This window comes from Salmo salar, chromosome 07 (assembly GCF_965601325.2).
Source record: "Salmo salar chromosome 07, fSalSal1, whole genome shotgun sequence".
In the NCBI taxonomy this organism is placed as follows: Eukaryota; Metazoa; Chordata; class Actinopteri; order Salmoniformes; family Salmonidae; genus Salmo; species Salmo salar.
Window position 1 is genome coordinate 29350585 of NC_138297.1, and position 118755 is coordinate 29469339.

A 118755-nucleotide genomic window follows, 5' to 3' on the forward strand; every position below is an offset into this window, starting at 1 on the left:
AATCCTCTTCTCTTTTCCCCCTTATCTGGGCAACAGACAGAGTGCAATAAAACAGCAGCCTTTTGAAAAGGTAGAGTATATAAAATTTAAATAATACAGTTTAAGTTCGATTTCTGTGCATTATCCTCTTTTCTTTAGTTTTCTGCAAATGTGCAAGGGTAAAATGCAGCAGCACCCTCTTCTCTTTTGACACGCACAATACAATGCATCCATCCTCAGACCTGAGCAACAAAACACAATAATATCCCTATGTGTCATTCCAAATATATACTGACAAAAATCTGAAATCACTTTATAAAAACAGCCACTTTGTTACTAAATATGTGCCTATGACAGGATTGTGTTCTTACCCGTTTAATGTGACTTCTGTTTTCGGACATCACTGGACAGCTTCTCAACATCGGGCATGTAAGATGTAACTTTAATCTTCACGCAGGACTGCAAGCTCTCACCTGTGAGGCGGGTGCGGTATTTGGATTTTATGTAGTTCATGTTTGAGAATATCTGCTCGCACAGGTATGTTGATCCAAAGATGGATAATACTCCAAATGCATATTTCTTCATGTTCCTATAACTGTCAGGAAGAATGGAAATGTCTTTCCACGTTACTCTTTTTGTTATTTGACAACTTCTCATTACAAAGCAAACATGCAGGCAATCCTTCCGCATTGGCAATGAAAGCAAATGATTCTGTCCAAGAACTGTGGAATCCCTCTGTTCTCCTCAGCTATCTTTCTCTTTTTCGCTTTGGGATCCATGGCCCATGACACACCCGCCGGTTTGTTTGCAACAGCCACCTGTCTGGCACTACGCCGAGCTGAAAGAAACGTGTGTCGCAGGCTATGACGTAAATCTTCGTTGACAGAAATGTTGATATTAAATATTTAGTATACACATTTTTACAGCATTGGATAATAAATTATATTAAAACAAATAATATACTGCTCCAAAAAATAAAGGGAACACTTAAACAACACATCCTAGATCTGAATGAAAGAAATAATCTTATTAAATACTTTTTTCTTTACATAGTTGAATGTGCTGACAACAAAATCACACAAAAATAATCAATGGAAATCCAATTTATCAACCCATGGAGGTCTGGATTTGGAGTCACACTCAAAATTAAAGTGGAAAACCACACTACAGGCTGATCCAACTTTGATGTAATGTCCTTAAAAGAAGTCAAAATGAGGCTCAGTAGTGTGTGTGGCCTCCACGTGCCTGTATGACCTCCCTACAACGCCTGGGCATGCTCCTGATGAGGTGGCGGATGATCTCCTGAGGGATCTCCTCCCAGACCTGGACTAAAGCATCCGCCAACTCCTGGACAGTCTGTGGTGCAACGTGGCATTGGTGGATGGAGCGAGACATGATGTCCCAGATGTGCTCAATTGGATTCAGGTCTGGGGAACGGGCGGGCCAGTCCATAGCATCAATGCCTTCCTCTTGCAGGAACTGCTGACACACTCCAGCCACATGAGGTCTAGCATTGTCCTGCATTAGGAGGAACCGAGGGCCAACCGCACCAGCATATGGTCTCACAAGGGGTCTGAGGATCTCATCTCGGTACCTAATGGCAGTCAGGCTACCTCTGGCGAGCACATGGAGGGCTGTGCGGCCCCCCCAAAGAAATGCCACCCCACACCATGACTGACCCACCGCCAAACCGGTCATGCTGGAGGATGTTGCATGCAGCAGAACGTTCTCCACGGCGTCTCCAGACTCTGTCACGTCTGTCACATGTGCTCAGTGTGAGCCTGCTTTCATCTGTGAAGAGCACAGGGCGCCAGTGGCGAATTTGCCAATCTTGGTGTTCTCTGGCAAATGCCAAACGTCCTGCACGGTGTTGAGCTGTAAGCACAACCCCCACCTGTGGACGTCGGGCCCTCATACCACCCTCATGAAGTCTGTTTCTGACCGTTTGAGCAGACACATGCACATTTGTGGCCTGCTGGAGGTCATTTTGCAGGGCTCTGGCAGTGCTTCTCCTGCTCCTCCTTGCACAAAGGCGGAGGTAGCGGTCCTGCTGCTGGGTTGTTGCCCTCCTACGGCCTCCTCCACATCTCCTGATGTACTGGCCTGTCTCCTGGTAGCGCCTCCATGCTCTGGACACTACGCTGACAGACACAGCAAACCTTTTTGCCACAACTCGCATTGATGTGCCATCCTGGATGAGCTGCACTACCTGAGCCACTTGTGTGGGTTGTAGACTCCGTCTCATGCTACCACTAGAGTGAAAGCACCGCCAGCATTCAAAAGTGACCAAAACATCAGCCAGGAAACATAGGAACTGAGAAGTGGTCTGTGGTCCCCACCTGCAGAACCACTCCTTTATTGGGGGTGTCTTGCTAATTGCCTATAATTTCCACCTGTTGTCTATGCCATTTGCAGAACAGCATGTGAAATGTATTGTCAATCAGTGTTGCTTCCTAAGTGGACAGTTTGATTTCACATAAGTGTGATTGACTTGGAGTTACATTGTGTTGTTTAAGTGTTCCCTTTATTTTTTTGAGCAGTGTATATTCACACCATCTTTTTCCATTTTCATATTTTTGAAAAAGCTCCAGGGAGCCACTAGGGCGGCGCTAAAGAGCCGCATGCGGCTCTAGAGCCGCGGGTTACCGACCCCCGCCCTAGAGGTTTGAAAACCACTGAACTGGAGGATAGCTGAGAGGGTGCTGTACTGCTATATTTACATCAGCAGGTGGCACTGTGCAATGACAGTTTTACACTGAGGCTACGATGAAATGTGGCACACAAGAATTTTACAAAGTTAACAGTGATACAGACTTGTATGGGAGGATGTTATGTCAGGATTTTCCTCTGTATGCTGTTTTTATTGGCTAGAACAATTTTCATTGTTTGTGTTTATCAGGAAATACATAAGGACTTTAACCATATTTGACCTTGAGTGTTAAAATGGGCATTATTCATGTTGGTTTGTTTGTTTGTCTCGGTTGCCATGTGATTTCAGTTAATCATTACATGGACTGTGCTTGTGAATAAAAAATTCAAAGTGGGAATGTTCCAGTCCAGAATGTCTTTGAGCTGTTTGTAATCAAGATGAGGTGACATGTGTGGGGGTAATAGAGGAGTTTCTCTCTCTGTGTGTGTGTCTCTGCCTGTGTCTACATGTAAGTAATTTTGCAAAGGTAGGTTCAATGCATAAATAGCTGTTTTGCTACTTTTGGATAAATAGCTGTTTTGCTACTTTTGGATATGCAATCAGAATGATTGCATGTATGCCTGTGTACATGTCAGTAAGTTATTTTGCAGATTTGATATAAAAATCCACTGGACAAAAACTGGTTGAATCAATGTTGTCCACATCATTTCAACCCAAAAAATGGCACGTGATGATGTTGAATCAATGTGGAAAACTGATTGGATTTGCAAAAAGGCATCAATGTAAGGGAATTTAGTCATGTTTTTACCCAACTTTGAACCCAAATCCAATGACGGTTGACATTTTTGGGCTGATTTCACGTTAGTTGACATCTCAACCAAATCTAAATCAAAACTAGACATTGAACTAACGTATGTGCTCAATTGGAAGATTGTAAGTATTCAATGCATAGCTATTTGCTTTTCAATATGGTATGCAAGTGGAGTGTGTGTTTACAGAGTATGAGCAGGTCTGGGCATATCTGACTAATGAGACATTCTTATCTAGGACTCATCATACCTCTACTCTCCATTCCTCTCCTCCCTCCTCTACTCTCTCCATTCCTCTCCTCCCTCCTCTACTCTCTCCATTCCTCTCCTCCTAGTCCTCCCTAGTCCTGTCTTCTCTGCGCTGCTTTCTCTTATAGGCTCATGTTCACTCCACAGTTCCTGTGATAGCTAAGGGATCAGCATGTCCCTCACATGATCTGTCTCCGAGAAACAGAATGGACAGACTGACAGATGGAACAGAAAAAAAAGAAAAAAAAGTTATGATAAAAGATAATTATTCATCCCTCTTTTATTACGGACAGGATTTCGGGAGGACAGATGGTGATCAGTAGAAGAGCGTTAGATGAAAATAGTGAATAAAAGGAGGACAGGGTGTAAAAAAGACTGATAGAGTGGAGACAAATAAAGGAGTGGATGACAGATGGAGGGATGAGGATGGAGAGATAGAGGACATGTGGAAAAGGTTTTGTAAGATTCCCGGAACAGGAGATATGAAGGAAATGTTCAACAGATGATTCTCTCTCCCTGAGTCAATTTGTATTCAACCAACCCTCACATTCTGAGCAAAGGCCACGATAGGGGAAGTAACTCACTTTGGTTTTAGTATATGATATGATCTTAGTATATTATGTAAGGGATAATCAACAAGGGGCTATGCATTCTATGGAAAATAATGAACGACTTGGAAGGTGTATTACATGATGATTTACTAGCGGAGCTAACCTTTCATCGTTCATTATTTTCCAGAGAACACAAAGAGCACTGAGTTCATTATCCCTTTCATACCATGGATAAAATTTAACAGGTAGAAATGTGTTCAACATCCACTGAAGTAGCCAGCAAGTTTACTAGACAGCTACTACAGCAGTTGCCTTGGTCAGCAAACAAACTGACTTGCTAGTTTAGCTAACCAAACCATCAGGCCTATATTTGCTATTATGAAAATCAAATTCAACAATGCCAATAATGTTTTCAATTAAACTTTTTTCTTCAAAAGCAGCTCAAACATAGAACATGTAAGAAGGAACTATAGCCATTGAATGCATGCTCTAGAATGCGAAACGAGTATTCAACAATGTCATAGTATATAATCTGATATATATATATATATATAGAACAAAAATATAAACACAACACTTTCAACGATTTTATTGAGTTACAGTTCATATAAGGAAATCAGTTAATTTAAATAAATTCATTAGGCCCTAATCTACAGATATTACATGACAGGGACGCAGCCATGGGTGGGCCTGGGAGGGCATAGGCCCACCCACTTGGGAGCCAGGCCCACCCAATCAGAATTAGTTTTTTCCCAGAAAAGGGCTTTATTAAAGACAGAAATACTCCTCAGTTCCATCAGCAGTCCGGGTGGCTGGTCTCAGACGATCCTGCTGGTAAAGAAGGCAGATGTGGAGGTCCTGCGCTGGCATGGTTACACATGGTCTGCAGTTGTGGGGCCGGTTGGACGTACTGCCAAATTCTCTAAAACAATGTTGGAGGCGGCTTATGGTAGAGAAATGAACATTCAATTCTCTGGCAACAGCTCTGGTGGACATTCCTACAGCCAGCATGCCAATTGCACACTCCCTCAAAACTTGACACATCTATGGCATTGTGTTGTGTGACAAAACTGCACATTTTAGAGTGGCCTTTTATTGTCCCCAGCACAAGGTGCACCTGTGTATTGATCGTGCTGTTTAATCAGCTTCTTGATATGCCACACCTGTCATGTGGATGGATTATCTTGGCAAAGGAGAAACGCTCACTAACAGGGATGTAAAGAAATTTGTGCACAAAATTTGAGAAAAATAAGATTTTGGTGCATATGGAACATTTCTGGGATCTTTTATTTCAGCTCATGAAACATGGAACTAACACTTGTTGCGTTTATATTTTTGTTCAGTGTCTAATGTGATTTTATTAAATTACATTATTATACGATTTTGTTATGTTAATATGTTAGTAAATAATATGTTAGTTATATGTAGTTTATGATACAATGCTTTGTTATTATATACTGAGAGTACAAAACATTTGGAACATCTTCCTAATATTGAATATTCCTCCCTCCACCCCCTTTTACCCTCAGAACAGCCTCAATTCGTACACAATCCATCTCTCAATTGTCAAGGTTTAAAAATCCTTCTTTAACCCGTCGTCTCTTCATCTACACTGAAGTGGATTGAACCAGTCACATCAATAAGGGATCATAGCTTTCACCTGGATTCAACTGGTCAGTATATAGCTAGGTTTCCATGCAAAATGCAAAAGATTTTCATGTGAATATTATAAAATCTTCTTCAAATCTGCTTAAAACAACAATTCCCACCAGAGATATCTTCCCATCAAACTGACTTTTTGCAGATAAAAAGCTGTGCGTGATGACGTTTTGCACAGAAAGATTACTTTTACCGTTAAATTCCAATGTACTGAATGAAAAATTCAAGTTAAATGGGTTTCTGTTGATGGTTTGTCAGTTTGATGGTTTGTCACAAAAACTGTATTGTTAAATAGCAAACTCTGAGGACACACACAGCACTGATAACACTCTTGGTTAACTCCTTGGAGAGAACCTCGTTCCCAGTCTCAATTGCTACTGCATATAGGTTTGAAGAGAGAGTAGGCTGCTGGTAGGCCAGATTACCTTGGAGATGCTGGAGCTGGCTACAACTAGTATTATTTAGTACCAGGTAGTTGGTTGGGAGATGGGAGGACAGAATACTAATATGATGAAGAGAATGTAACCTAAACAGAGGTCATTGTGGCTAAGAGAGAGTGGGAGATGGGATGAGAATTGGGTGAGATGAAAGAGGAGCGCTTTGTAGCGCCAGGGAGGTTATGGGACAGGGGAGAGGGAGCGAGAGAAAGAGGGGGAGAGAGAAGGAGAGAGGGAGCTGTAAGCCCAGAGGGCGATTTATCAGCGTCTCCCACTGGGCAGTGTGTGTGTGCATGCATGCGTATGTGTGTGTGTGTGTGTGTGCGTGCGTATTTGCGTTTACGAATGGTATTGTGCTGTGGTTGCCCTGCAACTAGCCTCAGAGCTGGACTGAATGTCAATGAGAAGAGAACTCCAGAAGAGAACAAAACCAATGTTTAGGAGAAAGGAGAGGACAGAAACAGGTCAAGGGGGACAGGAGGGAAGTAGGAAGTGAGGGAGTATTTTAGAAGAAATGAGTGAGAGGGAAAGAGAGGGAGTCTGTGTGTGACAGTGTGGTCGTGGAGTAGAGGAGGAGGAGGGGAGGAGGAGAAGAGAGGAGGGGGAGCTAGTGCTTAGGGCTGTTTGTTTCCTGCCTTTTTTCTCCCTTTGGCGATGCACAGTCACAGAGGGATGGAGGGAGGGAGAGGATTAGTTATATCTCCCTCTGATGCTGTCCCTCGCTTTTATATTCCTCCCTCCATACATCCTCTGTCATTATCAGTTTCTCTACCGCTCTTTCCATCCCTCTCCCACCCTCTCTCCCTCCTGAGCCATTATCGAGGTCAGACAATACAGTGTTAGTCCAGAATAGATCCACAGAGTGGTAGTCAACCAGGAATATCTCTGTATAACACAATACACCACATAGGACCACAAAGCTGACTATACATCTGCTTTTGAAAAACACAAAGTGCATTTTAAGTGATAAATCTAACATCCGCAATGTCTGTTTTTTTTTTATCTTGGAAAATTCCCATGCTTTACAAATTTGACAGGGGGAGGGTGCGAGAGAGTGAAGAAAAGAGAGAGGAGAGAAAGTGGGAGAAAGAAAGGAACAGAGCGAGAGAGGGAAAGAGAGAGAGGGGGACAGAGAGAGCGAGAGGGTGGGAGCAATAGAGAGCCAAAAGGTGAGGTGCAGAGAGAGGAGTGGGGAAAAAATTGGAAAAGAGTGAGGGAGTAACAGAAAGAAAGTGGGAAAGAGGGAGAGAGAGGCAGTGTGAAAGAAACAGTCCTGATGTCATGGTGAATGCCCCTGCTTTCAATACACTTTAATCAGTGTAGATAAAGGGGAGGAGACAAGTTAAAGAAGGATTTTTAAGCCTTGAAACAATTGAGACATGGATTGTGTATGTGTGCCATTCAGAGGGTGAAAGGGCAAGACAAAATATTTAAGTGCCTTTGAATGGGGTATGGTGGTAGGTGTCAGCCACACCGGTTTGTGTCAAGAACTGCAATGCTGCTGGGTTTTTCATGCTCAACAGTTCCCTGTGTGTATCAAGAATGGTCCACCACCCAAAGGACATGCAGCCAACTTGACACAACTGTGCGAAGCTTTGGAGTCAACATGGGCCAACATCCCTCTGGAACGCTTTCGAGAACTTGAAGGGTCCATGCCCTGACAAATTTGGTTCTGAGGGAAAAGGGGTGGGGTGGGGGGTGCAACTCAATATTAGTAAGGTGTTCCTAATGTTTGATTACTTAACAAATACCAAAACATAGTTTTGGGGTGAAATTTTCCATCAAGTAGGTCAGGCAGGATGTTGTGATTTCACTCCCAATGCAATCGTCCGCAGGGCCAATCACGTTGGAGCAGGGACACACCCCCTAGCTGCCAATGCCTCAGGAAAACAAAACAAACCGCCCTCCACTTCTTCCAAAGTTCTGCAGCTGTCTCAACAATACACTCACGCTCTCTCTCACACACACACACACACACACACATACACACACACACACACACACACACACACACACACACACACACACACACACACACACACACACACTACAATAACAGACTTCTTTCATCTCTAGAGATATAAGTCAGGGGTTCCCAAACTTTTTCACCCAGGGCCCCCCTTCTACTCCTTTTCCACCCTATTTCTCTTCTCTCGTGTTCTTTTTCCCATGAAACTAACTTTACTCATAGCCTTATGCCATCCACTCTCAAACAACATACACTACATGACCAAACCTATGTGGACACCTCCTTGTTGAACATCTTATTCCAAAATCATGGGCATTAATATGGAATTGGTCCCCCCTTTGCTGCTATAACAGCCTCAACTCTTCTGGGAAGGCTTTCCACTAGATGCTGGAACATTGCTGCGGGGACTTGCTCCCATTCAGCCACAACAGCCTTAGTAAGGTCGGGCACTGATGTTGGGCGATTAGGCCTGGCTCGCAGTCGGCATTCCAGTTCACCCCAAAGGTGTTCAATGGGGTTGAGGTCAGGGCTCTGTGCAGACCAGTCAAGTTCTTCCACACCGATCTCGACAAACCTTTTCTGTATGGACCTCGCTTTGTGCACTTGGGCAATGTCATGCTGAAACAGGAAAGGGCCTTCTCCAAACTATTGCCACAAAGTTGGAAGCAGAGAATCGTCTACAATGTCATTGTATGCTGTAGCGTTAAGATTTCCCTTCACTGGAACTAAGGGGCCTGGCCCGAACAATGAAAAACAGCCCCAGACCATTATTCTTCCTCCACCAAACTTTACAGTTGGCACTATGCATTGGGGCTAGAAGCGTTCTCCTGGCATCCGCCAAACCCAGATTATTCCGTTGGACTGCCAAATGGTGAAGCGGTATTCATCACTCCAGAGAACACGTTTCCACTGCTCCAGAGTCCAATGGTTTGTGAGCTTTACAATACTCCAACCGACGGTTAGCATTGCGCATGGTGATCTTAGGCTTGTGTGCGACTGCTCAGCCGTGGAAACACATTTCATGAAGCTCCCGAGGAAACAGTTATTGTGCTGACGTTGCTTCCAGAAGCAGTTTGGAACTTGGTAGTGAGTGTTGCAATCGAGGACAGACGATGTTTACGCACCTTGCGCTTCAGCACTCGGCAGTCCTGTACTTACAGTGGACCGGGGCAGCTCTAGGAGGGCAGAGATTTTAGGAACTGACTTGTTTGAAAGGTGGCATCCTATGACGGTGCCACATTGAAAGTCACTGAGCTTTTCAGTAAGGCCATTCTACTGACAATGTTTGTCTATGGAGATCGCATGGCTGTGTGCTCGAGTTTATACAATTGTCAGCAACAGGTGTGGCTGAAATAGCCGAATCAACTAATTTGAAGAGGTGTCCACATGCTTTGTATATGTAGTGTATGTGTTAGTAGGCTACATAGGAGGATGGTCCACAGGAGGCTGCTGAGTTGAGGACAGCTCATAATCATGGCTGGAATGGAATCAAACACATGGAAAACATGTCTTTGATGTATTCGATACAATTGCATTGTTAAAAGTACATTTTTGCAATTTTTTTCCAATTGAATGCATTTGAGCCAATCAGTTGTGTTGTGGTATACAGAAGATAGCCCTATTTGGTAAAATACCAAGTCCATATTATGGCAAGAACAGCTCAAATAAGGAAAGAGATACAGTCCATCATTATTTTAAGACATGAATGTCAGTCAATCTGGAAAATGTGAACATTTCTTCAAGTGCGCTACGATGAAACTGGCTCTCATGAGGACCGCCACAGGAAAGGAAGACCCAGAGATACCTCTGCTGCAGAGGATAAATTAATTAGAATTACCAGCCTCAGAAATCGCAGCCCAAATAAATGCTTCACTGAGTTCAAATAACAGACACATCTCAACGTCAACTGTTCAGAGGAGACTACGTGAATCAGGCCTTCATGGTCGAATTGCTGCAAAGAAACAACTAAAGGACACCAATAATAAGAAGAGACTTGCTAGAGCCAAGAAACACAAGCAATGGACATTAGACCGGTGGAAATCTGTCCTTTGGTCTATTGAGTCTAAATTTGAGATTTTTGTTTCCATCCGTCGTGTCTTTGTGAGATGCAGAGTAGGTGAACGGATGATCTCCGCATGTGTGGTTCCCATCGTGAAGCATGGAGGAGGAGGTGTGATGGTATGGGGTGCTTTGCTGGTGACACTGTTGGGGATTTTCGTAGAATTCAAGGCACACTTAACCAGCATGGCTACCACAGCATTCTGCAGCGATACGCCATCCCATCTGGTTTGCGCTTAGTGGGACTATCATTTGTTTTTCAACTGAGATGGTTTGGGATGAGTTGGACCGCAGAGTGAAGGCATATGTGGGAACTCCTTCAAGACTGTTGGAAAAGCATTCCAGGTTTGTTGAGAGAATGCAAAGAGTGTGCAAAGCTGTCATCAAGGCAAAGGGTGGCTCCTTCGAAGAATCTAAAATATGCAAAGTTGACATTTCTAACATTGGCTGTACAGACACATATGTAAGGTTCTCTACACTGTATTGCTTCTACACACCAGGGCCTTGATTCATTATGATCTAAAAAAGGGAAAACAGATCCTAGATCAGCACTCCTACTCTGAGACGCTTTATGAATGCGGGCCCTGCTCTCTCCTCACATGGGGAAGAGCAGAAAGCCATTGAAGGTGGTGATCAGTTCCTCACCCCCAATGGGAGCGCGATCGATGAGGGTCACCCAGACCCAATTCCCGACCTCCAAGGACACGGTGCTCACCATGTCATCACCATCGCTGGAGTTGTGATCATATCCATTGGCAATAGCTGTTCCATTTCTCTTGTAGTAGTTGAAAGTTAATTAGTAGACTCATTTAACTGGGGCTGTAAAGATCCATGTGACAGAGAGAGAGAGAGAGACCATTGAGAGGAAAGACATTGTGGAGGAGGGAAAGCTTATTGTGATCAAAATGACAATCAGAGAAGATGACATAAAAAAAGTGCATGTGTTTGTGTTGTAGCCGTTGCCAATGTTTATATTGACTTTCTTGTGACTAAGGTGATAGTGGTGCCATAGGGTCCAAGAGTCCCAACATCAAGTCTAACTGAAAAACATACCTTTGGTTAAAACAGGAACTAGGTAGAGTGCATTCAGAAAGAATACAGACATATTTACTTTTTTCACATGTTACGTTACAGTCTTAATCTAAAAATCGATTAAACATTTTTTTCCACATCAATCTACACACAATACCCCATAATGGCAAAGTGAAAAAAGGTGTTTAGAAATTTTTGCAAATGTATTCAAAAACAAAAAACAGAAATACCTTATTTACATAAGTATTCAGACCCTTTGCTATGAGACTCGAAATTAAACTAATGTGCATCCTGTTTCCTTTGATCATCCTTGAGATGTTTCTACTACTTGATTGACTCCACCTGTGGTAAATTCAATTGATTGGACATGATTTGGAAAGGCACACACTTGTTTGTTTAAGGTCTCACAGTTGACAGTGCATGTAAGAGCAAAAACCAAGCCATGAGGTAAAAGGAATTGTCTGTAGAGCTCCGAGACAGGATTGCGTCAACACACAGATCTGGGGAAGGGTAACAAAACATTTCTGCAAGACTGAATGTTCTTGAGTGGCCCAGCCAGAGCCTGCACTTGAACCTGATCGAACATCTCTGTAGAGACCTGAAAATAGCTGTGCAGCGACGCTCCCCATCCAACCTGACAGAGCTTGAAAGGATCTGCAGAGAAGAATGTTAGAAACTCCCCAAACACAGGTGTGCCAAGCTAGTAGTGTTATACCCACGAAGACGCGAGGCTGTAATCGCTGCCAAAAGGTGCTTCAGCAAAGTACTAAGTAAAGGTCTGCATACTTATGTAAACGTAATATTTCCATCAAACATGTCTAAAAACCTGTTTTTATTTTGTCATTATGGGGTATTGTATGTAGATAAGGGATTTTTTATTTTATTTTTTACGTTTTAAAATAAGGCTGTAACTTAACAATATGTGGAAAAAGTCAACGGTCTGAATGCACTGTATAATAAAAAGGTACAAACTTCATCAAGTCCAACTGAAAAAGCTACCGTCGGGTTGATCTGTGGGGATAACAGACATAAAAAGGAACTGAAACAAGATATTTTCACAGCCACAAAGGAAAGTTACACTCCCTAAGAGGAGTGCATTGTCTCTGTAACAAGTAAAATGTCACATTTCAGCTATAACATACATTTGTGAAATTGCAATAAGAGAAACATTTTGACTTAAAATCATTGTGAATTTTGTTTTCATTGTCGGTCTTTCTTCAGCAGGTCCACATATACCTTTGCATCTGTAATGAAATGAACAGCAGAGGTAAGAACTATTCAACCTTTCTTTGACTACATTACTGCAAACACAAAATGACTACATTACCATCACTCCTTTCCTGCACGGTTTTCATATTTTCCTTCAGGTTGTAGATGTCATCCCGCTGTTGATCCTTGAATCTACACAAATCTAAAAAAGGTAGGCCTTCACATAAGGACATCCAACATCAATCTCTTTCTCTATACAATAGCCAGTGACCACATTTGATAAATAAAAAAATGTAAATGTTTTTATTTCACCTTTATTTAACTAGGTAGGCAAGTTGAGAACAAGTTCTCATTTACAATTGCGACCTGGCCAAGATTAAGCAAGCAGTTTGACACATACAACAACAGAGTTACACATGGAGTAAAACAAACATACAGTCAATAATATAGTAGAAAATTAAGTCTATATACAAAGTGAGCAAATGAGGTGAGATAAGGGAGGTAAAGGCAAAAAAGGCCATGGTGGCGAAGTAAATACAATATAGCAAGTAAAACACTGGAATGGTAGATTTGCAGTGGAAAGTGCAAAGTAGAAATAATGGGGTGCAAAGGAGCAAAATAAATAAATAAATACAGTAGGGGAAGAGGTAGTTGTTTGGGCTAAATTATAAATGGGCCATGTACAGGTGCAGTAATCTGTGAGCTGCTCTGACAGCTGGTGCTTAAAGCTAGTGAGGGAGATAAGCGTTTCCAGTTGTAGAGATTTTTGTAGTTCGTTCCAGTCATTGGCAGCAGAGAACTGGAAGGAGAGGCGGCCGAAGGAGGAAATTGGCTTTGGGGGTGACCAGAGAGATATACCTGCTGGAGCGCGTGCTACAGGTTGGTGCTGCTATGGTGACCAGCGAGCTGAGATAAGGGGGAACTTTACCTAGCAGGGTCTTGTAGATGACCTAGAGCCAGTGGGTTTGGCGACGAGTATGAAGAGAGGGCCAGCCAATGAGAGCGTACAGGTCGCAGTGGTGGGTAGTATATGGGGCTTTGGTGACAAAACGGATGGCACTGTGATAGACTGCATCCAATTTATTGAGTAGGGTATTGGAGGCTATTTTCTAAATGACATCGCCGAAGTCGAGGATCGGCAAGATGGTCAGTTTTACGAGGGTATGTTTGGCAGCATGATTGAAAGATGCTTTGTTGCGAAATAGGAAGCCAATTCTAGATTTAACTTAGGATTGGAGATGTTTGATGTGAGTCTGGAAGGAGAGTTTACAGTCTAACCAGACACTTAGAGTATGTGGACAACTACAAATACCTAAGTCAGAACCATCCAGAGTAGTGATGCTGGACGGGCGGGCAGGTGCAGGCAGCGATCGGTTGAAGAGCATGCATTTAGTTGTACTTGTATTTAAGAGCAGTCGGAGGCCACGGAAGGAGAGTTGTATGGCATTGAAGCTCATCTGGAGGGTTGTTAACAGTGTCCAAAGAAGGGCCAGAAGTATACAGAATGGTGTCGTCTGCGTAGAGGTGGATAAGAGACTCACCAGCAGCAAGAGCGACATCATTGATGTATACAGAGAAAATAGTTGGCCCAAGAATTGAACCCTGTGGCACCCCCATAGACTGCCAGAGGCCCGGACAACAGACCCTCCGATTTGACACAGTGAACTCTATCAGTTGGTGAACCAGGCGAGGCAATCATTTGAGAAACCAAGGCTATTGAGTCTGCCGATGAGGATGTGGGGATTGACAGAGTCGAAAGCCTTGGACAGGTCAATGAACACGGCAGCACAGTATTGTTTCTTATCGATGGCGGTTAAGATATCGTTTAGGACCTTGAGGGTGGCTGAGGTGCACCCATGACCAGCTCTGAAACCAGATTATATAGCGGAGAAGGTGCGGTGGGATTCGAAATGGTCTGTTTGTTGACTTGGCTTTCGAAGACTTTAGAAAGGCAGTGTCGGATAGATATAGGTCTGTAGCAGATTTGGCCAAGAGTGCCCCCCCCCCCTTTTGAAGAGGGGGATGACCGCAGCTGCTTTCCAATCTTTGGGAATTTCAGACGACACAAAAGAGGTTGAACAGGCTAGTAATAGGGGTTGCAACAATTTGGGCAGATAGTTTTAGAAAGAAAGGGTCCAGATTGTCTAGCCCGGCTGATTTGTAGGGGTCCAGATTTTGCAGCTCTTTCAGAACATCAGCTGACTGGATTTGGGAGAAGGAGAAATGGGGAAGGCTTGGGCGAGTTGCTGTGGTGGGTGCAGTGCTGTTGACCGGAGTAGGGGTAGCCAGGTGGAAAGCATGGCCAGCCGTAGAAAAATGCTTATTGAAATTCTCAATTATAGTGGATTTATCGGTGGTGACAGAGTTTCCTATCCTCAGTGCAGTGAGCAGCTGGGAGGAGGTGCTCTTATTTGCCAAGGACTTTACAGTGTCCCAGACCTTTTATGACTTTGTGTTGCAGGAAGAAGATTTCTGCTTGAAAAAGCTAGCCTTGGCTTTTCTAACTGCCTGTGTATATTGGTTTCTAACTTCCCCGAAAAGTTGCATATCACGGGGGCTGTTCGATGCTAATGCAGAACACCATAGGATGTTTTTGTGTTGGTTAAGGGCAGTCAGGTCTGGAGAGAACCAAGGGCTATATCTGTTCCTGGTTCTACATTTCTTGAATGGGGCATGCGTATTTAAAATGGTGAGGAAGGCATTTAAAAAAAATAACCAGGCATCCTCTACTGAAGGGATGAGGTCAATATCCTTCCAGGATACCCGGGCCAGGTCGATTAGAAAGACCTGCTCGCTGAAGTGTTTCAGGGAGCATTTGACAGTGATGAGTAGAGGTTGTTTGACCGCTGACCCATTACGGATGCAGGCAATGAGGCAGTGATCACTGAGATCTTGGTTGAAAACAGCAGAGGTGTATTTACAGGGCAAGTTGGTTAGGATGATATCTATGAGGGTGCCCGTGTTTACGGCTTTGGGGTGGTACCTGGTAGGTTCATTGATCATTTGTGAGATTGAAGGCATCAAGCTTAGATTATAGGATGGCTGGGGTGTTAAGCATGTCCCAATTTAGGTCACCTAGCAGCAGGAGCTCTGAAGATAGATGGGGGGCAATCAGTTCACATATGGTGTCCAGAGCACAGCTGGGAGCAGAGGGTGGTCTATAGCAGGCGGCAATGGTGAGAGACTTGTTTTTAGAGAGGTTGATTTTTAAAAGTAGAAGTTCAAATTGTTTGGGTACAGACCTGGATAGTAGGACAGAACTCTGCACGCTATCTCTGCAGTAGATTGCAGCACCACCCCCTTTAGCTGTTCTGTCTTGTCTGAAAATGTTGTAGTTAGGGATGGAGATTTCAGAGTTTTTGGTGGTCTTCCTAAGCCAGGATTCAGACACGGCTAGGACATCCGACATTATAATTTATAGTTAATCAAAGATTTAAAACATGTTCCCTGAGGGATCCTTGGAATACATTGAGGGTGTTATACAATAGAATACCATGTAATATTACTAATCAACAATTGATGTTCTTAACCCTGAGAAACATGGGCCTGGGAGGCTCACAGGGATATTGGTATTCAGTGTTCCACCAATGATCCATGTTTTAACTTAATACTTCTTGCATTATCTTCTTGTGGTCCGCAATTTTTCTTCATATTTATTTAACATACAGTGCTGCTTGAAAGTATGTGAACCCCTTGTACAATTACAGAATTTTTTTGGTTTTAACCATAATATTCCATCTTTTTGATCTGATATAACAGGTTTATATTTACCAATATCATACGTTGGTGTAAGGAAAGCATACGTGTAGAAGAACACAATTAAAAAGGAATTTGTGCAGGTGCAAAAATAAGTGAACCCAGAGTTGCTTTGGTTAAATCAAGAAAGTAAGTAGAATCAGGTGGGTAAATAATTGGGTACCAAATGAACCAATCAAAGTAGAGATTGTTAGGTAAGAGTTTGGGCGGGACTCTGATAAAGAGATAAGAAACCTGGTGAGTTTGGCGTTACCCATCCAGGTGAATGCAAAGCACACCAGGAAAGGAGAGCTCAGAGGACATCAGGACTAGCGTAGTGAGAGCTCATCAGTCTGGGGAAGGCTATAAAATAATCTCAAAAAGATTTGAGCTCCATCAGTCCACCGTGAGGCAAATCATTTACAAAAATGGAGAGTATTTAACATGATAGCAACTCAGCTTAGAAGTGGACGCCCTTCCAAAATATCGCCAAGAGCCACAAGAACAATAATAAATCAGGTAAAAGCCAACCTAAACATAACATCTAGAGATTTGCAGACCACCCTTGCTGCATCTCAGGTAACTGTGCATGCTTTAACAATAACACTGAATTGAAATGACATTCATGGGAGGGTTGCTAGGAGGAAGCCCCTGCTGTCAAAAAATATCTAATATGCCCGTCTTAACTTTGCTAGAGACCATCGGGACAAACCTGAAGGTTTCTGGAAGTCCATTCTCTGGACCGATGAGTCCAAAATTGGTCACAATCCTTATTGTCACAATCAACACCGCTATGTTTGGCAAAAACCCAACTCTGCCTACCACCAAAATAACCTTATCCCAACAGTCAAGCATGGTGGTGGGAATGTAAAGATATGGTGCTGCTTTTCCTCCTCAGGACCTGGACGACTCCACATAGTCAAGGGAATTCTGAGGTATACCAGGAGATTCTTGAACAGAACATCATGCCATCAGTCAAGGAGCTAAAGCTGGGCCGAAAATGGTCTTGCAACAAGACAACGACACAAAGCATTCAAGCAAATCAACCAAAGAATGGCTCAGGAGAAAGAAGACTTGTTTTGGATTGGACAAGTCAAAGTCCTGACCTAAAACCAATTTAGAGGCTGTTGCAGGACCTGAAGCAGGCAGTTCATGCCAGACAACCCTCGAACCTCACTCAATTGGCTAAGTTCTGGAGGAGCGGGAAAAAAATCCCTCAAAACAGATGTCAGAGACTGATTACTGGCTATAGGAGACGTTTACTCCAAGTTATCGCTGCTATTGACCTAGGGGGTTCACATTTTTTCACATTTCAAATCTGAGTTTGTCCAATAAACCACTTGTTAAATAAACAATGAAAATATATTTTGTTTCTGTCATTTACTTGGAATGTAGTTATTACGAATTGGGGTTTAGATAAGGATTGTTTTTTTTTTTTGTTTTTTTTTTTAAATCAAAATAATGACATGCCCTGTAGGGTTCACGTACTTTCAATCAACACTAAATGCACTGCAATTTAAACTAGAATCTTTAGTTGCTACATCTGTTTTGGGGTATGGTATACCATGATATACCCATGGATTCTTGAAGAATATGACTTAAATGCCTCATGAGCTTAGTTCGACTGTTGTGCCCCATCAGAACTCAAAATAGCTTGTTTTACTCCAATGTTTGTAAACAAACACTATAGCCTCAAATCATGGTTCAAACTATAAAGTTGATATCATGGATGGTCAGTCCTTGCATCCATAGCTCTGTCTAGGAATTTGATTGGTTAAATTTCTCCAGGCCCATCCCTCAGCTTTATCAAAACAGAGGCGGAGTGGATTCTTTATTGTTTCAATTGAGCACTCTTGCTTTAAGCTTAAACTGCAAAGTTCTCTGCCTCTTGGCATAACGTGTAGAATGTCAGGATATTAGCTTAAAAGCTGCAACAACAAAATCTCTTGGCCCCATGACAATGTGTAGAATTGAAGGAAATTAGCTTAAACTGCAAAATGTTCTCTCCGATGCCAAGAGGCAGGCCTTTTAAAAATGTTATTTCCAGGGCCCAAGACTTGGTTTGTCCGGCACTGCCGAAGTCATAGTAAAACTCCTTGTATGCTATTTTTATCTCGAGTTATGAGGTCCTTGATGAATTTGATATCCCTGATGAATTTGCTATCACAAAAGGGGTCGCCGGCCACAAAGTTATCAGGTCAGACACCCCATCCAGAACAACATCCAAAACCATCTGAAAGAAAGGCCATGTTCTGAAGAGCTAAATAATACAACAGAAGAGAGCGGACCAAATCGGAAAAATTGGGGGTCAGCTGAACTGACTAAAAAGGACCCTGCAACAAGATCAGGGATCGAGTGGAGCAAAGATCTAAGGGAAAGAGAAGCGCCAATATTCTGAAGATCTAACCCATCGCCAGCTAAAAAAACAGCAAAGAAAGGACCAGGACAGTCAGGGTCAAACATACAAAGATGATGAAGGTGATTGTGACCATCAGACTTTGAGTTTGCTTTGATCATGTGAAGGAAAAAATATATATACAAAAAGAATACAAAATTATAGGAAAAAAATATAGAAATTGGAGAAAAAAATATTACATTTAATTAAAAAAAATAATGGTGAAGGATGAGAGTGAAAGAGAGAGACAAAGACACAAAAAGAGAGAGGTTGGGTCAAAACAAGGATATTTTGCTGGAATTTAGGACCCAGGGAGACTGGGATAGAGGGAAACCTTTGAACAGCTGGACTAAGATCACTGCGTATTCGCTTGGCAGAAGAACAACATCTTGTTGTGATGTAGGACCTAGTAAGAGTTTGGGTTAGAAGATCAAACACTCGAACTGAAACAGGACTTTTCTTTGTTAGACAGACGTCCCTAGAGATGGGACAGTGTACTGTGCCATATAATAATATATACACACTACTTGACCAACATTATGTGGACACCTGCTCGTCGAACATCTCAAAAAAATAATGTCCGTTAATATGTAATGGGTCCCCCCCTTTGCTGCTATAACAGCCTTCACTCTTCTGGGAAGGCTTTCCACTAGATGTTGGAACATTGCTGCAGGGACTTCCTTCCATTCAGCCACAATAGCATTAGTGAGGCCTGGGTTACAGACGGCGTTCCAATCCTTCCCAAAGGTGTTCCAATGGGGTTGAGGTCAGGGCTCAGCGCAGGCCGAATCGGTTCTTCCACACCGATCTCGACAAACCATTTCTGTATGGGCCTCAATTTGTGCACGGGAGCATTGTCATGCTGAAACAGGAAAGGGCTTTCCCCAAACTGTTGCCACAAAGTTGGAAGCACAGAACCGAACCATGAAAAACAGCCCCAGACCGTTATTACCCCTCCACCAAACTTTACAGTTGGCACTGTGCATTTGGACAGGTAGCGTTCTCCTGGCATCCGCTAAACACAGATTCGGCCATTAGACTGCCAGATGGTGAAGCATGATTCATCACTCCAGAGAACGTGTTTCCTCTGCTCCAGAGTCAAATGGCGGTGAGCTATACACCACTCCAGCTGATGCTTAGCATTGCGCATGGTGATCTTAGGCTTGTGTATGGCTGGTCAGCCATGGAAACCCATTTCATGAAGCTCCCAACGAACAGTTATTGTGCTTACGTTGCTTCCATAGGCAGCAAGTGAGTGTTTCAACCATGGACAGATGATTTTTACGCACTACGTGTTTCAACACTCGGTGGTACAATTCTGTGAGCTTGTGTGGCCTACCACTTGGCAGATGAGACGTTATTGCTCCTAAACATTTACACTTCACAATAACAGCACTTACAGTTAACTGGGGCAGCCCTAGCAGGGCAGAAATTTGACTTACTGACTTGTTGGAAAGGTGGCATCCTATGACGGTGCCACATTGAAAGTTACTGAGCTCTTCAGTAAGGCCATTCTACTGCCAATGTTTGTCTATGGAGATTGCATGGCTGTATGGTCAATTTTATACACCTGCCATCAACAGGTGTGACTGAAATAGTCAAATTCCATATTTTGAAGGGGTGTCCCCATACTTTTGTATATATAGTGTAATACTTGAGTTTATTGGATATAGGACCAGTCCCCAAGGAATAGCAGACTCAAACTGAAAAGAGTGTCCTTGGCGGAACAATCTGAATATGTAGAGTTGAGATGATATAACAGGCCATGAGAATGCATTAATATGAACCAAAGTTTGTTTGATAAACCTGACCTGGATATGTGGAAGTGCCTGTTGGAGAATGATAGACTGCCTTCTCACCCCCATGGTTGATTACAATAGGGATGTGGTGGTGGACCATACAGCTCAAGGCGTAGTTCTATCACAGTATCGAGTGACGCAGCAGCTCCAATCGTCACTATATGGATTACAGCCCTGTCTAGCATACTGACCTGGGATTCAAAAGTATTCAATATTTTTCAAATACTTGTGAGCGTTAGATTAAGCCCTGTCTGGAGTGCCAGAGGTGTGGTGTTGATGCACTTTTGAGACTATTCTATTTGTATCATTGTGCCAGGTAAAGCTCGATCAAGCACAGATAAAGTATTTCAAAGATTTTTAATACAGTTTGAACCTATGTCTGGTGGATCAGTACTGCAGGAGGACATTGTCTCAAGTCAGATGGCATCACTCAAGATTTTTTTATATCACTGCGCCCTCGTATGACTCCATGAAATGGGCAGAATAACTAGCTAGCTAAATTATTATAAACGTTGTGGCAGTGATTTAATAGTTTGCAATTGTGAGAAGAAAAAATCTCCTGCACAAATTCTGTGCAAGGAGTTTGGTCGCAGTGGCAGTGCAGTGACTTGATCAGCTGTGTAGCTAACTGTTGTAACTAGCTAGCTTACTGACACAGTTAGCTAGCTAGTCAGCTAACACGTCCTTCACTGAGATAAAAAGCTTGCTTAGCCTGTTTAAATTACCCTGAAGTTGTAGACATTGCAGCCCCACAATTAAGAGGAACTGACTTTCATCAGAAATCAGTCGTTAGATCAGCATGTTTCTCTGCGATCATATCGTTGGGTCAGCTGAGTTCAACAGCTGACTCGGGAGGCTACTGACTCGGGATGCTACAACTGTCTTCAGAGGGCATTTCCGGTACTGCAGTTCAGCTGAAGTATGGCATAGAAAGACAATTCTCAAAGACAGTCCTATAGAGAAATAATTTGTTTGTATTCCAAATAAGACACTTTAGTCATAAAATTAATAAACAAAACATCCATTGCTCTATTCAAGTAATTGTCACTGAGGCCGATTTCTCTCTCCATCACTCAGTCAGTTATTTATGCAATTATGCCCTTAGGGGGTGTGGTATATGGCCAATATAAGAGGCTAAGAGCTGTTCTGATGCACGATGCAACGCAGAGTGCATGTATACAGCCCTTAGCCGTGGTATATTGGCACTAAACCACAAACCCCCAAGGTGCCTTATTGCTATTATAAACTGGTTACCAACATAGAGCAGTAAAAATACATGTTTCGGCCAATCAGCATTCAGGGCTCAAACCACCAAGTTTATAATAACATTTTAGATTCATGCTGTGACATCAGCGAGCTTATGTCACATGAACACACTGAAAGGAAATCACTCACGCACTCATGAGGACGTGCTCATTCGTGCTGGGGGAATTCTTTACACCTGTTAAACACTGCCAGAAAAACAGAAGCAACAATAAGATTAGCAACAACAACTACTGGGATTCCCAGGGTTGGGGAGCAACGGATTAAATGTATAAAAAAAATAAAAAATGATCAGTTACATTACCAGTAAAAATATTGTCATCAGATTACAGATACGTTTAAATTCAGAAAGGATGTTTGCGGAAAAAAAATCTTTCACACTGCTTTGTTTTCTCAATGACATTCAAATCAACATTGAAAAAAGGCTTAAGTTTGTTCCATCTGAGCGAGTCTGACCACAAATCAGAGACCACTATGATGACACACCAAATGTGTTTGATAATCCTTGGGAAAAGAGCAGGAATAGGCTTTTGTAGGCTACAGTCCAAGCTATGTCTGTCACGCCCTGATCTGTTTCACCTGTCTTTGTGATTGTCTCCACCCACCTCCAGGTGTCTCCTGTTTTCCCCTTTAGTCCCTGGTGTATTTATCCTTGTGTTTCCTGTCTCTCTTTGCCAGTTTGTCTTGTTTTCCCAAGTCAACCAGCGTTTCTCCTAGCTCCTATTTTTTTCCCAGTCTGTTTTTTCCAACCCTCCTGGTTTTGACCCTTGCCTGTCCTTACGCCGAATCCGCCTGCCTGACCTCTCTGCCTGTTCTGACCTCGAGCCTGCCTATCCCCTTGTACTGTTTGGACTCAGACATGTTCACTGCACCCCTGCCTGTCCTGACCTCGAACCTGCCTATCCCCTGGTACTGTTTAGACTCTGACCTAGTTTATGAACTCTTGCCTGTCCCTGATCTGCCTTTTGCCTACCCCTTTTGGTATAATAAATATTGGAGCTTAACCATCTGCCTCCTGTGTCTGCATTTGGGTCTCGCCTTGTGCCCTTTATTGTCTTCCAATGGTGTGACTACTGACAGTATCCAAAGATTATCCAACTTGAATAAACGCTTGGCGGTAAGGATGACAGCAGTGGTGATGTCTACGGCGATACGGATCTCACTAATTATTGATATCTACATAGCGCATTGATGTGAATCACACTGCTGCTCTCTCATTTAGCTATCTGCGCCTTACGGATTGTGGTTATAGTGGATGGCTGTTCACAAATCAAAATTTGTATTTGAACCCAATAATGGTAGAATTCAAGGAGTTTAAGAGGGTGTAAACGATGCTGAATGGTTGTACACAAAGAAGAGCTCTCCAGTAGGTTTACCAAAACATTCAAGGGCCATTTTCTCAAAAGTGAGGTTACAAGTTTATCAACTTTCAAAGCAGAATTACTTTCCCATTGTTCCTCAACTGTAGTGTATATACCATTTTCTAGCTCTGAGTCTTTACTTTTATCCAATGTAAAAAACACGATTGCAAATTTAGCTACATAAGACCGAATCGAGCCGGTCGGTCATATTTGTTGATCTGTGGTGTGTAATGAGGAGGAACCAGACTCTGCACTTGACACATTTATGAAATTACTTGTCCCAGTTACTAATAAGTATTCACCCATTAGGAAGTTGACTGTAAAAACTGTTAAATCCCTGTGGATTGATGAGGCAAAAGGAATGGCAAATAAGTTTGGCTCCACAACCGATTGGCAAACATGCTGCAAATTGAAAAATCATGTTACTATACTGATTAAAAACGAGAATAAACTACACTAGGAAACAAAGATAAATTAAATAAAGAATGATATTAAGAAGCTTAAATGAAATTTTGGGTAAAAAGGCAAACTCAGCTCCATTATTCATTGAATCAGATGGCTCATTTATCACAAAACTCACTGATATTGCCAACTACTTTAATTATTTTTTCATTGGCAAGATTAGCAAACTTAGGCATGACATGCCAGCAACAAATGCTGACACTACACGTCCAAGTATCGAAGTATAACATAGCATTGTAATTTTGAATTCTGTAAATTGAGTGTGGAAGAAGTGAAAAAATGATTGTTGTCTATGAACAATGACAAGCTACCAGGGTTTGACAACTTGGATGGAAAATTACTGAGGATAATAGCGGACGATATTGCCACATCTTCAATCTAAGCCTACTAGAAAGTATGTGACCTCAGGCCTGGAAGGAAGCAAAAGTAATTTTGGTACCCAAGAATAGTAAAGCCCCCTTTACTGGATCAAATAGCCAACCAATCAGCCAGTAAACCAACCTTTAGTAAAGTTTTAGAAAAAAATGTGTTTGACCATGCTATTTTACTATAAACAAATTGACAACAGATTTTCAGCACGCTTGTAGGGAAGGACATTCAAAAACCACAGCACTTACACACGACTGATGATTGGCTGCGAGAAATTGATGATAAAAAGATTGTGGGACCTATTTTGTTAAATTTTAGTGAGGCTTTTGACATTATTGATCATAGACTGCTGATGGAAAAACGTATGTGTTATGGCTTTACACCCCCTGCTATATTGTGGATAAAGAGTTACCTGTATAACAGAACACAGAGGGTGTTCTTTAATGGAAGCGCCTCCAACATAATCCAGTTAGAATCAGGAATTCCCCAGGGCAGCTGTCTAGGCCCCTTACTTTTTTCAATCTTTACTAATGACATGTCACTGGCCTTGAGTAAAGCCAGTGTGACTATGTATGCAGATGACTCAACACTATACATGTCAGCTACTACAGTGAGTGAAGTCACTGCAACACTTAACAAAGACCTGCAGTTAGTTTCAGATTGGGTGGCAAGGAATAAGTTAGTCCTAAATATTCCAAAACTAAAAGCATTGTATTTGAGACAAACCATTTACTAAAGTATGAGCCACAGCTAAATCTTGTAATAAAAAATTTGGAAATTGAGCAAGTTGAGTTGACTTAGAGTAACCCTGGATGGAGTAACCCTGGATTGTACACTGTTATGGTCCAAAACATGTTGATACAACAGTAGCTAAGATAGGGGGGAAGTCTGTCCATAATAAAGCGCTTCTCTGACTTTTTAACAACACTATCAACAAGGCAGGTCCTACAGACCCTAGTTTTGTCGCACCTGGACTACTGTTCAGTCATGTGGTCAGGTGCCACAAAGAGGGACCTCAGAAAATCACAATAGGCTCAGAACAGGGCAGCACGGCTGGCCCTTAAATGTACACAGAGAGCTAACATTGATAATATGCATGCAAATCTCTCATGCCTCAAAGTGGAGGAGAGATTGACATCATCATTACTTGTTTTTGTAAGAAGTGTTGACATGCTGAATGCGCCGAGATGTCTGTTTAAACTACTAGCACCAGCTTGAACAGCCATGCATACCCCACAAGACATGCCACCAAAGGTCTCTTCACAATCCCCAAGTCAAGAACAGACTATGGGAGGTGCACAGTACAACATAAAGCCATGGCTACATGGAACTATATTCCACATCAGGTAACTGATACAAGCAGTAGAATTAGATTTTTTTTTAAGATACAAAAACCCTTTATGGAAAAGCGCCAACTGTGAAGAGACACACACAGGCACAGACACACATACTGTAAACATGACAACACACGCACTCTAAACACAAGTGCACATGGATGTTGTATGGTAAATATGTGGTGGCCTGAGGGAACACACTGAATGTGTTGGGTAAGGTGTTATGAAATGTAATGTCATGTAGTATTTTAAACTGTATGTAACTGTCTTATGTTGCTGTACCCCAGGAAGAGTAGCTGCTGCCTGGCAGGCACTAATGGGGATCCATAATAAATACAAATACAAATGGGATGTTGAATGGTTTGAAAGATGTAGGCTGCATATACTGTAGCTTCCCTTTTCCATGTGGTCTACAATTCACGGTTGATCATGTTAACTGCCTGCAAATTCTAATGCATGGACATGACTTATGGATATCAAATTGATCCCTTTCAACCAAATCATTGCTGCTTGAGGCTGATAAGACCAGTTACAGGTTTTTTTTTACAATTGCTAGGACCCATTTCTCAGTACTTATGTAACTTTTTCAAAACTCTTCACACAGTGAGCACAACAGCAGTCTATGTGGGCTAAACTGTGGATCATTTTTCATTGCTTTGGCACAAAATGCATTCAATGACTACATCTTTCAAATTTCATGAATTCTTTTCTCACTCAGACACAACCACCACCAAAACTCTATATACCTACATGCCGATTTACACATGTTTACATACTCTTTTCAAAACTGTTAAACTTAAGTTCAAAACCTAACATAACACAAAATGTAATAAGACAGCAATTTGCTACATTTCTACAGGCATACCGTATTGAAATATATTCCAAATCTAAAAAAGGAAATACTATCAAAACAATTAGACCAACCACAGCTGCTTCCCATTGTAGCTAAACACCTATCCAAGTGTTAGTCTTTCAATTTCATTACCATCTATACAAAAGGGGATATCTTAGGAATAATGCTGTACTGTAATGTAAACATGGACCCAGCCAGAGATAGAGAAGTGGCTGACAGAGGAAGAAGATTGCCAGGGATGAACCAGGCATGCCAAAAGATTATTTCCTAGATGTATTGCCCAAGATGACATAAGATGTGATATGGATAAGAACCTGTGGCCAAATGCAGAAGACAGGGTTGACTAGCAATGCTACGGTATCTGCTGCTCCAGTTTCAACTGTTCTGCCTGCGGCTATGGAAAACCTGACCTGTTCACCGGACGTGCTACCTGTCCCAGACCTGCTGTTTCAACTCTCTAGAGACAGCAGGAGCGGTAGAGATACTCTCAATGATCGGCTATGAAAAGCCAACTGACATTTACTCTTGAGGTGCTGACTTGTTGCACCCTCGACAACTGTGATTGTGTCTCTTCGGCCCAGGATATCCTGCGCCAGCTCTACGCACGGTATCCCCAGTTCACCAGCACATCCCAGTGCGGCCTGTGCCAGCTCCCTGCACTTGCCGAGCTAAAGTAGGTATCCAACCAGGACGTGTTGTGCCTGCTCCACGCACCCAGCCTCCAGTGATGATCCATGGTCCGAAGCCTCCAGTGATGATCCATGGCCCAGAGCCTGTAGTGATGATCCATGGCACGAAGCCTCCAGTGATAATCCATGGCCCAGAGCCTCCAGTAATAATCCATGGCAAGAAGCCTCCAGTGATGATCCATGGCCCAGAGCCTGTAGGGATGATCCATGGCACAAAGCCTCCAGTGATAATCCATGGCCCGAAGCCTACAGCGTTGATCCATGGCCCGGAGCCTCCAGCGACGATCCATGGCACGAATCCTCCAGTGACGATCCATAGCGCGGAGCCTGTAGCGATGATCCATGGCACGGAGCCTGCAGCGACGGCCCCCGGTCCGGAGCCTCCAGCGACGATCTACGGTCCGGGTTCTCCGGCGACGATCCAGGGTCTGGAGCCTCCGGCGACGATCCACGGTCCAGTTCCACGAAAGTGGGGGGAGCCCCAAGCGGAGGGGGATCTGCGTCCCGCCCCGGAGCCTCCACCAAGAGGAGATGCCCACCCGGACCCTCCCCTATAGGTTCAGGTTTGTGGCCGGAGTCCGCACCTTTGGGGGTACTGTCACGCCCTGACCGTAGAAATCCTTATTATTCTCTGTTTGGTTAGGTCAGGGTGTGACTCGGGTGGGGAAGTCTATGTTTTCTATTTCTTTGTTTCTGGGCTGAGTGTGGTTCCCAGTCTCTGATTGGGAATCATACTTAGGCAGCCTGTTTTCCACCTGTGTTGTTGGGAGGTTCTTTTCTGTTAAGTGTCTGTGCCTGACGGAACTGTTCGCTTTCGTTTGTTGCTTTTGGTTATTCTTGTTTGAGTGTTTCTTGAATAAAGTATCGTGAACACTTACCATGCTGCGCCTTGGTCCACTTCTTATAACGACAAGCATTACAGTTTTGATAGTTTTAGTGCATTTTGGATGTGAAATTAACTGCTGTGCCAAGCTGAAAGTTGGTTAGGAGAACTGTGTGAAGAGTTTTGAAAAAGTGGCCTAAGTATTGAGAAATGGGTCCTAGCGATTATAAAAACACTAAACGATCCACATGAATTTACAACAGTAAGTGAACAATTTGTGGTTTTTATTGCATTCACTTTTTTGAGAACTGAAAGGATGTCTCGTCAGATGCTGCTGTTGGCTGGAGTTTGTGGTGCGTCCTGGAAACAGAACTGAGAGTATGTGGTATGTCACTAACTTAATTGTGTGTGAGAGAGATGTCTTGGGTTTTGGATACCCAATGGTAATCACACAAATCAATGTTTTCTCTCTCCAAGAAGAAAAATGTTGTGTAGCCTAACCGTTAATACATTATCTCAAACCGTTCCGATTCCACCACCACCTCTGTAGGCCTACTATCAGGCTGCGAATTATGGGGGATCCAGGGGGGCCTCAGCTCCCCTGAATGAGACATTAGCTCCCCTAAATGCAACACAAATCAACTTTGGGGGATGGTCTCTAAATAATGCTAATTTAACCATTCTCCTATTTGTTTAAATGCAGTGGTAAATAGGTTTTACAGTGGTAAATATGAAAATAAAAGCTTCCAAATGAAACAAACATGGCCGCACAATGTCTTCCCTGTCCAACATCCTATCCATTCAGTAGTGCTGAATTTCGGCCTCAGCGGACCTCCTTTAAACGCATAGATTTCCCTTCTTACTTGCTTATTTTTGCCATTTGTTTGCCATGCGCCCTTGATAAAAATAGCCCTTTTCCAATGGATTAGATTTATCCGTTGATTTATCATTGTTTGCTTGTCAGTCAACTGTTTAGCGCGCTCATTGCTTTGTTTTTCACGTGTGCATGGGTATTGGTGTTCTCTGTTCCGTGGCCAGCAGTAGTAGACCATTTTATTTATCTTTATTATTTTCTATCAACATTTGTTTTCTTTCCTGGATCAGCTGATGATGGTTGACAATAGCACTAGACAATTAGCCTACAGCCAGACACCAATTCTCATCCAATCCATTCAACATTAATGACAGTAGGCCTATAGTTGACTCTCTCGGTTAGAAGGATTCGATTTGTTTGCCCATAAACTGTTTTCACGACAGAACATAATTACATTTTATGTAGGCATAGTTACACTTACAGTGCATTTTCAGAGTTTTCCAAGATCCAGGAATCGTACAGGGTTTAAGTTCAGTGTTCTAATTCAATTGTTAAATGCTTAATAATTACAAATAACTCTGGCATAAATGTCATTTATGTAAGGAAAGAAAGGTAGTGTTTTATGTCACATGATCTGTGAAGACTCCAAGCATTGAACTCATGAATTAGGGTGTAAACATGTTTTGATTCAACTCGTGCCTTGATTGTATCACTGTTGATGATATCTGGAAATGTGCATGTACACCCTGTTCCATCTACAGTTGCTAGCCCCAATTCTGACTTGTGGTCTGATATCTGCTTCACTGATTTCTGCTCTTGTAAAAGCCTGGGTTTTCTGTACATTAACACTAGAAGCTTATTACCTAAAATGGATCAATTGAAAGTGTGGGTTCACAGCTCCAATCCAGATGTGTTGGTCATTACTGAGACGTGGTTAAGAAAGAGTGTTTTGAATACTGATGTTAACCTTTCTGGTTATAACCTTTTCGGCAAGACAGATCTTCCAAAGGTGGGGGAGTGGCAATCTTTACCAAGGATCACCTTCAGTGCTCGGTTTTCTCCACCAAGTCTGTCCCCAAACAATTTGATTTGCTGGTTTTAAGCATTAAACTTTAAATAGCTCTTTTCTGACTGTTGCTGGGTGCTATCGTCCTCCATCAGCACCAGCCTGTACCCTACCTGCCCTAAGCCCTCTCCTGGCCCCTTACACTAAGTCTGAATTTGTCCTACTAGGTGACCTAAACTGGGGCATGCTTAAACCACCTGACCAAGTCCTAAAGCAATGGGACTCCCTAAATCTTTCTCAGATTATCACCAATCCCATAAGGTATGACTCCAAACACCCAGGAAAGGCTATTCTCCTTGATGTTATCCTCACAAATAATCCTGATTGGTATCAGTTGGGTGTTTTCTGTAATGACCTTAATGATCACTGTTTTACAGCCTGTGTTCGTAATGGCTGCTCAGTGAAAAGACCTATCGTGATTTGTCATAGACGCTTGCTAAAAAACTGAGCAAGCCTTCCTTCATCAACTGGCCTCTGTAAAATGGTATAGAATCAGCTTGATCCCCTCTGTCGAAGACGCTTGGACCTTCTTTTTTGATATTTTCAGTGGTATTGTTAACAAACATAAAGAAAATGAGAATTAAAAACAGCTTCAGCCCCTGGTTTGACCGTGATCTTGCAGAGTTACTCCACCTCAAGAATTGCATTTGGCGAAAGGCTCGGCACACACATACTCAAGCTGACTAGCTATCGTTCAGGCAAATGAGAAATAAGTGCACTCATGCTATCCGGAAGGTCAAAGTTAATTACTTTAAGGAGCAGTTCTCTCTCTGTGGCTCTAACCCCAAGAAGTTCTGGAAAACGGTTAAAGACCTCGAGACTAAACCCTTCTCCGCACAGCTGCCCATGTCCCTTAATGTTGATGATGTGGTTGTTACTGACAAGAAGCACATGGCTGAGCTCTTTAATCGCCATTTCATTAAGTCAGGATTCCTATTAGACATAGCCATGCCTCCTTGCCCGTCCAAAATTTCCTCATCTCCCACCCCTTCTAATGCGAGTGTAACCAATGTGAAATGGCTAGTTAGTTAGCGGTGGTGTGCGCTAATAGCGTTTCAATCAGTGACGTCACTCGCTCTGAGACCTGAAGTGGTTGTTCCCCTTGCGTTGCAAGGGCCGTGGCTTTTGTGGTGCGATGGGTAACGATGCTTCGGTGGGTGTCAGTTGTTGATGTGTGCAAGGGTCCCTGGTTCGAGCCCGGGTTGGGGCGAAGAGAGGGACGGAACCTACACTGTTACATTGATGCTGTTGACCCGGATCATTGGTTGCTGCGGAAAAGGAGGAGGTCAAAGGGGGGGTGAGTGTAACTGATGTGAAATGGCTAGTTAGTTAGTTAGCGGCGGTGGTGCGCGCTAATAGCGTTTCAATCAGTGACGTCACTCGCTCTGAGACTTGAAGTAGGGTTTCCCTTGCGTTGCAAGGGCAGTGGCTTTTGTGGCGCGATGGGTAACGATGCTTCGGTGGGTGTCAGTTTTTGATGTGTGCGAGGGTCCCTGGTTCGAGCCCGGGTTGGGGCGAAGAGAGGGACGGAACCTACACTGTTACATTGATGCTGTTGACCCGGATCATTGGTTGCTGCGGAAAAGGAGGAGGTCAAAGGGGGGGGTGAGTGTAATCGATGTGAAATGACTAGTTAGTTAGCGGTGGTGCGCGCTAATAGCGTTTCAATCAGTGACGTCACTCGCTCTGAGACTTGAACTAAGGCTTCCCCTTGCGTTGCAAGGGCCACGGCTTTTGTGGCGCGATGGGTAACAATGCTTTGGTGGGTGTCAGTTGTTGATGTGTGCAAGGGTCCCTGGTTCGAGCCCAGGTTGGGGCGAAGAGGGGGACGGAACCTACACTGTTACACGACTATCCCCGATGCTTTTCCCTCTTTTTCCCCTGCCCCGCTACAAAGTTTCTCCCTGCAGGCAGTCCCTGAGTCCGAGGTGCTAAACGAGCTCCTTAAACTTGACCCCCCCAAAAACATCTGGGTCAGATAGTTTAGTCCCTTTCCTCTTTAAGTTTGCTGCCCCTATCGTCACCAAGCATATCTCCAAACTTTTGAACCTCTCCTTTCTGGGGAGGTTCCCATTGCTTGGAAGGCAGCCACAGTTCTTATTTTATTTAAAGGGGGAGATCAAGCTGATCCTAACTGTTATAGGCCTATTTCTATTTTACCCTGTTTATCAAAAGTGTTGGAAAAACATGTCAATAATCATCTGACTGGCTTTCTTGATGTCTGTAGTATTCTCTCGGGTATGCAATCTGGTTTCTGCTCAGGTTATGGATGTGTCACTGCAACCTTAAAGGTCCTCAATGATGTCACCATTGCCCTTGCTTCTAAGCAATATTGTGCTGCTCTTTTTATTGACTTGGCCAAAGCTTTTGATACGCTAGACCATTCCATTCTTGTGGGCCGGCTAAGGAGTATTGGTGTCTCTGAGGGGTCTTTGGCCTGGTTTGCTAACTACCGCTCTCAAAGATTGCAGTGTATAACGTCAGCAAATCTACTGTCCCACCCATTGCCTGTCACCAAGGGAGTACCCCAAGGTTCAATCCTAGGCCCCACGAGCTTCTCAATTTACATCAACAACATAGCTCAGGCAGTAGGAAGCTCTCTCTTCCATTTATATGCAGATGATACAGTCGTATACTCAGCTGGCCCCTCCCCGGATGTTGTGCTAAATGCTCTACAACAAAGCTTTCTTAGTGTCCAACAAGCTTTCTCTACCCTTAACCTTGTTCTGAACACCTCCAAAACAAAGGTAATGTGGTTTGGTAAGAAGAATGCCCCTCTTCCCACAGGTGTTTTTACTACCTCTGAGGGTTTAGAGCTTGAGGTTGTCACCTCATACAAGTACTTGGGAGTATGGCTAGACGGTGCATTGTCCATCTCTCAGCACATATCAAAGCTGCAGGCTAAAGTTAAATCTAGACTTGGTTTCCTCTATCGTACTCGCTCCTCTTTCACCCAAGCTACCAAACTAACCCTGATTCAGATGACCATCCTACCCATGCTAGATTACGGAAACATAATTTATAGATCGGCAGGTAAGGGTGCTCTAGAGCGGCTTGACGTTCTTTACCATTCGGCCATCAGATTTGCCACCTATGCTCCTTATAGGACACATCATTGCACTCTATACTCCTCTGTAAACTGTTCATCTCTGTATACCCGTCGCAAGACCCACTGGTTGATGCTTATTTATAAACCCTTTTAGGCCTCACTCCCCCCTATCTGAGATATCTACTGCAGCCCTCATCCTCCACATACAATACTTGTTCTGCCAGTCACATTCTGTTCAAAGTCCCCAAAGCACACACATCCCTGGGTCGCTCCTCTTTTCAGTTCGCTGCAGCTAGCGACTGGAATGAGCTGCAACAAACACTCAAACTGGACAGTTTTATCTCAATCTATTCATTCAAAGACTCAATCATGGACACTCTTACTGACAGTTGGGGCTGCTTCGTGAGATGTATTGTTGTCTCTACCTTCTTGACCTTTCAGCTGTTGTCTGTGCCCAATAATGTTTGTACCATGTTTTGTGCTGCTACCATGTTGTGCTGCTACCAATTTGTTGTTATGTTGTGTTTCTAGCATGCTGTGTTGTCATGTAATGCTGACTTGTTATGTTGTTGTCTTAGGGCTCTCTATATTTAGTTTTGTGTTGTCTCTCTTGTTGTGATGTGTTTTGTCCTATATTTATATTGTATTTATTTCATTTTTTTAATCCCAGGCCCCCGTCCCTGCAGGAGGCCTTTTGCCTTTTCGTAGGCCGTCATTCTAAATAAGAATTTGTTCTTAACTGACTTTCCTAGTTAAAGAAAGGTTAAATAATTATATTGAATATAGGCTACCTGTTATGCATGTGTTCATTTGTGTCAAATTGCTTCATCTGAGAGGGTAGGCTACTGGCAGTGGTGTAGGCCTATTAGAGGGTAAAGCAACTAAATGCATTTTTACCATTAAATAATGTATTTATTATTAGGCCCCTAAACCTTTTTCGTGCAATGTACACAATAGAGACCCCTCAAATGTCACTGTAATTCGCACTCTTGACTACTATAAATTCTTTCAAACCCCATTCCCTGTCTGTCACGCCTGCTCCCGCTCTTCCTTCCTCTGGCACTCGAGGGCGCCAGACTCTCCAACATTACGCACTCAAGCCACCTTCAGTACGCACACCTGCCTTTCCCCGTCACGCACATCAGCGCTCATTGGACTCACGTGGATTCAATTACTTGTGTAATTTCCCTATATCTGTCTGTTTCCTAGCTCTGTCTGTTTCCTAGCTCTGTTCCCTGCTTTGGGATTGTTTGTCATATGTTCTTGTTTTCCCGTGTGCTGATGCTGTTCCTGTCGTGTTCTATGTCCGTACCTGAATAAATGTTTGACTCCCCGTACCTGCTTCTCCTGTCCGGTGTCGATCTTTACAGTCTCGCTTTCCAACCGGGTATCCCTTGACATCCTTCCCGAAATCCTTTGCCTTTCTTTCTCTGTTTTAGTTAAGGTGTGTATCCTTTGGCACATCCCCAAATAGCACGCTGCTTTTCCCCTCAACATATCTGCATCTGTAATAGTGATGGGCCATTCGCGAATGAGTCGGCTCTAAGACCCGGCTCTTGTAAGTGAACATTAGGAGCCGGCCCGCATATCAGAAGAGCCCGAATCTGTCACGGTTGTCATAGGAAGAAGTGGACCAAAGTGCACCGTGTGTGTCGTTCCACATTTTATTTACTCTGTGAAACTATGCAATACCTAAATAAACTGAATAGACAAAACAACAAACCGTGACGCAGAGGAGAAACAAACACTACTCAAAAATAATCACCCACAAAACCCAGGAAGAAACTCCCCTACCTAAGTATGATCTCCAATTAGAGACAACGAGGACCAGCTGCCTCTAATTGGAGATCATCCCAAACAAACCAACATAGAAATAGAATAAACCCCCCTGTCACGTCCTGACCTACTCTACCATAGAAAATAACAGCTTACCATGGTCAGGACATGACCGAATCTATTTATAAAACTCTTAAAAAAATTAAGATATGAATATACAAAAGATTTAAATGAATAGAATTAACTAATTCAAAGAACAAAAAATAAATACAATAATTTAGGCCTAAACGCTCAAGCGCACACACATTCGTTCTGACTGTCTGCTCAGACTAACAGCCTCACCTGTTGTTCCTGTCAATCAGACACACAGTGTCAACCAATGAACCAAAGATGCATGAGGGAGTGTCACGTCCTGACCAGTAAAGGGGGTTATTTGTTATTGTAGTTTGGTCAGGACGTGACAGGGGGGTGTTTGTTTTATGTGGTTCGGGGTTTGTTGGGATGTGTGTTTATGTAGAGGGGTGTTTGTTTAGAGTATTCCGGGGTTGTTGGTTATGTTCTATGTATTTTAGTTCTATGCTCTGTCTATGTTGTGTATTTCTTTGTGTTGGCCTGGTATGGCTCTCAATCAGGAACAGCTGTACATCGTTGTTGCTGATTGGGAGTCATACTTAGGTAGCCCTGTTTTCACATGTCCCTTGTGGGAAGTTGTTTTTGCACGGCTAGGGTTAGCCTTAAAATGAGCACTCAACCCGCTGCGCCTTGGTCTACTCCCTTTGACGGCCGTTACAGGGAGGGCTGAGCCAACTCACTCACAGTCACACACTTAGCAGCCGAGGAGAGAGAGGAAGGACAGCTGTGAAAACAACAACTGGAAAATGAGTCGGAAGCACAGTAGTATTTGGATGCATTTTAATAATGTAGACAATGTTAGAGCACAGTGTAGAATTTGCCAAAACAAAATCACATATAAAACCAGTTCTACGCACAACCTACACCGGCATATGCGAACTGTGCACCCAACTGTGAAGCTAGCTGTAGCGGAGCTTTGAGACACTAGCGGGCCTGCTAGTGATAGTGGTGGAGCCAGCACCTCCACACGTGGAGATGTATCCACTCAGTCAAGTAGGCCTACTCCGCGACCCACAGCAATGCAGTCTTCTATGGACCAGTTTATGCCAATGTCTGTAGAAAAACAAGGCCAAATTGATATTGCATTGGCTAAAATGATTGCCACCGATTTGCAGACATTTTTGATCGTGGAGGACATAGGTTTTAGAAATTATAGCAATAGTTTAAATCCAACGTACACAATTCCAAGAAGGAAAACCCTTTCAAAATCACTTATTCCATAACTGTACGAGAGCACACAGTTTTCAGTGTGGAGTCCAAAAAGCTACTGCAGTTTGCCTTACCACTGACTGCTGGACATCAAGGTTAACCACTTCTTACATGTCAGTTACAGGTACTTCATTGAAGATTTTTCGATGTCTAGCTGTCTCCTGGACTGCTTTGAGTTCAGCGACAGACACACCTCAGAGAACTTGGCAGAGGAACTGTTGAGAGTGGCCAGAGAATGGCAAGTAGATGGAAAAGTGGTCTGTTGTGTTAGCGACAATGCAGCTAACATAACCAAAGCTATGAAAATGTTAAAATGGACCCATCATCCATGTCTTGCCCACACAATCAACCTGATTGTAAGAGATGCTCTGAAGGTGATGAAGCCCGCTGTGGACAAAGTGAAAGCAGCTGTGGAATACTTCCACAGGAGCACAGTAGGTGCTGAAAAGCTAAAGTCTACACAACGCCAGATGAGGATGACTGAGCTGAGGCCTAAACAAGACTGCACTGTGGAATTCAACATTTTATATGTTGAAGCGGTTTCTTGAGTCAAAGGATGCCATCATCTCTACCCTGACCATTGTCAATGCACCTGTTGATGCTCTGACCCAAGAGGAATGGGAGGTGGTGGAGGAGGTGTGCAGAGTCCTGGAACCCTTTGAGCAGGTCACTGTGGAGATCAGTGGAGAGAGGTACAGTAAGCAGTTATTACTACATCATTATTTAATCCAGTATTATATATGTATATGAGCAGTAGATGAGAATGTAGTATCAGTAGACAAAACATGAACCTGAACTAATAAGTTACTGTTCTCTCTTTTCAGCTATGTGAGCAGCCTCAAAAATGATACTCCTGTTTAAGGGTCTGCTGCGAATCACAGCCAGCCGCCAGAGAGAAGCAAATGTAACCACAGGACATGTGACAGAGTTGATGGACACACTATGTTCATCAATGGACAGAAAGTTCCACAGAATGGAATATAATCACGTGCTATCAGAAACCGCTGCACTTGACCCCAGGTTTAAGAAGTTAGCCTTCAGTGATGCCAGAGCGATTGATGAGGCTCTTCAAAGAATAACCTCAGCAGCAGGGAGGGACAGCCCCAGCAGTCAGCTGGCTCAGGCACCAGGGCAACAGGAAGATGAGGGATCAGATGGAGCAGAAGCACCAGCAGTAGTGCCACAAACATCTGCTGTTTGGATGCTGTTTGACGGCTCGTTCGAGAGGAGAGCAACTGGGGATGCAGAACAAAGGAATCCCTCAGCAGATGCCATAGTGGAGGTCCGATCCTATTTGGAGGAGCCCCTCCTCTGAGCTGGTGGAAGAACAAGGCCTCTGTCTACCCACGGCTTACTTAAGTCATAACAGGGAGACTCTGCATTGTGGCCACATCCGTTCCCTCTGAGAGGGTCTTCTTGAAAACGGGACAAATAATTACTGAGAGAAGAAACTGCATCAGCCCCTCGAAAGTGAGACAGCTTGCATTTCTGAATGCAAATCTCTCATAAAAGCAAAATATGGTCAGCATTGCTGTGTGCTGCTGGTTATAACATGGCAATAAAGAAGAGAGAGAAAAGAGGGGCCAGTTTAATGTTTTAAGTGGGATGCTGCAGTTTTGCACATTGTTATTTATTTTTCTTTGATATGGTGCAATATTCTATTATGTTGTTCAGATTGTATTCGTTTTGAATTGTTACATTTATATGCACTTTGTTTATATACATTAAAAAACTTATACTTTAAATACACATGTGTAATAGCATCCTTCTTTTTTACATTTATTTCAATTTGTGGGATGGTGCAGTTTTGGAAATTGTTATTTATTTTTCTTTGATATGGTGCAATATTCTATTATGATGTTCAGATTGCATTAAAGAGCCGTTTGGGAGCCAAAAGAGCCGGCTCTGTTTGTTGAGCTAAGACGAACGAGCCGGCTCACTGAAAAGATCCGAAATGCCCATCACTAACCAGAACCTTGGAATGCGTTCGCGTTCCGTTCCACAAGTAATTTCAACGACGGGTGCCTACCATAACCGAGAGAGGGGGAGCCGAGGGTGAGACGAAGAGTTTTCGCCAATATCACATCGCCATTTAGTCGTTAGATAACCGTTGTAGTTATCAGTTTAGGATACAGTCTTGCAGTTTGAAGCTTTTATTTAAATATATTCTAAATATTACGGCAGCCTAACTGATATGTCTGATAACAACATAGCTGTCCTCCCCTAAAATCATAGTAAAGTAACTTGTCGCTTGATTGACGGGTCCATATTTTTTGTAGGATTTTAAGTCCTACTGGAGAAAGGACTGTAAAAGAAACACGATCAGCGAAAAATAAACGTGGATGAAAGTGTAATATCAAGAAAGACTGTCGGGAGCTTCCGACGGGGTGCAAGTGTGAAAAATAAGAAATAACTAAAGAAGAGACAGGAGTTGTGTCATTTGCATATATTTTTAAATAAGTCATTATTTTGTCTGAGCATTTTTGTTGACTTAGGGTAAGTAGCCTATTTTATTACATGTAATAGATGTTAATAACATTGTCTGTTGGTGTATTTTTTTCTCACGTTATTTTAGGCAAGTATTTTGTCTTAATGTTCAAATAACATATCAGCAATCGTGCAGCAATGCAAGTAAAAAACAACCCATTTAGGACAAGATTGGACAAAGCGAGAACGTCATGCAACTTATTCACCAAATTCAGATGTAGATGCATTTTTTCAATTCTGCAAAAGCGTACATGGTGAGAATGTTACAGTTTGTTATGATAATTTGAGTTGTGACCCCAATCTTTACCCAGCTGAGTCGAACCATGCACTTGTCTAGTCTACTAAACATTGCAGTGTCTGGTCAAATCAAAGTTATTTTGTCGTTTACACAGATTAGCAGATGTTAAAGTAAGTGCAGCGAAATGCTTATGTTTCAAGCTCCATCTGTGCAGTAAGTGTCTAACAGTGCAATACTAATACACAAATAATCCCCCCCAAAGCATAAGTAGTTTAAAAAACAAGAAAGAAATGGTTTAGCAGACGCTCTGTATCATCACTAACAATGGGAGAGGCGTAAAAAAAACATATTTTCACGACGGTTAATAGGTTAAAGCCATTTTGTGGTGTGTGTAAGAGAGTGTGTTCCTGTGGTGCTGCAATTCATGGTCTTTGTTCATCGTTTTCACTCCCCAGACAGAACAGAAAACCCGATAAAACCAGACAGAAACCACGGGAAGCTTGTTTCCGAATACTGACATTGATTGAATTACACGAAATAAACATGAACTTGAACTCTGAAGGGACATTAGACTACTATATGCCCCCGCCCGACTCAAACCCTTCCTCATATTCCAACCAGACGCTCTTGTTTTTTTTTATTTCAAAATGTTGGCCAAAATGTAAATCTATAGGCTTGTAACGGTGTTCAAGTCATATAGATATAGCTTATGCGTTTGAATTGGTGTGTGTCTCGGGCTGGGGGATGGGGATCGACCCCAGGCTGCGAGGCTGTTGGTGCGTGCGCGCCACGGGGGAAATGTGTGTCAATGTCAAACGGAGGTGTGTCGCACAGCTCGCGCTGCATGTCGACTCATCGACGTTCATGTTGTTTTCGGTACATTTCAAACATCTCAGATATGTAGGCTACAGCAAATAGCTTACCGCACACACAACACACACACCTGGTTGTAAACATGTTTATCATATAAATATTGAGTTATTGTCATTCCAAGCAGTTGGTGGGTGGGGTGCTGAAGGTCCATATTTTAAGTAGGTCGTGTAGGTCTACCCTGCTATTATTGGACGTTAAGGCATTGGGAATCTCTACCAAGCCCACAACTGATGTCTCCAGTTACCACTAATGGGGAATGTGTCTATTCTTATGCTGACCATGGTATTTGGAATAGTGTTGTGTTGACTGTGTTATTGTATGTGTCTCCTTGAGTATCTTCACTATGTAAGGGTGCAGTGTGTCTCCTTTTGCTTTGCTGAATGTGGCAGTGAGTTGACTGTGTTGTCACTGAACAGTGTAGTATTCCGTAATGGTACCCTATTCGCTACATGGTCGAAAATAATGCACTGTCGCTTCTTTAGCTCTATTGTTGACTGTGTCAGTGAGTTGACTGTGTGTGTCAGTATACAGCCTGTCCCTCTTTTAGTTGTGTTGGCTGTGCTATTGAGTTGATTATGTTATTTTAGCAGTGTGGACTGTGTCATCGAGTTGACTGTGTTGGCATTGTACAATATGCCCCTCCTTTAGCTGTTTCTTTTAGCTGTGTTGACTGTGATAGTGAGTTGATTGTGTTCTTATAGCTGTGTTGACTGTGTCAGTGAGTTGACAATAGCTGTGTTGACTGTGTTTGTGTGGTTGCTGTGTCAGTTAGCTGTCAGTATCCATGTACAATATGTCCCTCCTTTAGCTGTGTTGACTCTATCAATGCAGTTTTACAGTATGTTTCTCCAGCTGTTGTTGACTGTATGAATGCAGTTTTACAGTGTCTCTCCAGCTGTGTTGTTGACTATATGAATGCAGTTCTACAATATGTCTTTCTTGCTGTGTTGTTGACTGTATGAATGCAGTTCGACAGTTCTGTCTCTCTAGCTGTGTTGTTGACTGTATCGGTGAGTTGTCAGTCTCTATCCATGTACAGTACAGCATGTCTCTTTTAGCTGTGGCTCAGGGCCAGACACAGATAGGCCAGGCAGGACAATACTCTGTCTGTTCCCACACCGCCCTCACACACACACACATCACTCACAGCCGCTCAGCACAACCATATTTATAACCATCAAACCCTCTGTGCTTCCCTCCCTCATTCATGTTTCTATCGCTGGGTCCATTTAGCTATGGGTGGTAGGGTGGTAGCTTATGGTGTTTCGGTGGGGAGCCCTCAGATATGTGTGTGTGTGTGAGGGGCAGAGAGTGTGTGTGTGTAGGTGGGGGTGTGTGGAAGTGATGTGTGTGTGTGTGTGTGTGTGTGTGTGTGTGTGACGGGGTGTTTGTGTGTGGCGGAGCCTGATTTAGTGCTGTAAGATATGCATTGTTTTTTAGTGTGTGGGTGGATCCATTTTAGATCCCCAAATGTATAAAATCATCTCTTTCACAACTCGTACTGACTCATGTTTTGCAACCCAGTCTCAACGAGCGATTTATTCCATTTTCAAATCAAAGGTTATTTGTCACATGCACAGGATACAGCAGGTGTAAAAAGTACAGTGAAATGCTTACTTGCAAGCTCTTTCCCAACAATGCAATATTCAATATCAAAGTTAAGAAAATAAGATAAAATACAAACACACAACAAATAAAACACACGAGAATGTATGCTATATACAGGGTCACTACCAGTACCATATTAATTTGCAGGGATACTTAGAAAATACCATCAAAATTTAACTATGATGATTTAATTTTTTAATATAATTTAATTATTATAAAAAAAATGTATCCAATTGGTAGTTACAGTCTTGTCCCATTGCTGCAATATTCGGACTCAGGACATGCAAAGGTCAAGAGCCATGTATCCTCCGAAACACAATCAGCCAAGCCGCACTGCTTTTTGACACAACGCCCGCTTAACCCAGAAGCCAGTCACACCAATGTGTCAGAGGAAACACCCTACACCTGGCAACCGTGTCAGCATGCATTGTACCCAGCCCACCACAGGAGTCACTAGTGCGCGATGGGACAAGAACATCCCTGCCGGCCAAACACTCCCCTAATCCAGACAACGACACTGGGCCAATTGTGTGCCGCCCCATGGGTCTCCTGGTCGCGGCCGGCTGCGCCTGGACTCGAACCAGGATCTAGTGGCACAGCTAACACTGCAATGCAGTGCCTTAGACCACTGCACCACTCAGGAGGCCCAAATATGGTGATTTACAATATAGCATAGGCTACTGTAATAACATCCATCAGTTACTGTATCTGTTATGGCTATTCAGTCAGGCCACACAATCTGTTGTTGTGTACATGCATATCTCCTTTTCATTTACATGTGAATCTCTTCATTAGTTGTTAATTTAGAGGCTTTACTGGCAATTGGTGTCCATGACTACACACATACACACAGACACACGTACACACGCTGGCATGTGCACACACTGGCGCACACGTCTGCTTGAATTAACAACATGAATGTAGATTTTTTCCATCCAGAACAACACAACAACAACTCAGTACTCCAACGCTTTGAACTAACGCATTTTCAAATATATCTGGAAGTAAAATGGGTTTTGTTGGTACATCTGCTAGTCAACAGACAGTAATGCAAAGTGACTTTGGGAAAGGGAGACTCCATCTTAATCAGAAAACAGTAATATGTTCCACATTTGGTCTTAGAAACAAGGTTAATGTCTTAGTACTCACTATTTGCTACTCTTTAATGCTATCTGGTTTAGATGTCCAGATTTACTCTCTTTTTATTGTCTCTGCATGTCACCTGTATGGTGGATGCCCTATACTCCTGTAACAAACAGGGAATTGAACCCAGGTCTTCTGCCCACCACAAGACTGTGTTAGCCCACTAAGCTAAAGCCCCATCCTCCCAAAGGGGATCAAAAGGATAAACTCAAGTCTAATTTCTTTCCCATCAGCCCTGTCATAGGCTACTGTACTAGCAGTCCATAATCACAGCTCTCTGTAATTGAATGCTTTTCCTGTACAGTCAACAGTAGTGGTGCAACTTCAACATTTCAACATCATCAAATCACCTACGCTTAGTCTAATACAGTGACAACTGAAAGATACCAAAAGCGATTTAATCCAATCAACGTAAGCTACATATGATTTGACCATGGTTCTGATTTCTCTCTCTGTGTGTGTGTGTGTGTGTGTGTGTGTGTGTGTGTGTGTGTGTGCACTACCGGTCACATGGTTTTCTACTTACACGCGCACACACACTAGAGGTCGATCGATTAGGATTTTTCAATGCCAATACCGATTATTGGAGGACCCAAAAAACTGATGCCGATTAATCAGCCGATTTTTTTAAAATGTATTTATTTGTTTGTAATAATGACAATTACAACAATACTGAATGAACACTTTTATTTTAATATAATATAATACATCAATAAAATCAATTTAGCCTCAAATAAATAAGGAAACATGTTTAATTTGGTTTAAATAGTGCAAAAACAAAGTGTTGTAGTAGAAAGTAAAAGTGCAATATGTGCCATGTAAAAAAGCTAACGTTTAAGTTCCTTGCTCAGAACATGAGAACATATGAAAGCTAGTGGTTCCTTTTAACATGAGTCTTCAATATTCCCAGGTAAGAAGTTTTAGGTTGTAGTTATTATAGGAATTATAGGACTATTTCTCTCTATACCATTTGTATTTCATATACCTTTGACTATTAGATGTTCTTATAGGCCTATACTATTGCCAATGTAAAACTATAGCTTCCGTCCCTCTCCTCGCCCCTACCTGGGCTCGAACCAGGAACACATTGACAATAGCCACCCTCGAAGCATCGTTACCCATCGCTCCACAAAAGCCGTGGCCCTTGCAGAGCAAGGGGAACAACTACTTCAAGGTCTCAGAGCGAGTGACGTCACCGATTGAAACGCTATTAGCGCGCACCTCGCTAACTAGCTAGCCATTTCACATCGGTTACACCAGCCTAATCTCGGGAGTTGATAGGCTTGAAGTCATAAACAGCTCAATGCTTGAGGCACAGCGAAGAGATGGTGGCAAACACACAAAAGTGCTGTTTGAATGAATGCTTACGAGCCTGCTGCTGCCTACCACCGCTCAGTCAGACTGCTCTATCAAATATCAAATCATAGACTTAATACGAGCCTTAGGTCATTAATATGGTCAAATCCGGAAACTATCATTTCGAAAACAAAACATTTATTCTTTCAGTGAAATACGGAACCGTTCCATATTTTATCTAACGGGTGGCATCCCTAAGTCTAAATATTGCTGTTACATTGCACAACCTTCAATGTTATGTCATAATTATGTACAATTCTGGCAAATTAATTATGGTCTTTGTTAGGAATAAATGGTCTTCACACAGTTCGCAACGAGACAGGCGGCCCAAACTGCTGCATATTCCCTGACTGCTTGCACGGAACGCAAGAAAAGTGACACAATTTCCGTAGTTCAATGAAATTCATGTTAGCAGGCAATATTAACTAAAATGCAGGTTTAAAAATATACACTTGTGTATTGATTTTAAGAAAGGCGTTGATGTTTATGGTTAGGTACACATTGGTGCAACGACAGTGCTTTTTTCGTGAATGTGCTTTTGTTAAGTCATCACCCGTTTGGCGAAGTAGAAGGTGATTCAATGAGAAATGAAAAGGCACCGCATTGATTATATGCAACGCAGGACAAGCTAGATAAACTAGTAATATCATCAACCATGTGTAGTTAACTAGTGATTATGTTAAGATTGATTGTTTTTTATAAGATAAGTTTAATGCTAGCTAGCAACTTACCTTGGCTTCTTGCTGCACTCGCGTATCAGGTAGTCAGCCTACCACGCAGTCTCCTCGTGGAATGCAATGTAATCGGCCACAATCGGTGTCCAAAAATGCCGTAATTAAGGCCCTAATTAAAAAGGCCCTAATTAATCAACCATTCCGATTAATCGGTCAACCTCTAACACACACACACGCATACACTACCGGTCAAACGTTTTTCTTTATTTTTACTATTTTCTACATTGTAGAATAATAGTGAAGACATCAACACTATGAAATAACACATATGGAATCATATTGGAATCATGTAGTAACCAAAAAAGTGTTGAACAAATCAAAATATATTTTATATTTGAGATTCTTCAAAAAGCCACCCTTTGCCTTGATGACAGTTTTGCAGACTCTTGTCATTCTCTCAACCAGCTTCACCTGGAATGCTTTTCCAACAGTCTTGAAGGAGTTCTCGCATATGCTGAGCACTTGTTGGATGCTTTTCCTTCACTCTGCGGTCTGACTCATCCCAAACCATCTCAATTTGGTTGAGGTCGGGGGATTGTGGAGGCCAGGTCATCTGATTCAACACTCCATCACTCTCCTTCTTGGTTAAATAGCCCTTACACAGCATGGAGGTGCGTTGGGTCATTGTCCTGTTGAAAAACAAATGATAGTCCCACTAAGCCCAAACCAGATGGGATGGCGTATCGCTGCAGAATGCTGTGGTTAAGTGTGCCTTGAATTCTAAATAAATCACAGACAGTGTCAACAGCAAAGCACCCCCACACCATAACACCTCCGCCTCCATGCTTCACGGTGGGACATACACATGCGGAGATCATCCTTTCACCCACACCACGTCTCACAAAGACACAGCAGTTGGAATCAGACCAAAGGACAAATTCCCACCGGTCTAATGTCCATTGCTCGTGTTTCTTGGCCCAAGCAAGTCTCTTCTTCTTATTGGTGTCCTTTAGTAGTTTCTTTGCAGCAATTCAACCATGAAGGCCTGATTCACACAGACTCCTCTGAACATTTGATGTTGAGATGTGTCTGTTACTTGAACTCTCTGAAGCATTTATTTGGGCTGCAATTTCTGAGGCTGGTAACTCTAATGAACTTATCCTCTGCAGCAGAAGTAACTCTGGGTCTTCTATTCCTGTGAGAGCCAGTTTCATGAGAGCCAGTTTCATCACAGTGCCTGGTGGTTTTTTGCAACTGCACCTTGAAGAAACTTTCGAAGTTCTTGAAATGTTCCGTATTGACTGACCTTCATTTCTTAAAGTAATGATTGACTGTCATTTCTCTTTGCTTATTTGAGCTGTTCTTGCCATAATATGGACTTGGACTTTTATCAAACAAGGCTATCTTCTTTATACACCCCCCCCCCCCCCCCCCAAGGCACACCTGTTAATTGAACTGCATTCCAAGTGACTTCCTCATGAAGCTGGTTGAGAGAATGCCAAGAGTGTGCAAAGCTGTCATCAAGGCAAAGGGTGTCTATTTGAAGAATCTCAAATATGAAATATATTTTGTTTTGTGTAACACTTTTTTGGTAACTACATGATTCCATATGTGTTATTTCATAGTTGTGATGTCGTCACTATTATTCTACAATGTAGAATGCCTTCTACATCTAGCTACATATTGAACTTCCATCCTCTCAGGCCAGGGCCACAATGTATGAATTTATGGTTGAATTAGAATCGCTGTTCTAATCATTGGCCAGTACAGAGAATTAAGTAAAACAACAAGTCCAAATCCCTATCTCTATCCATGGCTAATTTAGGCATGGGCCAATTTTAGCTAGCTAGCCACCGGAGGACAACAACAGAACGAGATGCAACAATTCAAGTTGTTTCTGTCAATGACGTATTGTTCTCAATGTGATGTGATTGAAGCCAAATTCAAACTGGCTTCCCTTGACACTTTTTTTTTGTGTGCAAGGACCATTCACAGTTGAGCGCACTGACTCACTAGCTCAACGCTGACTGGCTATTATTTTATACATTTTTTTTCAAGGTAGGCCAAATGCTTTCTGGCTTCCCTTTCATTCAGTGCTACGTGCAGCAGCAATGTCAAACTCTTTTTGATCAGACAGCATCAAATAGGTGGCCTACACATACGGAGACAGAAGGGTGCTGTTTCGCTTGCTCGGATGCTTTCTCCGGTGAGATGCATTCAGCCTCTTGCAAATTGAAGACAAATTATGAAATACAGAGAGACGAAAGATACATTATTTAATCGTTTTTTTTCTTTATTTCTTGGTACATTTTTGGGGGAAGCCTGGCTTCCCTTAGCATCCATGAATACACACCACTGCCAGTCAATAACTAACAAGACCTGGCAGTACTGTAGATAACAGATAACCCATTGCAGTTGAGCATTTCTGAAATGTTGTTGTGATGCCACTGTCTGATGTAAGATACAGTTGATTGGTAGATAACTGATTGAAGTTGTGGTTTACACTACAGGTGCATGGTTGATATTGGACTTGGTGTCTTTGACTTCGTCACTAATAACCGAATAACATTATACAACTCTGATGTGCATTTGATTTGTAGAGATGTTTAAGGTATGATTCATATTGTTTTATTGTTTTAGATTCAAGTTTGCCATTCACACAGCAGGTAGGCGTTGGATTAATGTTGGCTTTGCTGACCTCCTCGTTGAAAACTGAGTGCAGCCAAGACATCTTGTAGCTCCACGGTGGCCTCCTACAGTTACTGGTCATATCTTGATCAGCTCTTGCCTAGCGATATCCCCTAGCTTGAAGGTCAAATTTGTGTGTGTGCGTTGGGCGTAGGGGTGTGTGTGTGTGTGCAAGTGTTTGAGTGTGTAGTATTGTAGCACAGTGGTTAGCCCTGATTTTAATCACTGTAAACTACTGAGTCATATTCATTAACAGGTGCACCATTATGGTCTCAGAAAAAAACAGGAAAAAAACAGTGTAAAGAGTTGAGAGAAAAAGTTGGGAGTGAGAGGGGAGAGGAAAGAAAAACAACTAGGAGAGCTTTGGCACCTCTTGTTATCTCCATGGTGGCTAGAGTTGCTCATTATTTTCCTTTAGAAATGTTATCCTTTCTTTCTCTCGGTCTCTCTGCTTTTTCGCTCTCTGTTTGCCTTTTCTCAAAGGTATACTAGGGCCCTATAAAATCTGCGTTGAGGAAAACGTGGACGGACTCACGGAATCCAGACATTAAAACGGAGTTTAACAATATTAAAAAATGTGTTGAATTTAGTAGGGAATCAATTAAATGTATTGAAAATTAATGATCTGTTCATGTCTTATGATAAACTTGGGTAAATGTATTAGTATGCATCAGTGATTCGTATTTCCTGCAACTTTCTGAAGTGCCAACAAGAATTCCCGCTCTGTGTATGTGCGGTGCGCTAACGGCTACCACTTTGTGTAGCTATTAGCGAAGATGCTAATGAAAAGAATTCTGTTAGATGGAAAGGCTTTTTTTTACCATCACATGTGTGCAAAAAACACCACCAAACAACAGCCTTGCTAGGTGTACACAGGAATTAAAGGTTAACTAAACCCCAAAAATGTAAATGTAAAAAAAAAAATCCCAGACCTCAAAAGTGGTCTCCTGATGTGGTTTAAGCATTGTTTTGGACTTAGAACATCCAATTGAGTTGTCTTTCTATTAAGAAAGTGCGATTCTGAGAGTGAGAAACCTGGAAAAAACCCAGGGGAGACCAAAACCTAGAAAACAAAACGGAGAAAAAGGAATTTGGGAAAAACTTAATCAGGCTAAAAAATATAAAAAATGTTATAGGGCCCTAGGCATACTTGTTCAAAACCAAACCGATTTTTTACTGACACACATTCACACACAGAGATAAGCTTATTCATACACACACAGTATTGGGAACAACAACAACAACACATCAGTTGCTCATTTGACTAACTACTCAAAACATGAATAAGACACCAGATCTTCTACTTCTACTATACATCATAGTTACAAAAACAACCACAAAACAACAACATATAGATGCAGTGCAGAGCCTCGTCTTGCAGTGCTTCCATGTATCATGTTCAGTTTCCTTGTGCATTGTTGTTTTAAGCACAGCACATAGCTATTGTTATGAACCCAATAACTAGCCTACGGATGTTGTTGCACTCGCTTTGTCACATTCTGAATGAATGTGTGCATTTATGTGAGAAATCAGCGTATGCACCCACCAATTGTCATACTTGAGTAAAAGATACCTTAATAGAAAATGACTCAATTTAAAGTGAAAGTCACCCAGAAAAATACTACTTCAGCAAAAGTCTGAAAGTATTTGGTTTAAAATATACTTACTGTAAGAATCAAAATATAATATAAATAAATATAATTGCTAAAATATACTCAAGTACACTATATATACAAAAGTATGTTGACACCCCTTCAAATTTGAGGATTCGGCTATTTCAGCCACACCCGTTGCTGACAGGTGTATAAAATCGAGCACACCGCCATGCAATCTCCATAGACAAACATTGGCAGTCGAATGGCCTTACTGAGAGCTCAGTAACTTTCAACGTGGCACCGTTATAGGATGCCACCTTTGTAAGTCGCTCTGGATAAGAGCGTCTGCTAAATGACTTAAATGTAAATGTAAATGTAAACAAGTAAATTTGTCAAATTTCTGCCCCGCTAGAGCTGCCTTGGTCAACTGTAAGTGCTGTTATTGTGAAGTGGAAACTTCTAGGATTACCATGTGCAATGCCAAACACCAGCTGGAGTGGTGTTAAGCTCGCCGCCATTGGACTCTGGAGCAGTGCAAACACGTTTTCTGAAGTGATGAATCACGCTTCACCATCTGGCATTCCGACGGAGTCATCTGGGTTTGGTGGATGCCAGGATAACGCTACCTGCCCCAATGCATAGTGCCAACTGTAAAGTTTGGTGGAGGAGGGATAATTGTCTGGGGGTGTTTTTCATTGTTCAGGCTAGGCCCCTTAGTTCCATTGAAGGAAAATCTTAATGCTGCAGCATACGACATTCTAGACAATTCTGTGCTTACAACTTTGTGGCAACAGTTTGGGGAAGGCCCTTTCCTGTTTCAGCATGACATGCCCCAGTGCACAAAGCGAGGTCCATGCAGAAATGGTTTGTTGCGATCGGTGTGAAAGAACCTGACTGGCCTGCACGGAGCCTTAACCTCAACCCCATCGAACACCTTTTGGGATGATTTGGAACGCTGACTGCGAGCCAGGCCTAATCGCCCAACATCAGTGCCCGGCCTCACTAATGCTCTTGTGGCTGAATGGAAGCAAGTCCCCGCCGCAATGTTCCAACGTAGTGGAAAGCCTTACCAGAAGAGTGGAGGCTGTTATTGCAGCAAAGTGGGGACCAATTCCATATTAATGCCAATGATTTTGGAATGAGATGTTCGACGAGCACATACTTTTGGTATGGCTTAAGAGTGTGAACGATGCTAAATGGGCATACACAAAGTGCACTAAACTACCTAACCTATTCCATAACACCTCCCCCAACAAGAAAATAAAATAATAAACATCACAGTCACATATCTATTTTTCTGAATTTCCATAAAACGTCCTTACCTGAAGAGACAATATGTCCAACATAAACACTAAAGCTGCAGTTACACAACCTGACTACAGAAACCCTCTACTCTGAGATAAGGTCATTCTCAAAACCGTAAACCAGTCAAAACCCCAAACCATCAAATTCACTGCTCTGCGCTCAGGTAATTTCTTCCTGCCAAAAGTATCTGACTTGATCAAACCAAGGGATAGCCTGTAATCCCTCTGGTTTTAAACTGAGAGAACAAGTCCATTCACTCGTCCTATGGTCACAAGCACTTAGCACCATCTGATGTAGCCAGCGATGTGAGACTTGGAACAATCATCACCTGCGACAAGTGAACATCGACCACGACTGCAGCAAACTCACTAGGAACACAATACACATTGCCCAACGCCTTTTTCCTCCAGCCCTGAGCACTCAACAAAATCGCTGGATCTGGCTCAGGGATGGGCAACTCCAGTCCTCGGGGGCCTGATTGGTGGCACAGTTTTGCCTCAACTCCAGCTAACACACCTGACTCCAATAATCAAGTGATAATGATCTTCAGTTTAGAATGGAATACGTTAAATCAACTCTGTTTGCTAGGGATTGAGGAAAAGTGTGACACCACACCGGCTCCCGAGGACTGGAGTTTCCCAACCCTGGCAACCCTGATCTGGATTTTCCACCAAATTCACTTCTTCAAGCTCCCGATTCTCATCACAAGACACAGCTGTGTCACCCGCAAAACCCAGACCGGGCATCTCCCAGGGAATCCTCACTAACCTCAACTCATGACTGGGAAGAATCTCCTCCCTTCTATAGCTCAATTAGAAATGTGTCAGCTAAATCAAAACTTGACACCCAAACAACAATGGCGCTGGAGTGGGTGGCTAACTTCTGGACATCAGAACAGCGATTACTCACCTTGAACTGGGAGAAACTTTTTCCTTTAACGAGTCCAAGTACGACGCAAAGGATATACTGCTTTACCGGTAACAGGCCCAAATCCCTGTCATTTGCATGAAGAAAAGATGGAGAAAAAGGGGGCAGAGGGCGGGCTGCCTTCTGAGTATTCGTAGGCGAGTGAGTAAACTCCCACTGTCATCTATTCTATTGGCCAACGTGCAATCATTGGAAAATAAAATCGATGACCTACGATCAAGATTATCCTACCAACGGGACATTAAAAACTGTAATATCTTATCTTTCACCGAGTCGTGGCTGAACGACAACATGGATAATATAGAGCTGGTGGGATTTTCCATGCACCGGCAGAACAGAGAAGCCACGTCTGGTAAGACAAGAGGTGGGGGCGAGTGTCTATTTGTCAATACCAGCTGGTGCGCGATGTCTAATATTAAAGAAGTCTCGAGGTATTGCTCACCTGAGGTAGAGTACCTTATGATAAGCTGTAGACCACACTATCTACAGTTGAAGTCGGAAGTTTACATATACTGAGGTTGGAGCCATTAAAACTCGTTTTTCAACCACTCCACAAATTTCTTGTAAACAAACTATAGTTTTGGCAAGTTGGTTAGGACATCTACTTTGTGCATGACACAAGCCATTTTTCCAACAATTGTTTATAGACAGATTATTTCACTATAATTCACTGTAACTCAATTCCAGTGGGTCAGAAGTTTACATACACTAAGTTGACTGTGCCTTTAAACAGCTTGGAAAATTCCAGAAAATGATGTCATGGTTTTAGGAGCTTCTGATAGGTTAATTGACATAATTTGAGTCAATTGGAGGTGTACCTGTGGATGTATTTCAAGGCCTATCTTCAAACTCAGTGCCTCTTTGCTTAACATCATGGGAAAATAAAAATAAATCAGCCAAGACCTCAGAAAAACAATTGTAGACCTCCACAAGTCTGGTTCATCCTTGGAGGCAATTTCGAAAAGCCTGAAGGTACCACGTTCATCTGTACAAACAATAGTACGCTAGTATAAACACCATGGGACCACGCAGCCGTCATTCCGCTCAGGAAGGAGACGCGTTCTGTCTCCTAGAGATGAATGTACTTTGGTGTGAAAAGTGCAAATCAATCCCAGAACAACAGCTAAGGACCATGTGAAGATGCTGGAGGAAACCTGTACAAAGCCACTGTAGCCACTGTAAAAGGAGTACTATATCGACATAACCTGAAAGGCTGCTCAGCAAGGAAGAAGCCACTGCTCAAAAACCGCCATAAAAAGACAGACTACGGTTTGCAACTGCACATGGGGACAAAGATCATACTTTTTGGAGAAATGTCCTCTGGTCTGATAAAACAAAAATATAACTATTTGGCCATAATGACCATTGTTATGTTAAGAAGAAAAAGGGGGACGCTTACAAGCCGAAGAACAGCATCCCAACCATGAAGCACAGGGGTGGCAGAATCATGTTGTGGGGGTGCTTTGCTGCAGGAGGGACTGGTGCACTTCACAAACTAGATGGCGTCATGAGGAACGAAAATTATGTGGATATATTGAAGCAACATCTCAAGACATCAGTCAGGAAGTTAAAGCTTGGTCGCAAATGGGTCTTGCAAGTGGACAATGACCCCAAGCATACTTCCAAAGTTGTGGCAAAATGGCTTAAGGACAACAAAGTCAAGGTATTGGAGTGGCCATCACAAAGCCCTGACCTCCAATCCTATAGAAAATGTGTGGTGGCAGAACTGAAAAAGCGTGTGCGAGCAAGGAGGCCTACAAACCTGACTCAGTTACACCAGCTCTGTCAGGAGGAATTGGCCAAAATTCACCCAACTTATTGTGGGAAGCTTGTGGAAGACTAACCGAAACATTTTACAAGGATTAAATGTCAGGAATTGTGAAAAACTGAGTTTAAATGTATTTGGCTAAGGTGTATGTAAACTTCTGACTTCAACTGTACCAAGAGAGTTCTCATCTATATTATTCGTAGCTGTCTATTTACCACCACAAACCGATGCTGGCACTAAGACCGCATTCAACCAACTCTATAAGGCCATAAGCAAACAAGACAATGCTCATCCAGAAGCGGCGCTACTAGTGGCCGGGGACTTTAATGCAGGCAAACATAAATCCGTTTTACCTAATTTCTACCAACATGTCACAAAAACTCTAGACCACCTTAACTCCACACACAGAGATGCATGCAAAGCTCTCCCCTGCCCTCCATTTGGCAAATCTGATCATAATTCTATTCTCCTGAGTCCTGTTTACAAGCAAAAACTAAAGCAGGAAGTTCTTGCTCAATACGGAAGTAGTCAGATGACGCGGATGCTACGCTACAGGACTGTTTTGCTAGCACAGACTGGAATATGTTCCGGGATTCATCCAATGGCATTGAGTAGTATACCACCTCAGTCATCGGCTTCATCAATAAGTGCATCGACGACATCGTCCCCAAAGTGACCGTATGTTCATATCCCGAGCAGAAGCCATGGATTAGAGGCAACATCCGCATCGAGCTAAAAGCTAGAGCTGCCTCTTTCAAGGAGCGGGACAGTAATCCGGACACTTATAAGAAATCCCGCTATGCCCTCAGACGAACAATCAAACAAGCAAAGCGTCAATACAGGATTAAGATTGAATCCTACTACACCGGCTCTGACGCTCGTCGGATGTGGCAGGGCTTGAAAACTTTTACAGGATACAAAGGGAAACCCAGAAGCGAGAAGCCCAGCTACGCGAGCCTACCAGACAAGCAAAATTACTTTTATGCTCGCTTCGAGGCAAGCAACACTGAAGCATGAACAAGAGCACCAGCTGTTCTGGACGACTGTGTGATAATGCTCTTGGTAGCCGATGTGAGCAAGATCTTTAAATAGGTCAACATTCACAAAGCCGCGGGACCAGACGGATTACCAGGACGTGTACTCAAAGCATGCTCGGACCAACTGGTAAGTGTTTTCATTGACATTTTCAACCTCTCCCTGACCGAGTCTGTAATACCTACATGTTTCAAGCAGACCACCATAGTTCCTGTGCCCAAGGAAGTGAAGGTAACCTGCCTAAATGATTACCGCCCCGTAGCACTCACGTCGGTAGACATGAAGTGCTTTGAAATGCTGGTCATGGCTCACATCAACGGCATCCTCCCGGATACCCTAGGCCCACTCCAATTTGCATACCGCCCCAACAGATCCACAGATGATGCAATTTCAATCGCACTCCACACTGCCCTTTCCCACCTGGACAAAAGGAACACCAATGTGAGAATGCTGTTCATTGACTACAGGTCAGCTGTCAACACCATAGTGCCCACGTAGCTCATCACTAAGCTAAGGACCCTGGAACTAAACACTTCCCTCTTCAACTGGATCCTGGATTTCCTGACGGGCTGCCCGCAGTTGGTAAGGGTAGGCAACAACATGTCTGCCACAGTGATCCTCAACACTGGGGCCCCTCAGGGGTGTGTACTTAGTCCCCTCCTGTATATGTATTTGATGCACGCCTGTGGGGCCAAACACAACTCCAACACCATCATTCAGTTTGCTGACGACACAACAGTGGTAGGCCTGATTACCAACAACGATGAGACAGACTATAGGGAGGAGGTCAGAGACCTGGAAGTGTGGTGCCAGGACAACAACCTCTCCCTCAATGTGAGCTAGACAAAGGAGCTGATGGTGGACTACAGGAAAAGGTGGGCCGAACAGGCCCCCATTAACATCGACGGGACTGTAGTGGAGCGGGTTGATAGTTTCAAGGTCCTTAGTGTCCACATCACCAACAAACTATCATGGTCCAAACACACCAAGACAGTCGTGAAGAGGGCACAACAACACCTTTTCCCCCTAGGAGACTGCAAAGATTTGGCATGGGTCCCCAGATCCTCCAGTCACCCAGGTCATAGACTGTTTTCTCTGCTACCGCACGGCAAGCGGTGCCGGAGCGCCAAGTCTAGGACCAAAAGGCTCCTTAACAGCTTCTACCCCCAAGCCATAAGACTGCTGAACATTTAATCAAATGGCCACCGGACTATTTACATTGACAGACACGCTGACAGACACAGCAAACCTTCTTGCCACAGCTCGCATTGATGTGCCATCCTGGATGAGCTGCACTACCTGAGCCACTTGTGTGGGTTGTAGACTCCGTCTCATGCTACCACTAGAGTGAAAGCACCGCCAGCATTCAAAAGTGACCAAAACATCAGCCAGGAAGCATAGGAACTGAGAAGTGGTCTGTGGTCCCCACCTGCAGAACCACTCCTTTATTGGGGGTGTCTTGCTAATTGCCTATAATTTCCACCTGTTGTCTATTCCATTTGCACAACAGCATGTGAAATTTATTGTCAATCAGTGTTGCTTCCTAAGTGGACAGTTTGATTTCACAGAAGTGTGATTGACTTGGAGTTACATTGTGTTGTTTAAGTGTTCCCTTTATTTTTTGGAGTAGTGTATAATCATGCACACAGCACTAACAAAAGCTACCAAAACCATAGCCAAAACCGTCAACAAAAATTGTTACAGCCCACGAGCAAAACACCTCATCAGCCCTACAATAGCTAACTACCAGCTGCAAACAATTGGCTACCTTCACGAGCGTGGCCAAACCAAACATTTCTGTTGGCCAAAGCCATCAGCTATCTTGCTAACTTGCACCTTGAAACTCACACTAGCGCTGCTGCAAATCTCACCTAGCATACTAGCTCGACACAAACTCGTGCTACAAACTTTCTCAGCAAATGCACAACCACACTACCGAACCACACCACTTCACAACCATCTACAACCACAAATGCTAACATCTGTTAACATTTATGACGGACAAGCTCCTATACAGTATGTTACGAACCCAATAACTAGCCTATGTATTTTGTTGCCCTTGCATTGTCTAGAGGTCCTAGGCCTAGTTACAGAGTCTGTAACCTGAATGAATTTGTGCATGTATGTGAGAAATCAGATTATGCGCCAAAGGTGTTGAATGTACTGTGCCCAGAGAGACAGCAACCTTACCTTGGTTTATGGCCAGCTCAGTCTCTCTTGACCTCTTGGTTGGCCAGTCTAAGTAAGTTATTATTTGTTCAGATGGTGACGAAACATAAATATGTACAAAAAGGAAACTACAAACAGGCAAGCCCAAACTAAAGATTTGAAACAAAACCAACCCATGAGGTCCACCAAACCAACTCTGCACCTGATGTGCTTATCAACCAGGCTCAGCACTTGGACAAGGTTGCTGATGCCACCTAGGGGAATGGAGTGTGGAACTAGTAGTGAGCTGTAGTGAGCTGCCTAAACTACCTAACCTATTCCATAAGACTATGTATAAATAAATATGGTGCAGATCAGGTGTGGTACCACAAGAGTATTAGAGCATGATGCTGCTAGGCTCCAGGGTACTCTTGCAATTTAACCCCTCAGCACCTCATGTAATGACTTACAATGTCTCTACATAGAACGTTCATAATGCATCTATAAGCATCTGAACGGACTTCATACACATGACATAACAGCTACTTAAGCTACTTAACCCCTGAATACTTAGCCATTCGCCATGTCTCATGTTGCATACCTGTGAACACACACACGCACACACACATGCACACACACACACACCCACCACAACACATAGTTTAATATTTATAATCTCAACCTTTCAGCCTACATTCCAGATTTAGACTCCACTTAGTGTGTGTGTGTGTGTGTGTGTGTGTGTGTGTGTGTGTGTGTGTGTGTGTGTGTGTGTGTGTGTGTGTGTGTGTGTGTGTGTGTGTGTGTGTGTGTGTGTGTGTGTGTGTGTGTGTGTGTTTGTCTGGCGCTTGGGAAATAGAGAGAGAGGGGCCAAATTGTTGTTTACCCTGTTTCCCTTTTCACTGGAAGCTTGCTGTTGGATGGAGAGAGATAGTCTGAGAGAGATGAAAAGAGAGGGAGTGAATGAGAGAGAAACGGAATAAAGATTGAACGAGATGTGAATAGTAGGGGCAGAGTAATAGAAAGAGATTGACAAGAGACAGAGAAAAGTGAAGAGAGAGGGTGAGAGAGAGAGAGAGACAGAGAGGAAAACCAACAAAGAAAAACAGACAAAGGTTGTGAAGAGAGGAGAGAGAAAGACAGAAGTAGAGGGCAAAAGAGAGAGAGAGCTATACAGACAGAGATAAAACAGAGACAGAAGTAAAGAGACGAAACTGAGAGAGCTATAAAAGAAAGAGATATATTATTGAGAGAAAGAGGGAAAACGAGAAATATATCAATGTGAACTGATAGTTATTCAGCTCATGTCTGACTGCAGGTGTGGTAGAGACGGATTGGCCTCTCAGAGGGGAACCGCAGGGTGAGTAGGCCACACACACACACACACAGTAGTGTCAGCACAGGAACACAGTAACACTGGACACACCTCAGTGAGCAGCAGGATGTGAGCTATAGATCCTGAATATCCTGAAGCCACCCAGAAATAAGACATATGGAGAAAGTAATGTCCGACTCCGCAACTCTGATATTCTACCACAGGGATTCACTTACTGTAACAGTGATTTTTCATAGAAATAAGATTTATTTTCTATTTTATCGCTTTAGGCAGACAACCCTGTAAAGATAGTGCAAACTTTTAGAGCAGGTGTCCCTAACTCAGGTCCTTGAGGGGCCTGTAGAGTCCAGAGGTTTTCATCATGCTCTGTTGACTATGGCCTATCGTTGGCGGTGTGTATGTTGCTGACTATAGACTAGGTGTCTAGAGTGGAGTGGAGTAGACTCTATTCAGTCAGTGAATGATTGATCAATGAAGGGTGAACAGAGAACCAACAGAGACCAGAGAGGCACTAAGCATATACAAAAGGCACTGACCTGTATTAGCCTTGCATCAGAGAAGGATTTTTTCATCTGTGTCCTGAGAAAGATGCGTATCTGTGAAGAGAATAGCGGCCAGAAGGATGTTTCCTCAGATAACTTGCTAATCCTTTAGCTATGCTTCTGTGTTTGTTATCAAATGCACTCATGATCCTCTTCTATTCACAGAGCCAATAGAGAGAGCAGGGCTTGTGTTAAAAAAAGCTAATATATATATGCATGTGCGCACTCCCTATGTATATATATATATATATTAAAAATATCAAGTGTCTCAGAGAAAGAGTAGCTGATCCTAGATCAGCACTCCTACTCATGAGGCGCTTGATGAATACAGTCCCATATCTGTGTCAAAACTGTAACACTTGGTAGTCTCTGTAGTGCAATAAGTCTATCCATCAGTCACAGCAGTGAGGAAGAAACATTGTTGACATTTTGTAAAGTGATCCAAGACTGATTGATAGCAGTTCAAAGCTAGCAATCAAAGCTCACTTGAAGTAGAGCGCTGAACTATGTTAATATCGAGTAATATCAGTGTATTTGATGGTGAATCCACGAGTTACTCCGAGACTGTACCTCATACCTGGGTTGCATTTTCAGAACGATGAGATATAAATAAATTATATAGAACAGATATGATTCTGTGTCAAGGGTAGGGCTGTGGCGGTATCGAAATTTCATCAGCCGGTGATTGTCAAGCAAATAACTGTCGATCTCACGGTAATTGACCGTTAATTAACAGGAACACATTTAGCATCTCCTGTCTTCCACACATAGCCTACAAGCCACTGCCACAGTAGTCTAATAAATCCATGTAATAAAGCCTACACCTTCACAATAAATCCATTATTTATTTTAGACAGGTCGAAAGAAACATGATATGAAGAAAATGTAGTCTATTTCAGAAGAACAGAATAGCATACTCTGATTTGTCCTTATGTATAAGTCCTGATCTGGCTATGCCATATGGATGTAGCTACACTAGTTCATTTAGCAGACAAGATTTGGTTAGAATTCCGTGGCATTATTTTATAATATGAAGAATAGAATTTAACAAAGCTGAATAAAATAAAAGTATATTTTCTCCAAACGATTTGAGGGAGTGCGCACATGCAGCTATTCTGTGTTGAGTGGTTAACAAATAAATAGGTACTCCTAGATGCTTAATTTAGAGTTATTAATGTAACTTTAGTTGTGATACAAACGTAGGGCTATATGTTTTTGAAAGGCATAAGCTCTGTTTTTTTCCCGCAGGCTGTACACACTTCATCAGTCTCTCATTTACAATTTGACAAGCACTTGATAATGCCTCGAATTTCCAGGCAGCATCCCCTTTGTGTGGACGTAATGCACCCTAAAACAAACCATGCCTTTTGCGGCCAGTAGCTGTTGTTCACTTCTCCCTGAGTACTGTGTGCTGCGAAGCACCTCTCACGCACATGGCTCTCCATCACGTGATCGGGTCTTTCTCACAGGCCACAAGTGAATACAGACACTTCGGGGATGCACTGCATGTGTCTTTATCCAATTCCGAGGTGCATATTGAAGATATTGTAAGAACTGTCCACATTTACTTTTCGTCAGCCAACAAGATGAGTAAGCCTAACAAACAGCAAAAGCACTAGTCTATGTCAATCTACTATCCCCCATAGTACAAAAAGTGACCTATTCTATTCTGTGCGAGAAATAAATATTCCAAACATAGTCTGGGACAGTTGTGCTATGCGATAGGTGCCAAATTAATACAACCACTTGCATCCCAAAACCTTTTTTAAGCAATGAGGCTCACGCAACAGATCAGAACATTTAGCTTAAAATGTGATAAACGATATGGCTATTTTTTCACATTATAAGCGCAGCAATGCGCACACGGCAGTAGGCTATAAACATGAATGTTCCATTAGAGGGAAAACACCATTTTTAAAAGTGACTGCAAATGCGATTATGCATGTAATGCTTTTATTATGAAGGTGCATTTTTATGGTGAAAATGATCTTCCCCAAAATTGTAACTCACGCGATGCTTATGCCAGTTAGGCTTTGGGCTAGGCTACATGAGGTGTGCTACTATGATTCTAAAAAGTTGCAAAAAAGGCATTGTTTCTTGCCTTATGCTGGGCATCATTCACAAGTGATAATATATAATTCACAAGTGATAGGCTAATATTGTTACCCATCAGACTATTCTTGATTTCATCTTGTCTTTTCATATACTAAATAGTATATGTGTGAAATTTGTTTTGATTTAGAATGAACCATTTTGATGCACCTGTCTCGAAACGGGCAGGGGAAAAAATACATGTTATCTATGCACTTAAATAGCGAATGGAGGACACTTTTCCTGTAGTTTATTTTCATGCAAGCCAGGTAGGCTATACTCCTGTTGTAAAGATAAGCAATGTGCTTATTATTAGGAAAGTTGAGAAATAAATATAGTAGGCCTAGCCTATAGAAAGCTGATGGGATCCTCCTCTTTTTAGTAGAGGCCATCACTCTGTTTTCTCGCGCAATTGCATAGCCTATAGAAATATTGCGCAACATGAGCTCATGGGCTCTCATGAAGTGTTTGATTAGATTTTCGATTACATTTGCATTGACGTCAGAGTGATTAGAGGGACAATAGAGTGCTGAGTTCCAGGCAGTTAGCAAGTTTACTAATGACCAGCAGCAGCATCAGAGCTTGGAGAACCCTAATTACCGTGACTAAACGGTCATGTGGAATTTGACTGCCTTCATGACTGATGACCGCCGGTGTGGCGGTCATACGGTCACTGCAACAGCCATAGTCAAGGGTGATATGGAAACATGACACCGTACACCAAAATTGTATCTACAGTGTTCAGAATGTTGCACCCTCCTAAAAACAACCATGCCTCCTACCTAAGCCTCATGATTTTCAACCAAACATATTGAATGACACATGGCAGCTATTCTGACTACTCCACCGAACAGTAAATGAAAAGCTTGTGTATACACAATTATCCAGTGAGAGTTAATTTCTGGTGCTTAAAAGCTGATTAGCGTGTCAGCCTGCCCATCGCTTCAGGAAATGATAACAGAAGCTAAGCAGCGGTTGAAAAACATCCATAATACCAATAACAAACTGTAGAGAGAGGGAGAAAGAAAGGGAGATGAAGGAGGGAGAGAGACTGTGTGTGTGTTGTTTTTCAGCTGGCAACAGTCTCTTAGCCCTCCCCTCTCTCTCCCTCTCTCTCGATCTCCCCTCTCCCGCTCTCCCTCTCTGTAGTGACATATTCCCTGAGCAGTTTAACAGTTACTACATGCTCTAAAACACACTGACTCACTGAAAGAGAGAGAGAGAGAGAGAGACGGAAAAAGGGGGAGAGAGGTAGAGAGAGTGTGTGTGTTTGAGAGAGGGAGAGAGAAAGGAAGAGAGTTTGTTTGAGAGAGAAGGATAGGGCAAAAGAGAGAGAGGGAATAGGAGATGGATGTATAGAGGGAGGGAGATAGGCAGGGAGGTAGGGAGGGACTTAGGGAGGATTCAAGTTCTATAGCAGGGACTGAGTCGACATGGAGATGATGTGTAATGGAGGGAAGTACAGTATGTGTGAAATATTGGTGTTAAGTGAATTATTTTCTCTGTCCAGTCGATACCTAACTAACAATCCTTAGCAGTAGATAAAACATTGTTGCTGAACATTTTATGAAATACTGTTGTGATGCAATGTCATTGTCTGAGTTGATTTGCAGAGAGCTGATATATAGTGCCTTCGGTAAGAATTTTGTTACGTTACAGCCTTATTCTAAAATTGATTAAATAAATAAAAAATCCTCAGCAATCTACACACAATACCCCGTAATGACAAAGTGCAAATGCATTTCAATAAAATACTGAAATACCTTATTTACCTAAATATTCAGACATTTTGCTATGAGACAAGAAATTGAGCTCAGGTGCATCCTGTTTTCATTGATCATCCTTGAGATGTTTCTACAACTTGATTGGAGTCTACTTGTGGTAAATTCAATTGATTGGACATGATTTAGAAAGGCACACACCTGTCTACCGTAATTTCCGGACTATTAACATTTAAGTCTATTAAATGCACCTGAATTAAAAAATATATATTATTTTGAACATAAATAAGCCGCACATGTCTATAGCCGCAGGGCCCCGGTACATTGAAACAAATGAACTTTACACAGGCTTTAACGAAACACGGCTTGTAACAAAAATAAATAGGCTTTAACGAAACACGGCTTGTAACAAAAAATAAAAAATTTGCAGTAAGCTTTACCGGTAGTTGTCTTCCTCACGCTGCTGTTTCCAACGTCTTATCATCGACTCATTAAGACCAAGCTCCCGTGCAGCAGCTCTATTTCCTTTTCCAACAGCCAGATCAATCGCCTTCAACTTGAAAGCTGCATCATATGCATTTCTCCGTGTCTTTGCCATGATGAGGGTGACAAAATGACTACCGTAATCAGAATGATGGGAAGTTTGAGAGCGCTCGATTTAATCTAAACAGTAAACAAAAAAGTTGTTTGACCTTAACCCGTTCGGCAATTTCATTGGTCTAATGAAAGCTTCATGCCGCCAAAAAACTGAGCACGTCACAGAATGTGTTTTTTTTTTGAAAAAAAATTGAAAGCGGGAAAAATCCATATATTAGCCGCATCATTGTTTAAGCCGCGAGGTTCAAAGCCTGGGAAAAAAGTGGCTGCTTATGGTCCGGAATTTACGGTATATAAGGTCCCACAGTTGACAGTGCATGTCAGAGCAAAAACCATGTTTTTCAGGAGCAGGGACTAAGAGACTAGTCAGAATCAAGGCAAAGATGAACAGAGCAGAGAGATCCTTGATAAAAACCTGCTCCAGAGCGCTCAGGACCTCAGACTGGGGGCGAAGGTTCACCTTCCAACAGGACAACAACCCTAAGCACACAACCAAGACAACATAGGAGTGGCTTCGGGACAAGTCTTTGAATGTCCTTGAGTGGCCCAGCCAGAGCCCGGACTTGAACCCGATCGAACATCTCTGGAGAGACCTGAAAATAGCTGTGCAGCAACGCTCCCCATCCAACCTGACAGAGCTTGAGAGGATCTGTAGAGATGAATGGGAGAAACTTCCCAAATACAGGTGTGCCAAGCTTGTAGAGTCATATCCAAGAAGAATCGATGCTGTAATCGCTGCCAAAGGTGCTACAACAAAGTTCTGAGTAAAGGATCTGAATACTTATGTAAATATGATATTTTTTTTAAAACCTGTTTTTGCTTTGTCATCATGGGGTATTGTGTGTAGATTGATGAGGGAAAAAAGGATGTAACGTAACAAAATGTGGAAAAAGTCAAGGGGTCTGAATACTTTCCAAAGGCACTGTACATTCACATTGTTATTTATCATTATGGTTTGTATTTTCTTGTGTATAACCAATTGGATTTGATTTTCTCTCTGATAGCCAAGTCCTTCCATGTAATGAGTTTGCTGTAATGTGGCCTTTGACATCCAGTCGCTTGCTAGCATGCTAATTTCAGGTTTTCATAATAATGTACATCTACATTACATTAGCTATGCTAATACTATTATGAAGGGAAAACTGATTATAGTTTAGTTACAACCACTATCTCACAATAATAGAGTACAACAGTGACAGTATGTTTCAGTAAATATTGCAAGACGAAATGTAATTTTTTTATGTAGCTGGCTGGTTCATTCTGATATGATGGATGAGTTTTTTATTCTTCTTTTTCTCTGCTTCTGAGGAATATCCTGTTTCTAAATGTCCACAGTCTGACAGAATAGGCAAGATAATTCTAGGGGAGGGATTCTCCACTAGTTAGCCACAAGTTACAATTTCGGGCACGGACGATTTGATACGACCAAATTAAAAGTATATGGCACAAGTTGATTATGTGGTATTTGTCAACCTGAAATATAGATTTTTTTTAATATCTAGGATGCTTACATCTGAGATTTAGGAGTATTCAAATATTGTGGAAGGTGTATTTCTACTGTTTGTGTGTGTATACGTGTGACTGTGTGTCTTTGTCTGTGTGTTCCTGATAAGTAATGAAGTCATTTTTTCCAAATTGTGGCACCAAACTCCTTGCCAAGACCACAGCACTCCAATGAGCCTGATAAGACCAAGTCGCTGTGAAGAGAGAAATATACAGGGGGGAGAGAGAAGGAGACAAACAGAGAGAAGGGGGGGAAGAAAGAGTGAAGGAAAAAGAGCAAAGGACAGAGGGGATGAGAGAACGAAAGATGTGTGTCAGGGTGACGCTCTCTGATGACTAATCACAGGCCCCCTAGGGGCCACACACACACACACACAAACATACACACACACACACACACACACACACACACACACACACACACACACACACACAGCTCTAGCTATGAACAGTCAAAGCCGAACACACACCCACACACAGGGAGGAGTCAGGCTATTGGTTTCTAGACGAGGTCCCCCAGCCAATGTTCAGGTCAAATGTAAACGTCTATAGGTGAAGCGAAAGAAGGTAAGGGTTTGGTTAAAACTTGGTTATGGTAAGGGTTACATTTTGGGATAAGGTTAAGACTTAAAAAATGTACTGGATGGTAATAGGTGGTCACGTTGCCCCTAGTCTGTCTGCCTGCCTGTCTGCCTGCCTGTCTGTCTGTCTGTCTGTCTGTCTGTCTGTCTGTCTGTCTGTCTGTCTGTCTGTCTGTCTGTCTGTCTGTCTGTCTGTCTGTCTGTCTGTCTGTCTGTCTGTCTGTCTGTCTGTCTGCTTGCCAGTCTGTCTGTCTCTACCACTTTATCTCTATCCCTTCATTATTTTTCTTCCTCTTGTCTTCCAAGTGAATTATTTTAATGTGAACTCTAATTATTAATTCACTTCTAGAGTCCCATAGAACTGTGAAGGTCTCAGATTAGTAAAACAATATATTTAGGCTGTGTGTGTGTGTGTGTGGGGGGGGGGGGGGTCTTCTATGCTTGTGTTGACCTAAAATCTCAAAGTCCCCACAAGGATAAAGCAAGAATAATTCTCCCTCCTGGGGACATTTGCCACATCCCCATGATGACAAAGGCTATTTTAAGATTAGGGTTAGGGTTGCAATTAGGGTTAGAATTAGAGTAAGGGGTTAGGGTTAGGAGTTAGGTTTAAGGTTTGGGTTAGGGATGAGGGAAAATAGGATTTTGAATAGAAATCCATTTTAGGTCCCCACGAGGATAGAAGATCAAAATAGGCGTGTGGATGTGCACTGTGTGAATGAGCGTGCGTGTCTATGTTCATGTTTGTCTATGTTCATGTGTGTCTGTGTTCATGTGTGCCTATGTTCATGTGTACCTATGTTCATGCGTGTGTTCATGTGTGTTCATTTGTGTCTGATTTCATGTTAGTTCATGTGTGTCTATGTTCATGTGTGTCTATGCTCATGTGTGTGTTGGTGTGTTCATGTGTGCCTATGTTCATGTGTGCCTATGTTCATGTGTGCCTATGTTCGTGTGTTCATGTGTGTGTGTTCATTTGTGTCTATGTTCATGTGTGTCTATGTTCATGTGTGTCTATGTTCATGTGTGTCTATGCTCATGTGTGTCTATGCTCATGTGTGTGTTCATGTGTGTCTATGTTCATGTGTGTCTATGTTCATGTGTGTGTGTTCATGTGTGTCTGTTCATGTGTGTGTTCATGTGTGTCTATGTTCATGTGTGTCTATGTTCATGTGTGCCTATGTTCGTGTGTTCATGTGTGTGTGTTCATTTGTGTCTATGTTCATGTGTGTGTTCATGTGTGTCTATGTTCATGTGTGTCTATGTTCATGTGTGTCTATGCTCATGTATGTCTATGCTCATGTGTGTGTTCATGTGTGTCTGTTCATGTGTGTCTATGTTCATGTGTGTCTATGTTCATGTGTGTCTATTTTCATGTGTGTTCATGTGTGTCTATGTTCATGTGTGTCTATATTCATGTGTGTGTGTGTGTGTGTGTGTGTGTGTTCATGTGTCTATGTTCATGTGTGTCTATATTCATGCGTGTGTGTGTGTGAGAGACAGAGAGAGAAAAAAATATAATATTAGAATATATTTTCATGTATACATTAATTTATCTTTCTAGGACGTGAACAAGTGACGCCATGACGACCGAGATGCAGGACATCGCCATTACGGAGGAGAAGCCTTTACTTCCGGGTCAGCCCAATCCTGCAAAGGTCAGTGAGTGTACACACACCCACGTGTGTATATATACAGGACCTCCCACCCTCTGTCATACACACATGCTTGCAACCTCAACTCTCACACGTGCACACATTACATACATAACCCCTCATCCTGCCTCATCATACATACATGCTGTCATACCCTATCTCCACATGCCACATACATGCATATACTGTATTTTGTGTGTGTACGTGTATGTGTGTAGTTGCTAGGCTGGCTCAGATATGAGCACTCGGTTGATGTTACCCTGAGGGTGTGAGAGATGAGAGGCTCCTCTCTCTCTGATGTTGTTATATACTGCAGAGCTGGAGAGTATGGTTGAGATATGTGCTCTCACTGCTGCCAACTGCAGGCGGTGGACAGTTAGGGGAACTGCAGACCCAAAGGCATATTCACAAAATGGCTCGGAGTAGGAGTGCTGATCTAGGATCAGGCCCCACCTGTCCATATAATCATAATGAATATAGTAACTGATCCTAAATCAGCACTCCCACTCTGAGACCCTTTGTGAATACGGGCTCAGGACTCATGTTAGTGGGTTGATTCTGGGTTGATTCTGTGAAATGTCTTTGCCCATGAACAGCTGCACAATTAGCTTCCCAGAGAGGTTCCAGATGTATTTCACAATGGTCTTGTGTGGCTGGAAATGTGTCTTGTTTTGGTTGCTTAATGGTTTCTATCCATTTTGCTAGGATGCTGAGGCTGCAGCTCGAATACTGTTGGACCAGGGCCAGGTAAGATTGTTTATTTTCCTGTTACTGTACGTACGGTATGTGTGTGCGTGTGTCTCGTGTCACGTGAAAGTATGTTTTCTCAACATATATTTGTGTGTGTACGTGTTACATATGTGTATGTAAAAGTATGTTCACTGTGTGTATTAGTGCCTGAATGTTCATATGTGCACGTGTATGTAACTCTCTCTCTCTCGCTCTATCTCGCTCTCTCTCTCTCTCTGTCATCCTCCAGGAACACAGTATTGAGACACCTCATGGTCTCCTCCACGTGACTCTCCATGGAACCTCCAACACACGCCGTCCCGCCATCCTCACCTTCCACGATGTGGGCCTGGACAGTGAGTCTCTCTCTCTCTCTTTACCTCTTAATATTTCTCTCTCTCTCTCTTTCTGGCTATTTCTCTCTCTCCCTCGCTCATTCTCTTACTCTGTCTTTCTCTTTCATCTCTCTTTTTTTGTATACCTTTCCCCGCTCATCCCCTCCAGCAATTTTCCCCCATTCATTTTGAGTTTCCCCTTCAGTTCAGGGCCTGCCCTTTCTTCATTTATGCTTTTCAAGTTGTACTTCTCTGACTTTCTCTTTCTCACTCTTGCATTCTCTCTCTCACTTTCTCTCTCTCTAAATTTCTCTTTCACTCTCTCCCATTCTCACTCCCTTTCATACTTTCTCTCCTATCTCTCCCTCTCACAGGTAAAAGCTGCTTCTCTCCTCTGTTTAAATTTGAGGAGATGCAGGAGATAGTGAAAAACTTCACTCTGGTCCACATTGATGCTCCTGGCCAAGAGGAGGGGGCTGCCACCTATCCTATGGGGTATGCATATCATGTGTGTGCGTGCGTGCGTGCGTTTGTGTGTGTTAGGGTTGGGCTGTATACAGATTTTCATAACTTAATACCGTTCCTGTACCATACTGCTAACAAATGCTAAGAAAGTACTAGGGAATTCCCATAGTGGACACTAGCTTAATGCTAACAAGTGCAAGCAAACATCAACTAAATTAAAGGATAGACAACCCAGCTCATAATGTTATACAACTGTCTCAAAAGGCTACTCACACTTGATCCAGGAGGGGATTGATTGTCTCTGCTGTTACCATTAAGCTTGATCTTGCAAGCTAGCCACCTATAGCTAGCAAGTTAGCAAACCAAATGCATAGCTGGAGCCCTGAGCTGGAGAACCTGTATTTGACACATCTTAGATAGCTAGTTAACTTATAAGATGTTTAGCTGGCAAACATTAGTATTGAATTTCAAGTTTAAAATGAAACTTCCGTTTGCTCCATGTGCGCAAACATACCATGTGACTGGCTCAATTTATTTTGTATATTTTTGTTGACGGTATTGAAAATCATAATGTCACTATTTCAACATACTGTATGTACAGTATACCACCCAAGCCTAGTGTGTGTGCGTATTTGTATTTAAGTGTTAATAATAAACATGTTCCCGCTCATGTTTTTTAGATACCAGTATCCATCCATGGAGCAAATTGCAGAGATGATCCCTGCAGTCCTGACATATTTCAAGTGAGTCTTATTTCATCGTCATTACATAATACTCACTTGTTTACCAGCATGTCCACCATAAAGAAAAATAGTATTTTATAACGTTGTTTCAAAAACATCTACTGGCGTTCACAACACTGAAATACAGACATATTGGCACTAATAGAACATCTGTCACTAAGTTTGTTCTTTCTCCCTGTTCTAGTTTCCGTACTGTCATCGGAGTTGGAGTGGGAGCTGGGGCTTACATTCTCTCCAGGTTCACAGTGAGTGTCTGATTTCTCCTTGTCATGTTACTGCCCCCTGTATCAGTTCATACAGCTGCCCTTGGAAAAATCACAGTATACCATTCTGTTAGCTTCTGTTAGGCAGTCTGTTGGTAGTCTGTGCATTGGACTAACATGGGTTAGCATATATTTGCTATATGGTGCTCTCCACAGTGTCTACCAATGCTCGCTTCTTTTTTCAATTTCTACAATTGAAGTCTCAACATACAATTTACCTCTTTTTTTCTCTCTCTCTTTCATTCTCTCTCCTCCGTCCTCTCAGATGGCCCACCCAGACTCAGTTGAAGGTCTCGTTCTCATCAACATTGACCCTCAGGCTAGAGGGTGGATGGACTGGGCTGCCCAGAAGGTTACTGTCTCTTCAATATGCTCACAGATGTAGGATCTTAATTTGAGCTATGTGCTTACAGATGTAGGATCTTAATTTCAGCCACTTTGCTATAGCTGGAAAATAATCATGCCGCAACAGGAAATGTCAAACTGGAAATTACAAACTTTAGCCTTTTTAAAACGCAAATGTACTACAAGTTTGCATTTCCTGCCGTGCAGGAAAATTCTCAGCAAAAAAAAAAAAGTTATCAAATTAAGATCCTACATCTGTATAATACTGGCAACATTAGTATGAAATATTATCATTATGGCACTCAGAAGCCCAGAGGATTTTTGACTATATTCATGAGTACTAGTAGCATTTCCATCAATTTGACAATATCAATCCCATATCCTATTCAAAATCACCATTACTCTTCTGTGTTGTTGTGTTGACATCTACATTACAATTCAAGTAGATACTCAATTACCAGTACATATATCCATTACTCTTGATCTAGCAGTTAATAAACAGTCATTACTGTCTCAGACAATGGGATATTTTGATTATGTTGGCAATTTCATAAAGTAACATGTAGATGAGGAAAATAGATAGTGGAATTGTATTAATGGTGGTTTTACTGTATACATGATATTGACTAAGCTGTTATTGATTTGTCCTAACTATACCCCTCTCTCTCTCTCTCTCTCTCTCTCTCTCTCTCGCTATTTCTCTATCTATCTCTCTGTCTCTCTTTATTTCTCAATCTCTCTCTCTTTCTTTCTTTCTGTTTCCAGATCACTACCCTGACATCCTCCCTCACAGAGCAGATCTTGAGTCATCTCTTCAGTCAGGTGTGTGTGTGTGTGTGTGTGTGTGCGTACTTGCGCCCGTGCATGCATATGTGTGCGTGTGTGTCTGTGTGTGTGTGCGTGGGTGGGTGGGTGGTATCAAATTATGTGTGTGTTATCATAGACTGGAACCCGATGTGGGTTTTTCATCTATTTAACTATTTGTCTTTATCTTATAAAACTCACATTGTTATTGTATTATTTCTGTCTTGGTTTGTAGGAAGAGATGTCAGCTAACGCAGACCTGGTGAAATCACACAGAGATCGCATCTCTAAAGCCCCCAACCTCATCAACATCGAGCTTTTCTGGAGGGGCTACAACAGGTACACACAGGCGAACACACACAGGCGCACATGCACACATACACACTAACAAACCTACAATAGTGTAACCTTTCCTTTCCTCTTTTCCAGCCGTAGGGATCTGATCATTGACCGTACCAGCAACTTCAAGTAAGCATTTCACCATCAGACCACTTACATCAGCTGTGACAATAGTCTGGAATAGGTCTCTCACTCTTTCCATTGAATATACCTAAGAGTCTCTCTCAATCTATCTCTCTCTCTTCTCTTTCTCAGGTGTCCTGTGATGCTGGTGGTCGGGGATCAGGCACCTTATGAGGAGGCTGCTGTACGTTTTCGACTTTATATCTTAATGTAGGCTTACCATGTAGGCATCGAACACACCCAGGTGAAGTGAATATAGTGATGTTGATTAATTCCAAGTTTTTCCCTCCATGTCCACCAGGTGGAGTGCAACAGCAAACTGGACCCAACAACAACCTCATTCCTCAAGGTACTCAAGCTTTCTTCATCACCCCCTCATTCATCAAAACAAACCACACACACAAGCCATTTTCCTCAGACATTCAGTTGCTACTAAACACAAAATTGTCCTCATCTTCTTCTTCAGATGGCAGATGCTGGCGGTCTTCCCCAGCTTACCCAGGTAAGACACATTAAACATGCCAAGTTGTTAAATACATATATTTTTTGTTCACACAAGTTGTGAATTTAACATGTGTTGTGGTGCTAATACAGAAATACAGCACTTATCATGATGAATACAACTAAACATCCAGTAACTATTGCAATTCCTGCATGTCCATGTTATTGTACAAATATAGATTTTATATTACGTATTTTATGGATAAAATCGAATGTACCTTCTGTGTTTACTTACAGCCCAGCAAATTGACCGAGGCTTTCAAGTACTTCATTCAGGGGATGGGCTACAGTAAGTTTGCCTCAGTTTGTAATATGTGGCTATGACGACCTACTGTGACCTTTTGTGCTACTGTCTCTCTGTATCAATCTAATTATCCTCCTTCTCTCTCTCTTTTCCACCCTCCCTCTTGCTCCCTCTCCCTCTCCCACAGTGGCATCGTCCGTCATGACCCGTCTGTCTCGTTCGCGCACCACCTCGCTCTCTTCCTCTTACTCCATGGAGGGGGAGCGCGAGCGTTCTCGTACCCTGTCTCAGAGCTCTCAGGGTGGGCAGATGCCCCCCAGCCCCTCCCATACTATGGAGGTGTCCTGCTGAAGAGAGATGAAGAGAGCTAGAGAGACAGAGAATGAGAGTGTGTGAGAGAGAGAGAGAGAGAGGGGGGGGGGGATGGCGAATGGAATGGAGAAAGAGGGGATGAAGAAAGGAATGGAGAGAGAGAGAGGGATGGGTAGAGGACAGAGGACCAGCTGAGAGAGAGAGAGGTTTTATGGGAACGTGGATGTAAAGGCGAGGTAGAGGGACAGAGGGAGAATGAAAGACAGTTACTTAAACACTGTCATCTATTAATCTCCTCACCCAGACAGCGAAAGATAAGAGGGAATGGATAAATGAAAAAAAGCGAATGGAAGAAAGGAAGTATTTAGGAACAAGGGAGGGAATATAAGGAAAAGGGTAGCAAGGAAAGGGCGTTTTAGGGGCGTCGGCAGTCCTCTCTCTCCCCCTCTATCGGAACATCTGTCAGCCAATAGAGCCTATTAACCTAGAGAGTGGAAGTGACCTGTAGTGATCTCACCTTAGTGTTCACCAGTAGTAATAATTATGATAATGAGAAAGATTATGATGATATTAACACTATTAATAATGACAATGACAATAATGTCATAGTAATATTATTTTAAAAATGATCTTTATTTTTAAAGTATGAGATACAAGGGAAAAAAGACTATAGCAGAAATACTTATAATGAAAATGTGTGTCTGTCAACTCCTTTAATAAAAGATGTTTGGTCTTTTTAATTTTTTCTTTTTGTGACCTGCCTCAGTGAAGGGTTGAAGTTTCTCATTGGTCACTTGATCCTTAACCATAGCAACGGCCAGTGAGAATCTACTTCCTCCTCGCTGTTCCAGGGTAGATCATTTCTTCCATTGGCCCTGTTTAAAAGTGTATCTGATTTCAGCTCATGTGAAAATAGATGTTTCCTTTTTCTTTTATATGTGAAGATGAGTTTGTTGGTACGTGTGTGTTTGTTATGTAGCTGATGAGGAATAGCAGATGATGATAATGAAGATGGGGATGGATGATGAAGAGTGACATTGTAAGAGTGAGTGAACTCCCATGCCGGTATATCAGTAACTGTAAATCAGACTGTAAATCAGTGCTTCCAATGCTGATGGCAGTTTCAGACTTGACCATCGACAAGGTGAAAAATCTGTCGATGTGCCCTGGAGGTAGGCACTTAACCCTAATTTGCTCCAGAGGCGCTGTACTACTATGGCTGTCCCTGTAAAAAATAACATCTTCGGGGGTCACTGTGCTATGGGGTTTATGATGACTTACTTTTACCTGCATACATAGACTACTAACATACTTGAGTCTTTATCAAAGAGAGAAGCTAGATAATACCTTCTCGGACATGTTTTGTGATCGCTAGATGTAGGCATTGAATAGCCCTAGAGTGATGCACTGATCATGACTGACAGCTGAAAGCACCAATAGCATGTCTGTGTGTCAGATTGACAGCCGAGAGAACCAATAGCATGTCTGAAGTTGGAGCTATGTAGGAGCTAATGTTCCAGAAGATGTGAGCTGGAATTAATGCTATCTGTAATTCTGTCATGCAGTGGAAGGTACAGGATAGTGTCTGTGAACAAGGCATTATTTAGGTTTGTGTGTGTGTGTGTGTGTGTGTTTTGTTTATGTGCAAGTGTGTGTGTATTTGAAAGCTCTCATACCTTCTAAGCACAATTTAAGAGGAGAGGTGAGGAAAGGAGAGTCCACGCCCATTGGACCTTCTTATGATCTGACAATGAACCAGCCCCTACACTGCCAACAGGGAAGAGCCAACTACTACACCCTAAACCTAGAAGCCTGACTGTCCACACTGATTTTACATTTTAGTCATTTAGCAGACGCTCTTATCCAGAGCAATTAGGGTTAAGTGCCTTGCTTAAGGGCACAATAACAGATTTTCAGCTAGCCAGCTACAGGGTTCAAACCAGCAACCTTTCGGTTGGCCCAACGCTGGCCCAACGCTCGTAACCACTAGGCTACCTGCCGTCCAGCAGTTATACTATAGGAACTGTTCCCTGTGTGTACGAATTTGGGGTGGCAGGTAGCCTAGTGGTTAGAGCGTTGGGCCAGTAACCGAAAGGTTGCTAGATTGAATCCCTGAGCTGACAAGGTATAAATCTGTCTTTCTAACCCTGAGAAAGACAGTTAACCCACTGTTCCTAGGCCATCATTGTAAATAAGAATTTGTTCTTAACTGACTAGCCAAGTTAAATAAAGGTTAAATAAATAAATCACAGTTAGAACTGAAGTGTTATAGACTCAAAATCTAAGCTCATAACTGTTTTCCAGGAATGTAATAATTCCTATAACATTCAGCAAAACGGAACTTTAAATTGCCAGTAGGATTTATTTATAGTAACACCTAAAAGACTAAAAGTATCGCGACAGCAGCACATCCATGTGGAGCTCAACACTGCCCTGAACCGAATCAATGAACACACTGTTAAAGGACCCGATTAAAACAGAACACACTTGGAGAGCTGGGTGTATGTTTTTGAATATGTGTGTGTGTGTGAGAGTGTGTATTTTTGGTTTCTGTAGTTGCGTATGTGGCATTTTATCACTTTGAACTTTACAAACCTGTTTGGGGTTTGCTTGTTTCTTTCCTATTCTCTTCAGAGCTCCTCCCCATACATCACTTTGTTGTAGTAGAGCGGGTTGGATGGTTGATGATATTGAAGAATCTGTGGTTAAGTCGGTTGAGAAGGTGTATTTTGATGATGGTGGTGGTGGTGATATTTCTAGATAATAACAGGAATGTTATATTGATAATGAGAAGGGTGATGAAGACTGAAGAACAGAAGGAATGATAAGGCTCCTCCCAGTCTTGCATGGGAGCCTCTACCAAAAAAATGAAAACGGATGAAGCTTAATAGTTTACCAAGAAAAGGGGGCGGAACTGGGCTAGGGCTGTGTAAATGTACACTTGTCCATTTCTTTTGTGTTTATTCTTGTTTTACCTTCGATTATATTCTTTTTCCACCTTTATTCTGGGCAATTTTGATTTACTACGTGAATTGTTAGTTTACCGTCCCAGTTAGCTCAAAGGTTAGACAATAGTGTGTTAGTTCCTGTGTAACTTTTTTAGCATTAGCACAAAAAAGGAAGAATAATACCAATAATTAACATAAAAAAGTTCAAGAATAACAAAATACAATCAAATGTACTTGTGTGGCTAATTTGTCTGTATAATACAATGAACAACCTAAAAAATGCAATAATATTAAAAGAAGAAAAAATAATACATCTTGACTATGTTTTTTTTCCATTATTAGTCAAATGGGTGGTATTCAAAATGGCATTGGAGTGAGTTTAAGTAAGAGAGAAGATTGGGAATTGCTTGTAAATATATATATATATATATATATATATATATGTCTATTGTGTGCATGTTTATGTTCGAGAACAGCTATGACACAGTTTAGCCTTCTTCCGCTGTACTTATCCATATATAGTACCTTTCTGTTGCTGTTGCTCACTTCATTTGGGCTCCCGAGTGGCGCAGCAGTCACTACAGACCCTGGTTCGATCCTGGGCTGTATCACAACCGGCCGTGATCAGGAGTCCCATAGTGTGGCGCACAATTGGCCCAGCATCGTCCGGGTTAGGGGAGGGTTTGGCCGGGGTAGGCCGTCATTGTAAATAAGAATTTGTTCTTAACTGACTTGCCTAGTTAGTCGATGAGAATGGGGGTGTGCTCGGCCCTCTTTTTTTCCTGTCGGCCACGATAATCTCCTTTGTCTTGATCACATTGAGGGAGAGGTTGTAATCCTGGCACCACTGCCAGGTCTCTGACCTCCTCCCTGCAGCTAGGTCCATAATTATTGGCACCCTTGATAAAGATTAGCAAAAAAGACTGTATAAAATAAATAATACAAATGCTGAACTTCAGTATATTGTATGCAACAAAAAAATGGTACATTATATTATTTTATACTAATACAATTGCTCAGAAATATATTTTATATACAAGTTAAAAGAAACGTTTAAAAAAGATAGGGGGCAAAATTATTGGCAGCCTTGTTTTCAGCACCCTCCCCTTGCGAGGATAACGACAGCCTTTTTCTCAAATGTTTTATGAGATTTCAGAACACGTTGGGAGGGATCTTAGACCATTCTGCCATACAGAATCTTTCCAGATCCTTGATTTGGCTAAAATGTCCTGGTACTTGGTAAAGTTCATGCCGTTGACCTTAACAAGGGCCCCAGGACCAGTGGAAGCAAAATAGCCCCATAACATTAAAGATCCATCACCATATTTTACTGTAGTTATGAGGTACTTTTCTGCGTACAGTATGCTTATTTTTTTCAACACCAAACCCACCACTGGTGTGCGTGGCCAAAGAGCTCTATTTTCATGTCATCTGACCATGGCACCGGTTCCAATCCAAGTGCCAATGTCATTTATCAAAGTCCAGGCAGTGCTATGGTATTGAATCGTATTGTATATGACAGACACCTACAATTTACAAGTACATTTCATTTAACACATTAAATACATTTAATCAATGTTCATAATTCTCATATGAATTTAATATAATGATCTTAGATTGGTCTTACCTTCAAAGAAGCCCAAAATGATGAGACCTTGGCACTTTGATAGAGTTGAATTTTCAGGTCAGAGGAAGACACAAGACACTGACTCAACTGTTATCCTTAAAGAACACAAAGTACTTGTTATATCGCATTTGGATTAGGATGCCCCAAATGTATTGGCATAGCAAAATGAAATAAAGCATAATATTGTAGCATCTCCCTATTAAAATGACAAAAACAAAAACAGTTTAGCTTGGGCATACTGCATACTGCATACCACAAACCAGGCACAAACTTAAATCACACAGATTTATAACATAAACAAGACATTTGAAATGTCCCGTTTTGGTTATGAAAAACACTAATATTGTTCTCTTCTCCAAGTTTTGTGACACTGACATGAATTAACAACATGCATATTGCTTAATAAATATTTTGAGACAATTTAAACTAAATCTGTCTGGATTAAAGTTCCAATGCAGCCATTATTATTATCTCATTACTGGGTAACAATTAAGTACCTTATTGGGATTTTCAACAACAACAGAAAATCTAAAATAAACAACATTTTTAGCGAAGAACAATTTCTCAAGCAAGGATTTTGCTTGGACTGTCTGGCAGTGGTCTGAGTGGGGAGGGGAAAACTGAAAACTAGCTGTTATTGACAGAGTTCTGGAACTTACTTTCTCATTGGTTTATTAACTAATGTACTGCTCCATCCCACCAAAACAGGCAGACATTTCAGACAATCTTTTCAAAGAGCTCTTACACTAAAAGGGCATTATCATAATTTTCAAATTATTATTCTAACCTCATAGTGTGGAAATATATATTTAAAAAATCAGGAAACCACGTTTTTCACTGCACTGGGCCGTTTTTGAACGCACCGTTTTTTGACTGTACAGTATTATGATGCTTCTCCAATAGAAATCCCCAGTCACACTTGTAGGCGATGTCATGGTGACGTTGGCTAGCTAAGCTCATGCGTAGAAAATGTCATCTGGGCTAATATACTGTAATATAAAAGTGGTACTTTATGTAGAGAACCAAATGATGTGACTTCACATTGCAATGCAAATTACATTTTACTTCACCCAAGTTATTTGCAATACATAAAGATAATTGCATATTTGCAGAGATAGAGCTAGAATTCAATGATGTAATGACATTATGAATACTGCCCTAAACAGGTTTCATTGAGAAATGATACAGGCACGCACGCACACACACACGCCACACACACACACACACACACACACACACTCTCTCTCTCTGAGAAATGATACAGGCACGCACGCGCGCGCGCGCACACACACTCTCTCTCTGAGAAATGATACAGGCACGCACGCACGCGCGCGCACACACACACAGAGAGAGAACAACATTTATCTACAAATCCATCCAACATCAATTTAAATCACTGACTCCATTTCAAATGAACATACTTTTGACCCCCCCCCCCCCCCCCCCTCTCCATCCTCCTCCTAGAAATAGGGACCATTACAGACAGGTGGAGAGACGTACAGACGGATGCACACACACATTTACAAGCCACCTGTAGTTTTAGGCCTACTAGCTAACAGGTATATAAATAGGAACAAATGTTTCTTTCACCTATGTTTCTTTTTACCTATGTAACACACCCGTGCGAGTCATTGACTGCACATTCTCCTTGTGGCGAGGACAACTGGTCGGGTCGCATTTTATCGCTTGGATGAAAAGAGGAAGGGGAGGGAAATCAAACACGCCTACGTATTCTGTCCATCAATCATCCAATCACCAGTACATGCAGCGCGGACCGCTTGCCAAGTCGCGCGGTTGGAAATACTAGTTTGGCAACTAGCGAGTTCATTTCAGTACAAACTTTCGTTTAGTGCAGACAGTAGCTTGCTGGGTCGGATATCATCGCAACAACCATGGTGAGATCAAACTAATTTAAATGTTTCCATGATAATTGATAGGCCTACCATGGAATTATTACGGACACGTGCGTTTGCGTTAAATCACAACTCTTTAAACTCTTGAATAATTCTAAAAGATGATTTCAGTTCAATAAGAGTTGAACGTCCAACACTTTACTTTTCTTACAAGAAGATCAAACTCCATTGTTTTGATTTGTACTTCTTTCTCTGTCAGGATAAGGAGGAGGAGAGGGAAGAGGCACAGAGTGAGCCGGTGGAGGAGTTTTTGGGGGAGAGAAGACCGGTGAGTAAGAATCTGGGCCAGGTTTCCCAAAAGCATAATGAAGCGAAGTTTATCGGTAGAACCATATCATGGTTCTAAAGATGAACTTAGCCTTGAGATGCGTTTGTTCAATACCTCAGTTGAACTCCTCTCACCTCTTGTGCCCTAAAATAAAGCTTCTTGACTAGGCATATTTTAAACGTTGAATTTACTGTACAAAGTATGTTGTCAGGTTGTTACCCACAAGGTACAGTAGTAGGCCCTACAGTATGTGAATACTTATTATATAGAGTGCGCTTTTTAATCTCATTAGCTGTAGTTCAGGAACTGTGTTGGCATGGCATTGTCTGACTTTCTTCCAGGGCAGTTGATTGGGAAATGATGTTGCTTGTGATGTCAGGTATTCTTGATACCTATGAACTCTATCACCCTTTAAGAATATTGCGAAACAGTCTGAGAAATCAACCCACCTCCTGATACTATCAGGATGTACAATTTGGACAGCTTCTTCTTAGGTTGTCTGGTGTAGTTTTGCTGACCATTTTTGTACACAACACAAGGTTAATTATCCACTATAGACACGGTACACAAGCAAGCACTGTATACACTTAGAGTATAGACAAGCAAGAAAGCATTACCTATAGGAATTAATTCATGGAGTTATATTTAATATTTGTTTTTAAATTCTTTCAGAGCATCATGAGACTACAGGGGATGCTGAGGAGAGTCTCCCAAAGTCCCTTCCGCAAACAATACAGGGTAAACAACACTGACACACAATCTCAAATCAAATGTATTTATAAAGCACTGTTTACATCAGCAGATGTCACAAAGTGCTTATACAGAAACCCAGCCTAAAATCCCAGCAAACAGCAAGCAATGCAGAAGCACAGTGGCTAAGAAAAACTCCCTGGAAAGGCAGGAAACTAGGAATAAATCTAGAGAGGAACCAGGCTCTGAGGGCTGGCCAGTCCTTCTGGCTGTGTCGGGTGGAGATGAGAGAGAAAAAAACACAGTACAACAGCAGGTCCGGGACAATGGTAGCACATCCGGTGAACAGGTCAGGGTTCCATAGCCGCAGGCAGAACAGTTGAAACTGGAACAGCAGCACGACCAGGTGGACTGGGGACAGTCAGGAGTCATCAGGCCAGGTAGTCCTGAGGCATGTTCCTAGGGCTCAGGTCCTCTGGGAGGGAGAGAGAGAGAGAATTAGAGGGAGCATACTTAAATTCACACAGGACACTAGATAGGAGAGGAGAATTACACCAGATATAACAGACTGACCCTAGCCCTCCAGCACATGGTCTATTGCAGCATAGATACTGGAGGCTGGGGGGGGCGACACAAGCTCATAAGAAGGGATATCATAACACTCTTTTTGAAACATTCTCTTTCAGACTCCTATCCCCTCCACTTCAGAATCCAGAGATTCCTCCATTAATGGCACTCACCTGAAGCAGGTTAGACTGCATTATGGGGTAACTGTTAATGGTAAATGTTTAATCAATTTCCATTTATTTGTTACCCCCTTTTTTACACTTTAATCTCGCTCTCTCTCTCTCTCAGAATGGAATCAATCGTAGCTTGTCAAAAGAGAATCCATTCTACTCTTATATGAAAGTAAGTCTTTATCAGTGACATTGCATTTTCACCAGATCTCTAACCTACTATTTGTATGGTGGTATGGCACATATGTGCAATACTATTGATAATGACTGTTTTGTTTGACTTATGTGTTCATTTGCTTACATGATGAGTTCTGGTGTTGGTCTTTTTAACCCACAGGAATCGAGCAGTGTGACTATTGACGTGGACACTAACAATCAGGATTCAGAGGTTCTACGTCAGCAGAGATTAGCCACCATCTTTGCTCCTCCGCCTGAGGTTCAGAGCACACCAGAGGACATCAAACCTGACAAACAGACAGAAAACAACCTTCAGACAACACCATCTGACCAGCAGACGTATATTTTCAAAACTATGTCTGAAAGACGGTCACCGGATCTCTTCAAAACAACGACCCTAACTCAAAACACACCAAATCTGAGCCATAGTCCTTTATTTGTCACAACTTCTGAAAGACTGGAGCTTTGGACAACTCCTTCGAACCAACAGGACCTATTCAAAACTCCGCCTTCAAAAACACCAGACCCATTCCAAGCTCCTCCAACCAAGGGAGATTACCTATTCAATGCTCCTCCCACCAAGGGAGAGGACCTATTCCAAACTCTACCCACCAAGGGAGATGACCTTTTCCGAGCCCCATTGTCCATTCAAAAGGACCCCTTCCAATCCACTCCTTCTGACACTCCCAATCTCATTCAAGCCACGCCTACTAGGTCAAATGACCCTTTCCAAATTCCCCCCTCCAATGTGACAGCAGACATCTTTCAGCCCCTGCCTTCCAGGACATGGGACATTTTCCATTCCTCGCCCAATGACATCTTTCAGAGTGCTTCTTTCAGTACTGACTCTACAGTCAAACAGTCCACACCTTTATTCCAGACTTCATCAGGGCAGAAAACAGACATCTTCTCAGGGTCAGATTTTGAGAAGACTGCTGAGCTCTTCAATGCATCACTCTCCAACACGCAGGATTTCAACCTTACAACACCCTCTGATGAACAGTATGATATTTTCCTGATGACCCCTCACGGAACCAAACATGTTCTCCAACCCACCCCTACTGCCTTGAAACATGGTACCCTCCATTCCAGATCCCTGTCCCCAACGCAGGCTTTCAATAGTTCCCCCCAGGTAAGTATTTTTTCCCTCAGGTCTTCGTACAGTCTTTGATATCCGTGTGACCTCTCTTTCCATCATTGCAAAGAATGACATGTTGTGACCTCTCAGGTGAAGACCTCCAACAGCCCTCCCAAACCAGCTCCTCGAAAAAGACAGCCTGAGTTACCAAGTCGTGTAAGGACACCACCACCATTTTTATTTGTCCCTCTTCCTCCATGTATGTAAGCATACCAATTATTGTAATGTCTGTCTGTGATTCACTTGTATCTCATTGGGTTTCTGCTATGTCTTTAGACCGAAGCTGAGCGACCAGATCCTAAACCAGCTCCTCAAACGAAGAACACAGCTCAGGTAAGTTTCTGTGCCAAGTAAGTCTATACATACTCTAAGTCCATTCCTACCACAATCAGTTGAACAGCCTATAAATGACAGAACTTTTCTACAACTTTCAGTAGACAAGACGGTGTCGTATATGAACATGTTATCTCTCTCTCTGTTGATCTGAGAATAACATTCTGGTTTTACAGGACAACAAATTCGAGGAAGTGGAGGTATTTGAGAACATTCTTTTGACTGGCCAGGTATGTACTAGAGGGGCACCACTTGGACAGAATGAATGTTGAACTTTTATCTTTGACTCTCTTATTGACGTATGTACTGAACTGGGTTTACTTTGTTAAACCCAAAACAGGAGAGATGTGTGGAGGATTGGCCTGAAAACAGTCCTGAGCTCAATCCTGACTGGAAACCTGTAAGAAACATACTAATTTAATGGCTTTTTCTACATTTTCATTGTTTGCATTAAATGATCAACTCCTTGCCACACTCCTACCTATATTACTGTATTTTATTTAACATTAATCTATTTTACATTGACTAGCCTAAAAGATAATTAATTGTTTGATTATCTTTTTTCCCTCATCAGTCTGGCAAGCTGAGGCTTAGGAGGGAGTCAATGAAGGTAAAGTCATCACATCACAGTTTTTCTAAAATGTGTGCTTAGTGATGGTCAATTGATACTGAAGGAGTGACTGTGGATGCTATTTCTGTTCCTCGCACATCTGCTCTCACTCTCTCCTATCTCAGGGGGCAGCAGACTCTGATGGGGGGAGTGTAGAAGAACTAGAAGAGAATGATGCCGGAAAACATGCCAAAACTGTATGTCTTACACTCTGTATTTTTTCTGTATTTAAGTTTCTGTTTCTACATTTATATCATTTGTTTTAAACTTTTTACACATTTTCCTTTTTTATTTCAGAAAAGGGGGAGGACGTTCAAGGTATCCTTTCTTTCCAGAAGAGGGTCAAAGGTAAGTCAAACTTTTGATGAATTATGTAGATATGTTCTGCTGCTGTAGTCAATAAACATGTTTTTATTCTATAGGATAAATATTCTGAAGACCTGAAGGATCGTGACAGCGGCACACTACGTCGAGGATCAAAGGTGAGGACTGTGTTATCTTTGATTAATTGTATGTATGATTGTGTAGGTAGCTATATGGAAATGCTTATTGTCGATGTTTAATGTCATTTTTTGGTTTAGGAGAGATTTTCTGAATCCAAGGATGGAGAGAGCAATAGTCTCCGTTGGCGGTCAAAGGTGAGTGTGTTCCTGTGTAACGATTGTAATGAATTAAGATGTTTAATACAGTATTAATTACTTTAACGTGTTGTCCAGGAGGGCTTTTTGGATGAAGACTTCGCAAAGAAAGGGGTAGATGTCTTCTCTGCAGATTACGAAGATAAGGAGAATTACATGGAGCACGGCAAGCCGGTATTTCTTTTTAACCAGTTAGTTTTGAAAGACTGATTGTGTAACTTTCATTCATTTTGTATTGTACATTTTTGAACTTCTTTCCCCTTAACAGAAGAAATCATTCAAATTCAAGATGCCCCTTGTGCATCGCAGAGGATCTAAGGTATAATTTAGGGAAGGGGTGTTTAAAATAATTTAACATTTGTTGGAATAACTTTTAATTTTTTCTATTTTTTTTTAGGATCGATTTTCAGCTGACCATCTTGAGAAAGCTTCAGGCCTACATTTGCCTCAACATAGAGCGAATGTATAATTTTCTTATCTGTGTGTTTGTAAACAAAAAGAGCCATATATTGGTGTACAAAATCTGTGTTGACATATTCCTGTGGTGTGTTTTCCAGGAGGGCTTGCTAGATGATGACTTTCCTCAGAAGGAAGAAGGATTCATATCTCCAGGGGAGAATGAAGATGAAGAACATAATGGGATGGAATACTCCAAACAGGTACCTATCTTCTTATATATATATTTCTAGTGTTTTTTTTTATTATGAAAAACTACTCATCAAAACCAAAGCAGATTTTATTGTATAAATGTTGTGCTGACAAAAGTTGGTCTTTACACTGGTCCCTGTGGAACACCACATATGGTTTGTCGTTTAACAGGCCGTGGGTTTGGATGAGAACTCTGAAGAGGAGGCAGAGGAACGTGATGGGATGGGTGGATTTGTATGTTTTGTCTCATGCTTAACACTTTTAGGAAGTTGACAACTATTTCGTATGAAAAATTTATTAAAAAAATTATCAAACTTTTATCTGTTTTTCTGAACAGAAAAAAAGTAAACGTGTCAAAATTAAGTTTGTGCCTCACAGAGGGTTCGCAATCTGCCTCGAAAAGGTAAGGAGGGAAACGTGTACAGTAGGCTAAATGCACATGCCTTTGTGTTCATGCAAAAACTGATATAATGCCAAGAATGTTTTGTTGAATTCCCAGGATGAACCAACAGGCGCTCATGGATACACACCTCGTAGAGGTTCAAAGATGATTCATGTATGTATATACTGTGTGTAGAAATGCTTGTGACAAACACAATATATTAGTTTCTATACACTTTTTCATTTGCCCATATGCAGTAATGATGAGTGTTTGTAGTAATTATGTGTTTCTTAGGAGAAACCTCTTGATGAATTTAAAGGTGCCCATGGTTATACACCCCGCAAGGAGTCCAAGGTACTGTGAGTTTCTATGCGTGTACTCTATGTACACAGTACTACTGTATGTACAGTCATATTTTAGTGTTTCAACATTTGTTTATTCTTTTGTAGGTTAATATTTTTGAGGAAACAGACGAAGTGAAAAGCTACACCCCGCAGTCACACCCCAAGGTTGGATGTGTGTCTGTGTCGTAATTGTCTGTGTAGTTTGTATTTGTGCCAACTCTAATTAGTCTATGCTGTTCAATGTACAAAGAAAATATAACATGACAGTATAAATGTTTAAATAAAACAATGTTTTTCTTTCAGCAGAGCTTTTTGGATGATTACTTACCTCAGAAGGGGGCAGGTTTCTCCTCAGCAGGAGAGGTAGAAGAATATCAACAGAATGTGATGGAAGACTGCAAACCGGTACTTCTCTCTTTCATATCCCTCACTTTCTCTATCTGCATTTTATTTAACCTAATGACATGATAAACATTGTAAACACTGTCTTCTACAGAAGAAACCATTCAAATTAAAAGTCCTTCATATGAATCGTCGGAAATCTGGGGTAAGGTTTCTGTGTGGTTGTGCTTTGTTTATATTTTTGGATAAGACCGTTTTTCTTTGTCAAACAAGATGATCAAGTTGTGAATGTTAGTGCATTATTTTTCATTCTTACAGAGTGCTGAGGAGAATTCTCGGACTAGTGGTACACAACAGTACTCCCCACAAAGGAGATCAGAGGTTCTCAAATTATTATGTTTTCCATGTGAGCAGATCTGGATGCACTGTCTATTTACAAGTTAGATACTTTAGAAGTTGGGACTCAACACATGTCTCTTGTTTTTGTCCAGGAGGGCTTTCTGGACAGTGATGTGCCTCAGAAGGGAGCAGATCTCTTCTATGCTGGACAGATAGAAGATGAACAGAATGAGATGGAAGACTGGAAACCGGTACTTCTCTTTTCCTTTATACAGTAGAACTTTCTCCTCTTAAACTTTGGATGGATCCCACTCATGCTCTAAATGTCCTCTCTCTTTAACAGAAGAAACCATCGAAATTTAAGAACCAACTTGCAAGTCGGCGCAAGTCAAACCAAATCCAGGTAATTGTTTGTGTAGGCCCTCTTGAGTGTATTGTCTGTTTATTAGAGAATGTGTCAATTTTATATTTCTCTTTTAACAGATTTACATTGCCATTATTGGCCTATAAAGAACATCTGTATTAGTTTTAAAACAAGTCTGTGTATTTTCATTCCTTTATTCTAGGAAACATTTCTATATGAAAAGTCACAGATTGGTTCAGAGCGCTACACACCTCGACGAGCATCCCATGTGAGGGCATTTCTATTGGTCCGAAGCTACATCTTTTGTGCGTACTTTACATTTTGTCAGCGGAAGAGTGTTGACATTCCTGTGGTATGTTTTCCAGGAGGGCTTTCTGGATGATGACACTTCTCGGAGGAGGTCAGATCTCTTCTCAGCAGGAGGGAACGGAGATGATTATGGACAGGATGATATAGAAGACTGCAAACCAGTACTACTACTACTTTATAAACATCCTTTCTTCATTTACTGTGTGAATGTATTTATTTTTTTTGTATTTTTTTCATATATATATATTATTTTTTTTAACCTGCTGTTTATCTATATCCCAACTTTCCTCTACAGAAATCATTCAAATTTAAAGCCCCTCATAAGCATCGCAAAGAAACTAAGGTAATTGTGTGTGTGGGTGGTGTTACTGCCATATGTTTACTGATGTTTGTGTTGGTTTCTCTCTCACTCACTCACTCACTCACTCAGACTAAAGCGAGAGATGGAAGGATGACCGAGTACCCACCAGGAGCTACATCTAGTGACTACTACTTTTCAGAGGCTGCAGAGGTACACACACATCCAACATGTACATTTGTGCTGACTCATTGTCCTATATTGGAGACAGACCTGAAACGACTGAAAACCATGGGTAGTTGTCTTGATCGGTTTTGTATGACTGACATAATAGAGTTAAAAAAGCCACACACCCACGTTGTTGACAACTATGGTATGGGCCTGGCTGGGTTCTGTCTCCCTTTTCTATCATTTCACTGCTTAGGACAAATTGAGTGGCACATTCCCTTCAGTCATGTAACTGAACCGGATCTGCTGCATACTGTAAGAGGGATTTTAACTCCTCAAGAGAAATATGCCTCAGAGGGAGGGAAAGCTGGCAAAGGCCATGGTTCTTATAAAAGGCAGTGCAGATTATCCCTTTATAAGGATAGTAAGGTATGCACAGCAAATAGATTCAAACTTAACCAACAATAATCTCTCCTACTCCCTCTCTCACTTCTTTCTCACATTGTCCCCTCTTCTCTCTCTCGCAGGCTGAGTGGCGTTCTGCTCAGATTGACGAACAGCTTGCAGAAGGTCTGGAGGATGAGGAGGAGGAAGAGGGGGTCAGTATTTGAAGAGTCAAATATCGCTCACAAATCACCTTCTGCCCTATTTCAATGGTAACAGTTTGAAAATGTGACTGTGTGAAAGCAATGTCCAAAGATATCAGTGTTCCTCTGTCTCACAGGACACTGACAGCTTGATGGAGTGGTGGAACACTGTGGAACGTGAGTCATACACACGTGCGTACACATACACATGTGCATGCACTCACAAGCACGTATGCATGCACAAGCATGTGTTCACACACCCAATTTGTAATCTGGGAATTGTCTTGTCTCAGAATGGGATGAGCTGCCTTCAGATGATGAAGACAAGACGGTGAAGGACGATGAGACTAGGTATGTCGTCTGTGTGCTGATAACAACGTAATCAGTAGTCATTCTCGTGAAACATTGCTGTTTGAATACTTGTTCTCTCTGCCTCCCTCTCGCTCCTCTCCCTCTTGCCATGTCCTTCTGTCTCTCTCTCCCCCCTCCCCCTTAAGGTCATTCACCCTACTGGCGGAGAAGGTGCACCGCGGCCTGAGTGTCTTCAACAAGGTGTTCACGGAGCGTGCCGAGGTCCTCTGGCAGTACGTCATCAAGCTCTATGCCCTCGCCGACGACATCACCTCCTTCCATAAGAAGGCCAAGATCGGCAACATCACCGGCGGCACCACCGCCGCCGTCGGGGGAGGTGCGGCCATCGTCGGCCTGGCCCTCGCCCCCTTCACCTTCGGCGCCTCGCTCATCATCACGGCTGTGGGCGTCGGAGTGGCGGCGGCCGGCGGGATCACGTCGGCCTCGGCAACCATCTCGGACAACGTGAACAACATGCAGGACAGGAAGAAAGTGGAGGTGGTTCTGGAGGATTATGAGGCGAGAATGGAGGAGTTGGTGAAGATCTTGAGGTTCGTGTGCCAGGGGCTGTATAGACTCAGGGGGCATCCTCTCCTCCGGAGAGGAACCCAGCACTACTCTGGAGACTGGGAGGTCCGCAGGGCCGTTCAAATGGTCAGCCTAGTGGATAGACCTGTGTTGAGGGCCACAGAGGTAACAGAAGGAGCTGCTGTGGCCCTCAGGGGCCTCTTCAAAGGAATGGATAAATATTTCACCAAGGACTCTCGTGAGCTAAAGAAAGGGTTTAAGAAAGAGGTGGTGTTTAAGATTAGGCAGGTAGCTCAGGTGCTGCACGAGAGCCTGGTGGAGCTGAATGCTATCAGGGAGGAGCTGCAGGATGCTAATGGAAATATATGAAACAGTTCAACTCCCACAATGCAACGTGTCTTATGCAACTCACGCCCCCCCTCTACCGTCCAAACTGAGTTTTGTGGGAGTTTGTTTGTTTTCAAGATCTTTTAGATTTTTTTTTTTTTTTACATAAACCTAACAAGGATTTTCCCAACTTTCCTGTTCCTCTTTAAACGAAAAGGAGAAACTGAACATTTGCCTGGTAATAAATGAAGTTACAAACTCTGATTGCATTCTGCAATTTGGACAACTATGCAGCATAATAAGCTTTTACTTACAAAGAACTTTTATGTATGACTTTACTGGATTGTGAAGTAGTAGGCCTAAGATCTTGAATACGTGTTTATAACTAGCTTAGGCTACACATTCAGCGCTGTTTTTTAGGCACACAGAAAATCACCTGACAACTCATGACACTGGATTTAGAGATTTTGTTTTTCGCCACTGATTGTTGCTTTGTAAAGCATATTTTCAAGTTATTTCCTTTGTTATTGTTCATGTGATATATCATGTAGCCATGGATCTACTCTAGCTATTCTTTTAAAACAGAGTATATATTTCAACATTTAATAAATAGGTTATTTATCCTGTAACCAAATGAAATGTGCAATGTTGATGATAACTAATAGCGTAATGAGGCTGCTATTGGAATTGTGTTAATAAAGATAATTATGCATTTGAACTGGTTGTAAACTTTTCACTTTGAACATTTCAACCTTGATTGTTACTGATGTAAATGTCAGTATTTTATCCTCGTGTCTTTTTCATCAAATTGGAAATACCCAACTCGGAGTGTAACTAATGAGTGTTCGATTAATCTCGCCCAGGCGTCCGTGTAGGCGTGTTTTGCACCGGCTGAAAGTTGCTGCATTTCATTTGGAACCGGCTGACTCATGGGAGTGAACCGGGTGCACTGAGGTATAATAAGAACTAGACAAAATATGTGTATAACTAACCGACAGACGTTTCCAATGGGAACAAATTAATCATAGTGGGCAGAACAAGGAGGGTGGCAGAGCCAAGCATGAGCTAGCGAGGTCCTACTGGCATGTATTTGCATATTTCTGTTGGGGAACGCATACTCTGAAGTGTGCGTGTGCAATATATCAATTTGCCCTTGCATTCCAAAACAACGCTTTTTTTTTAATTTTCTTTGACAAAGGGTCAAATCTACAGAATTTAGTCCACTCTGTAACACATTCTAGTTTTGGAAACGGAACTGTATTGAGAGCAAATGTTTAATCGATGAGGACATTTGCATAATGTCGCCCAAAATCCATCTCGCTCCATCTACTCTCACGAGATAGCCAACCTTTGTTTCAATTTAATCTGCTCACGTTAGTATACACCATTTTTCTGACTGGGATTATTCCACCTGCGCATTAGCGCTCAGTGCGCACTGGACAAACTGCAGTATTGAGCAAACATGCTCCCGGAACTCTGAGCATGTGGACAGCTAAACAAGCCAACCAGCACTTCCACTGGGGTCATGACCTCAGAGCAGGAATATAAAATGTTAATATCTTCAGTTGTGAGTGATGGAAAACAAATCTGCCTCGGTGACAATTTGAATGATGTAATGGATGTTTTGTGCACAAAGTTGATGATTAAAGTGTCTTATTAGGAATTTTCAGATTTGAATTATATTTTGGGGCTGTCAATGGGAATTGTCTTTCTTGGCTGTGAGTCAGTTAAACTGCAGTACCGAAGCAATACTCTAGGTGCAGTCAAAAGCGTGCTTCCAGACCGGAACCCTGGCCCTTGGTCAGGTCATGCCCTCAGGGTTTCAGTTGGGAAGCAGGCCATCTCATGTACACAGAGGAGACTGGCAGTACTGCAGTTTAACTAACGCTGAGCCCAGAAAGACAATTCCCATAGATGTCCCCATAGTAAGTCCATTTTCAAAAATACACTTTCGTTATCACATTTGTGCCAAAAATATCCATTTCATTTTTCCATGAATTGTCTTTGAGGCAGATTTTTTTTCCTTCACTCAGCCGAAGTTATTAACGTTTTATATTCATGCTATTACATGGACGAGCTTGTGTGACATGCACACACAGAAGGAAAAACAATGAAAATCATTCATGCACTCTCGTCCAGGGTCCTCATGAATAGAAGGGATCCAGCTTTTGTGAAATTAACAGATTTGACTTTACTTAGCAGGTTAGGAGAACTTTCATAGCCGGTTAGGAGAATTTATACAGCAGGTTAGGATAATTAGGTTGTTAGGAAAAGGGTTAGGGTTAGCCGGATCCATTCTAGCCATGACCCTCATTGCAGGACCTCCTCTCAGTGATCTCATATCACACAGCCTCAGGTGAATGTCATTTGTGTTTGTGGCCAAATCATCACAACTGTTTGAGGCTAGTCAAGCTAGCTAGTTAGTTGAGTGACTTGGTAATCTAGCCAGCTAACTTTAACCTAGTGGCTGTGCACATAAATTAACTAAAAAGAGAATAAGTTAGCTAGCTAACAGTTTCCACTCGTTACACTGGATAAAGTTAGCAGTGCGGTTAAGATTGGGTTAAAATCTGTTTTTAAGAAGAGAAATTGTGGAAATAGACAGGGTTTATGACTTTGTAGCTGTGGTAACAAACGTTAGTGATGTTTATCTTAGTTAACTAGCTAAACGCTACTGTAACGTTAATGTACCGGTAGACTTGCTACTTGCTATCCAGCCAATGCTAGTAAGGGTTTGTGTGTCATCAGTAGGGTAACGTTAAAGTAGCGTTACCTAACTAGTTAATAATCACTGCTACTTGCTATTGTGTGTCTCTGAAAAAGATAGCTAACCATTTATACACAGCCTATTTCCTTGTAGGCTACTAGCTAGTCATGTGAGGGTGTGTTTGTTTAATAGCTACTTGAATTGAGTGTGTGTGTGTGCTCTGAGTAGGGACTGTGGAGGTGCAGCACTGCAGTGTGTGTTTGAAGACTTTCTGTGTCTGAGAGGAGTGGAGAGCTGGGAGAGTTCAAGGTGACTGTGGCGAGGACCAGTTGCGGGGAGCATACTGCTGTACGCACACAGCCATGGAGCTATCAACAGCACTTCCTGTGGTATAGTCATCACTAGTAAGACAGGAGGGAGGAGGAAGGGGAGGAAGTCGAGAGACAGGTGGTGGAGGAAGTTTGAGATGAGGGAGAGTCTGAGTGTTGGACTTTCTAAGTCTGTGTTCACTGTTTTCTCTTTCTCTTTCCAAATAGCCTACATGTCAATGGAATCTGGAGACACTGTGGATGTTTGGTGTGGAGAGGACAGTGGACTCAGTGGAGAACATTGCAGCCACTTGGCAGTGAGGGGATTCGATTAATCTCGCCCGGTGCCTGTGTAGGCGTGTTTTGCACCGGCTAAAAATGTATTGCATTCTATTTGGAACCGGGCTGCCTCCCGGGTGTGGTGCCTCCAGGGTGTAAGCCAGGCGCCACACTCTGGCTGACTGCGAAGTCGGCTCATAACAAAAGTGACAAAGGTTAAGCACACGGAGTAATGACTAGGATTCTTTGTTTTCACATGCAAAAGTGATTGCTTTTGATAAAAACACTTTTGAAAAGCTCCTCCCTCACCGCTTTTGCCCGTTAATGTCAAGGGCCATAGATTGGTGCACCGCGGCTCAGGTTAATCAACCTCCCTCAGTGTTGGCACTACTGCTACATTACACTATTAGGAGTGTTCCAATATTTACATGTTTGGGTGTATGTGTGTCAAAGGTGAGGGATGATAAGCCGGGCTTTGAGAAGATGCATCTGGTGTGTTGAGGATATGCAGATGCACTCCAATTTCCTGGCCAGAAAGGTGACATATTAAGTATATCCCTACACCTTACCCATTACCCCCTACTCTAACCCTGGCCTAGCCCCTTACTCTCAAACCACTAACCCCTAAGTTTCCAACATGACCTGACTTGTGTGTTACACATGGTGTTGCAGGAGGTGTTGAAGGCGGAGTATGCCTCATACCTGCAGCAGCACTCGGATCTCCGCGCCATGATGGCTGACTTCTTGCAGTTCCTGTGACTATAAAAACCGAGTGACATTATCATGTTCACCTGCAAGGACCTCACGGGGGTCGCCTCCCGCCGATTCAACACCTTTTCACCTTGAGGACACACACTATGGCTGTGTCTCAATAGTCTAATAGCTTCCTCTCACAGGCACTTTAGTGAGGACAATACTATTCTGGTTGGCAGTCACTAGTATGTACAGTGGTGGCCCTCGAGATCTAGAGTACTGATCAAGTATGAATGCTTTTATGGATGTTTAGTTTTTTATTTTGTGATAGTTTTTACTGTCTACTGATTTTGTTTTGATTCTGAATTGAAACAAATTCCGATCAACTCTGTTGATATGGCAATCGCAAGTTACACTTATGTCAGTTGGTGTGCATAAATACAATTTATTATTTAATGTCTTGTATGTCTCTCATGCTTAATATCGGTTAATCACTTTATCCTTTGGTGAGAATTACAGTAACTGCTACTTTGCTTTGGCTCTGATGTGATCAACCCATACATTTCTAAGAAAGTTATACATGAAATTATGCTCGTCTGACTCAACAAGTAATGCTATTGTTTGTAAAACTTTGCTGCCCAGATTTCCTAGGAATGGGACAGCCTTTGAATAACACAATTATGTGTGTGTATAATACTCCAGACCATCTTGTACTATAGACTGAGACGGCATTGTCTTTCCATACCAAACTGTCTCTACTAGGTAGAGGAAACATCTCAAACCATTTGAGTGCAAATGAAAAGCAACATTTCATCCATGTATCTACTGATGCACTGGCACTTCAATGCACTTAAGAGGCAGGGTCAACTCAGTTAGTGGGGACAGGTCAGGACGGTGATCACACACCAGATACAGCATCGTTACACTCTTGCTCTATACATTTTCTAAGTGCTTTAGTTTCAGTTTAAGGAAATGTATTGTGACCTAAAAACATAATGTAGCTTTTACCAAAGTCTGATGAACTGTTGTCTTTTTTTATTTGATGTGATCAGTCTTCAACAACAAAAAAACTGAACAAAATCAAAAAACACCTTTGTGGTTTGCTGTAATAAGATGACTACAGTTCCCGGAGTACACCTGATGTTACCAAGCTACATCTGTACCAAGCCGTGGTTGCTGTTGTGATTGTGTTGCGTTAAATAGCAAATATCATCCAACTGTCTCCCGAGGTGCACATATAGAGCAAGCTAGAGCACAGTCGTCTTAGTCCTGAATAATGTACTTGCAGACAACATTTCTTTCATGTTTCCAGTGGTTGTGCTTTGTGCCTGCAGATTTCCCCTCCCCTCTAATCAAGATCCACAATCCGGTGGTGGAATGCAGGTCCCCACTCCAGCATGCTCTGGGCTCAAGCCTCATGTCCACCAGATGCATCAAACTCTTTGCATCCTGGGGAAGTAATTCATTGTCAATGGAGCAGTCCGGAACGTTACGGTGTGTTCTGTGAACCGCATGCATTCAATATTTCCAATTTGTGCGTTGTTTTACCATGCGGTGGTACAAACAGAAGAACACACACAGACTCCACCTAGCTGGCTTTAACTAGTTGAAAAGCAGGTTAGACAACATATGCATCTGGTGGACGTCAGGCTGGGCTCCAGTACTAGTGCGCATGTACTAATGGACTCCTGAATCCGGAACTAGCAAGATGTCAGCCCCCACGAAACATTGTATGCGACAGAGAGTAGATTATGTTGAAAACAATGGTTGGACATGTTGGAGGCAGTTTCTAGTTCTTATTATAGCTCAGTGGGACAGGTGATTCACTCTATCAGAAGGCAAAATCGGCTCGATTTAAAACAAAAGTTATGTAATTAAGCACATGTATTAATGAGTAGGATTATTTTCTTTACAAATTCTTTATCTGCCTTCCCAATGAAAACTAGTTTGAAAATTCAAACGTTTATTTTATGGAAGAGATGTTCCTGGATGATGCAACCTTGTTGACAACATGACCGAGCGGTGCAAATTACTGTTTGATTTGAGATGGGCGCTCCTCCCTCCCAGCCTTCGCCCGATGATGTGACGGGCCATATCCCGGTATCTCCCGGGCCAGATTAATCGAACCTCCTCAATAACTCTGACGGCAAAAAATCAATACTAGTGGGCGTGTCTTAGTTCTTACATCTCAAACTTTTCACAAAGCACAGAAACAGGGCATTTGGCTTTTAGAGTTGGGTTTCCACTCGAGTGTCTGGTGTATTGCGATAAAAATTAGCTTATCATAAACCGGAACAGAAAGAACAACGTTGAATGCAGTCATGTTTTTGTTGAGCTCCCGTGTGGCACAGCGGTATAACGCACTGCATCTCAGTGCGAGAGGTCGAACCTCTGGTTCGAATCCAGGCTGAATGATTAGGATGCCCATAGGGTGGCGCACAATTGGCCTTCATTGTAAATACGAATTTGTTCTTAACTGACTTGCCTTGTTAAATAAATAAAGCAATAGTAGGCTATCGCTGCAAAACTAGTTTGACAAGTCATAAGGGCAGTGGCGGAATTTCAGATAAAATGAGCTTATCATAAACCGGAGCAGAAAGAACAATGTTCACCATATTCCGCGTCAGTAGGCTAGTTCCCATCGCTGCAAAACCAGTTTGACAAGTCATAAGGGAAGTGACGGATTTTCAGAAGTGTTTTCCTTCGCGTGTTCTACAGCTCTACTGTAACACCTCAAGTATAACTTATATGTGCCATATAAAGGTAGGTTTTAATGCTTCATATTATCGTATTGCATAATGTTGTGATTGTTGATAACAACCAACGCTATTGTAGTAGGCTAAATATATCCCAGTCATGTTGTGTATTGACATTGATTAGCCAACTCAAAGTCAACTCAAGGTAGTTATGTATCTGACCCGGTATCAGTGGTTATAGGGACACATATAACACAAGGGTGCTATACTACCTGATTGTGTGTGTGTCCTATTCGAGTCATGTGTTTCTCATGTGTCACTTTTGTGTATGTAACACAGTATGAATAGTCCGCGAAGGGACAACAAGTCTTCTCCAGTGGTTGCTCCCAGACCCAGCAGTGAGGTAGGACACTGATTGAATACACACACTAGAGCTGGAACGATAAACCGAAAAGTATCGAACATACCGATCACTTATCGCAGGCATTTTGCTGATCTCGTTCATTACGGTAAGTAGCCTTATACTCGAGAAATGTGAAGTTTGAAAATGAAATGTTTGTTAATATGGTACAATGGGACAATGATTTCTACAACAATCAAAATGAGTAGTAGTAGTTTAAATACTAATTTGTAAAAACTGTTATGCACAGTAATGTTATAAATGTATCATTGTTCCCCCCCCCCCCCCCCCAGTGTGTCCTATTGAATGGACAATAGTGTTTCTTTCATCGTTCTTTTTGTTTTTCATTCATTTATTCATTCATTTGGTCCATGATATTGATGTCTTCTGTCTTCACACAGGAGATGAGCAACCCAACCCCACACGGCTTGAACAAAGAGAGTGATCCGAGCAGTAACTCACAGGTATAAAATCAAATCGTATTTGTCACATGAGCCGAATACAACAGGTGTAGACCTTAGAGTGAAATGCTTACTTACAAGCCCTTAACCAACAATGCAGTTTTAAGAAAATACCTAAAAAAGTAAGTGATAAGAACCACAAATAATTCAAGAGCAGCAGTTAATAACAATAGCGCGACTATATACAGAGGGTACCGGTACAGAGTCAATTGATTCCCATTCAAAATCCTATTTTCCCTAAACCTAACCACTGACCCTTAACCCTAACACTAATTCTAACCCTAAACCTAACCCCTAAGCCTAAAATAGCCTGCTTTTAGCAGCGCGGGTGTATTTACATTCACTAGCAATGCTTTCAATTGTATTGGGTTGCACAAAAACAGTCCACAGGAAAACAGAAGTTAAATACAAATCCATTTCAACTTACTGTGCCGGTGGGTAGGATATTTGGTCATTATGACAGGGGTAATTTGAGACAAAATATCTTAAGGATCGTATTATTAAACAGAATTTCCAAACGTGGGTGTGTTGTAGACCCACTTCCTCTCTGCTTATCTCATGTCAAAATATAAGTCCTGCACATGCGCCATAAGTGGACAAAAAAGGAATAACTTGTGTTGGACGTTTATTTTGAGATAAGCAGAGAGGAAGTGAGTCTACGACATACCCACGTTTGGAAAGTCTGTTTAATAATAGAATCCTTTAGATATTTTGTCTCAAATTCCCTCGTCATAATGACCAACCTTCCTGTCCACTAGCACAGTAAGTTGAAATGGAATTGTATTTAACTTCTGGCTTTGTCACGGTTGTTGGGATAGACGGACCAAGGCGCAGCATGATTCGAGTTCCACATCTTTTATTAGTGAAACTTAAAACAATAAACAAACAACGACCGTGAAGTAACAAAGCGCACATCAGCACTCAACAAAACAATATCCCACAACCCAGGTAGCAACAATGGAGAACTTAAGTATGATCCCCAATTAGAGACAACGAACATCAGCTGCCTCTAATTGGGAACCAAACCAAGAGCACCAACATAGAAATGAAAAAACTAGAACACCCCCTAGTGACGCCCTGACCTACAACACCATAGAGAACCAAGGGCTCTCTATGGTAAGGGTGTGACAGGCATCCCGCAGACTGTTTCTGTGCAACCCAGTACAACGGAAAGCAATGCCAGTGTATGTAAATATGCTCACTTTGCTAAGAGCAGCTAATACATCCCCATTGTATCGTCTGTGAACACAACACTAACGAAAAGTTTGTTGTTTTTACAGACGATACAACGATGCGGTTGATGCAATTGACTGTTAACCATTATCAAACGATTGTTTTCAGTAGAATAACAATGAGAGTGAGGTGCTCCCCAAAACCAAGGTTATAAAAGGCTACAACTGAGCATGCTCTCGCTGCCCATTGTACCTAGATATTGTGATGAGTTGTGTTTTTGTTTGTTTCTTTCCAACAGAGGACTGGGATGATGGGAGTCATGCAGAAAGTCAACCCGTTCAAAACCACAACACAGGTTACTACATCAGTAATGTTAAAAAGATTACTATTTTCATAGCCTAGTCACAGATCAGTTAGTTCTGCTCAAAGCAAATCACATTTTATTGGTCACATACACATGTTTAGCAGATGTTATTCCGGGTGTAGCGAAATGCTTGTGTTTCTAGCTGTAACAGTACAGTAATATCTAACAATTCACAACAATACACACAAATCTAAAAGTAAAATAATGAAATGAAGAAATATATAAATATTAGGACGAGCAATGTCGGAGTGGCATAGACTAAAATACAGTAGGGTAGAATACAGTATATACATATGAGATGAGTAAAGCAAAAATATGTAAACATTATTAAAGTGACTAGTGTTCCGTTATTAAAGTGGCCAGTGATTTCAAGTCTATGTACAGCACCAGACAAAAGTTTGGACACACCTACTCATTCAAGGGTTTTTCTTAATTTGTACTATTTTCTACATTGTAAAATAACATCAAAACTATCAAATAACAAATATGGAATCATGTCGTAACCAAAAAATTGTTAAACATATCAAAATATATTTTATATTTGAGATTCTTCAAAGTAGCCACCCTTTGCCTTGATGACAGCTTTGCACACTCTTGGCATTCGCTCAACCAGCTTCATGAGGTAGTCCCCTGGAATGCATTTCAATTAAAAGGTGTGCCTTGTTAAAAATCTATTTCTGGAATTTCTTCTTTCCTTCTTAATATGTTTGAGCCAATCAGTTGTGTTGTGACAAGGTAGGGGTGGTATACAGAAGATAGCCCTATTTGGTAAAAGACCAAGTCCATATTATGGCAAGAACATCTCAAATAAGCAAAGCGAAACGACAGTCCGTCATTACTTTAAGAGATGAATGTCAGTCAATCCAGAAAATGTGTACGTTTCTTCAAGTGCAGTCGCAAAAATGATCAAGCGCTATGATGAAACTGGCTCTCATGAGGACCGCCACAGGAAAGGAAGACCCAGAGTTTCCTCTGCTGCAGAATTAACTGCACCTCAGATTGCAGCCCAAATAAAGGCTTCACAGAGTTCAAGTAACAGACACATCTCAACATCAACTGTTCAGAGGAGACTGCGTGAATCAGTCCTTCATGGTCGAATTGCTGCAAAGAAACCTCTACTAAAGGATACCAATAAGAAGAAGAGACTTACTTGGGCCAAGAAACATGAGCAATGGACATTAGACTAGTGGAAATCTGTCCTTTGGTCTGATAAATCCACCGTTTAATATTTTGGGATCCAACCACCGTGTCTTTGCGAGATGCAGAGTAGGTGAACAGATGATCTCTGCATGTGTGGAGGAAGAGGGGTTATGTGTGGTGGTGCTTTGCTGGTGACTGTCTGTGATTTATTTAGAATTCAAGGCACACTTAACCAGCATGGCTACCACAGCATTCTGCAGCGATGTGCCATCCCATCTGGTTTGCGCTTAGTGGGACTATCATTTGTTTTTCAACAGGACAATGACCCAAAACACACCTCCAGGTGTGTAAGGGCTATTTGACCAAGGAGAGTTGATGGAGTGCTGCATCAGATGACCTATCCTCCACAATCACTTGACCTCAACCCAATTGAGATGGTTTGGGATGAGTTCAACCGCAGAGTGAAGGAAAAGCAGACAACAAGTGCTCAGCATATGTATGAACTCCTTCAAGACTGTTGGAAAAGCAAAAGCAAACGACAGGTCAAGGCAGGCAGGGGTCGATAATCCAGAGTAGTGACAGAGGACGGCAGGCAGGTTTAGGGTCAGGTCAGGCAGAGGTCGGTAATCCAGAGTAGGGGCAAATGCACAGGACGGCTGGCAGGCTCAGGGTCAGGGGTAGGCAGAGTGGTCAGGAAGGCGGGCTCAGAGTCAGGACAGGCAAAGGTCATAACCAGGAGAGCAAGAAAAAGAGAGACTTGGGAAAAGCAGGAGCTGTGAAAAACCGCTGGTTGACTTGATAAACAAGACGAACTGGCAAGAGACAAACAGAGAACACAGGTATAAGTGCCCAGGGGATAATGAGGAATGTGGGCGACACCTGGAGGGGGTGGAGATGAGCACAAAGACAGGTGAAACAGATCAGATCATTTGAACATCTTGGCCATGTTCTGTTATAATCGCCACCCCTCATAGCCTGGTTCCTCTCTAGGTTTCTTCCTAGGTTCTGGCCTTTCTAGGGAGTTTTTCCTAGCCACCTTGCTTCTACACCTGCATTGCTTGCTGTTTGGGGTTTTAGGCTGGGTTTCTGTACAGCACTTTGTGACATCAGCTGATGTAAGAATGGCTTTATAAATACATTTGAATGATTGATTGTTTGATTGATTGAATAGGGCGTGACAGACTGGTACTGTATCTAGGGCAGCAGCCTCTAAGGTTCAGGATTACATAACCGGGTGGAAGCCGCCTAGTGATGGTTATTTAACAATCTGATGGCCTTGAGATAGAAGCTGTTATTCAGTCTCAGTCCCAGCTTTGATGCACCTGTACTGACCTCGCCTTCTGGATGATAGTGGGGTGAACAGGCAATGGCTCGGGTGGTTGTTGTCCTTGATCTTTTTGGCCTTCATGTGACATCGGGTGCTGTAGGGGTCCTGGAGAGCAGGTAGTTTGCCCACGGTGATGTGTTGGGCAGACCGCACCACCCTCTGGAGAGCCCTGCGGTTGTGGGTGTTGCAGTTGCCGTACCAGGCGGTGATACAGCCCGACAGGATGCTCTCAATTGTGCATCTGTAAAGGTTTGTGAGGGTTTTAGGCGCCAAGACAAATTTCCTCAGCCTCCTGAGGTTGAAGAGGCGCTGTTGCGCCACCTTCACCACACTTTGGGTGGACCATTTCAGATCGTCAGTACACCGAGGAACTTGAAGCTTTCCACCTTCTCAACTGCAGTCCCATCGAAGTGGATAGGGGCTTGCTCCCTCTGCTGTTTCCTGAAGTCCATGATCATCTCCTTTATTTTGTTGACGTTGAGTGAGAGGTTATTTTCCTGGTACCACACTCCCAGGGCCCTCACCTCCTCCCTGTTGGCTGTCTCGTCATTGTTGTTAATCAGGCCTTCTACTGTTGTGTCATCTGTAAACTTGATGATTGAGTTGGAGGCGTGCGTGGCCACGCAGTCATGGGTGATCAGGGAGTACCTGAGGGGGCTGAGCACGCACTATTGTTGGGCCCCTGTGTTGAGGATCAGCGAAGTGGAGGTGTTGTTTCCTACCTTCACCACCTGGGGGCGGCCCATTAGGAAGTCCAGGACCCAGTTGCACAGGGCGCGGTTCAGACCCAGGGCCCTGAGCTTAATGATGAGCTTGGAGGGTACTATGGTGTTGAATGATGAGCTATAGTCCATTAACCGCATTCTTACATAGTGTGACGACCCTGGGATTATAAGCGTCAGAAATCGACTCGCTCGAGCATTCTTTTGCGGCACAGTCGATAGCACGCTGGATTTCAGGCTAGACGGTCGAGGGTTCGAGACCTGCTCCCTCCGTGTTTCATTACATTGGTGTCAGAAGTGTTTCATTACAATAGGTATTCCTCTTGTCCGGATGGAATACGGCAGTGTGCAGTGCGATGGCGATTGCATCATCTGTGGATCTATTGGGGCGGTAAGCAAACTGAAGTGGGTCAGGTAAGATAGAGATGATATGATCCTTAATAAACAAATTAGGCACATTTGGGCAGTCTTGATACAACATTTTGAACAGAAATGCAATGGTTCATTGGATCAGTCTAAAAATGTGCACATACACTGCTGCCATCTAGTGGCCAAAATCTAAATAGCACCTGGGCTGGAATAATACATTATGGCCTTTCTCTTGCATTTCAAAGTTGATGGTACAAAAAAATACAAAAGAATGTTTGTTATTTTCTTTGTATTATCTTTTACCAGATATATTGTGTTATATTCTCCTACATTCCTTTCACATTTCCACAAATTTCAATGTGTTTCCTTTCAAATGGTACCAAGAATATGCATATCCTTGCTTCAGGGCCTGAGCTACAGGCAGTTAGATTTGGGTATGTCATTTTAGGTGAAAATTGAAAAAAAGTGGCGGATCCTTAAGAGGTTTTAACTAACCTCTCAAAGCACTTCATGATGACAGAAGTGAGTGCTATGGGCGATAGTCATTTAGTTCAGTTACCTTTGCTTTGCAAACTCCTAAGATCATTGTCACACCAACTACCATAGGAGTTGGCAAGGCATATAAATATAATATTTTTCTCTTTGGCAAGGCAGGATAAACTGATCTGGGACCAGGGACTGTATTCAAAAAGTGCCTCACTGTAGGAGTGCTGATCTAGGATCAGTTTTGCCTTTCAGATCATAATGAATAAGATAGGGAGAACGTCATCCTAGATCAGCACTCCTTCTCTGAGATGCTTTATAAATACAGGCACAGGCTACTATTTTTAGTGGAAACAAACACCAAAGATCCTCATTGATCCTTATCTTCCACCCAGGCCTCCTCTACAGCCAGTACAGCTACAGATCCAGTGTCAGAGAAGACTGTGGATGGAAATGTCCCTGAAGCGAAACAGGTAGATGTCTGCTCTGCATACTCTGTATGTAAACTAATCCGACTTGTCAGACTTCTGGTCCTTTTCGTTAGTAATTTAAAAAAATAATCTGTGTGATATAATTGAGGGAACCATGATGCTTGTATGTGTTGCAGACCCTGGGTATGTTTAAAGGAGTGACACAGAAAGTCAACCCATTCAGGTCCTCTACACAGGTATTAGGCATAATCCAGTTGATCATACTATGTTATTCAACACTATGATTTTTAGATTTAGTACCCATTTGTGTGTGTGTGTGTGTGTGTGTGTGTGTGTGTGTGTGTGTGTGTGTGTGTGTGTGTGTGTGTGTGTGTGTGTGTGTGTGTGTGTGTGTGTGTGTGTGTGTGTGTGTGTGTGTTTTAGGTGAGAAAAGAGGACCCTCCAAAAGACACTGTGGATCAGGAAAAGCTACCAGAAGGCAAACAGGTAAACCTGTCTGTTCATCCTTGAATCTAAAGGACTATGTTAGGGAGTAGAGTAAAATTGTATTGTTGCTGCTGTACTGAAAAGTGTTTTGTGTGTCTCTTGTGTACCTTTCAGGTCTTCCAGAACCCTGGAATGTTCACAGGAATGATGCAAAAAGTCAATCCTTTCAAATCTACAGCACGGGCACAGGTAGTGAAGATGAGTTCACTTGGTCACATTACAGTAGTCTCCTGAAATACATTTGGTCACCCTGTATCTTATTGCAAAATAATAGTAATATTTTGGACTGATAATTAGAATTACGTTACTAATGCAAATCAGTAAATATTAAAATTCCCTCTTTTCTCTCTCTCCCTTTCCTTTCTCTACTCATGTTTGAGGACACTCAGTCGATACACAGTGATCTGTCCTCCAGTGCTGGCAGTCTGGCTGAGAACACCACAACAGAAAGACAAGTACAGCACATGTCAAAATAATGTCCTACCTGTAATCTACCAAGTTACACACAAGGCCTATTGAAGACTATTCTGCACATTTGTTATCTATTTGCGTGTGTTTCAGGTGAGAAAGGAGGACCCTTCAACAGACACAGTAGATCACCAAGTGACAGCGAAGCTACCTGAAGCCAAGCAGGTAAAGATGTTTATCCATGTGCAGTCTAATAATGAGTTGAAGAACTTTAAGAGCTGATCATCCTGAAAGGGATTTGTATGTCATGTGGTTTGCTTTTGCAGAACCCTGGAATGTTCACGGGAATGATGCAGAAAGTCAACCCATTCAAATCTACAGCCCAGAATCAGGTACTTATGGTGATGATGATAATGCTATATCATATTGCAATAAAACATTTTTGGACTGATGATTTTGGTTATGTAAAATGCCAAGTTGTGCTAAATACTCTAACTCCCTGTTTTCCTAATTTCTCTCCTCTTTTTCAGGATACTCAGGCCATACACAGCAATCTGTCTTCCAGTGCTGACAGTCTGGCTTCTACAGGAAGACAGGTACAATACAGCATCTATACAAAATAAAATATATATGTATGTCACGTGCTTCATAAACAACAGGTGTTGACTAACAGTGAAATGCTTACTTAGGGGCCCTTCCCAACAATGCAGAGACAAAGAAAATGGAGACATAATAGAAAAGTAAAACACCAAATAATAGATACACAATGAGTAACGATAACTTGGCTATATGCACGGGGTACCAGTACCGAGTCAATGTACAGGGGAATGAGATAATGGAGGTAGATGTGTACACATAACTAGGAACAAAGTGACAGATGTCAAATAGTAGCACCAGCATATGTGATGAGTCAAAAGAGTTAGCATATACCATCTACACCTATCCATGAAATGTCTCACCTGTAAACTGCACAGGTATAGAGTTATCAGAACACAAGGCCTTTCCTATTCACGACTATGTTTTACATTTGGTATCCATTTGTGTGTATTTTAGGTGATAAAGGAAGACCCTCCAACTGACAGTGTGGATCACCATGTCACAGAAAAGATACCAGAAAGCAAACCGGTAAACCTGTTCATGAGGCATAAATAAGATATACTCATGAAGACGTTTTTTTTTCTGTCATACAGAAGATTTGTGTGTCGTGTGTTCAACCTTGTGTTTCGCAGCAGCAGAATCCTGGAATGTTTATGGGAGTGATGCAAAAAGTCAACCCTTTCAAATCTACAACACCGATTCAGGTAGTCATGATGATTATGATCAACCTGTATCATGTTGCAAAGTTATGCTAAATATTCAAATGGACTATTTTTCTCTCTCTGCCTTCTGTTCAGGACACCCAGTCCATACACAGTGATCTTTCCTCCAGTGCTGGCAGTCTGGTTGAGAGTAACAGTTCTGCAGGCAAACAGGTAAACCCGTTTATCCCAGGTGCTGAGGCATACATCTTCTTAGTATAGAAATACAACTGTGCTAGTAGAGGAACATTTTACTCTCACTACTAAGTGATTTCTGTGTTCACCTGGTTTTTCAGAACCCTGGGATGTTCAAGGGAATGATGCAGAAAGTCAACCCATTCAAATCTACAGCACTGACCCAGGTAGCCTGCGCACCCTTGTCATACTGCAAAGGAAGTTCCGATAGTTTAGACCAGAGTTTCCCAAACCAGTTCTGGAGTAACCCCAGCCAGTCCAGTTATTTAATGTATTCCAGAACTAGCACTGCTGATTCAACAAATGAAGGGCTTGATGATTAGGAGATCATTTGAATCAGCTGTTCTGGAATTCATCAAAGACGTGGACTGGCTGGGGGTACTCGAGGAGAGGTTTGTGAAACCTGGTAGAATGTCACTATATGCAAAACGGCAAACATTTAAATACTCCCCCTCTCTTCCTCACACTCCCTTCCTCTCCATTTCAGGAGACTCAGCTGTCACACAGCGATTCATCCTCCAGTTCTGACAGTCTGAGTGACACCAACGTCTTCAGTCCTACAGAGAATCAGGTACAACAACACGTCAATGATGTCCCACCTGCAAAATAAAATGCAATTGTATATTTCCCGCACAGGGTTAGCTAAAATAACAACTTAGTCCATCACTTGTTACAGACCGTGTGGTACACAGACAATGACGCAACTTCTTCAGTGAAAAGTGGTCCTCCACCACCACAAGAAAATAAGAAAAGGACTGGGGTATGTCACTTTTTTGTTGTTTAATCATACTATTATATTATACAATCAATCAAATGTATTTTAAAATTAAGCAATAAGGCCAGAGGGATTGTGGTATATGGCCAATATACCTTGGCTAAGGGCTAAGTGCCTCGATACAGGCTTTAGCCGTGGTATATTGGCCATATACCACAAAGCCCAGAGGTACCTTATTGCTATTATAAACTGGTTACCAACATAATTAGAGCAGTAAAAATAAATGTTTTGTTATACCCGTGGTATGCGGTCTGATATACCATGGTTGTCAGCCAATCAACATTCAGGGCTCGAACCACCCAGTTAATAAACCATTTTTACATCAGCAGTTGTCACAAAGTACTACACTATAATACTATCATCCTATTTAAGTACATCACCTACATAGGGCCTCTTCATAGGGCATGTGTTCTTATGTTTCTGTCTGTTTGTTTCTCTGGCAGACATTCCGAATCCGAAGGATTCTCCCTGGTGCCCTGTTTGGCTATGAAGCTATAGTAACCATATTTTCACTCTCTTCCTTTTGGTCTTAGTTATGCCTGTCATTTTTTACACTAGGTGTTATCATTTCTTAATTTTCATGTGAATAATATTACCATTTAATAATATCTTCAATTATATTCATAATTATTTTCCTACAGAATACTGATGCTCAGCCCACAGCCCAGGCCGGCCTAGTGGAGATCCAGACACTGGAGATGGCTGCAGTGCCAGTACCTAGTGAAGGAAACCTACTGGACAGTGAGGATGTATGTATCACATGTACTATGTTGCATTATGATACTTCCGAACTTACTATGACATTCCTTATATTGCATTATAACACTATGACACTGGAGATGGCTGCAGTGCCAGTACCTAGTGAAGGAAACTCACTGGACAGCAAGGATGTATGTATGTATATTACATGCCCTGTGTTGCATTATAACACTTCATAATTTACTATGACACTGGATGGTGGTTATTGTACATGTATGCTTTACATCGCAATATAACCTTAAAACATATGACTCACTGTGACACTGGTGGGCATAAAAATATACCTTGTTTGTGTATTCATACTGCATTATGTGTATGTGACTAATAATATTTTATTCTTAGAATGAGGAAGGTCTTATGGATTGGTGGCAAACAGTAGAGGGTATGTTTGTCACAGAGCACTATTTTTCACCAGTGTATATGTGTGTTCTCCCATCGTTGTTTACAGTAACTACAGCTTATATCTCTGCTCCCCCTAGGTTGGGAAACGTGGAATGAGTCCAACACCTTTGAAGCGGATGAAGGCGAGATGTAAGCATTTTCATGTATTTACCCATTGGTTATGACGTTTTAAGAGAAATTGTCAATGTGAGATTTCATACAATGTGTATTAAACGTCTTTAGGGAACCCAACTGAACTGCATAACACCGAGAAATAATATTTATAGAGCAAGATCAGGCTTATTTCTCCAGGATTCCCAAGGTGTTATTGTTTGAAAAAGGATACAAGTTCTTACAAACCCCTCCCTCTCTTTTCTTTCTCAATTATTCTCCACCTATTCTTATTTGTCCTTCCCTTTTCCATCACTCTCTTTCTCCTCCTTCCTCTCTCTCTCAGGGCAGTGGAGGCGGTGGCGGACCGTGTCTTCATGGCGGCCCGTCTCTTTGTGAGTCTCTTCAACCAGCGCGGTGCCTCCTTACAGCAACGCATCCTGGAGCTCCTGTCATTGGCCGATGCCGCCGACAGCTTCCACAAGAAGACTGTGAAGGCCAGCGTGGGGGGTGGAGTCGCCAGCGTTGCTGGGAGCATCACCACTATCACTGGCCTCATCTTGGCGCCGTTCACCATGGGAACGTCGCTCATCGTCACGGCAGTGGGCATCGGCGTTGCGACGGCGGGCGGGGTAGCATCAGCCTCTGCAAATATTACCGATACAGTGCACTCCAAAACAGACAGGAAGAAGGTGGAGAAGATGATTCAGGATTACCAGGAGGAGATGAAGGATATCAAGGAGTGTCTGGACTTTTTGCAGGTGGGTGAAGGGTGGAGTTGTCCCTAGATCAGGGGTCGGCAACATGCGGCCCACGTGCTAAGAATGGTCAGCGAGTTATTTTTCTTTTGGCCCCACAAATTTTGTAGTTATCTATCTTTAGAATTTTTGTTTTAAGTAAAAAAATAAAATAAAAATCACCAGGAATTCAGCAAAAAGTGAGTTTGGTTTAGGAAATCTGTTCCCATTTATTCCCACAAATAAAAAAAGAAACGTAATCATGTCTCAATGTAATCAAGGTATGAAATTATTGTTATTTTCAAATACAATCTATTTTTGGGCTTAGCTGTGGTCCATTTGCAGTGTATAAATTATCATAATTATGTTCCGGCCCCCCGACCATCCACTCTGACAAATCGACCTGCGGCTGAATCTAGTTGCCTATCCCTGCCCTAGATGCTGATCTTACGTAAGTTTAGCATTTTCACCACTAATGGTGAGGGTTCAATTTGGAAGCTGATCCTAGACCTGCGCCTAGGGGAAACTTCACACAGCAGTGTGCAGCTGAGGTGAGGAGGGGGGATTTGGGTGTCTTGACCTCTGACTTTATATCATGTTGTTGCTTCTTTTCTTACTCTCCCTTTTATTTCTCCCTTGCGCTTTCTCTTTCTCCATCTCTCCATCCACCTCAGGTCGGTATGGAGACCCTGGAGGAGTGGGACTTTGATCAGTACGTGGACAGCATCTCTAAGAAATATCTCAACCAGAATGTCAAACACGTGATGAAGGAGGGTGGCCGGGCCGGCAAGGCATTACTAATCAACACAGAAAGTCTGATCAACACCGTGCAGGTTCTCAACGTGGCAGGAGGAGCGGCCAAGGCAGCCCAGGTACATGATGATGATGATACATTATTTGTTTGGTACAGATTAGGGGTGTGAACGTTTAAAGGTTCAAATATTTCAACTAAATTGGGATACTTGCTTTTCCAACGCACAAAATTATAATCGCAGTGCAGTTATCACAACAACAACAAAAAAATCTGTGTTATAGCCTGACTAGACGATAGGCTATAAAGGCCTGGGGAAAGTTCTTTAATTGAAATAAAACCAGAGAGGAAGAGGCAAACTGTAGGCTACTTTGGTGAATTTGCGAGGCATGCAAGACAAGACATTGCTAGATACAGATTACCTTGCCATGAGATACTGACTCTACCGTTACGCTTGTTTACACTGATCTGCACAATCATGTTGGCGCTAATATGCAGCATCCGTCCCTAGATTGGGTTTCAAATAGGGAAAAGGAAAAGACAAGAAAACAAATCACTGATCAAAACAAACAATATAGAATAGATCACAAATGGTTAAATTCTTGATGTTCTCCATGTGCTGATTTGCTTGTCCTAATTTAATTTTGTTTAGGTGATGAGTGTCACCACAGGAGTAATGTCGGGTCTCTTCCTGGCCCTGGATGTGTTCTTCCTGGCAAAAGACTCCATCGAGCTCAACAAAGGAGCCAAGACGGAGTTCGCTGGGAAGATCAGGGAAGTGTGTAAGGATCTTCAGAATGGACTGTTGGAGCTCAACCGCATCAAAGAGCAACTGCAGAAAACTATGGATGGGATCGAGGTGGTGGAGGAAGAAGAGGAGGAGGTGTACGAGTCTGATCCAGAGAAACTGGCCCAGCTGGAAGAATGAGTGAAGGAAGAGAGGGAGGGAAGGAAGTTTGGGGTTGTGAAACCGAACGCGTTTGACCAGAAATGTTGACCAATTTGTTTTGTTACTTATTCCGTTACATGCAGTAGACCTATAATCTGTGCTATGTTTCAGCCAAAAAGGTGCCTAGAATGTTTTGGCATGGCCAAACTTTGCCAAATTGCCACTTTATTTTTCAGTTGAGAATGTAGTGCCTTATTTAATATAACACTGATGGTGCCACTAGTCTTCTTATTTCTATATTTTGCTGATTTTTATGGCTGGTTAGTAGGGGTGAGTTGGGAATGTTGACCCATTTTTTACATTCAGCATCACTATGTAAAGCTAAATATAGTATTCTTTCTAACAAAGATATTTACATATATTTCAGGATGTCGTGTATCTCTGGAAATAATCAGAATTCATGTAAACATAACACTTTTGAAACACAGCTTGTCCAAAAAAAGTGGTCACAGTTTTGGGGTAAATTGAGCATAGGGACACATTTCTAACACTTTGCACTTTTTAAAAATACTTTTAACATAGGCTCAGGCCCTGGTTCAACCTCATATCCCAGTGATAGTGCCTTGCATTATGCCTGGGAAGTAAACACTTCATTTGTGGCCTAGAGGGGGATGAACCTAACTGAGGAAGGCATTTTTCATCATTTGAATAATTATGACTAATCATACGGATGCGAGGTGTCTTCAAAAAACTATGCTTGTCATGCATAAAACTGACAATGTAATAATATTTTTTTATGGGGTATTTTGATAGCCAATGGCTCAATTTGCCCCTGGCAACAATTTTGACTATATTAGCCCACACAAGGATGCACTTACATGCTACTGTTGGTATAAGACTTCGTATTGTAGCTTATAAAGACCCCAAATGATGTATAAAACAATCTACTTTAGTTTAGATACAAGCAATGGTGTAAAGTACTTAAGTAAAAATACTTTAAAGTCCTACTTAAGTAGTTTTTTGGGGTATCTGTACTTTACTATTCATATTTTTGACAACTTTTACTTCACTACTACAGTTCTAAAGAAACGTATGTACTTTGTACTCCATACAGTTTACCTTACACCCAAAAGTACTTGTTACATTTTGAATGCTTAACAGGACAGGAAAATAGTCTAATTCACACTTTTTACCAACAGAACATCCCTGGTCATCCCTACTGCCTCTGATCTGGGGGACTGACTAAATACATGCTTCGTTTGTAAATTATGTCTGAGTTGGAGCATGCCCCTGGCTATCCGTAAATAAAATATAAACTAGAACATGTGGCCATCTGCTTTGCTTAATATAAGGAATTTGAAATGATTTATACTTGTACTTTTACTTTTGATACTTAAGTACCTTTTAGCAATTACATTTACTTTTGATACTTAAGTATATTTAAAACCAAATACTTTTAGACTTTTACTCAAGTAGTATTTTACTGGGTGACTTGCTTTTACTTGAGTAATTTTTCTATTATACTCAAGTATGACATTTGGATAATCTTTCCACAACTGGATACAGGCATGATGAAACCTATAACACAAATTAATTTGACTTTGTGAAAAAATGTTTTTTGCACCTAACTTGTTTAACACTTTTTCCATGTGGGTTCTTACCTCTTCCTAAGTACAGTACCAGTCAAGAGTTTGGACACACCTACTCATTCAAGGGTTTTTCTTTATTTTGACTATTTTCCACATTGTAGAATAATAGTGAATACATAAACTATGAAATAACACATATGGAATCATGTAGTAACCAAAAAAGTATTAAACAAATCAAAATAGATTTGAGATTCTTCAAAGTAGCCACCCTTTGCCTTGATGACAACTTTGCACACTCTTGGCATTCTCTCAACCAGCTTCATGAGGTAGTCAACTGGAAGGCATTTCAGTTAACAGGTGTGCCTTGTTAAAAGTTAATTTGTGGAATTTCGTTCCTTAATGCTGAGCCAATCAGTTGTGTTGTGTCAAGTTAGGGGTGGTATACAGAAGATAGCCCTATTTGGTAAAATACCAAGTCCATATTATGGCAAGAGCAGCTCAAATAAGCAAAGGAAAACGACAGTCCATAATTACTTTAAGACATGAAGGTCAGTCAATTCGGAAAATTTCAAGAACTTTGAAAGTTTCTTGAAGTGCAGTCGCAAAAACCATCAAGTGCTATGATGAAGCTGGCTCTCCTGAGGACCGCCACAGGAAAGGACGACCCAGAGTTACCTCTGCTGCAGAGGATAAGTTCATTAGAGTTACCAGCCTCAGAAATTGCAGCCCAAATAAATGTTTCACAGAGTTCAAGTAACAGACACATCTCAACATCAACTGTTCAGAGGAGACTGCGTGAAACAGGCCTTTCTGGTCGAAACCACAACTAAAGTAGACCTATAATAAGAAGAGACTTGCTTGGGCCAAAAAACACAAGCAATGGACATTAGACCGGTGGAAATATGTCCTTTGATCTGATGAGTCCAAATGTGAGATTTTTGGTACCAACCGCCGTGACTTTGTGAGAGACAGAGTAGGTGAACGGATGATCACTGCATCTGGTTCCCACCGTGAAGCATGGAGGAGGAGGTGTGATGGTGTGGGTGTGCTTTGCTCGTCACACTGTCAGTGAATTATTTAGAATTCAAGGCACACTTAACCAGCATGGCTACCACAGCATTCTGCAGCTATATGCCATCCCATCTGGTTTGCGCTTAGTGAGACTATCATTTGTTTTTCGACAGGACAATGACCCAAAACACCTCCAGGCTGTGTAAGGGCTATTTGTCCAAGAAGGAAAATGATGGAGTGTTGCATCAGATGACCTGGCGTCCACAATCACCCATCCTCAACCCAATTGAGATGGTTTGGGATGAGTTGGACCGCAGACTGAAGGAAAAGCAGCCAACAAGTGCTCAGCATATGTGGGAACTCCTTCAAGACTGTTGGAAAAGCTCTCCAGGTGAAGCTGGTTGAGAGAACGCCAAGAGTGTGCAAAGCTGTCATCAAGGCAAAGGGTGGCTACTTTGAAGAATCTAAAAATCTAAAATAGATTTTGATTTGTTTAACACTTTTTTGGTTACTACCTGATTCCATGTGTTATTTTATGGTTTTGATGTCTTCACTATTATTCTACAATGTAAAATAAAGAAAAATCCTTGAATGAGTAGGTGTGTCCAAACTTTTGACTGGTACTGTATTTGTCACATGATTTATTTTGTGTATGGTTTCCTAGAAACAAGGGGTGGCAGAGCTAACCCTTTGGAACAACTTACCCAACTTTCCCCTACTGTGAAATATATTGTTTTTTTGTTTTAGTTGAATAGTAATATATTTTTTATTATTTATTTGTATTGTAATATTGAAGATTAAATGTGATATTTTTTATTTATACATGTAGTAGGACCAATAGATATGATTGGGATTAATTAAGTATTTTTCCAAACTTGGTAATAAAGGATTTCTCACTTAATTTGAATTTTTGTTTTGTTTCCTGTCAGACCAGAATATTGAGTGATTATTTTAAATTGTGATCCTTCCCAAGGAATATTAACGCTGCAATGTGTTCAATTGCATTTTCAGAGGATAAAAGGATGTGTTATCATTTAAAACCACTAGAGGGTCACTTGTAGTTTTGAGTCAATGGAATCTGAGCAGCAAAGGAACCTAACGACTTGCCAACAGTATTATGACCATGTGTTTCTCTCTGTCACAGGAAGAGGCCGCTGCCTCTACAGGTATGGGGTTTGATTGAGCTTGATTGATGAAAATGTCAGACATAGATGTTGCACATTCAAGATGACATCTAAATCGATTTAAAATGAATATATACACAGAGTGTACAATACATTAAACACTTGCGCTTTCCAAGACTGTATGAGTGGTCCCAGGAATCAAACCCACTACCCTGGCGTTACAACTGAGCTACCATTATCTTTGTCAACCCTTGAGCAATTAAAAAAAAAGATTCAACATATTCTTCGTAAACAACAGGTGTGGACTAACAGTGAAATGCTTACTTACGGGCCCTTCCCAACAATGCTGAGAGAAAGAAAATAGAGAAATAATAGAAAAATATAATACAACACATAATAATAAAAGTAATAGTAGATACACAATGAGTAACGATAACTTGGCTCTATACAAGGGGTACCAGTACCGAGTCAATGTGCAGGGGTACGAGGTGATTGAGGTAGCTATGTACATACAGTATAAGAGAGATAGTAAACAGTAGCAGCAGCATATGTGATGAGTCAAACATTTTGTGCAAAAAGTTTCCATGTGGGGCCTCCAAAGTGGCGCAGCAGTCTTAGGCACTGCATCGCAGTGCTAGCTGCATCACTACAGATCCTGGTTTGATCCCAGGCTGTCGCAGCCAACCGGAAGCCCCATGAAGCGGCGCACAATTGGCCCAGCGTTGTCCTAGGGACTCCTGTGGCGGGCCGGGCACAATGCATGCTGACGTGGTCATCAGGTGTTCAGTGTTTCCTCCGACACATTGGTGTGGCTGGCTTCCAGGTTAAGCGAGCAGTGTGTCAAGAAGCAGTGTGGCTTGGCTGGGTCGTGTTTCGGAGGATGCATGGCTCTTGACATTCACCTCTCCCAAGTCTGTACGGGAGTTGCAGTGATGAGACAAGACTGTAACTACCAATTCGATATCACGAAAAAGGGGTAAAAAAAACTAACTCAGGGTAGCTGTTTGAACTATTTAACCACCTATTTAGCAGTCATATGGCTTGGGGGTAGAAGCTGTTCAGGGTCCTGTTGGTTCCAGACTTGGTGCATTGGTGCCGCTTGCCGTGTGTTAGCAGAGAGAACAGTCTATGACTTGGGTGGCTTTTTAGGGCCTTCCTCTGACACCGCATAGTATAGAGGTCCTGGATGGCATGGAGTTCAGCTCCAGTGATGTACTGGACCATATGCACTACCCTCTGTAGCGGCCTGCACTTGGATGCCAAGCAGTTGCCATACCAAGCGGTGATGCAGCCAGTCAAGATGCTCTCAATTGTGCAGCTGTTGAGGTTTTTGAGGCTCTGAAGACACATGCCAAATCTTTTTAGCCTCCTGAGGAGGAAGAGGCGTTGTCGTGCCCTCTTCCTGACTGTGTTGGTGTGTTTGGACCTTGATCGATCCTTAGTGATGTGGACAGCAAGGAACTTGAAGGTCTCGAACCGCTCCACTACAGCCTTGTCGATGTGAATGGGGGTCTGCTCGGCCCCATTCAGCTCCTTTGTTATGTTGACGTTGAGGAAGAGATTTTTATGGTCTTTGACCTCCTCCCTATAGGCTGTCTCATTGTCGTTGGTGATCAGGCCTCCAACTTTGTGTCGTCAGTTAACTTAATGATGGTGGTGGAGTCGTGCGCGGCCACTCAGTAGTGGGTGAACAGGGAGTACAGGAGGGGACTAAGCACACACCCCTAAAGGAGCCCCCGTGTTGAGGGTCAGAGTGGCTGATGTGTAGATTAGCATCCGCTTCATCAGCCCACTTCCATATTGAGCACGTCACTGGTACTTCCTGTTTGAGTTTTTTACTTGTCAGCAGGAATCAGAAGTATAGAGTTATGGTCAGATTTGCTAAATGGCGGGCGAGAGAGAGCATTGTATGCACCTCTGTGTGTTGAGTAAAGGTGAGCTTTCTCGACTCTATTTGCACGGGTGACATGCTGGTAGAAATTAGGTATGATTAGGTAAGACAGATTTCAGTTTTCCAGCATTACAATCACCTGCCACTAGGAGCACAACCTCTGGATGAGAATTTTCTTGTTTACTTATGGCCCTATACAGCTCACTGAGTGCTCTCTTTGTGCCAGCATCAGTTTGTGGTGTTAAATAGACAGGTACAAAAAATATAAATGTAAACTCTTGGTAAATAATATGGTCTACAGCTTATCATGAGGTATTCTAACTCAGGCGAGCAGAACCTTGAGACTTTCTTAAAGGAAAACTCTACCCAAAAACTATATTTTGATATTTGTTTCATTAGGCCATTGTTGACATAGTCCCCAAAATGTTTGCTTGTCAGCAATCAAGTTTTCAAGATATGTAACTTTCAAAATACAACATTATCTCTATTTTTTGAAAGGCACATATCTTGAAAACTTCATTGCTGAAAAGCAAAAAAGTTTGGGACTATGTCAATAACGGATAAATTAAAGAAATATCAAAAGACAGTTTTGGGGTGGAATTTTCCTTTAATATTAAGGATTGTGTGCCAGCTGTTGTTAACAAAGAGACACACCACCCCCTTGAGCTTACCTGACAATGCTGTTCTGTCCTGCCGATGCATCAAAAAAACAGCTGGATGTTTATTATCCTTGTCCTTGTTAAGCCATGTTTCTGAGAAATATAGGATATTTCCGGTCATAGAAACCGATGGAGGAAACATTATGTACAAAGAAAGTTAAAGACTGACTGCCTTTGAAAAGCAACAAATCCCTTTGAAAACGGACTCTGTGGCATTGATATGAGTCATAAACAATTGTTATAGTTTCAAAATTGACTACAAAGTGTAAATAGGATAATTTTGGTCATAAAGTCAGTCTCATCTAAAACGGAGTTTGGAACATCCATGCGTAGTTGAAGGTTGCGTTTTAATTTGATGATGTCCATTTGTCCACTAAGATGGGGTGAACAGCTGTGGTGATTACTCTCTATTCAATAGCATAGAAAGTGATTCAGACGTGCCCAGCAGCTCCGTCGTTTTTCATAAGACAGCACTTCACAATTGAAAAAAAACACAACTACTAATTGCCGTGTTCAGTGGCTCTTTAAGATCAGCTTCAGTGTCTCATGGGATAAAAACATCATTAACCAAACGTGGAATTGGTCAGTAAACACACCTCCAAGACTGAAATCTTATTTTTCTAATGAGCAACAGAAAAACACATCTGCCAATTGGCATGTTCAGTGGCTCTTGATCAGTGAAAAATAATAATAAACATTTGCAGAATTCCCACAAATTTGAAAGTGGTTACATTTCTCCAGCCCCATCCCACAGCTTTTCAAGGCAGGTAGACCACTTTGTTGTTGTTTCTACCGCTGATTGCCGCTTTAGGGTTGCCCTATTGCCTGGGGCAAGTGAACTGAGCAATAGTGCAAGTTGAGCCTGCTCTGCGGTTGCCCCATCAGGCCGGTGATTTTTTTATGAAAACAACCCATCTGCAAAGAATTTAAGTAGTCTAACACTGATCTTTCTGGTTCCTACCATTGTTTAAGTGAAAGTTTGAAGTTTGTGGAAAGGGTTCTACAAAGGGTTCTCCTATGGGGATGGCCGAAGAACTCTTTTAGGTTTTAGATAGCACCTCTTTTTCTAAGAGTGTATGTGTAGGTGAAAGGCAGGCAATATGTGGCACTTCTCCATATAAATAGCTCATTTCCATTTTTGGGCAAGTGATCACAATCTTCGGGCAACCAAACAATACTCCTGACTTCAAGTGCCTTTCAGACTTTAATGTCAATATAAAAATGTAATCAGCAAACTTACTTTGGGAACTTCCTGAGCTGGGGTGTGGACATGAAGCTAGGGTTAGGGTTTAGGGTTAGGGTTGAACTGGGATGTGGACATGAAGCTAGGGTAAGGGCAATGGCTAGGGTTAGGGTTGAGTCGGCTTGTGGATAATAAGCAAAGTTAGAGTTAGGTTTAGGGACTTAGTAATAGATGGGTTAGATGACATCACGAAAACGATGAGCTCGATTCAATGGGTGTGGTGGCTAATTTCTGCATTACCAAATGAGGAGATTTACAAACACACCAGTCTGAGTTAAACTACATCTTTAATACTTAAGATACTTTTGCAAAAGCACTTGACCTTCAATGATGCACTCTCTCGAATGAACCAAGAAGGTTCCAACACAATGGCTACTGAGATATTTTATACCCAAATATCCACCCCCTTTTGACATGACAAACCACAGATAGTTAGGAACAGTTCACAAAGAAAGACTGTTTACTTTAGAGAGGAGTATCTACAGCCAGATAGCATTCACTATAAATTATCGTTCAGTTTGATCCCTAATGACGAGGTTCTAATCTCGTCCCTGGTACTTCATAGAACAAAAACACAATTTCATCCAATGGCATATATCAATTGTCAACTCTAGATACTCCCATCTCAAGCAAACCCCCTCTTGACCCCACTCCTGGACAAGCTCACTGAGGGGAGTGACCCTCTAGGCCATATACTATCACAGGATAAGTGCGATATCTAAGAGAGGACATACTTCTTTCACATGAATTGCTTGCTGTTTGGGGTTTTAGGCTGGGTTTCTGTACAGCACTTTGAGATATCAGCTGATGTACGAAGGGCTATATAAATACATTTGATTTGATTTGATACAATGGTCCCAGACACTACTATAAACCTCCCCACAATAAACCTCAGAATACATTTTATATAGAATCAGAACACATAGAATGGCAGTAAATTTTTTTTAAAGAAAGAAAGCTTGGTGCACAGGCATACCCACGCATAGATTTCCAGTGTAGACTATTACATAGGCTACATGGAAGTCAGACAGACAGACATACATAGGAATTAAATGGTTGTAGGACTACATGGAATGATCAGAAAGACACAAACAAACACAAATGGTCCCCTTGTCAACAAGCGTACAGTCAACAGAATCTCAGACTGATTACCATTGTCAATGACATGTTAGAGGCAAAACGTTTTGCTTTTACGAGAAACCATGGCCTTGGGTGAGGGCCAATTGCAGCAGGGCACCTGTCTGATGAAAGATGAAACTGACAGTTAGAGGAAGAGACGGGTGGATAGAATGACAGATATGCTTTTGTAATAGTTATCCTATTACAGTAAAATAAAGTATTCTGGGGTGATAGATGAGTGCGATGTGAGGATGGTGAGATTTAATACTGTATAGGTGAGTCGGGGACAGGTCTTGGTGAATAGAGTGCATAACTGACTGAAACAACAGTAAAAAAATTCAAAGAAAGTGATTTACTCCCCATAGCCAGAAAGCCACACATTAATTGGCACTCTTTAAATTATCTTCATTACATTCTTCAGAATTTCTTGGACAATCTGTAAATAAGTCCTTATATGTTCTAAAGTATGAGGTCTAAAGTACCCCTGTTTTTCTGTCTCTCAGAACACCCACATAATCTCAAGCATCAATTTGTCTAGGTTAACTACTCTATGAGCCATGATGACATAGCCTACTGCACCCACTCCAAACAGCTAGACAAGGATGAAATACATCAGGCTGCCATTCTGTTTGAACAAAACAATGAAGAGACAACACATTCCTCTTCTGTGACACTACCATGTTTCTATCCACAGTTTTTATGCGAGTAAAGTCAGTACAGCTGTAATGGAAACAGGTAGTTACGGTACAATTTTATAAATGCCGACAGATCATTTGTTCGTTCGACATGGTGCAATCTTTTTGTGTCGGTCAAATTAATGAGGTGAGAAATGGTGGTGGAAACGCCTTTATGCGCAAATATTGATATAATAACCATCATATCGAAGTAAAGTTGGAGTCACGCGATGATATGGTGTGTGGACCTGCCATTATGACTCGGGAAACCATGCGGTTTATTAGGCTACAGACTGAATAGAGTTGAAGTTGGAAGTTTGCATACACCTTAGCCAAATACATTTAAACTCAGTTTTTCACAATTCCTGATATTTAATCCTTGTAAAAATTCCCTGTCTTAGGTCAGTTAGGATCACCACTTCATTTTTAAGAATGTAAAACGTAAGAATAATAGTAGAGAGTGATTTATTTCAGCTTTCATTTCTTTCATCACATTACCAGTGGGTCAGAAGTTTACATACACTCAATTAGTATTTGGTAGCATTGCCTTTAAATTGTTTAACTTGGGTCAAACTTTTCGGGTAGCCTTCCACAAGCTTCCCACAATAAGTTGGGTGAATTTAGGCCCATTCCTCCTGACAGAGCTGGTGTAACTGAGTCAGGTTTGTAGGCCTCCTTGCTAGCACACACTTTTTCAGTTCTGCCCTTCTATAGGATTGAGGTTAAGGCTTTGTGATGGCCACTCCAATACCTTTACTTTGTTGTCCTTAAAACCTCTCTAGGGTAGGGGGCAGTATTTTCATGGCCAGATGAAAAACGTACCCAAATTAAACGGCCTACTACTCGGGCCCAGGAACTAGAATATGCATATTATTAGTAGATTTGGATAGAAAACACTCTGAAGTTTCTAAAACTGTTTGACTGATGTCTGTGAGTATAACATAATATGGCAGGCAAAAACCTGAGAAAAATCTAACCAGGGAGTGAGAATTCTGGTGCTTGTAGTCCTTTCAAGTAATTGCCTATCGAACACACAGTGACTTAGGGTTCATTTTGCACTTCCTAAGGCTTCCACTAGATGTCAACAGTCTTTAGAAAGTTGTTTGAGTCGTCTATGATGAACAGAGAGCGAACAGAGGAAGTTGGAAGTTGTTGACTCAGGAAGGTACTGGCGTTCATTGGCACGCATTCACGTGAGAGTTAGCTGTGTTCCAAAACGTTTTTCAAGACATTGCAATCGTCCGGTTGGAATATTATTGAAGTTCTAATTGATAAAGGCCCTAAAGATTGATGCTATACAACGTTTGACATGCTTGAACTAACATAAATATAACTTTTTTTTACTTTTCGTCGTGACATTTTCCGCGTGCTTCCTACACTTGGAGTAGCTAACTGAACGCGCTAACAACAAGGAGCTATTTGAACATAAATTATGGACTTTATCGAACAAAGCAACATTTATTGTGGACCTGGGATTCCTGGAAGTGCCTTCTGATGAAGATCATCAAAGGTAAGTGAATATTTCTAATGCTATTTATGATTTTAGATGACTCCAAAATGGCGGGTATCTGTATTGCCTGGTGTATTTTTCTGAGCGCAGTACTCAGATTATTGCAAAGTGTGCTTTCCTCGTGAAACTTTTTCGAAATCTGTCACAGCGTTTGCATAAAAGAGATGTTAATCTATAATTCTTTGAATAACAGTTTAATATTTTATCAACGTTTATGGTGAGTATTTTTGTAAATTGTTGTGCTCATTCACCGACAGTATTGGAGGCAAAATATTTTCTGAACATCACGCGCCAACGTAAAATGGGGTTTATGGATATAAATATGAACTTTATCGAACACAAAATGCATGTATTGTGTAGCATGATGTCCTAGGAGTGCCATTTGATGAAGATCGTCAAAGGTTAGTGCTTCATTTAGCTGTGTTTTGGGTATTTGTGATGCATCTAGTTGCTTGGAAAATGGCTGTGTCTATGTACTTTCCTAACATAATCTAATGTTTTGCTTTCGCTGTAAAGCCTTTTTGAAATCGGACAACATGTGAGACTCTTGATCATCTTTGATCATGACACTGGTGAGGAGGAGAGAGTCCTTGTTACACTTTGACACAAGGTAGTCTGTGATAAATTGCACAATATGTTTCATCTGAGTATTTGTTATTGTCAAAATAATGCATACATTATGCTTTTTTTACTCATAATGAGGTGTATGAGCTCATGTCAA

The 118755-nt window shown here is 42.0% G+C and overlaps 3 protein-coding genes and 1 long non-coding RNA gene across 20 annotated transcripts; all 4 read left to right on the forward strand.

Annotated features, from left to right (window-relative positions):
• The first annotated feature begins 3022 nt into the window (after positions 1 to 3022).
• Positions 3023 to 74064, forward strand: LOC106608986 (protein NDRG2). 10 transcript variants are annotated; one of them, XM_082977529.1, is made up of 19 exons: positions 3039 to 3137; positions 5768 to 5911; positions 12615 to 12660; positions 12761 to 12813; positions 65512 to 65605; positions 66308 to 66349; positions 66582 to 66687; positions 67041 to 67161; positions 67812 to 67874; positions 68059 to 68119; positions 68403 to 68489; positions 69248 to 69304; positions 69522 to 69625; positions 69716 to 69754; positions 69881 to 69932; positions 70050 to 70097; positions 70215 to 70250; positions 70487 to 70538; positions 70681 to 74064. In XM_082977529.1, exons 5-19 carry the CDS (start codon positions 65531 to 65533, stop codon positions 70842 to 70844), a joined length of 1107 nt encoding a protein of 368 aa, XP_082833655.1. In that variant the 5' UTR covers positions 3039 to 3137; positions 5768 to 5911; positions 12615 to 12660; positions 12761 to 12813; positions 65512 to 65530; the 3' UTR covers positions 70845 to 74064. The 10 variants fall into 10 exon arrangements, with proteins under 10 accessions (XP_014062769.3, XP_014062770.3, XP_082833655.1 ...); XM_014207294.3 differs by lacking the exon at positions 5768 to 5911 and having other exon boundaries at positions 3023 to 3137; XM_014207295.3 differs by lacking the exon at positions 5768 to 5911 and having other exon boundaries at positions 3026 to 3137; positions 12618 to 12660.
• A 3047-nt stretch (positions 74065 to 77111) lies between these two features.
• On the forward strand, positions 77112 to 87589 carry LOC106608985 (uncharacterized). Of its 4 annotated transcripts, none has more exons than XM_082977531.1 (37): positions 77112 to 77275; positions 77493 to 77561; positions 78234 to 78299; positions 78938 to 79018; positions 79107 to 79160; positions 79326 to 80297; positions 80394 to 80459; positions 80580 to 80636; positions 80813 to 80866; positions 80977 to 81036; positions 81211 to 81246; positions 81372 to 81443; positions 81544 to 81594; positions 81669 to 81728; positions 81828 to 81884; positions 81963 to 82058; positions 82153 to 82203; positions 82282 to 82347; positions 82442 to 82543; positions 82704 to 82766; positions 82870 to 82935; positions 83032 to 83088; positions 83209 to 83268; positions 83364 to 83423; positions 83565 to 83663; positions 83755 to 83805; positions 83919 to 83981; positions 84092 to 84190; positions 84283 to 84342; positions 84506 to 84571; positions 84669 to 84773; positions 84908 to 84955; positions 85043 to 85123; positions 85606 to 85677; positions 85803 to 85842; positions 85959 to 86016; positions 86163 to 87589. In XM_082977531.1, the coding sequence occupies exons 1-37, from the start codon at positions 77273 to 77275 to the stop codon at positions 86911 to 86913; spliced, it is 3972 nt and encodes a 1323-aa protein (XP_082833657.1). In that variant the 5' UTR covers positions 77112 to 77272; the 3' UTR covers positions 86914 to 87589. The 4 variants fall into 4 exon arrangements, with proteins under 4 accessions (XP_082833657.1, XP_082833659.1, XP_082833656.1 ...); XM_082977533.1 differs by having other exon boundaries at positions 80813 to 80836; positions 83562 to 83663; XM_082977530.1 differs by having other exon boundaries at positions 77113 to 77275; positions 83562 to 83663.
• Positions 87590 to 88704: 1115 nt separating this feature from the next.
• Positions 88705 to 91860, forward strand: LOC123743764 (uncharacterized). 2 transcript variants are annotated; one of them, XR_006770601.2, is made up of 4 exons: positions 88705 to 89227; positions 89807 to 89982; positions 90115 to 90703; positions 90838 to 91860. It is a non-coding gene; the product is annotated as an uncharacterized LOC123743764 (long non-coding RNA). The 2 variants fall into 2 exon arrangements; XR_006770600.2 differs by having other exon boundaries at positions 89807 to 90703.
• Positions 91861 to 93101: 1241 nt separating this feature from the next.
• apold1b (apolipoprotein L domain containing 1b) lies at positions 93102 to 108536 on the forward strand. 4 transcript variants are annotated; one of them, XM_082977534.1, is made up of 25 exons: positions 93102 to 93621; positions 93894 to 93957; positions 94356 to 94418; positions 95887 to 95943; positions 100389 to 100466; positions 100601 to 100660; positions 100848 to 100910; positions 101025 to 101099; positions 101291 to 101365; positions 101472 to 101543; positions 101645 to 101710; positions 101849 to 101914; positions 102372 to 102443; positions 102551 to 102619; positions 102713 to 102790; positions 102913 to 102978; positions 103299 to 103382; positions 103488 to 103571; positions 104030 to 104083; positions 104228 to 104335; positions 104688 to 104727; positions 104825 to 104876; positions 105184 to 105598; positions 106249 to 106446; positions 106978 to 108536. In XM_082977534.1, the coding sequence occupies exons 2-25, from the start codon at positions 93895 to 93897 to the stop codon at positions 107251 to 107253; spliced, it is 2334 nt and encodes a 777-aa protein (XP_082833660.1). In that variant the 5' UTR covers positions 93102 to 93621; position 93894; the 3' UTR covers positions 107254 to 108536. The 4 variants fall into 4 exon arrangements, with proteins under 4 accessions (XP_082833660.1, XP_082833661.1, XP_014062757.1 ...); XM_082977535.1 differs by having other exon boundaries at positions 93103 to 93621; positions 101300 to 101365; positions 102548 to 102619; XM_014207282.3 differs by having other exon boundaries at positions 93104 to 93621; positions 102548 to 102619.
• The last annotated feature ends 10219 nt before the right edge of the window (positions 108537 to 118755 follow it).

Excerpts from the sequence above, each read along its gene's own strand:
- apold1b (XM_014207282.3), top strand. The coding sequence starts at position 93,895 with ATGAATAGTCCGCGAAGGGACAACAAGTCTTCTCCAGTGGTTGCTCCC. Across the intron at positions 100,467-100,600 it reads ATGTCCCTGAAGCGAAACAG|ACCCTGGGTATGTTTAAAGG; the intron begins GTAGATGTCTGC and ends TATGTGTTGCAG. Across the intron at positions 100,661-100,847 it reads CATTCAGGTCCTCTACACAG|GTGAGAAAAGAGGACCCTCC; the intron begins GTATTAGGCATA and ends TGTGTGTTTTAG.
- LOC106608986 (XM_014207294.3), top strand. The coding sequence starts at position 65,531 with ATGACGACCGAGATGCAGGACATCGCCATTACGGAGGAGAAGCCTTTA. Across the intron at positions 66,350-66,581 it reads TACTGTTGGACCAGGGCCAG|GAACACAGTATTGAGACACC; the intron begins GTAAGATTGTTT and ends GTCATCCTCCAG. Across the intron at positions 68,120-68,402 it reads ACATTCTCTCCAGGTTCACA|ATGGCCCACCCAGACTCAGT; the intron begins GTGAGTGTCTGA and ends CCGTCCTCTCAG.
- LOC106608985 (XM_082977530.1), top strand. Across the intron at positions 81,037-81,210 it reads TCAATCCTGACTGGAAACCT|TCTGGCAAGCTGAGGCTTAG; the intron begins GTAAGAAACATA and ends TTCCCTCATCAG. Across the intron at positions 82,767-82,869 it reads GTGATGGGATGGGTGGATTT|AAAAAAAGTAAACGTGTCAA; the intron begins GTATGTTTTGTC and ends TTTTCTGAACAG.